Source organism: Siniperca chuatsi, linkage group LG6 (genome assembly GCF_020085105.1).
Source record: "Siniperca chuatsi isolate FFG_IHB_CAS linkage group LG6, ASM2008510v1, whole genome shotgun sequence".
Classification (NCBI taxonomy): Eukaryota; Metazoa; Chordata; class Actinopteri; order Centrarchiformes; family Sinipercidae; genus Siniperca; species Siniperca chuatsi.
In genome coordinates, this window is record NC_058047.1 from 3,452,453 (window position 1) to 3,596,631 (window position 144,179).

At 40.7% G+C, this 144,179-nt stretch overlaps 5 protein-coding genes, 1 long non-coding RNA gene and 1 other non-coding gene across 10 annotated transcripts in view; 4 read left to right on the forward strand and 3 right to left on the reverse strand.

The window, feature by feature from the left end:
- Positions 1–20,008: 20,008 nt before the first annotated feature.
- igfbp3 (insulin-like growth factor binding protein 3) lies at positions 20,009–41,672 on the forward strand. Its single transcript, XM_044200965.1, has 4 exons — positions 20,009–20,508; positions 24,567–24,817; positions 27,542–27,661; positions 37,769–41,672. The coding sequence occupies exons 1-4, from the start codon at positions 20,145–20,147 to the stop codon at positions 37,892–37,894; spliced, it is 861 nt and encodes a 286-aa protein (XP_044056900.1). The 5' UTR covers positions 20,009–20,144; the 3' UTR covers positions 37,895–41,672.
- A 577-nt stretch (positions 41,673–42,249) lies between these two features.
- igfbp1a (insulin-like growth factor binding protein 1a) lies at positions 42,250–45,064 on the reverse strand. Its single transcript, XM_044200966.1, is given in 5 exon segments — positions 42,250–43,326; positions 43,328–43,435; positions 43,729–43,857; positions 44,178–44,347; positions 44,513–45,064. Coding segments are annotated over 5 exon segments (807 nt in total). The 5' UTR covers positions 44,895–45,064; the 3' UTR covers positions 42,250–43,308.
- Positions 45,065–59,986: 14,922 nt separating this feature from the next.
- On the reverse strand, positions 59,987–111,347 carry LOC122877981 (adenylate cyclase type 1-like). The gene is made up of 20 exons (XM_044200232.1): positions 107,974–111,347; positions 106,123–106,272; positions 102,740–102,858; positions 96,804–96,915; positions 92,718–92,845; positions 89,714–89,872; positions 86,942–87,083; positions 83,708–83,863; positions 78,649–78,843; positions 75,947–76,044; positions 75,688–75,772; positions 74,108–74,197; positions 72,038–72,294; positions 71,731–71,857; positions 70,234–70,350; positions 67,119–67,265; positions 66,546–66,644; positions 65,942–66,056; positions 64,038–64,162; positions 59,987–62,688 (listed from the first exon to the last, which is right to left on the reverse strand). Exons 1-20 carry the CDS (start codon positions 108,586–108,588, stop codon positions 62,359–62,361), a joined length of 3,366 nt encoding a protein of 1,121 aa, XP_044056167.1. The 5' UTR covers positions 108,589–111,347; the 3' UTR covers positions 59,987–62,358.
- trnav-uac lies at positions 81,935–82,007 on the forward strand. Its single transcript has one exon. It is a non-coding gene; the product is annotated as a tRNA-Val (tRNA).
- On the forward strand, positions 93,193–96,327 carry LOC122877982. Its single transcript, XR_006378383.1, has 3 exons — positions 93,193–93,265; positions 95,892–95,968; positions 96,213–96,327. It is a non-coding gene; the product is annotated as an uncharacterized LOC122877982 (long non-coding RNA).
- Positions 111,348–131,022: 19,675 nt separating the features above from the next.
- Positions 131,023–136,562, reverse strand: LOC122878343 (NAD-dependent protein deacylase sirtuin-5, mitochondrial-like). Of its 3 annotated transcripts, XM_044201047.1 has the most exons (9): positions 135,984–136,296; positions 135,560–135,675; positions 135,302–135,435; positions 134,373–134,598; positions 133,701–133,788; positions 132,797–132,850; positions 132,537–132,660; positions 131,828–131,943; positions 131,023–131,729 (listed from the first exon to the last, which is right to left on the reverse strand). In XM_044201047.1, exons 1-9 carry the CDS (start codon positions 136,010–136,012, stop codon positions 131,660–131,662), a joined length of 957 nt encoding a protein of 318 aa, XP_044056982.1. In that variant the 5' UTR covers positions 136,013–136,296; the 3' UTR covers positions 131,023–131,659. The 3 variants fall into 3 exon arrangements, with proteins under 3 accessions (XP_044056982.1, XP_044056984.1, XP_044056983.1); XM_044201049.1 differs by lacking the exons at positions 132,537–132,660; positions 135,984–136,296 and adding an exon at positions 136,543–136,562; XM_044201048.1 differs by lacking the exon at positions 132,537–132,660 and having other exon boundaries at positions 135,984–136,299.
- The window catches only part of LOC122878342 (phosphatase and actin regulator 1-like), a 37,181-nt gene continuing 28,672 nt past the window's right edge, over positions 135,671–144,179 (forward strand). The window contains exons 1-2 of one of the 2 annotated variants that reach the window (XM_044201045.1): positions 135,671–135,988; positions 138,227–138,470. In XM_044201045.1, the coding sequence (XP_044056980.1) occupies positions 138,359–138,470 (112 nt within the window). In that variant the 5' untranslated portion in view covers positions 135,671–135,988; positions 138,227–138,358. Of the gene's footprint in view, positions 135,989–136,558; positions 136,677–138,226; positions 138,471–144,179 lie in introns of those variants that run through there. The other variant, XM_044201046.1, reaches the window with a different exon arrangement.

The following is a 144,179-nucleotide window of genomic DNA, read 5'->3' on the forward strand; positions in this document are numbered from 1 at the left end:
CAAACGACTGCCATCATTCAGCTCTCACCCTTTCCCTTCTTTTCTCTCTCTAAACTGTATCGTCTTTGTTTAGTGACTAACATCTTGGAGGATGAGGGTGGAAAAAATGCCTAACAGTCCTTAATGAATATCAGAGACGGGTGTGTCACATGTTTGTGATTCATATCCTCTGTTATCTCAAAGGCTCTATTCACCATTACAGGAATCCCAAATATGATGAAGAAAAATGGAAGAAGGATGGTCCAAGGTTTGGCCAAGACCTTTGCTCCCATTTGGGAGAACTGAACAAAAAATGATTCAGCTTGACAAAATTGATCCCATCTGCATGTGAATAGGATGATTAATTTCGACTGTACTGATCGAAAACATGTCATACTCAAATGTACATCCTGAAGGACTACCAATGCTTTTAGGTTTTGTAGCACATTTATTGCAAATCATATAGGCTATATTTAAAGGTCCAGTGTGAAGGATTTAGTGGCATCCAGCAGTGAAATTGCAGTTTGCAACCATTTGAATACTGCTCGCCTCACCCTCCTCTTCCAAGCGTGTAGGAGAAACTACAGTGGCTGCAAAACTCGCAAAAAATGTGAATGGCCCTCTCTAGAGCCAGTGTTTGGTTTGTCTGTTCTGGGCTACTGTAGAAACATGACGGTGCAACATGGCTACCTCTGTGGAAGGGGACCTGCTCCCTATATAGATATAAATATCTTATTCTAAGGTAATGAAAACAATTCTTATTTTCAGGTGATTATACGCTAATGAAAACATACTAAAACTATTATATCCCATTTCTGCCAACAGCTCCTCCTAAATGTTACACACTGGACCTTTAACACTGAAAAACTTTGCTGCTGTTTTTTAATTATTTGTTCATCGTTGGTTTCCATTAATTTTCGTATGGTATAAAAATCATTATGCAGACTCTTGAAACTCAGACCACTAGCTGCATGGCTAACTGCGCTAACTAGCTAACGGCAGCTACAGTTAGCAGCAGTTAGCTTTTACTTTAAAGTTATCTGTCCATCAGGAAACTCCATAAATTACAGAGAGTTGAGGCAGAGCAGCCAGAAACACACCACTCTGACAGCATCTATCATTTTTCCAACCTAATTCTTGTCTCATTTGTGTTCTGAAAAACAGTAAATTCATCAAATTCAGTGCCCCATATCGCTATTCCAAGCTAAGTTACTTTAGCTGTCATATGCCGACGAGCACACAGGGGCTCATCTCACAAGCACTGAGTTCTGGCCCTTGATAAGCTTCCTGGAAGTTGGCCAGTCAGGATGAACTGAGGGAGTGAGAGAATCAAAATGAAATAAGGTAAGAAGGTGTATTATTGCCATGTCTGGACTCGATCGATGAACCTATTCTCAAAGCTCGCCGCCTGACTGGCCTCAGTTTGTCAAAATGGTGATGTTCCAGGCGTCAAAATGCTTCAAATGCAGTGCTTGTTCGTTGAACAGCATCAGAAAACCCCTTCCCTGACACTTTTCTGAAGTCAGAAAAGGAGGGGGGCTGCGTCTGACAATTTTTGTTCATTTCTGAAACAGACAATCCAACAAGCACGGCCACTTTATGCAGTGATTGGCCAGATGTGTGGAGGTGTGAAAGTAAGCAGGGTCTGAACTTCTCTCTCAAGCCATCTTTTTTTTTTATTCTTCACACAACTACTTCCATCACTTTTTGTCACAAGAGCAACACCATGAATTCCTTTGAGGAGAGACTATTCACCAACATCCCTATTTGAACAATTATTGTGTCTTGTCCCCACCTTTGAGTGTGCCAACTTCGAGGAATAAACACTTTAGAATTTACAATTGTATTACATACGAACAAGGTCTTACATACGAACCTTTAACCTTGGTCTTAAAATCTTGGGCTTGCGGGAAATGGTGTTTCTTAAAGGCACTAAAAACGTTTTCTTTCATAAGGTTATATATTTTATGGATCTTTATTAATTTGGGCTTTTACAAACATCAAATTGATTTTGAAAGAGGTTTTCTTATTTCTGGTACAGACCCCAGAAGTTTCACTATAACTTCATCTCTCTGTACATGCTTAGCAGTTAAAGAGTTAAAACTTGAAAACACACCGGTATGGTCCTTTCGATATGACAAATGCTACAAAGGACAGTCCAGGCAATCTCTCACCGAAAAACATTCAAAAGCATGCAGGCATGCAGCGCACACATGTAACGAATGAGAGGAATGTGCGCACACTCATCTGAACACATACACACACACTCCAAAATCAAAGCAGGCATGCATCACACATACAGTGACTGAGTGGAATGACGTGTGAGGTAAGAGCTGCAGTGTCCTGTGGCCCTGCTGCGAAACATAATAAAACACACTTTGATTACATTTCTCTGTGACCGGTCGTATCCCACTTTCCATTCTCCTCGCCGCCAACCAGTGTTTTATGCGCAGCCACTCTGTTTTCATGATGTAGGGCAGCGATCTGGAGCCAGTGGGGGTGACTCACCCATGATGCATCCTTTTGATGTCCTGAGCTCCCAACATTTTATGTCCCACCTGCCACTTAGGTTAGAGGTGGGGGTGGTGGGCTAGAGAGCAGAGAGAAGGGGGGTATTAAAATAAAGACATTTGAAGAACATGGAGGCTGCAGGATTAGAGGGATGTGGAGTAACTGCATGGGTGGCTAACATGTTTAATGATCTGTGCATTACTGCATGTATATGCTCAGGCTAGAAGGGGTTAACCCTTTGATGGCCGCAGCCCAGGTAGGTGCTGTGCCTGATGTAAGAGCACAGAGGAATTGCATCACCTTATCAGAGTTCAGAGCCATGTCCTTGACTGTCCTCGCACTGGGAGAACTGGAGCCACAAACTTGGAGATGCATGGAGAGCCATTCCCTTCATATCTGTGCTATGCTGGTACAATGCAACTTCGTTTTTTTTTTTTCCTTTTCTTTTCCCTCGTTCCTTTCCTTAATCTTTTTCCTTACTCTTTTTTTTTTTTTTTTTTTTACATATGTTGGCATATATGGCAAATATGCCGCCATTTTGGTCAGGATGCTTTTGAAAAAGAAGTTTTTAGAAGTGTTTTTCTCTAATAGCCTTTATTTTATTTTATTTAGTGTATAGTGTCTGTACTTGTTCATGCAACATAATTGTGCTAGGCAGGACTCTCTCGAAAAGAGATTTACATCTCAAGAGACCGTCCAGTTTTAAATTGATGTGTTTTACAAATTCAAATACAACTGGCCATAGGTTTTTATTTAATTATTTTATTATTTAAGTTTTTTCTCTTTCACTGTTCTTCCTTTCCTTCCTCTTCTTGATTTGCAGTTGGTGTTGGTTCTTGGACCGTTATGGTCAAATAAATAAATGCAGCTGTTTTTTAAAAAAAACTTGAATTTCCTTTTTCTTACCATTCAGGCAGCCATTGGTTTCCATTCAATCTTCTTCTAGGCTTTTCCTCTTTTTTGCTTTCTCTTCTTCATTATGTCTCTGTATTGTTTCATGTGACTCATTTAGATCTCAACAGACTATCCTGGTGAAAATGTATGGTATAAATAAATAAATGCTACTAGAAATTTGAATACACCTTTTCCTATTATTCCAGGCACCCATCAATTCTTTTTTAAATGTTTTCCCTAATGTTTTCTTCCTCTTCATTTAGTGTCTGTATTGGTTCATGTAACATAACTGTGGTGTGCAGGACTCTCTCAAGAAAGAGATCTCGTAGATCTCATGTGACCATCCTGGTTGGATAAATGTCAAATAGATAAAATAAACAAATGAATGCAATACCTAACATTAAGATACATAATCTAAGATGCATCTTGACAGTTGGAACATCAGTCTTTAGTTCATCCTCTGTTTTACATTTTTGGGGACAGAACAGAGGAGTAAAATAAGCCTAGCTGTTTTCTGTTGTTTTCCAGATGATTTGACCATAGTGGATTTCTTTTTAACCCTTTGACTGCACAGCTCAGGAGGCAGGGCTTCAGCCCCACTGCAGAGTTAGCAATTGGTTATGGTAAGATGATTGACAGACTTCACGGCTGAGCTGTGATTGGCTGCTGAAACCTCCTGATCTGTCTCCACCAGTCCTCGCCAGTCAGGTGACTGTGACATGCTGCAAAATCAATGTTATCAATCTGTCCTTACAATCAGCAGGACCACCGCCAATGGGGAGTTGAAATTTATCAATGCAGTAAATTGTTCCCTCTTTCTCTCCTTTAGGAAAAAGCCTACGTTCACCTCCTGTAGCTTGTTTGTGGTTTATTGCAGATTCGATTTATTATGAGGCAGTTTGGGGATTGAATGTGTTATGAGCTGTTACAAACGGTTTGTGTTTCCTTTTAACTCTTGGCCTATTAAACACGGAATCTTGGTGACTATTATTGGACAGATATGATCATTACAAAGTACTGCAGAGGCATAAACTACAGGTTTGTGACTCTCTTGTTTCAATCTGCCTCACCAACGTCATCATATGACGTTCGTCCTCCTCTCTCTTGTCTTTTTTGTCAGCAAAATTAAGCCTAATAAAGCAAAAGTACCTTCTAAATAATGTTGTTTTGACACAACTTGACGGGAAATGAACACAATGACCTCTCCGCCTGTTTGGGGGTGTACGCATGAATTTGTGTGTGTCTGGGTGATGGGAAACACCTTTTATCACATCCTGGTTCTGCAAAATTTGTGGCACAACATAGACAATGTTTTATCACATTTAGACATCTGTGTTAGTCAGACCTGACGTATTGTTAATAACCTGTAACCTCAGTTCACCAAAAACATGATCAAATTATAAGACTCAAACTATATACAGGTATGAACTGAAAATTACTAATATTAAGACATGTGTCAGGGTTTTCATTGATTTCCATAGTATATAAGGTTTGACTCAAGTACAGTCCATAAAATACAGAATTTATTGATTTGACATTTTGAGGGTTTACAAATGAACTCTTTTTGTATTTAATGATGTTACTCACCAGCTTTACTGTAGAGGGATGCAGCAGCACTATTAGAACATGTTTTAAACATGTTTAGCTATGAAGAGCAAAAGTCATCTCTACAGTCAAGGCTGGAACATGCTTTTCTGGACTACTTTTAGGAGAACGTGCACTAGGGTCATTGGGAAATATTTGCATGGCTGTTTCTTTTATGCTGTACTTGTATTGATTTTGAGTATAATGTTTTGTTTCTTTTCCAATATGAGCTTACCTCCCAACAGGAGTTGGATCAACCAATCAGCTTGCTTGACACTTACAATGTCTACACAGCCTACTTAGCGAAAGCGGCATGCAGCAGCAGCTTCAGTCTGCCATCTGTGGCTAGACAGGATGTGTTCAAGCTCAGTATTCAGTAGTCACCTGTGTTTAGGCTGGGATCAGAGCCCAACATACAATCAGTGTAGTTCCGTGCATAAAAGGGAAGAAAATAGACTTGCAAAAATACATTTCAGGTTGCGGTTATGCAGGTATACATCGCGAGTGAAACGCGAACTGTTGTGTGGCCTGTGCAGACAGCTGGAAATGCTTGAAAAACATGTCAGACGCCTCCTGTGTAGACACTCCTTTTGTCTGCATTACACGTTGAGATTCATGTTCCGTGCATTCCACCATAAATTTAAGCTTCGCACCGGTACACAAGCAGCGATGACGAGGTTCTAATGTATCTTTGTAATGTAATATAATAAACCCACACAACTCTACACATTGGAGCCGGGCTCATTATTCAGAGTGTCCATTTCCTATGGGTGGCACCAATGTTATTGAGTGTAAATGCTGAGCATCATTCATTCATGACTGAACAGAGTCTAAATGTGTTTATTATATATGATTCATGGCATTTAACACAACGCTATAATGTCTGCTTATAATATCTCCAGGGCTTGGTGGATATCTTAAGGAAAGCCAGTGAGCGCATGTGCTTCCACTGCTTTTTTGACTTTCCTCCTGCCTGTGCTGTCGTAGTGGATGTCACACAAGGGAGCAGGGAACACAAGGAATAGGACCCAAATGCAGACTAGAGACAGAGTAGGTGCAGTTCACAAATTTATTGCAGGAAAGGCTTACATGAGTAGTCAGGCAGGCAGGCAGAGGTCCAAATCAGGAAGGCAGTCCAAGACAAGCAAACAAATCAGACTAGGAGCAGGCAATCAACAAAATCCAAAAGTCCAGGTGAGGTCCAAGCAAACGCAGAAATAAAGCCAAGAAACTTAGGAGAAGCACAGGAAACAAGGCTGGGACACCTGACATGCAGATCACATACCACTGCTGATGCAAATGATCGTGACAACGAACTGACACTGAACACAAAGGAAAAAACCCGGACTAAATACACTTAGGTAGGGGAGACAACGAGACACAGGTGCAATTTATCAAGGCGGTGCCAACAATCTAAACTGAAGGGAAACCAAACAAAGACAGGAAGTAAAACCACAAGACACACGAGGAGAGGAGAACACTACAGAATAAAACAGGAAACAGGACAAACCCCCAAAACTATGACATGTGCACTCTTTGTAGATTTATCCTCCTTCCTCCTCTTATTGTACGTATCCCGGAGGTTTTGTCCATGTTCTTTGGACCTCTTCCACTAAACAGTAAGCAGACCACGGCACAAAATAGACAGCCACCGCATAGCATACCGGTGGCTGGCATATACAGGCCCTACAACAGAAATAATTGATGTAACGCTATTGTTTGTCCTATATGGTCAGGTTGTATATATAAGGTATACCTTTCACAACGATGTATTTTCTGACACGTATAGCTAATGTCCATAGCATCCCATTATCTAATGCACTTGAAAAAAAAAGTTTTCTACCTTGACAACAAAGTTGTAAGCTACTCACTGTCATAAGACAGTTCAACCACTATACTTTCCCAGATGTTGTCTTTGAGTCCGTTGTCTTTGTTGTCTTTATGTGGTTTGTCAAACAGAGCACTATGCTGTGAGACCAAATGGATCAGCCCTCTTCTGGATAGGCTCATAGAGATAGATGGGCTTGAATTTTCAGTTGACCTGCGATTTATTTGCACCGATTATTTGCGTTTGGTCTGAAAAGGCCTTAAGTCAGTATGTAAAATGTTATCAACAGAAAAAAAAGATCTGCAGAAAAAAACCTGAGATTTTCCTTTAATATGACAATCATTAGATCCCTGTAAGGGAGACGGGGTGCTGACAAAAGTTGACCAAAAGTAGATCAAATGTCTCATGTAAACTGTTAATAGCTGCACGTGAACACCCTGCACAGACCACAACCAATGCCAGCTGACTGCTGATACGATTGCACATTCTGTGCCTGTCTGTCTTTGCAATCCAAAAAACATTATGACATTTTTCCAAAACGTTTGCTTAAAATGTCGATTCAATAAGTTTGATGAAAACTTTCAATCCTTGAAATGTGTTTGTTGGTTTTTTTGTATTTTCAGCACATTGTCTTTTTGCTTGTGTAAAAAGAAATTAAAAGTTGGAAGAAAAAATAGAAACCATGCAAAATGAGTAAATCATCAAACAGACACCTTTCTCACAGCAACATCATCAGCCATGCACCCAGTGGTAAGGGCCAACCGCAGTCAAAATCGACAAGACACCGCAAGACCTTCAAGTGATGGTCGACAGCCACAGACGCTCAACGGCGGCCCAACTGCTACACGTGCCTGTCGGCTTGGTGTATCGGGCCCTAAACAAATCAAGAGAAGTTGCTTTGATTTTGAACTGGGAGCTTAAGTCTACAAAGTGTTTGAGCTCTTGAATGCAGCCCATAAACAAATGTGGAAATAAAGTGAAAATCTGTATTACTTCTCCGTTGATTTACCCTATTGCACAATACTCACACACACTTCCAGCCTCTGCAGTGAGTACACCACCAAACACACACAGACAAACTCTATTTGCATGTGTGTGATGTTGGCGTTGCTGCTCTGCCTGCCTCTTGGTGTGAACGTCCCAGCTCCAAAGCACCATGTACTTTTGCGGCAGAGAGCGGCACTTTCAACTTAATGAGGCCATGTACTGCCTGATTCATTTACTCTAAAATACATGCTGTGGGGAAGAGAGCAGTGTGTCATTAGAAATCACTTGACGGGGACCCAAAACAGAAACGTCTCAGCTTTCTTCTCATCCACACAGAGAGCGAAAGAGACAGACAAAGGCAAAGAGAGACAGGAAGAAGCAGAGAAGAGGAGGAGAGAGGGGGTGAGGGGTGTCAAAAAAGTGTGAACTCCTGCTCCTTTGTGACCTGTTAAAATCACTCAGTGAGCATTCAGGGTCAGCGAGGACGAAGGAGGGAGGGGAATCCGTTCTTTCTCCGCTCAGCAGGGAACAGCTCATGCTTGACTAACTCTTTGGATCCCCACGGAGCCAATCTATATGCTCTTTCTTCTCTCCTTGTATCGGATTCTGAAAGTGTGTCAAAGCCAATCATTATGTTTGTTTCAGATATCATTGACCCCTGTGTGCTTGCACGTATCCGTGCATGTGTTTGCAGGTCTTTTTCTCATGCAGCGACTGTTCAGCATCATACCCAACCGCACTGCAGAGTCTCTCTGGGAAGTACAGCGTTTCTGTCAAATGTGTTTTGCGCTGCATGCAGCTCCAGAGGTTTAATTATGCTCGGTTTGAAAGCACAGACACCCCCATGTCAAAGACAGACTCTATAAATCACACACAGTCATTAGTGGGAAAATATGCTTTTTTTCTATTCTTTAGAGGGCTTGGCAATACAACATAAAGCCATGACAAATAAAAGCAATAAACTATTTACTGTCTCGGGGGCAGAAATGGTTACATCTCTCCACACAGACAGGAATGGCATTTACGCAAACGAATTGGCTGTAAACGCTTTTTATTTGAAACCCAGGATATAATTAGAAACTTGTGGCTTTCCAAGAAAGGATATGTGTGTGTGTGCATGTGTGTGTAAACCTTGATGAGTCCATATGTGTGCATGTCAGTGTTTTTTTTTCTCTCTCACTCACTTTCTCTTCTTCATTATGTCAAGTAGCTCTCAAATATTTTGTGTCAGAAATAAAGTTCACATGAGGAATTTCACAGGTGGTTGTGGCAAAAATACATTAGACTATATGGTCAGGAAATATGAATCTGACATGTACAAGTTGTTCAGGACGAAAAGAAGCACTCAGGTTTTCTGACTGCAAAGTAGTTATTCAGCTGCAAGTGCATTTGTAATCATGAAATTTTACAGACAAACCAGTTATTTTTTACCTGTGTCTTACTTTCTTAGTATTAGTAAATTGCTTAAATTGAATGCACACACATACTGGACCTGAAGCCAGAAGCCAGAGCATACGCACATTTTACATTACGTGGAAGATGACAGCTGACACTGGGCATTTGACTTCGGTTTTACTGTGTAAGACAACATGGATGACTGTCTTCTGTCTTCTTTATTAAAACAACATGATATGATGAATTCTCACAGTTTGTGTGCGTGGTTTGTAAAGACATGCACAAGTTCATCTGTTTCATTTCTGACAGAGTAGCTGCTCAAGGTGTGTTTGCTGTCCCAAGTGACCAATACATTTTCACTCATTTGGAACTGTATCTGGGACCTGTGTTATTAAAAACACAGAAAAAAATTGAATAAACACAGGTGTTCCCATAAAGCTGTTAGTGCTTCAAATTAAGTGCTTGTTGGACGTCAATCAGTGTCTGAAAACCCCTTTCAATGAGGCGAAAAATGCGTGTGGGGCTGCTTTCCACAATTTTTGCACTCTCTTATTTATTCTTCACACAACTACTCCTGTCACTTTTTTTATGGCCAGAGACTGTCTCAAAGGGTGTGACCATTATCCCCATTTGTACAACACGACAACTACAAAGACACGCAAAAGACACAAAGTTCTAAGGGTATAATTCGTACGACATCTCATACATAGCATACTCATCGCATATGTTGTTCACATTGTTTAGCTGGATTCCATTTAGTTTGTTTCAAGCAAGTTTTTTGAAAAAATCCATATCTGCTTTTTAAAAAACATTTTTTGAAATGACAATGTCCCATCCAGTGAACCCGTGAACATGGAATTTTGGTACTGATAGAGGATGTTAATGTCCTGTGTCTTACTGGTGAAATGTCAGCATGACTGGGCATAAAACTGTCAGCTCACTTTTAACAGCACGAAAGGCAGACCACAAATCAGACAAAAGTTCCATAAAGTCATCAGATTTACTCTAACTACAAACTGCCAAGTGGGGGAGAAACAGATCATGTCAGTCTCCTTGTGGCAGTTACGAACAGGATAAGGTGGATGTTTTTTGTGTCAGATACAGTATCTTCTCCCACTTGATGATTTTAGGGATTTGAAATGTCTGCAACACAAGCACTTCAGTATTTTTGCACTGCACAGGATATTTTAGACTAGGACATTAATCTCAGCTTTTTTCTTCTTGTAATACCTTTCATTGTCAAGTTTCAGAAGTTTCTCCGCTGTTTCTTTGTGCTGAAAGTTTTGCTACAACTCTAAGTCCTATAATCGGCACAGCTTTATTCTTTTTTTCACTGTAAACTAATGTGAAGCAGTTAGTTTGTTCATTGATTTGTCTGCATTGATATTTCCATCAGAAATCTCTTCAGTTTCTCTTCTTGTCTCCACAAGGGTTGCGTGAAGACCAGCCCACAGACTTCCTTGTCAGCAGCTCTGCAGCCTTGTAATGCAGAGCAGGTGGCATGGAAACACAACCTATAGGAGGCAGCTCTTCAGAGAGCTGTTGGCCCAGACGGTGATATTGCTTTCACTCCTGGCATCTTTATTATTGCTCTCTTCACCCACACTCCCCGCAAATCAGATGATATGATGCACGTACTGAGCCCTTCCACCCATCATCCCCTGTCATCCCTCCGCTGCTGGACTCCCACACAGCCTTCCCAGCACTTCCCAGAGGACCGAGATGTGACCATGCATGAGTTACATGAGATTAATCTGCCGTCTGATGGGAAACGTGTTGTTCTCAAGGTCTCGCAGAGAAGACAGATTTAAAGCTGGAGTGAGATTACATTTTCACTCTTCTCTCTTTTTCCACTGCTGACAGAGGAGCACGGTTTATTTACTTTACCAACCTACTTTACTGCCACCCGTCCACCACCCCCACCATCAGCACTACCACCACCACCACCACCACCACCGCATCACACAGCTTCTCTGCTAAGCAATAAGCGGAGGAGCCATTAATTTCTCCCCCCACACACCCTCACTCTCTCTCCTCACTTAAACAATCTGCAGAGCTCAACATGCTCTTTATAGAATCACTGATGTGAGGAGCACAGTTACATGTGTGTTAGTATGGATTTACAGTTGTTACGATCTAATTATATACAGTTGATACGATCTACGTGGCCGTAACAACAGTAAGCACACACATACATTTGGTAAAGGAATAAAGGAATAATCTACTGAAAACCTATTTTTAAGTATCAAACACTCAGCAAAAGGTGAAAAGTAGTTCATTGCTCAGAGGACGACAGTTATAGCAGCTGACAGCAGTTATGATGGATTCAAGAGGCCTTCCAATTTCATGGCAAAATATAAGTATTAAAATGTACATGGAAACCACTTTTACAGCATCATCCTTCTCCTTTGTCCATTTACATGTTCAGTATGTTCCAAACACTAATATTTTTTAGCAAAATATGACTAAATACTGAGCTCCAAATGTATTGCTGGCTTGGTTAGATGTTTACTGTAGTTAGCTGTAAAAGATAGATAGCTATCAGCTAAACATGCTAGCAACAAATGGAAGCTGTGCAATTAGCCAAATCTTTCCATTGTGTTCCAAACATATATACTGCACATGTACAAAAAACTATATTTGTCATATTTCTCCAAAATATAGCAAAATACCCAGCTTTTCAGCTAAAGTAAGCAAGCATAGTTGTAACCAACAGAGATAAATGGCTAACCTTGCTAGTGCCAAACACGTGGCTGAAAAATGAAGCCAATGCGGAACTGCCAAAAACTGCAGTTCCACGAATAGCCACTTAAGGCTATCTCGAAAAGCGAGTCGATCCCCATTAATCCCAATGTTAAAATGCCCAATTTAACAGCAGAAATAAACAGACACGGTTTTGGTCTCTATAGTTAATTTCCCCGTTAATGACAACAGTACGGGGGTGAATTTTTATATAACTCACCCGTTTAAATTATATTAAGGCTTAAAGTTATGCATAATTAAGGAAGTGGCAGCTTTGAATGACAGGTGGGTGCCCTATCAGGTGGCTTGCCATTAGGTGGTTTCATCATCCAGGCTTCATTCAGACCGCCTCAGCTCCACCTCTTTGCCCCTTTTTGGATTAGCCGGAGTCAGGGACTGCCAAGATGGTGACAGCTAGAGCCACCTGAGCCGTTTACTTTGAGCTTCACAACGGCTCCTCAGAAACCTATGGGTGACGTCACAGACACTACGTCCATTTTTTTATACAGTCTATGGTGACAAAGCAGAAGCTGTGCCATTTTTTGTCACATTTTGGCAAAAATATGTGTTTGGAATATACTGGGCATCCAGAGAGATGGTGAAGAACTGGTTTATGCTGCAGGAGTGGCTCTCAAATGAGAGTTTCTGCTACTTTAGTATGCTTTGTACCATTGTACAGTGAATAACTTTCAGTTTTGTGCTGTTAGATGGAGAAAACAATTTAAAGATCATCTTAGGCTCTTGGAACTTGTCATGGGCATCCACCATTGACATTTTATAGATTACATTTAAAAAAAATGATCAATAGATTAATTGATAAGGAAAATATTAGCTGAAGCCCCCTTCATGACATATGTTTTTGGTCGAGTATTGCTTTAACAGCAGAATCTGATAAATTAGGGGTCTGAGAGGTCCAACAACATGGCCACACCTACATTTTCCTATACAGCCTGTCAGCCTCTCCACATGTCCAACATGGAAGCCATCCATTAGGCCACAGCTAGGTGCTGCTCAGAGCAGCTGTTAGCCGCCTGAGTGCAGCAGCTAAGACACGTTGTGGTGGAAGGGCTCCACATCACGACCTAATCAGTCACCCGCAATCCAAACAGCATGTCAGGCTCACAGGTTTAGCAGGCGGCAAGGTTCAGCCAGAGCCACTCTGCAGCTGGTGTGCAGGACATGCTGCCTTTTAGCCCATTCTGGCACACACCTGCTCAGTGTCAGGTCAGGCTCCAACATGTGTCAAAATATACAGGGGTTACATTCATACATAATGGGCAGTACTCTGGCCTTTTTGGCAGCACTCTCTGCAGCGCTACCACCTGTTCCTTTATCAGGTAGAAAGAGAGAAAGGTTGTTTTTTAGCTTTCATCTTTTTATTTCAAATCCATAAGCTCCCTTTGCTTTGCCATCATCTCCCTGTAATAACATTTTAAAGGGTCAGTTCGCCCAAATGTCAAAATAATATTGAAATATATAGAGATATTAATTTGCAGAGCTCTTTTTAAGTCTTTTGGGATTGAGCAAAAGTCAAATCGCAAGTACTTGGTGGGAAAGTCAAAGTCAAGTCACAAGTCACAAGCGACGCAACATTTGAACATTTTTATCTTTTATGTGTTATTTGTGTTTATTTAACTGAGATCAAGTCCTTTCAGTGCATATAGGCCTAATAATTAAATACTCAAGGCATGTGGCTATGCAAGGCCTGGCTGTATTACCAGGTAAAAACCTGAAATAATTTGGTGCTAGCGTAAAGTGGGCTTATCAGACCCGTTTTCACTGAAATAGCTTGAAACAATGCTGATGGGAGCAGTGAGAGTGAACCAAAACAGAGCTGAAAGATTCTGAAACGCTCCACAGAGCTGAGGGCTAAAGCAGAGTCACGTAATAATTCTCTGTCACCAAGAGCGACACCTTTCACATTAGACGTGGTAATTTCATCCATTGTTAATGTAAAAATATTGATTAAAGCAGCTTTAAGTCTGACTCAAGTTAAAGTCTCAAGTCTACAGCTCTGTCTGTCTGTGAGATGTATGTCTCTACCCCAATACAGTGGAGGTAAATGGGATTTCATTTGTGGTTTTAAAAAATTCAATGTGTTTCTAATGTAACGGTTTTCATTGGACCTATACTTACTACAGAAAACACTGTCCCTATGAAACCTGACAGCATTGTGTTGCTAGACATCATTAAAAGGGAGTGAGAAAATTTGTTTTTTTGTTTGTTTGTTTTTTTTTTTTTGTAATTTGGGTGAATCAACTCTTTTGGCAAATGGCTTCATTCCTCCCTTCAACCCTCTCTCCCAAGCGTCCATTCACAGATTCTTCGAAAGGATCTATTGACTTGGAACACATGTCCGTCTCTCCGGAGGTGACTTCACTACATGTGACTCGGTGCAAGCCTCGCCACTCCAAGATTAGACACCTGCGGTGTCATGCTTTTTTTCTGTCTGCTCTTCTTCCTTCAGTCTTTTTAATCTCAATCCCAATGCATTCTCTCAAAAGTGGTTTGTATACTACTCTTGTATGAACTGTATGGTTGGCCATTACCTGCTGCCTACCTGTGGTTACAGTTAGACTTTGTGAGAGTTAGGTTTAAGATCTCAATCCTCTTAGTGAGGGCTTTGTCTTTGCAGTGAATCACTCTCCGATCCCGTTCATGCAGCAGGGCCCCATGGCTTTTAGGAAGAGTGTTTGAAGCGGCTGTGCCGAGTGAGCGGCAAGCCTGAAGACTTCGGAGTGGCACTAGCTGGGTATGTGTGTCAGGACAGGAAGGGGAAACTGATCCTCTTAGCAGCCTGGAATTGGCACACTCTCAGGAAAGTGTCACTTGAGTTGGTCAACCTGAGAGCACCAGGCAAGATTGTCTAGCCTTGTATCTCCTTCCCATAGCAGCCTCCTCCTCCGCCCGGCAAGCCGTGGGAGGACTGCTGACCTAAAGACAGTCAGTGACTGCAAACACATGACTGTGATCTTTCCTCAGTATGCTGCTAAGTATGCCGTACCTGGCCTCCAGGCATGAGTTCAGTCCAAGGTGCCACACTGCCTGTATGACCAATTAGAGTGAGCCTCTGCTGGGCAGGACTCAGACCTCCTGCTGAGAGCTGCCAGGCATATCTAACTGCAGCCCAAACAAATGGTACAGACTTCACCACAAACACATCATAACACATGCTTGAACCCTAACCTCTTTGCTTCTCTTTGCTCCCACATGCAGCTGCCTTGATTAAAAACCTACAGCTAGTAAACTTTCTTTGTTTCTCTCCTCACCTTTCTAGCCCTACACATTCCTCTTTTTGTCTTCCTCTTCTTGCCTCCAGATGTTTCTCTAACCATGTCATGCAGACAGTGACAGAGAGCAGTCAGGCCATGTTCATTCCACCAATTTATTGAAAACAGATAGAACAGGAAGAGTTCATTCCTGAGCAGCCCCCATTATAGCAATCAATAAAGAACGGCTGGTTTTAAAAGCGTGCGTGGAATTTCATAGATTTCAATAAAAGCTGCACCATTATCTCTAGAAAAAGGGTGACAGCTTGTTCTATATAAGCAAATGTTCTAATGAGAACACTTTCTGGAACATTTACTCAAAAGTCAGTTCTGTACTTTCCAAGAAAATACACACCCAAGTCACTATGACAATGGTTGTGGAAAATGTGGAAACTTTCAGGATTATCCAAGTTGGAAAACACATAAAAACTAAACAGAACTGTATTGACACAGTTATTTACCTGCTTCCTATCCACAGAAAACCTAAAGGGAAATTCTAAGTATTTCAGATACAGTTACAACAACTATAGGTCTTGAACTTTCTGGAAAACTATTCAACCGTCAGTCCTAACCTCAAAGCAAATGAATGGGGTCTAAGGGTGGCAGTTAACAAAGGTAGATGTCTGTCACCCAAGTTGGCATCCTACATACGTTTACATCCCATCTGCTTTCTTTGCTCTACTAAAGTAAAAAACAGTTAAAAGCATTAGGTGGTCATGCTAGATGTCAATTCTGATTATGATGGAACTAGCAGATTTCCAACTTTCATTAAACTAATACTTACATTTTTAGCTGCATTTTACTACATGCTGTACAGTCTTATTGTTTAAAGGTTCCAAAACATCCCAGATTTAATTATCAGCCTGCAAAAATGAAACCCGCTTCATTAGCCGATCTTCAAGTTCCCCCATGACGGACGAGGCCTGTCTTCGCTGTCAGCACTCCGACTGAGTTAAGGAGTACCAAATGATTTTCCTCAACACAAAGCTGGCAGTATACATTATTTATGCTTTTTCCCTCGTAAGCCACAGTCAACATCATTCAACAAAATTACATTTTAATCATTCTCCTGATAGGAAAGCAACCAAACTGTAAGGGAAAAAAAGTCAAGATTGGAAATGGCTGTGTTGGCTGAGCAGTACAATAAAAGCAATGCGACACAAAGCTGACTATCTTAAAACATTTGGTCTGTGTTATGAAGATGTTTACCAACTTGAATTAGATTCTGTTGATAGGGAAGGCCTTAGTTTGGCTGCTTAAAATAATGCTTAGTTAATTTCAAATCTGTTGGAATGTGCTGAATCCTGTAAGATCATGTTTTTAATAGAAAATGTGAGGAAGCAGTCAACTAATTAACCTTGATGAAGAGTGCAAAAGGAAAAGTTTGGATACATTTGAGTAATTTTCTCTGCTTTCCTTTTTGTTCCCCTTACAAAGTTATACGTGGCCAGATTACATTTTTGGAGTTGGAACTTTCATTTTCATTATCAAGTTGGTTTATTAAAACTTGGATCTTGTTTTTATAGCTTTGGCCATCATTTCAATCATATAACACTGTACTCACTAGGTTTGTCACTGTATCAAAAATCAACACGTAATTCATTCAGTTTAATTTGAGTGCAACCCATGTAGCCTATCCTGAAATATATTGTGGCTGTCACACCAGAATTCGCTCCCCATTTCTATGAGGGACTGGGTGAGACATATTGCTACCAGTCGCGAATTGACCCTGCCTCTTTCGAATCGCGATGAGTTCAATCAGATTGAATATGACTGGCTGAGAATTTTTAATTCAAGCAGATCAAATATTCAGAACAAAAAGTGACAGCCCTAGTGCTCACGAAAGTAACCGCTAACATCTGGGAATACAGCGACATCGCCTTAAAGATGAGTCAAGAAACACGAGCAGTCAGACGATTAGACAGGTTGTAACCAAACTCCCTGGTTATTAAAACTTATTTGGAAGAAAAAACACAGGCGGATGCTTAATTTATTTCTCACATTGTCCATTGTAAACATCCATCAATGTTTACAGAGCCACTTCCTGCTTCAACTTTGACTACTACTACTGTAGTTACCGTAGTTGTCCCAGAACCAGAAATAAAATAATTAATCAATCAATTATTCAATTCAGTTACATTTTATTTATTTAGCGCCAATTCATAACAGAAGTTATCTCATTGCACTTTTCCTATAGAGCAGGTCTAGACCGTACTCTTTATAATATTATTTACAGTGACCCAACAAATCCCACCATGAGCAAGCACTTGGTTACAGTGGCAAGGAAAAACTTCCTTTAAGAGGCAGAAACCTGGGGCAGAACCAGACTCAATGGTGGGCGGCCATCCGCCGCTGCCGTGTTAAAGAAACAGAACAATTTTGTTGACTAAGAATTTCAACCCTTAAACTGAGTTAATAACTGTTACACTGATGGTGAAAAACACAAAAACAAGATCCACTTTAAGCATACTGTAGACCAACTGTAGCACATTATGATGAACTTGAAAGTCATCCAACTGACAAAACACTAAATAACAGTGCTGTCAACATGATCCATGGTGCGTATTTAAAATGTCTGTTTTTTGTATGAAGTGATATACAGGTCATAACATGGTCAGCAAGTGCAGCGTGTGCTGATGATATAGCTCACATATGAAGCCAGCATATGTTGACAGCAAGAACATTTGCTGCTTGAATCACATGTGGAGGAAGTAAAACAAATAAATTGTCCAGATCCTTTCGTTCCCACAAAACCTCAAATTATAAAGTGCATTGTGCCAGTGTTACTGAGGACCGTCATCGACTTTAGGTTTCCAATTAATGATTTACGGCCTGAAATGTGCTGCAATGTGGGAATGTAACACAGAGGAATGTTGACTGAGCCAGAGACGCTGTAACAACGGAGAGATTAATAACAAGAGAATATCAGTTTCCTTGAGGCGGAGAAAACAGAGAGGTTGAAAGACAAAGGTGCATACGCAAGATGAAGACAAGATCATTGAGTAAGACAAATAGTATCTTTTATTGCAGTTCGCTGCAAACATAGACGAGTTGAACATATGGTTTGGGAAATGAGACATGCAGGTTTGTGCCAGCAGTTGTTTGATTTGTTTTTATCTTTTTATTATACCCAAACTGTCCTGAGGCAAATTACAACACACTCTGTTCTGACCCTTGAAATCTGGAGGATCTCAGTGGATGTGCAGGATAAGGTCAAGGTTGTGTTATGTTCTGATTGGTTGACCTTCATCACATGCCATCTCTTCTACATTGCATGATATCTGATCAAGCAAAAATGTCAGAAAACTTAAGAATGTCATATCAATTTAGGCTCTTTATATATTGTCTGAAGACCGATTTAGCAGCTATCTTCAGCCAGGAAAACAATACAGCACATACAGATGAACCCTGTCACCTTCACGGTATGACAAAATAAACTGTGATTGTACTGTATTCACACAAAGAGGGCACAGTTTCCCAAAAGTGTCTTTTTGCTGAATTAGTTTAGACGGTAAGGGTGCTTTAGGTAAATCGCCTGGACAGACAGGCAGACAATAAACAAGCCAAAGGTCAAAAGCTTAATATTTCAGACATGAAAAAATGCAGGAGAAGAAAAAAAAAGTCAAGTAATAAGAACGCTAATCTTAGCTGGAGACGTTTCTTGCTATTCCGGGGGTGTTTCCTTACCCTCTGCTTGTTTTTCATAATGCAGTCTCAACACTTTTTCTGCTTCTGTGGTGGAAATCACACAATGGCCGATACTGATTGCTTTATTTTCTCAGTGTGTACCCCCCTCTCGCGTTTGTTATTGCAGAACAGGAGGATATGCCGGACAGGGGGGCAATGCTGAGCCTGCAGAATCGGAACATTTTCTTTCTAATAATTTCAAATCCTGTGAGGTCGACGGGGGGCGTACAGCACGGAAGGTGCAGGGGGTCTGGATGCTTGCCGGTGGTCGGCTCAGAGGAGGGAGGGGGGGGTGTTGCAAAGTGCCATATCACCAGGTCTGCTCAGGGTATGTGAAAGGTGAGCACTGCTTCTGAAGCTAATTGGGCAAAAGTGTCAGGTATGCAGTCTGGTCTTCACGTGCGTGGTAGCTGTGTCTGGTGTTCTGACTGACATGTGCATCTGAACACTGCAACTTCTACAACCCAGAACAGTGAAGCAATATCTATTAAAGCTGCACCCACCACTGAGCATGTAGTCACACACACTCACACACACACACACACACACACACAGGTTACATGCAAAGCAATTATTGTTTTAGTGGGTTAATATGGAGGCTACCTACACACCTGCCCAGAGGAATGTTTTATCAGTATTGCATGTGGGGGGTACCACCAATGGCATTCACTCACATACCACTGATGCCAGCAGGGGATGTGGCCAGTGGTGTGGAAACCTCCAGAGGTTTGGGAACAGTCAACATGGAAGAAGCCCTCTCTGGTGCAGCTTATTTCTCTCTGTGATGGAAATCTAGATGTGTATCTTATCTGTAACATAAGAAAATATTTATATTACAGAAAGTGAAGAGACAAGTAATCAACACTATCAAGCTCCATGCTATCTGCAGCTCACTTTACTTGCGTGTCTTTTCACAAGAGGCCACATTTCCAGATAGAAACAAACACCTTTTCTTTTTTTCAGAACAGGGAGAGCATGAAAGCGCTGCAGATGAACAGTCCTAAGTAAATTATTATAAGGGATTAAAAGAGTTGAATGTTTGAGCTGCTCTCTCCTCAGACTGGATGTAGCGGTACCTCCGTTTACATTATTCATACGGAGGAGGGTGTGACTTGTTGGCTCTTTTTTCCGCCTGTATAAAACGAGAAGTTCGCGTAAAAGAAAATACAGATGGAGAAGGCTAGCCGGCTCGCTGTGTCACAAAGAGTCCCCTTAAGCCTACGTGACAACTCACATACTGTCCCTTTGTGACCAGCTTAATCGGCAGAATGCCCGGTCTCTGTGTTTTTTGTCTCGCCGTCGCGCTGGCTGTGTTCGCCCGGCTCGCCGGCACCGTGGGTCCGGTGGTCCGATGCGAGCCGTGCGACGCCGGGGCGCTCCTGCTGTGCAAGCCGCTGCCGAAAGACTGCGCAGAGCGGGTGAGAGAGCCCGGCTGCGGCTGCTGCATGTCGTGCGCCCTCGGTGAGGGACAGGCGTGTGGAGTGTACACGGGGCGCTGTGGCTCCGGCTTGACATGCCAGCACCAGCCGGGGGAGAGCCGACCACTGCAAGCTCTGCTGGAGGGACGGGGAGTGTGCTCCAGCGCCGCGTCCAAAAGACTCAACAGCATTGTCATACCGGCACAAAAACAGGGTAAGAAGCGGTGTTTTCATGTGTGCTTTTCATGGTTTGCAGGTACATTGTTGATTTTTTTTGTGCGTGTTGTGATTTGGTGGCTTTGACAGGCGCACCCCCAATGAGGTGTTGCTCTTTGCTGAGAAGGTCTGGGGAGTTCCTTACTCATGGAAACACCGCTTAAGTGCGTTGTATCGATAGTGGATGAGATTAAGATGCAGACTGATCTACTGAAGATATAAGGCACAAAGAAGCATGCGCTAAATGTATTCTCTGGGCTGTTTTGCAGCCTGCCGCAATGTAAAACACTATTCCTAGCCGTGGGGTTAGAGGGGAGGTTTGACGTTGCACAGTGATGTGTTCGCGTTGGTTAAACAAATCCCATAGGCTCCTGAAAGTTTGAGTGGGTAACACCAGCTACGGGTTGGAGGTTTACGCAGCAATTAATCGTTGCTTTCCAACCAGGCGGCCACTTTTTCCATCGTGCGTAAAATGCAAAATTAAATTCAAGAAATTAAAAGATTGTTGTTTGGGGTTCACAGATTGTTTTTTTTGTTTTTTTAAGAAAAGCACAACACAGCTCCTTCTCTCTAACACACACACACACAAACACAGCCTGGCTCCCTCAAACCAATAGTTAAGGAATGCCACATACATACTGTAAGTATACAGTATTTAGCTGAGGCTGAGCGCAGACCATGTCCTTGTCTTCTGTAATGTCCTTATTTTCCTTCAAGTAAAGCTCATGGATTTTTGAACACAGCATGAAAATATGTGCTGCTGCTTTCCTGGTCCAGGATGTGGGCCAAAGAATCTCGGGTGTGTGTGTGTGGGGGGGGGGAGTTCCCTAGTTCCCTATAAGCAACCAACACAGACTCATTTAGACACAGGTCATTATCATTGAGCCCAATTTCAAATTTCGTCATTGCATGCTATCTCTGTTCATATTGAGAGACCTTATATCTGCATGGTGTTGTGTGTGAATGGATGCATGCTGCTCACACTGATGAAACGGCACACATGCCACCTCCATGTGAATACACACTGTTGTGTGTTTAGGCACTGCTGACGTCAGGCCTCCAGGAGCCTCTGTGTGTGTTTTCTTCTTGCTGGTTATTTGGTTTGGCCACAGTAATGTGTGGTGTGCAAGCACTCAGCAGTCACATTGTCATACACACACTCACAGACATGCTTATGCATCCACCAGCGTGCACACACACGCACACACTCACAGACCATCGTCAACTTGCCCAAACTGTTTTACTCGTCTTACTTTTTCACTTCCGTCACTTAGCCTGCATAGTTCTTTCTTTACGTCTCTTCCTCTCTTTCTGTGTCATTTTATATCTGTTTATCACTATTCGCAGCCTCTGATATGAGAAAAAACTAACACTATTTCCAATGTGGAAGCAAAGAGATCCATCATGTCTCAGGCTTGTACAGCAGAACACAATAAATAGCAGCAGTGAGAGGTATCAATGCATGCTTATTTACAGTATCTCCAGTATTGGAAATGGGGTGATCACAAGCACCCCTGTTGGTCAGAGTGTGTAAGTGCAGCCCAGTGGTTTCCACCGCCATCAGTCCCCAGCTCCAGAGCAGCCTCTCCTCCCAGACATTAACAAGCTCTCCTCACCGCAGTTTGTGCTGTTTACCCCTGTGCCATTATACAAACAAATTGCGTAATGTGTTTATCTAAAATGCCCCAGACTTCCTTGAAAGGTTATATAAAAGTTTATATTGACAATAAAAATTAATGCTTGCAGGAATCTTAAAAATGGCTCAATATTTGTGTAGCCTACTTGGTTATGGACATTTATGGACATTTTTGCAGAGTTCAGAAAAAAAACGTGGAGTCTGTATCAAGTTAAAGAGCATCTGTTGCCTTCTGACTCTGTTTTGTTCCAGTTGATGCTGTTGTTGACATGCATGTTGTTGTTCTAAGTTCTGGAGAGCCTGGGAGACTTTGAAGCCCCACCACGTCACTAATTGATCAGGTGGTCACAGAGAAAGGGTGGGCTGCCAGCCTGCCTGCCCACACGAGCTACACCCCTACATGCCCGTCCGCCGCCCTCACCGCAGCTCCAACACAAAATCTGCTTTGAGTTAATGGTTTAAAACTGCGTTTGGGTGTGTGTGAGCCACTGCATGTGTGTTCCCATCATCCCTCTGCCTCTTTGGGACCTCAGTTCCTTCGACTGTGGCCTTGTGGTGGTGTGGCCAACCGGGTGGCACATGGCGGGTTGTTTGGTCCTCTCCTATATTAGGGAGGAGTGTTTGGAGCCCCCTCCTCTCTTCCTCTCGGTCAGATGGTCCCCACTCTGTCTTTAACGATTTGACAGGAATTTTTGCCAGCACCACGGGCTATTAATATATCTGCTCCCTCATCTTCCACTTTACCTCTTACTGCCCTAACCTCCTCCTCTTTTAGCCCCATTGCCCTATTCCCCACCCTACACATATAAACACATACACAACATTTTCTTCTTCACAGCATCCTTAAAAAGTCTTGTTTACACTCAGTTCCTCTCTGTGGCTGTATCTCTCGGTCTGTATGCTGTGGAAATTTGTGGATATGAAATCGTCATGTTTCTGTTTATTACTTGGCTTCATCTCTGGCTCCAAACAGCCCACAAGGCAATGAGCTAACTTTATTTTGTCTCTTTTAAACAGGCCTCTCTTAGACAGTCAAGAATTCTCTGTCGGATTAAGAGAAGCAGGCATTCATAATCCTTTATTAGGCCTACAATGTTTTATCACAATTGTAAACTAAAATAAAACTCCATGACGCTGGAGTTAGCTTTCGATTCGTACCTTCAGATTCTGTGGTTAAGGGGAAAGTTAATTAAGGAAAAAATAAATTATGATATTTAGGAGCTGATTCCCAGTTTTTGCACCACATAGAGTTGTGAAAAATGATTATTGTAAGATTATAAAAGTCTAATCTGTTTTAGGGTAGGCCTGCACGATATGAAGAAAATCTGCAATGTGCGATAACTTTGTTCAATATTGCGATGACTTGCGATAAATAAACAAATATTGAAGTGTGCATATTAGCTGTACAGTACCTATGTCAGCCTGGTTGTCTTTAAATTCGGAACAGGATTAGAATTTAATATTTTAAATATATCTAAATATTGTTTCTAGCAAAGTCACTATATTAACTCAATAATATCTCACTGGAAACAAATCTAAAATGTTAATAAAATAAATCATATACACCAAAACACCATATACATATACATCAAAATACTGAGTGAAATTCAGAAAGAATGAAGAACACAGACATCAGTCAGTATCAGTCCTTTCTCCTGTCCTCCTCCCTCTGCTGCTGCTGTGATTCACTTGCAGGTACCGCTGGTAGAGAGGGGAGGGACTGGTTTGACTCAGCCAGCAGCTAAGTTTACAAGAATTTGCCAAGTTTTAAGGTATGTGGCAAACTACGATAAACAGTTAGACTACATACATACTTCCTTTTAGCTTGTTTGTAATGATGCGCTATTAGCTTAGCTAGCCTGCTGTGCTTGTGTAAAACATATGAGAGACTGCAGACAGAGCAGATTAAAATATCGCTTTCTACATGTTTACATGTTTATGCTTGTTGAACAGGTATATTGGCTTTTTACTCGCTAAGGTTTTATTGCACTTGCACAGTATCGAGTGTAGTTGTCCTCAACTCGAGTAATCTTTGAGTTATCTTCACTGTCTCCACCATGGATTTATCGGTCAGCACTAGTTTTAGGATTTGTGAAACCTTTATTTATCTATAAAAAAAGGGAGTGATTTTCCTACTTATGTAGTCTCAATGCAAAATAAGTGGCGAAGTCACCCTTTTTTCACAAATCTGTAAGTGGGTTTTAAACAGTCTTGAGGCTTTTAATACAATAGCCTATATAACGCTTTTTCACACCTATAAGTGGAGGAAAAACAAAAAAAAAAAGAGAATCAGCCACTAAATTTCATCATTTATCTTTCCCCTTAGCCTCTGAATCGGAAGCTACGAATTGTTCGAATTTTTGCGTCATTCAAAACGTATGAAACATTTGAAAACTGATGACTTACCTTTACCCATACAGAGAATGCCAGAAATCAGGTAGAAGAAGGCTGTGCCAACGTGACCGCAACGATGACGGTGTTACCTGGTGTGGCGACTGTGAAGGGCGGGCACAGTCGTGGGTCGATGGACACCAGGCCTCCGCTGCACAACAAACTGATCCAGAAAGATCAAAACAGGAAGACTCAGAGTTACAAGGTGGAATCAGTGTCAGGAGGAGCCAATATGGACATGCACAACTTCTCCCTGGAGAACAAGAGGGAGACTGAGTATGTAAGTCACACCCAGAGGCAATAAGAATAATGTTAAAGATGTTATAGTGCTGCTATTTGGATGGAAAAACAGTAATGGCAGAGGTTCATAAAGACAGTTGACCATGACCCAACTATGGCGGCAGGTGAAAATTAGCTTTAAGCTAACTCTGTTACAATACATCAAGTAGTAACATTTCTGTTTAATATTGTCCATGGTCCCTTAACAATAAATAAAATAAAAAAAACTGATCTGCTTTCTATAAAAAAATGTACACTGACAACCACATTTTTTAAATGTCATGAACTAAACATACCCAAGGGGAAGAAGAGTTTGTCATTGAGCGGCTGAAAACTGTTAGCTTGCTAGGTATTTTGCTAGCTAATTAATCCTCAAGCCACTTTGTATTTTGTTAACAATATTTACCATTGGACAAATTTAAATCTGAACTTGATAATGTTAGCCTTTTGAAAACAGAAATCATGAACATCACACACAAGGTGAAAAGGCGACAGTCTGTCATTGAGCAGCTAAAATCGTTAGCATGCTAGGTTTGTGCTGGCTAATTAGTTAGCTCTGCCTACGTTGTATTTTGTCCACAATATTTTACTTTGGACAAAGAAAAATTTTAATTCACAAACAGAAATCATAAAAATCTCATACCCAGGGAGAAGAAGAGTCTGTCATCGAGACGCTGAAAGCAGACAGGTTTTTTACCAGCTCATTAGCTTTCTAGCTTTCTTGTATTTTGTACATGATATTTACCTTTGGACAAATTCAAATTTGAAATTAATAAAGTTGGCCTTTCGAAAACAGAAATCATAAACACACATCACACACTTGGTAAAAAGAAGAGAGTCGGTGATTGAGTGGCTGAAAACCATTGCTTTGTTGTTTGTTAGCTAGCTAGCTCACTAGCTATCAGTAATACAAATTCAGATTTGAAATCAGTAGTGTTGGCCTTTCGAAAATGTACGTTATGAACCACACCGAACCGATTGAAAACTGCAAGCCAGCCTGTTAGCTTGCTTGCTCAATTGCTAGCTAGTTTAGTGCATTAGTGTACTTTGTATACACAATTTACATTTGGACAAGTTATGGTTTGTTACCCAATGTTTTGGCCTTTAAGAAACGCAGCCACTTTCACAACTGTTAGCTGTTCGGAGTGACGTGAACAGAGTGCAGCCTCATGTATTTGTGTCTTGTCTTTTTAAACTGACAAAAATGGATGATAGTCCATGCACTGCAATGTGTGACAGTTCTTTGGATTCCAAGTAAACCAGAAACTGTCTTTATTGACCTTTAAAATGTGCTAGTGTTATCATATTTCTTAACACCTTAGGTAGCCGGTGGTGATTTAAATTAGTTTTTTTTTTGTTTTTTTACATTCAATACTTCACACTTAACAGCCTTGTGTATGTCTTTAAAGGATAGGTTTACACTTTTTCAAGGCTGTCTAAAAACAATTGTCATGTGCCCATATGAACATTGAAACAAACATTGAATACATTTTCTATCTCATAAAACATTCCCCAAGTTTGTTATCATTGGCTTGGTCAATGTCTTCATTACTACGTACTTTATTATCTCTTTTTTTTTTCTCTAATTACCACCAACCTCTGTCGATAGACATCATCACCATATGCCATGGAGAGACAGCAGTCTGCAACTTTTTTAAATGTTTTTTTAGGCATTCTATGCCTTTATTAGAGAGCTGATTGAAGCGAAAAGACAAAGTCAGGGGAGAGAGAGATGGGGAAAGACACGCAACAAAGGTCCCTGGCAGGACACGAACTGGGGATGTTGCAGTTCATGGTCAGCGCTTTAACTCCTAGGCCAACGGGTAGCGAATCAGTCTGCTGTTTTTTTAAATTTCAACCCAAGATGCCACCCACTGATTAGCACCCCTAATAAATGTGGAGAACTCAGTGAAATCACCTGCTGAAGTAATTTGCTGTCCCTATAGACTACTGGCTCTCTATGGCACATGGATGGCCACCCTGGCTTATGCAGTTGTCAAGAATGCATATCGCTGTCAACCTGGGTAGGTGGTATGCATGTGCAGCCTCATGCACATGCAGGAAAAACACAAGATACAAACAGTATGGGGAAATTCTAATCAAAACATTTATCTACATAGCAAGTTTTGGTCCAAGACTCCACACTGCCTATTATGTATTATCATTTAAACAATTAATATTTGATTATATGCGATCAAAAATTTTGCAAGAGAACTTTTTCCAGAAAGCTGATGTTTAATTTTGGACTTAACCTCTTCAACCTGGACCTAACAGTGGGATCATCACTGCAACTCAATGTTGCTCAGACAAGCACTGTTCACATTTCCTTATGAAAATCTCAAAGCTTCCAAAACTACCAGACTTAATTTTGGGGACTTTTGCATAAAAAGGGAGAAGACATTAAGATTATTTAATTTTGATGTGATGTTGCAGCCATGAAAATCCTCAGTTTTAGTATACCTCTTAATATAATCATCATATAGCTTAGAGGATTTGAACACGTAGATACCAAAAATATGTGAACATACAATATGGGAAAATTATTAAAACTACCTATGGGGAAAGTCAATGGGACATTCAGGGTTCAGGAGGTTAACTTTTATAGACTCTGGTGTTCACCATAAACTTCTGTAATTGCATGAACACTCCTCATGTTCTTCATGTCTGTTATTGTGTAAGGATGAGTGTGTAATATTGTGTCGGGGTGTGCTTGCCGTGTCGCCAGGGGCCGTGTCGGCGGGAGATGGAGAGCATCCTGAGCAGTCTTAAAATCAGCAACGTGCTCAACCCAAGAGGCTTCCGCATACCCAACTGTGACAGAAAGGGCTTCTACAAGAAAAAACAGGTGAATGGCTCTCCCTGCTGTTTCGTCTCTCTTTTTCTCTCTCTCTCACACACACACACACTTAAACACACACACACACCTGCGGACATGCAAATAGACCCACCGCATGCCTGAACACTTCCAAAGAATCCTCACCGACTCATCCCACCCACCCACACATGCACAATTCCCCCTTTTTTTTGCAGCTCGGGTTGCCTTGACAGCCACATCAACACTATATTATCAGAATGGCTAATAACCATGTATTACTCCGGTAAATGCACTGCAGCCATCTGACTCATGCCTCACAGGAAATGAAGTCGGTCAGGTGTGTTTGTGGGTGTGTGGTGTGGGAAAGTGTGGGGGGTAGGGATGTAAGAATGTGGTCTGGGAGTGTGTGTGGCACGGTAGATGTGGCGGCAGGGGAGTGTATGTATGGCGCTTGTTTGATGGCGGTAGTTTTGGTGAGGGTGTGTAGGTGTGGGGTGCTGTTGGTGAGGTAAAAAAAACAAACAGGCTGTCACTGGTCTAGTTTTTCTTGTCCGTGGTACAGCAGACTCGGGCCACCCATGGCCTGCTCATTTGTAAGACGGGGAAAAAAACGAGGAAACTCAAATTTGTTGGAGAAGTAGTAGAGTAGTAGTTTGGTGGGTGACGTGCTGACCTGAGGGGAGGAGGGGTGAGACAGGGAAGGTGGCGGATGGATGGGAGGGGTGGTGGGGCTTTGCTGAGACACCACCCAATTTCCTGAGGTTGGGAGCCTTATCGGAGGGATTCCACTGAAGTAGAGCCCATTCTGAGAAACGCATGAGTCACCAAAAAACCCCCCACAAGCACCATGAGTCAGAGACCAACTCGAGCCATAACAGACACTCACACAGAATAAAATCACCCTCGGATTCTTACCTCACTCTTTCCCAAAGTCTCCAAAGTGTGGTTTCATTGTTACTTTTATTAAAATCAGACTCTTCCTCGGTCTTTTCCTGGATTTCATCAACAAATATCTACCAGGAAAGTGTCAGTTCTAAGTGTGTGTGTGTGTATGTGTGTGTGTGTGTGTGCGCGCGCAGCAGTGTGCCAGCCCTTGTCGCCCTTTTCTCAGAGGGCCAGTGGGGTGCAGGGTGTTGTGCCTTCACGGTGTGTTGCAGAGATTTACGACCGGAAACACAGCGAAGAGGAGACCGTGTGAACCGTCTAGGGTGACAATACTGTGAAAAGAAGGGAGTAAGGGGGGAGGAGGTGGGAGGGAGGGCTGGAGGGAGGGGTGAAGGACTGAGAAGAGGATAAAGGGGCATAACTATACACATGATACACAAGTTGTCTCTGCATCTTAAAGTGATAAATCTTTTAATATCAAATACTCACGAACTGTTGAAAGATGACTGATAAAAGCTGGTAGTTTCATCTTTCATAGGGACCTTTTCCACCAAGTAGAACCAGGAATTAAATTGGGAACTAACACGGCTTTTAAACCAAGTACCGGGAGTTCCAGGAATGAAAGATCAACAGGAACTAAAATAAGAATACATAAGTCCCTTTTGTGCATTCCTGTTTGTGTTTTCACCACATCTAAAGAGCTGTGAGGATTAGGCAAACTAGACCAGTAACCCCTAGACTAGTAACGGTTTTCACACACAAAGAAACAACAGCATAGAGTCATTGTGTGAGACATGCAGAAGTGGAAAAGGAGACTAAAAGTTCCTTTAGTACATTTGTGTTGAGGTTACAACCGCTTCTGAAGAACCGCAAAGATTAGGCAAAGCAGACAAATCACAGATTAAAAAGTAGTGACGGGTTTGTTTGAGATGTAAATTTTCCATGCAATGGGTTGTTCTTTGTATTCTACTCTCTGATGCAGAACTATGATTATGTTTCAATTAAGGAGATGTGCAGTGGTGGAAATGGAGATTAGAAATGCCAGAAAAGCAAGAATGAATACAGTACATAAGTTGAATCAGTTTTGAGGCATGTATTTGATCAGGGAGGACAGTACGTGTAAGTAAGTACTGCAGATCTACATCCATAGTTGCGGGCCCACCAGAAAGTACTAACTCCGGAGCAAGGACTTTTGGCGGGCAGGAACAGGAGACAGGAAGACTGTAAACAGGTTCTTCTAGTCAAAAAGCAGAAAAGGTTCCTGAGTTCCTATAAAGGTTTCTGGGTTCCTGGAAAAGTCTCTGCCATTGCAAAAAGGGCAAATAGAGAACAGCAACTGTGGTCAGATGAGATTCATGTCGGTTACAATGGATTCCAATGGTGATCCATTGGTTTTCACAGCCGAAAAAATGGATCAAAATGACAATAGAAATTTCTGTAACCATTCCTGCAGCATAATGTGCTTCCTCACTGTCCACTCCATATACTTTGCTCAGTATTGTTGCAAACAGTCATTTTTCTGCCAAAATATGGCTGTACTGCTGTCATTTGTAGCTCCTCACATTTGGCACTTGTGACTACTGTATGTTGGCTTAGTTGGTCATTAAGCTGCTAACTGTGCAAGCTTTTATCCAGCCATATTTTGGGGAAGCAATGACTATTTGAGCATGAACAAACGGGTGGATTGTGGAGACGTGGATCAAGGTTGGGGTGCACTCAAAACTAACTATGTGTCGTCTGACTACGTCTGAAGGAAAAAGTGTTTATAGCTGTTCAGAACAGCCACACTCAAAGGCGAGACGAAAAGCCTGCTGTCAGAGAGGGACGATAATAAAAAGTTGAAATCCTGCATACTTTCTCACCACCACACACCTGGTCAATCGCTTTGTGATTGTCGGTTTTGGAAAATTACAGGAACTGTCTTGACTATTAGAATCTGTTGTAATTGACATGAATTCAACCCGATTGCAGCCTCTGTTCTCCATGAAGGACAAAAGTAGTGAGTTTTGATACTTGATTTGGGATAGAATATTGTTTTAAGTGTCAACTATCATGAGGTAAAAAGCATATGCATGTATGTGTGTGGTTTTCAGTGTATATGTTGCTGGTAATATGAGTGCCACAGCACTGTAGGAGAAGTTTGAGCAGTGTTAGCCCTACCTCGGCTACTGAGAAACCTATTTTTAGCAGCAGTTATATGAATTGGCCCAGTATCCCAGTTCAGGCCATGCATGCCCAACACTGACCCACTCATTACACCCCTCAAAGTATCACACTCTCACTTTTCCTCTCTCTCTCTCTCTCTCTCTCTCTCTCTCTGTTACTTTCAGGCTCTTTTTCATCATTTCACCCACCCATCATTACCCCCATTGTGCCCTGCCTACAGTCATCCACCCGTCTTTTGTTCTGCCTGCCCGCTCCATCATTTTGTCCATCCTGCCCTTCCGCCCACCTGGCTTTTCCTTCCTTGTTTGGCCAGGAATCACCCCGCAGAGGGTTGTGAATGGGACGACAGTGTCTCTGTCTGTGTGTACTCTTTCAAAGTTTACTGTGTGTGTGTTGAAAGGAGGAGGAGGAAGAGGAAGAGGCAGTGGGTTAAGGATGTGAGCCAGGTGCCTGCGTACCCTTATCCCTCCTCCCTCACTGGGTCCTGACAGTGCCAGGCCCATAAGGGCTGACTTATTGAGCGTGACTCAGAAGGATCTGTGGAAACGTACACACCAACCACAATGGCTTTATAATAACTGGCCAACCTTCGGGGACCCAGACAGCTATTTTCACTCTGTCTCTCTCCCTCGTTCTGTTCCCTCCCTGGATTTCTAATCCACCTCGCCTTCCCTCTCACTGGGGGATATGGAGTAATTTTTTTGCCATGGCTGTTGCATAATATATAGGGTAGAGTAACATTTTTCAGTACCAGTGCTAATACGGCACCTAAGTTTCAGTACTGAAAACAAAAATATACTTTGTCATACATTTGTTTGAGAATATAAACGTGTTATATGAATGTTTTCTACAAACTATTTTTTTAGCATCAGTATATATATATATATATATATATATATATATATATATATATATATATATATATATATATATATATATATATATATATATTATCTTAACACAAGCAACTGTGCAAGGACTTAAAAATAAGAGTAGATCAGTAAATATCTTATCAAAGAATAAGTTACCAGGAAATTGGCCAAGCATTCAATGACATATTTAAGTGTATATTAAAAAATATAGAGGTTTTGATACCCCATCATGATATGTTTAGGGCTTCAGCTAATCATCATTTTCATTATTGATTAATCTATCAATTTCTTTTCTTTTTGTAATCTGACAATGTCCGCTAGAGTTCGTACTATACACCCAGTGTAGTATAAAAAGAGTCACATATGTGCATCTCTTTTGAACAAATAGTATATTTGACTATATGTGGCCCTATAGTCTCTAAAATGTCAAAAACAATTCTTGTCACAAGTTAGCACATTCCAAATTGATGGTGCAGTGGTTAGCACTGTCGCCTCACAGAAAGACGGTTGTGGGTTCGAACGTTCTCTGGGTGCGTGGGTTTTCTCCCCATAGACATGCAGGTTAGGTTAACTGACGACTCTAAATTGCCCGTAGGTGTGACTGTGTGCGTGAATGGTTGTTTGTCTCTATGTGTTAGCCCTGTGATTGGGTGCCCTGCCTCTCGCCCAGTGGCTCCAGCCCTGCAACACTCTAAGAATAAGCAGTTATAGATAATGGATGAAATGGAGCAAAGTACTTTACATTAGGGAAGCTTTAACATGAAAATATTTGGAAGTTAGTAGTTTTAGTTGATAAATGAGGTGGTAATCAGATTTGCCATTGATTCATTTTCTGTTAATAGAGAATCGACTAAATATGTCCCATTGAAAGAGTGTCCTCTTCTTCCCCTCATGTCATACCATCTCTCTTTCCAAAAAGTCTTTCACCACATCCAATCATTACTTATATTGATTATTTAGGCTCCTATTTTAAAGTCTTCTTCTAATACAAACACTAATTATTCTGGAGTTGAATTTATAGGGACTCTCATTAAACATTAATTTTAGAAAAAGCAATATCCTGCAGCTACTCCCAATGCACTTGCAAACACACACACACAGATGCACCCTCTTTTACACAAATGCATGTACGTGCGCCCCTATACACACACACACACACACACACACATTGCATTTTATGAGCTTGTGTTTATCCTGTGGTCAGACCAGGCTCTTTTTAATGTCCGTGAAGCCCTGCGGCGCTGCTATTAGCTATAAAGACCTGCATCACAAGAGGACGCATTCATACGCACAACGCACACGCATACACACCCCATAAAGGTAGCATTATGAATGTGCGGAGTGGATAAAATGTCCTTTTTTTAGTGACGGCCATGTGGACCACGCAGGTCCAGTGCCGGGGCTGTAAGCCTGAGAATATGGGGCACGGGGTCTGAGCTGACCTCTGAGCTGAGGTTCAGACTCTGTAGGGGTGCTCAGGGTGCTAGGATTAGTGAGCACCTTAAAGGAATACACCTCTAAAAAACTATGTTTTGAGTATCAACTACTCACCTCACTGTGCTTGAAAGGTGCTCTGAAAAGTTTGTAGCTTGCTTGTTCATGGAGGACAGCAAATATAATCAGCTTGGATTCAACATCGAGAAGAAAAAACTAATTTAAAAGATCCTTATCAAAAATGCATGTTTATGTTATGTGTTTATGTAAAAAAAAAAAAAAAAGACAAAAAACAATCATCCAAATATTGTACTGTAACCGTCATCAATCAAAGGAAGCTACAAACTTATTAGAGCCACGGGCGGTGAGTGTTTACTAAAAATATTTTTGGTGGAGTATTCGTTTAAGCTACAAAGATTGGTGTGTATTTTAAAAGGAAACCAGTGCAAAAATAATGTTAGCAACAAAAAAGTTGTGTAAAACACTGAAAACCTGTAATCATAGGTAGTAAAGTGACAGCCCAGTCCTCAGCGGACGTTTGGCTGTCTTCGGCATTCTCTAACAATGTGTGTGTGTGTGTGTGTGTGTAGATTGAAGCAGTAAAGAAAGGATTGCTTGAGATGACTGCTAATAGTTCACAGATGAAAGAGAGACTGAATGGAAATTCAAAGGTAGCCAAGCAACAGGGGAATGCACACATGCACATTTTGCTCTTCCTCTCCTTTCTGCCTCTCTTATGGCTTTTCAACCCTCCCATACACACACACACACACACACACACACACACACACACACACACACACACACACACACACACACACACACACACCAGGCACATACAGGACTCAATCATCATTAACCAAAGCAGAGGAACACAATGTTAAGCTCCTCTCCGCAGTCTTGTCCACTGGGTCAGGGCTAAAATAGAAGCTGGCCGCAGACTCAGACGATGGCACAGTGGGGGGGAATGGAGGGAGGAGAGGAGAGAGGGAGACAGAAAACAAAGTAAGAGAAGAGGAGGAGGAGGAAGAGAGGTAGGTAGGTAGGAAAACTGAGTTCACCGAAACAAATGCCTCGATGATGTTAGTGTGTGAGAACGGGGCGTGTTGGGCTGCGTACTTGCCCCCAGACTGCTGCAGTAGTTGTTGGTATTTTAATGGGCCTCTGTCTCTATAAAGCTGCCTTTGATCATGCACTCAGGCTGCACGTGGATGTTGAGTATGCCGGAAACAGACACCTGGTCACACTCTAAAGCCCGTCAGTCTGTCTGCCTCGGTGTCTGTCTGCCTCTGTGTCGCTGCACAGCCGCCTACAGTGTAGTCCGTAAGTATCAGGAGAGTTGTGTTTGGCTCTACACTCTGTTGGAATTTAAATGAAACAATCACATTGAGATTAAAGTGCTGATTATGTGCTTTAATTTGAAGGTGTTTACATCCCCACCTGATAAGCTGTATAAGTCAGTAAATTTATTTATACAGCACCTTTCAAAAGCAGATGTCACAAAGTGCTTCGCAATACAAGACAAAATAGCAAATAAAAGACTGAGCAACAGCCATGAAATGTAGACATCAAGCTAAAAACATAAAAAGAATAAGATTAAGTGTCTTATTTAATCTGATTCTGATTCTGATTAAATAAGACACTAAAACTAAACAAAAGCAAGTCTAAACAAATCGGTCTTGAGCTGCTTCTTAAAGGCATCCACAATGTCCACAGATCCAATGGGAGAGAGTTCCAAAGTTTAGGAGCTACAACCTCAAAAGCACAGTCTTGTTTTGTCTTGGGCCTGGAGCGAGGAACAACCAACAAACCCTGATCAGAGGACTTCAGATTCGTACAGGTGATAAAGGGCTGCAGTAGCTCTTTAATGTAGGCAGGTGTCTGACCGTGCAAGGCTCTAAGCGTGAAACTTGAACTGGATTCTGAATTTGATGGGAAGCCAGTGTAAAGAAATCAAAATAGGTATTACATGAGACCTCTTGTGTAGTCCTTTTTATGTTGTCTTCTGAGTAAAAAGTGTTATGAATCCTACACTGTTCACCCAAGATGTACGGGGTCTCATTCCTTAACAGCAACATATGTCGTTTGATAGTGCCATATATGCCACTTAAAAAATGTGTCATATTAGCATTTTGTGATGTGCCAACCTTATGGTTAAGGTCTAGTCTAGGCAACTAAAACTAGTTGGTTAAGGTTTGGGAAGTTGTGGTCATGGTTAAACATTACTACATTTTGGGCACAGCATTTCTGTGCAATGGATAAACTGCAGCTCCATGCTTAACGTACAGACATGAACGTGGTATTGATCTTCTTATGAAACTGTTGGAAAGAAAATAATAAACAAAATAAACTGATGTTGACTATTGGTAGAGGATGCGACACAAATTACAGTCTCCGATGTTGAAGTCAAACGCATTGTACGCCCAACCATCCACCCAGACCTCCTCATGTAAATGCCAACACACTGACGATTTTTCACGTCTTTTTATCAGTGTAAGCCAACACACCAGCAGAGTCTTGACACGTCATCGCATGTCGGTTTACACCACTGTCCTATTTCCTAGTGTCAGTATGCATCAGCTCTTAAGAAAAGCAGCATTTTTTTCACATTTGCTCTTCAGCTCAGCAAGCCCCCGCTGTGTTGTCTATCTAGTGGTGTTAAATGACACAAGTCTGCCTGTGAGTTTCGCACTTTTGAGTTTTTGTAGTTGTACAAACATTGTCATGCTACTTTCACCTTTAGTACTGAGAGTAGTTGGGGCGGCTCAAGTGGGAGAGCTGGTTGGTGGTTTGATTCCCAGCTCCTCCTGTCCACAGGGGGAAGTTTCCTTGAGCACGACATTGAACCACATTGCCATATGTAAATGAGACAAAAATACATAATTTGCTGTGGATGAAAGCACAATCAATCAACAGTCATTCACACAACTGCAAGAGGTTGCCTATGAGGAAAACGTGAATATAGATTGTTTTGGAGACCGACAGTCTCGATATGGATGTAAACACCATACATACCAGTGTGTTTGGGGATATCAGATCCTTACCTGCAAATCGTGTTTCCGTTACATTTTTGCCGACCATTTTCAAATGCATCATGTGTCGTGTCGTGTATTTTTCCTTCCCTGGCAGTCATTGGTTTCCCTTCATTTCTGCAGGATATGAAAATGAAACTTGTTTGAACTGTGTAATCGATCATGTTGAACATCAAGTCTGCAATAGTTTTTGTGAGTGTTAGATTGTCATTGCATGGTAATGCAGATTAATTTGAAATGTCTGCAATGCATTAACTCATAACAATAATGTAGACTTGATGTTCAGTGCTACAGATTGTAGATTGTAGAAACAAGTTTTAAGAGTCTGCTAATTGATTTTCATATTGTATAGAAATTAATGGTGACTAATGGGTGCCTGGTAAAGCAGAAAAAGTACCTTCAAATTTCCAGAATCATTAGTTGTGATGTAAAGTTGTTTGTAGTAAATTGGCTAAAAATGCAAAACCACCTACAGTCCTTTTATGCTCAAAGTGAGCAATTGAACTTCAGAGCCATGGTTTCAATTGAAATCCAGTGTTCTGATGTTCAGAGCCAAATATATATACTGTATATATACAGACTGCATATATTGCATATACTGTACTATCCACTATTTTCAGACTGTGCTGCCAACGAGACAGGTAGAGAGACAGACAGGCGTTCGTCTCGGCTGGCTGGTCACCTCATCATGTGTACCCCAAATGGAGCTCATAAAGTTGCCACTCTACAAAGTGGAACATCTGATATTACTGCGTGTGTGTGTGTGTGTGTGTGTGAGCACATATGTGTGAGCAGGTTGCGGTTATGTATACATACAGAACATACAACTCTTGTTTGTGTGCGCCTACATGTTTGCTGGTGTGTGTTTATGTGCACACATGCAATGCGCTCGTGCACGCGCAGGCCATAATCAGCTCCAGATGATTTTGAGTGTCTGCCAGCTTCTCAGAATAGCAGTGCTGGTTTCCTTGCAGCCCTCCAAGTGGCCTTGGCAAATATTTTAGCAACTCCATGTTTACCTTCACACTCCTTCACTCTCACTCACTCAGTGCATTCCTCATTCCTGCCCCTCTCTATTGAAAATAATCTACTTTTTCATCGTTTACCACCCCTGGTCAGGAGCACATGAGCCTGATAAATAAACTCCTATACAGCTCATAGACAGGACAAACTCAACAGCATGCTGGTTACACGTGGATGCCTGCGCGAGGCTCTCCCGCTCTGATTTTGATACATGTATTATCGCCTTTCACAAGGCCAGCAGCTGCATCATCTGCAGTGTTTATCTCTGATAGTTTCTGCACATAAAAACTAGGAGACAGTTCCAGACAGCAGGGCATTCCTCTCCATTATCGATGAGGATGTTTATCTTATTAGAGTTCTGCTGAGGCATGACTTGGCCTCCTGACAAGCATCCAAAATCCAAAAAGCCAGCAGAGAGATAGAGTCTTATTATAATATACACATGCACGTTGAAGGTGGTGTTGATAAAGCTGTGTCAGGGTAAGTCCTCACTTTGGAAAGACTAATCTGTTTTCACAGTGTGTCTCAAAGTGATAAGTCCTCCTTTCCAGTCTTTTCCTCTGATGGAAGTCAGAGCTAGTTGAGTGATGTTTGTCCATGCCCTGCTGGTGCCACCTGTCTGTGCAATCCCTCGTGTTGAAGGCTGCACACGTTAATCTTCACATAGTGTCTAGTAAAAGCAAACAAGCAGCATACTAATTTTTTTCCTCAACCTCTCTTTGCAGTGCCGTCCGTCCAAAGGCAGGAGGCGGGGCTACTGCTGGTGCGTGGACAAATACGGGCAGCCTCTGCCCGGCTACGACGGCAGGGAGCGGGGCGAGACGCAGTGCTATAACCTGGAGAGCAAATGAGAGATGGAGGGACGACGAGTGGACGGAGAGAGGAGGACAGAGAATAAGGGGGAGAAGAAGGGAGAAGGACAGAGAGAGAGAGAAAGAAAGAGAGCCTACTTTGCTTTTGCATGTAGTTTTATGTAAACATTTGAAGGGGCTCTGGACCTTTTATTTCAGGTCCTATTTCTGTTGGAGAGTTAGGGAGAGAACAAGGGGGAGGGGAGGGGAGGGGAGGGGGAAGGGGTGGAGCACAGCCTCGGCGACCGGCCAAGCCTCCTGTCCATCACAGCTATCTGTCCTGTGCTTAGGGAGCCTCTATCCTTTCTTTTTTTTTAAACAATTAAGCTGAAAGCTGAGAGAAAAAGGGAAGAGAGAATCCTACCATCTGCACTATTCTTTTAGAGAGAGAGGAAGGAGGGACTTTTCCACTCACTAAAGAGGACTGTGACTGTGACCCAAAAAAAAAACGCACCACCACCGCTTCTATTGTGTGTGTCTGTCTGTGAGCGTGTAACCGCGAGTCTGTGTTTGTCTTAATGTGTGAGCACCTGCATAACATACGTGTGCACAGCTGCATGTCATGTGCAAGATGCCGTGTGAGTGTGCGCTGTCCCAAAAGTGTTTATTTGTGTAAATGCCGTATGTCACTAAGCTCAGTTTAGAGATGTCAGACTGCCCAGCCCCAGCCCCTGCTCCATAAACAATGCAGATAAAATGCTCTCTGGCGCAGGGTCCATTTTGAAGTGAAGGATTATGGGATGGCAGGGCTTTGACTTCTTATCCACCAAGGGTCCTCCTTGCTGCCTCTGGCTTGTCCCTCGCCCTGCAATTGGGAAGGGAATGGAGGCAAACCGTGCAGTTACAGTGCCTTAAAAACAGCTTTCCATGCCTCCCCTCCCCTTTACCCTCTGTAGTCCTCAATTAAAGGAGTACTTCACTGAAAATCTACCTTTTGAGTATCAAATACTCGTCCCCCGCAGGCTTGAAATGTGGCTCTGAATAATTTGTAGCTTACACCCTCGTGGAGGACAGCAGCTGTAGTTAGCTTGGATTCAAAACAGCTACAATAGATTTGAAGGGTGACCCTGTAAAAGCAGCATGAAAACATCCATAGAAACTTCTGAAACCATTCCTCCAGCATAATCAGCGTTTTCACTGTTGCTCCACTGCTGATAGTTTCACAACAAATGTCTAAGTACGCTACTCCTTGCAGACATTCTGAGCCATGAGGTGGCAATTCAGTCTAACAGGCGTTAGTCTGATGTTAGATGTTGAAGTCACACGGCACCAAAATATGGCTAAAGACACAGCTTCCGTTGTTGCTAGCACATATAGCTGTTTGTTTGCCTTTTGTTGCTAGTATGCAAGTGTAGTTGCAAATGACAGAAAGCTAGAAAGCTAAAAAGCTAGCTGCGCTATCAACAAAGAGAAGTTGTGTATTTCACCATATTTTGGCAACGATATGAATGTATGGAACATATCACTCATACAAATGGACGGGAGAGAGGTGGACTTTGCTACAGCAGTGGTTTGAGAAGTTTCCATGGACATTTTTTTGTGACTCTGGGTTGCCAATGGAATCCACTGTAACTGCTGTGAATCCAAGGTAACTACCGCTGCTGTTCATAGTGAAAGAGCAAGTTACAAGCTTTTCGAGTATTATTTTGAGGTGCTCACATGCTGCCCTGCAATTTTAGGGATCATTTTAGTGAGATTAGTCTGTCTTCTGTCTGGCCCTGTCCACATCCATGTCCGTGTTCCACTATGGCTCTAACTATAGAAAGCTGATGAGGTCATTATTTGTTTCCGTTTCCCTGTCGTTCGATGTTTTATCCGTCTGTTTATATAGTTTTATATCGCTACCTGGTTTTGGCGTTGTAGTCGCCGTACAGGACAGCAAGATATTCAACCTTTTTGTCCTCCATAGAAATTCCAAAAGCAATGTTACTATATTGGAAAGCTGAGATTCAGTTTTTCGAGCACTTTGGAAACTTTGTATTCAATAAAGTGGGGGAAAGAGTTGATTAAACTTTATTTTCTTACATTTCACCAGCGAAAAGAGACACACACTGGCACTGTAGTCATCGTACAGTGGCCGAATAATGACCTCATTGGCTTTCCATATTTAACCTGCTCTCCTGTGTCCTCATCCCTGTCCTTGTCCCATGTCCATCATGCACCTCTGGTGCTGAGATCCTCCACATCCTCTACACGTTTTTACCCCCTGTCTAAAACTTTGTCCTTGTCTGTGTGCCTGATCCCGTCCCATCTCCAATCCACTAACCCGAGCTGTTATTCCCCACTTAGCACCCTGCCCACCTCCGGTCCTCTTCCTGTCAGTGGTGCAACCTGGTGTAGGCTTGTTTGAACGGGGTGAGCCCGGTGTGACCGGCCCACTCTGCTGCAGGTGCCAGCTGCCCCTATGCTTCAAGCCCAAGCACAAGCACTTAAAGCACTTTAGCTGTGCCGCTACTCGTCAATGCATGTAGTTAAAGACAATTGGACCTATCTGCATCTGCATACCTTTCCTTCGAGGTAATGTCAGATGAAACAGTGTGATACTGTAAGAAAACAATAATAACCTAGGGAGGAGAAAAAAAAGAAAGAAAGAAAAAAATGAAGCTACACCAGGACTTCTGACAGCGAACTTAGCGAACACCCCTCAGAAATTTTCCATTCAATGCAACGATTTTCTTTTTTGTTGTTGTTGTTTTTGTTTCTTTGAAAAATGCGTGCATGATCGTATGCCAACAAATCTCCACAAGGTGGACACAGCACCAAATATGCATTCACACAAGTGGTAGGGGGTCTGAGGGAGGAGGCAGGGTCCTCCCCGAGAAGCTTCCTGCCCGATGCTCTCTCACATCCTGTGTAAAGACTTGAAAAGTGGAGAGAGTGCCGATAAAGAATGCTTGCCCAGTAGCTTGGTAGCATGAAATCGGCTGTACACTTCCTTTAATAGACAGCAGCAACTTACAACCAGCCTGTTGGTGCTATTTCCCATCTATTCAAAGACTTGATGTGAGGGGAGGAACATACATAAAAATATGTTTAAGCTATTCCCTCCCTAATATTTGTAAGTATGTCTTTTTATATATAGTATTATTATTATTTCCTGGCCAGCTATGTGTCTGACTAGACATCATGTACAGTACTTAAAAATGAAAATTATTTATCTAAGAAAGAATTATAAGCTGATCCAAACTAGGTTTTCTTATGAACAATTCAGTGACTCACCGATTGCACAGCAAAGTCTATATGATTCAGTGTATTTTGGGGAATATAATCACTAATGAATGTTTTATTTTGTAATGAACCTTTTCCTTTTGTTGCTCAGCAGTGTCATTTGTAAGCTCCGTGCCCAGCGGGCGAGTTTCAGCCTCTGGCAAAATCTGTGTCAGTCAGTCACTCAGGTCTCTGGTCATCTTAGTTCACTGTTTCTTAAGGCCAGTGAACCTCTCACCTCTCAGTAAGTCACTTCTCTCCATGCACACCCAGCCATCCCGCCTCAGTCTGTTACTGCAGAGCCAGGGTCACACTTCTGTAATGTCACTTTTTATTTTTTATTATCATTTTTCCCTACTGGTCACGTTAAGAATCTCTCTATTCACGGGTAAATGTATTTTGTTTTTCATTTCAAGTTTATCCTTCAAGGAGTTTTTTGATTCAAGCTTTTCACGATACTAAACTAGAAATCACACAGCTATTATTTTCTCTGAGAAAGGAAATGATTTTGATTCAAAATATAATTTGTATTTAATGTCTTTTTTAAAATAAAAATGAACACATTTTAAGATACTGTCTCTGATATTTGTTTTGTCTCTTCCATGATGTTTTTATATCACTGGGAAGGAACCGGCTTGTCTTGTCATCAGCAGCTTATAGACCGATCAGCTGTTCCGCTTAATTTCTGCAGGCAATCAGGACACAAATTTGCTCCTGTTGGAGTCCTTGAATGCAATCAGGCTCCCCTCAGTCTTGGAATGTGTCAATAAGGATAAAGCAAAGATTCAATTTGTAAAGAATAAAAATAAATCTGGTGGTGCCAGGCAGGCTGGCAGTGGGCACGAGAGGTTGAGGCGAATTCCTGTGCCCGACCAAGGCAAACAGAGAGCGGGTCAAAAGGCAGAGCAGAGCTGCATATCCACGCGAACTGTCTAAAGTTAGACAAGGACCTCCACTTTAGATCGCCGTGATAACACTGCACACAAACACACCAAATATAGAAAATGTGGTCCAGGAGTGCATCTACACACAGACTTTCAAAATCAAGTCCCGATGAAGTTGTTATGATTCTTATGCTTTGCCACCTATGGATGTTTGTGCACAAAATAAACCTGCCTGAGGTGAAAGAGAGGCCAGGAGCGCATAGCTGAGGTTAATGTTTTTATTAAATATATCACCTTTTTTCTTACATTACATCTCAATTACAAAAGTGTACATACACACGAGTGAACAGTTAGTCACTTTGGAATAGACTCACATAAACAATAATTCTCAATCCAACAGCAGCATGTAGATAGAGCAGAGCCGTCACACGTCAGGGTTTGCTGTGGGACTCGCTCTTTGTGGTCATGTGTTCTTGGTCAGAGAGAACAGCAACATACAAAGTAAAATAGCAAGTCTTTTTTGACAGATACATCAACACAACTGACAGCAGACACATAAATATTAGAGGTAGGTTAATGTAGAAATACCCGTCTGAGAGGCGGTGCAGGGAGGCACCACCTGTCATGCTATCTGCAACCCCATGGAACCATGGGAAATGTTTTCTGAGACTTTTTAAGGATTCCCGACTGAGAGTTTTGCATTCACTGACAAGAGCTGATCATGTGTCACATCAGAACAAAAAGAAAATAACAAGAAAAAGGACATAACGATGGCAACAATGTGAAAATGAATCAGAAAAACATTTAGAAATACTTCTAAATGACATTTGGTCACTCAGTGCTTTTGTTCTTGCTTGGTTTGTCACAAACCAAACCTCCAGACAACTCCTTAAGGGTAGAGAGAGCTCAACTCAGCAGTGGAGTTACTCAGGGCCAAGATACATATATACACTTTATACACCCATAAAAATAATAATAATAATATAATAACAATAAGGCAAATAATTATATAAATACGCATAGAATAATTACAAATAACAAATAAATGGAAATAAAATTGAAATAAATAAGGCTGAAGAGTAGAAGTAAATGCACAAATATTAAAATCTCCTTTTCAGAAAAACAAAAATAGATTTTTTTTCTCTTTGGGACGGGTGTGTGCAGAGGAGGGAGGGAGGGGTTCAGGGTGGTTGGGACCCACAGCCCCGCAAAGACAGTGTACCTGAATTAAACACCACCATGGACAAGATCAATAAATAAACAGCTATCAAAAAGGAAAAATCAGTGGCTTGCTTCTTCTTCTTTTTTTTTGTGAGATCTGCATCAGTGGTTGATCTCTTTAAGGGCACTCGGCGTCTGCAGGCAGGTCGGTCGAACCTAAAATCTTCTTGCCGTTCCAGGAATTCACACACCAGCATCGACCCTTCTGTCCGTCCAGAGAGGATTCACACTGCAGAGAAACAGAAACCATTTTATTTAACTGCTTTCATTTTTCATTTCACATGTATGGTCATGCAGCACTAACTGGGTGACATCACACTTGAACAAAAAAAACACACTCTGAGGTGCAAACTGAACAAATCCCTGCCTGCAACACCCACTCACCCACACACAATCATTTTAAAGCTGTGGTTGACATAATCTTGGCTACACAGTCTCACACGCAACTTGGTGAGATTCTTTCATGCTGAGTGGAGTCATGAATCCATCCCCAAAAAGCATACAAACAATGAAGATGCCAACCTGTTTGGGTTTATAAAGCCCGTGTTTGTCACAGTTGGGGAGGTAGAATCTGGTTAATTTGTCTCCTAATTTCTGCTGGGATTTGGCAATCTTGTCCAAGGCTCTCTGCAGCTCAACGTGACAGGGCCCCTGTAGAGAGGAAACATGTGAGAGAAGGGTTAACTGAGTTCTGTACCTGCACAGTGCCAACACACAGAATTAATAATCAACACTGCTTCATTATCAGCAAGCACGTGGGCTGACATCAAACTGCATGTAAAACTTGTAATAACAAGCATCCCCATCCCCTCTTTTCATCTCCATCAGCTCTTCAAACAGCACACGAGCTCCCCCTTCTGGTGCTCTAGTCCCCTCCACCAAACCTCCCCAAAAACTTTTAGCACACATATTGCACACAGAGGATTTCACAGAATCCACGCTATGATACTGAAACAGCGTTTGGGTCTTACCTGTTCAACCAGTTTCTTGCGGATGGCGATGAGCTTGGCTTTCATGCTCTCCTGAGTGTCGGCAGCAGCCCTCGGGTCGTAAGGCTTACTGTGGCCGGGGAGGTAGTGGCTGGAGCCGGGGTCCGAGACGATGGCTGCGTTCTCCATCTCATCCTCTGGCTCTCCCTGATCTGGAGAGGGGAATTGAATGAATGTGAAGCGGGACTGACTGATTGTAGGCCTAACTGTAAATGACTTCAGAATAGACTAGTCAAGTGTTTTGGGGGATTGTAATAATGAGGATTTGCGGGATGTGGTAAAACACAGATGTCTAAACGTGGAGGTTATAGGCCTACCTTGTGTCTGGGGCTCAGGGGTCGGCTCGGGCTCAGTGCTCTCCGTGCACACGGCTTGTCCCCGGGTGAGGGAGTGCAGCGGCCGGGGGTCGCCGGGTCTCGGGGTGCACCTCAGTCCGCTGCCGCACGGCGCCGTGTAGATTCCGCACAGCTCCCCAGCCGCCAGGGCGCAGGCGAGGCAGCATCCACAGCCGGGCTCCCGCAACACCTCGGCGCATCCGGGCGCCACCGTTGGACACTGGCTCAGCTTCTCCGGAGTGCACGCGGCGCATCGGATCGGCTCTGGCCCCACCACCGGGGACCCCAGCGTCCCTGTGGCCAGCACTGAGCACACCGCTGCCACCACGATGTGCTTCAGATATAATCCACCCATGGCCAACATAGTGAGCTGGATACTAAATATAGAATATTAAATGTAGAGCAAGGCAGAGAGAATAATCAAAGGTAAAAGCCGGATTCCCGCGGTTCTTGCTCAGTTGTGTCTTTCGTTTGATTTTGGGAAAATGTCTAACTGTGCGTTGAGCGCAGCCGTATTTATAGCCGGGTCCTCTGTGAGTGTTTGACGCATCGGCGTTATGAATGATTTCTGAAAAGAAGGTGTGATGATACGAAGGGCTCTGATTGGCCCGTCTATGTCCGGTCAGGCAGCTCATTTGAATACAACAATCAAGTCAATATTTATTTTGGAACAGGCCGTGCTGGCACGTATAGCTGCCGAGTGACGACACCAGTGTTTGATGTTGCAATCAAGGAGCCCCCTTTTCTCACCCGGGTGCTACACTAAACGACTTCACCCTACACTGCCAGATTAAAGTAACAACACAGATGCTGTAGATTCTTTGTTTTCAGAACTTGAAATGAGAATAAGTTCACACAGCGTCACTCGGGAGCTGATTTAATCGATTTCAGAGGTGAAACAGTTCCTTGTGTTCTGGTCTGACACAAATGGGCTCCTCTCTTGAGGAACAGCGTTGTCTATTCATGCGTGTTTTCCAACAGCCTAATAGTCCTCTCTTACACAACTTTGGGAAAAACTAATAATGAGCGCTAATTACGCACACCCACGTGCGGCGCGCTGAGAGCCCGCTGCAGAGGGATAATAAAACCAACTTTCAGAAATAGCTGCGGCAAATGAGGGTCACCGTTTACGCCAGTGAGTCAAGGGCTCTGGACCCTGTGGTATGTGATCCCTCTCTGTCTCTCACGCGCGCAATGAAGCCGGCTTTGGGCTCAGTCCAGGAGATGTCCAGTTGTAATTACCCGTTTCCTGGAACAATAATAGACCAAAGCTCTGAATGGGGGCTGCGCTGACATGACCACAGACACGTCTCTCGCTTCGCCACTCTCCTGGGGGGTTTGATGGTCCCACAGTGGGCAACGTGCACGTTTTCACGGCTTGCTGCAAGACATTTGGTGTCCTGTCACTGCTGACTCCAGACGGCCATGTGATAATGTTCCCCTCATTTGCAAAATGGCTAAAAAAAGACTCTCAGTGCATACTCCCCCTTCATTTCTCTAAATTTCATTCCCCCACTAATCTACTTTCACATGAATTAATTAATTAATTAATTACCTCCTCATATCACTTTTTCTGATACAATGGGCTTCATTGTGTGATCGGCTCCATGCAATTGCTTTATATGATTGCATCATCTGTCAACTGGTGTTAACAGTAACTCTCACGTGATGCCCAGACTTGTATTCCTCAAAACTCCGGGCTAAATAAAGCTTTTAGTGTAATCTGATGTGGCGTGCTTTCTAGACCCACTACCCTCCATGGCATGCTGACATCATCTGTGTTTAGGGGCTTTCAGTCCACTTACAAAGCAATAGTGCAGGTTACTAACAGTGGTGGAGAGTAATTAAGTACATTTACTCAAGTACTGTATTTAAGTACAATTTAGGTTCTTAGGCCTATTTAAATTGAGTATTCCCATTTTCTGCCACTTAATACTTCTATTTCACTACTGCACTTCACATTTATCGGACAGCTACAGTTACTTTGTAGATTATGACTTTCATTTCAAAGATCTGATTAGTTAATAAAATATAATGCATTATTATAGATTTGACTACCCAACAATATATATAAGTAGTTAAAATGAGCACTTGGATCATTACAATGCATCAATAATAATAATCGAGTAGGCCTAATGTAGTACATTTAGCCTCATATAACAAGGAGTCATTCTGCAAAATTACTATTTTCATTTTTGGTACTTTAAGTACATTTTGCTGGTGGTATAATGACGTTATATACTGTTGGGCAGTTTAATCTGCATCAATGCATCATATTTTAAAAGCTTGTCATACATTTAGTTTGTAAAATGTTAATCAGCAAATAACTATCAGAATCAGAAATCCTTTATTGATCCCCGAGGGGAAACTCTTTTGTCACAGCAGCTCACTGTCACGTCAGTGCACACAGGGATAGAAGTACTAAGCAAAATATATAAATATATATATATATATATATATATATATATATATATATATATATATATATATATATATATATATATAATACACTACTATAATACAGGTCAGAAAATGAATTAAGTACCAAGTGGGTATAAGTATAAGTATAAAATAAGTGTGAAGTACAAAGTGGGTTTACCGGTTGATGACAATAATAGGTATAAAGTAATAGTGCATGAACTGTCAAGTGTAGCCTATTAATATTATAATGAGACAGAGGATATTGCACAGCAGTAATAGAAGTATGAATAAATATCAATAAATAGGGAATTTTAAACTGAAAAGAGTATATTGCACAGGGGTAACACAGGATATTGCACAATTATGTCAAGTATTGCAGAGATGTAATGATCAATGTCCAGTTTAATGACTTAGGGTCATAAAGACTGACGCAGGCAGGAATGACTTCCTGTGGCGCTCTGTGGTGCTTTTTGGGGGGATGAGTCTTCCGCTGGAGGTGCTCCTTTGTTTGACCAGCACGTCATGGAGCGGGTGGGAGACACTGTCCAAGATGGCGTGTAGTTTGGCCAGCATCCTCCTCTCTGACACCACCGCCAGAGAGTCCAGCTCCACCCCCACAATGTCACCGGCCTTACGGATCAGTTTGTTGAGTCTGTTAGCGTCCACTACCCTCAGCCTGCTGCCCCAGCATGCAGCAGCATACAGGATAGCACTGGCCACCACAGACTCCTAGAACATCTATGTTTTATAGCTGTCAGATACATGTAGTGGAGTAAAAAGTACAATAATTCCCTCTGAAATGTTGTGGAGTTGAAGTATAAAGTTGCATAAAATGGATATGATCAACCTGAATAAATGTACTTACTGTAGTTACTTTGCACCACTGCACTCTGTATGGGGCTAGTCTGCATAATGAGTACTTTTACTTTAGCAACTAGTGACTATAGCTCTGAAGTAGACATATGCAGATGCATACTATGGAAAATCTCCAGTAAAGTAAAAGTACCTTAAATTGCCCTTAAGTACAGTATTTAAATACATTTACTTCATGTAGTTACTTTCCACCACTGCACCCTGAATAGTCTGCATATTGGGTACTAATTATTAAGTGCATACTGCTGATAACCGTTGTGTACTGATAGACTTTTAACATTGTGGCATTACTGCTTTTACATAAGTAAAGAACTGTTCACTTTTCCACCACTGCTGACTGAAAGCCATTGAAAGTCATTAGCTGCTTAAAGGGTTGGTCTGTATATTTTTAACCATATCAATTACAGATAAGATGTTAGAGTTGGAGTTCTAGAGGGAATCTGAAAATATAAGCCAGTTTCCAAACACTTCTGGTGAAAAGAAAACCTATAAAAACAAACAAACATGAAAACATGCCTAACCTTTGGGAGATTAGGTTGTTGCCTAGTGTTAGTATGTGTTTTCACAGACCTGTCATACAATTTGGAGGTGATATCAGGTTCCAATACTGCGTTCCTGCTTTTGTTTTTCCCCACTTAGAATAGTTAATCCCTTAATATCAATTTCCCCCTCTTATTTCCCCTTAAGTAGCTTTAAGGATGCAAAAATCATCTTATGCCACACTGTCTGACCAACCCAGTTTAACGGCAGTTCGTGAAACTGTCGCGAAATTTAATCTATAGCCTACATGGACACGAATTTTCCATTTTTTTGTGACACTCAGCACGACTTTTAAACTAATAATGAAGGACGTAGTGTAAAGAGCGACAAAGTCCTGCAGGGAGGAGGTCGAGGTGGATGAATGGATGTGTCAAACGCAGGACTTTCACACGGGAGACCAGGTTTCGTTTCCTCGTCAACCCCATGTGACCCAGTTTTGGTGCCTAAACCTAACCAAGCTGCGACCGTCACCTGATGGCTCTCAGCAAGCTTTATTTTGAAAGTCTAATCGGACGTTGCATATTTCTTATTGCTAACTTGACTGCAAAAAAAGAAAAAGAAAAAGTGGGCCAGGTACGAACGATACTTCCAAATGAACATTAGTTTGAAGTGCTGAGTGTCACGAGAAAAATGGAAAATCCGTGTCCATGTACACGAATCCTATAGATTACATTTCGTGAATATTTCACGAACAGCTGTGATACACATCTCATACTGTGTATTCTGTACAATCTTGTTGCAGCTCTTCATTTAAGATATATGAAGTTTACACTGAAATATTCTAACAGACTGCATGCTTTAATATCCGTACCATTTCATCAAGTGGAAGTATTTTGTGCTTCATTTTATAGGCTACACATTTACCCAAAATTCAGTCTCATGTATGTGTGATCTCAGCTAGAATTTAGAATAAAGTTCTGTGGGTTTGAACGAAGTTTGGCTGCCTGCACAACATGCCTTTGTAATGACTGACCTACCAGCGGGACAGTTGGGTCTAAGGGTTTAAGAGGAAATAGGCTGCATTTAGTCCATTCTATTAATAAAACATGTGATGTGTGCAGCCCATACACTATGTCCTAAAGGATGTCCAAATGTTTGTTTTTTCTCACTCTCACTGAACAGGAAGTCCTTTAATGCATAACTGAACGGCCCCATTCTCATCATGAAAACATTAGTTTACTGTGGGGAAAATGGGCCATTTACTCAAGTACTGTACTTCAATACGCTTTTGAAGTACTTGTATTTCACTTACAGTAAATACATTAAAACATACATTTTACAGTAAAAACATGTTTGTTCATAAATATATTGTCATAGATTTTATGACATTACATGCTGTTGGAGGCCAACGTATCCAACAGTTTAAAAGGGGTAAAATTTGGTTCCATCTTGACCAGCTACAACACTGAAATGCTGCTTACATCTGGTATATCTGGTAAGTGTCCAAAACACGAGGTCCACTTACTTAGCTATTTCTGAAACTTTCAACCATATGGCATAAACTTCTTCAGCAAATGGAACTTGCTCGTGTGTCATCACGTGACCTGTGTCCCCACGAGGACACAGACATAACACAGACTGAATCTCCACACTCATGCTGCTTACATGTTAGTGCACCACACTATATACTGTGCAGTGATATAACACTCAGTGGTGGAGGAGGTATTTAGATGCTTTACTTGAGTAAAAGTAGCAATATAACAGTGTAAAAATATTATTATTATTGTTATTATTTCTGATACAGTAATGTGTATAGCATTATAGTACAGTTTGGGTAGTTTAATGTTTAACAATGCAAACAATCAGCTAATAACTATAGGTGTCAGATAAATGTAGTGGAGTAAAAAGTACATTATTTTTCCTCTGAAATATGGTGAAGTAGAAGTATAAAGTAGCCGTAAAATGGAAATACTCAATTCAAGTACCTTTAAAGTTTACTTAGGAACAGTACTTAAGTAAATGTTACTTTCCACCACTGTGCTCTGTAGGAGGCTAGTCTGCATACTTTTACGTTTATGTAATAGTAAAGTGTATATTGCTGTTAATGCGGGACTTTTATCTGCAAATGAGCCATTTTACATTGTGGTACTGCTACTTTTCTTAAGTAAAGAATCTAAATGCTTGTTCCACCACTGCTAATTTATCTGCTAAAATAGTGGCCAGACAGTCATTGAAGTGTAATTTTACAGCTACAGTCACATGTTTCCTAAGGTACATGCAGTACATTTGGCTCAGTCTGTCCTCAGTTGAACTGCAGTCTGTGTCCTTGTGAGGGAAGTGGTTTCCAGGGACCCTGGGAGCTGGAACATGGCTTGGATGATGCATTGCAGGCCATTTATTCTCATTTCACCCAAATGTTCAGCTCTACTTTTTATAGACTAAACTTAAGATAAAAAATGGTTTGTAAAGGCCTCCACTCCTGTGCAAAGTCTGTCTGTCTGCCACATCTTATGATATGGCCTCATATGGCTGACTGACTGCTGAGGTAAAGCATAGCATGGGATCATCTGTGTAATTAGCAGGTTGATGTAAAGACGGAGAGACATGAGGGATTAAAACATGCGAGGTATTCTCATGGAGGAGCCACATGTGGTAGCTGACATGTTGTTTGAGTTTTGTTTTGTGCTGTCCGATCAGAGGGGCAGAGTGGTCAAACAGAACAGTTATCTCAGGTCAGGGGCAGCCCTACTTTTTCAAAAACACATGTACACAGCAGGATCCATCAGAGCCCTGAGACCCCGACCACAAAGTCCCTGTATGGTTGCTGCAGGGTTTATGTTTGGGAGCGCGATGATAAGCAGGATTTTCCATCTCTTTCAGATGTCACATGATGCAGATCAAACAGCGCTTGGCATTGAACGTCCCGAGACTGGAATGTTTACCTTTGACAAGAGCACCGGGAAAACAGTCTTGTTGTCTCAGGAGCTGCTCACACCCACACACATACACGCAAGCACGCACACACGCACACACACACACACACAAATACTCACCCTCCAGGTTTCATTTATGGTGATTTAAACCTTGCCCTATGGAGGGCGTCAAAAGGGGGGTATCTAGGACAGATGAGCTCAGAAAAACAGGGTTGTTTGAAATCACACCCACAGAAGGAATGCACACCTGCATGAATACTACACAGGCCGACACCCAGAGGCTCTCTGAGGTTAACGTATATATGTACCTCCGTCAGGTTCAACAGAGTCAGGTGTAATAGAGGTTATTAAACAAGATGATTATGTAGCATGTTTTACTACAGATTGGGGTGCCACTTTTTAAGATGGCATACATTAAAGTTTATAAGTTGTAACAAATGGCCTTATTATTGTTTTATTAATCATGTTTTAATGTTGACAAAACAATCACACCACGAGGTCCATTCAGTTGCTGTTCCTGAGCTTTCGATCGTATCACATAATCTTGCACAGCAGATGGAGTTTGCACAGTTGTCGTGAAATTTTAGATGTTCAAATTTCCATTTTCTGGGCACTTAAAGAACTTCTCGTCCATGTTAAAAGCAGCGACTGAAAGTTTATTCCTGATCATAAAAACAGCAGCTGACAAAACAATCTTACCATTTGCTGAGGAAGATCATGTGATAGAAAGCTCCAGAACAGCTATTAAATGGACCTTGTGGTGGGATTGTTTTGTCAACTGTCATTACAGCTGGAGACTTGGGACCAAAAATAACTGCTGTGACACTTGACTTATATGAGACTTGTTGCCCTAAAGACTTGATTTTACCTGAGACTTGAAAGCAAAACCATTAAAGTGGCTAAAGTGGTAAACCTTTACTGGTCAGCATTCAAAGACTTTCCAGACTTGGAGCTTGACTTGAAATGAGTTAATGAAGACCTGTAACTTGACTTGGCCTTGTTTGGAGAGAATTTAGATTTGACTTACCTCAACAGACCTAAACACACACACACACACACACACACACACACATATATATATATATATATATGTATAAATGCAGGTAAGTCACAAATAAAAGTTCACATGTTTCTCACTTTATAAGTCATCAGGTCAGCAGTTATAATTCAAAACTAATTGGTAAGTAGTAATAAATGGATGTTGATTCAGATGTTCCGCAGCTCTTTCTAGCAGGAAAGTGATTGAACGGTCCATTAAAGGGGCGTTTTGAATAATTAAAGAGATATTAGACAAAGCAGGTTATGCTGGTGGAGGAGCAACCCAAAAAAATCTTATTGGTTGTTAGAATTAAAATACTATTTATTAAGCATTAATAACCATTTGTTATTTTTTATGCTATTTTGATTTCTAAATGATCAGACGGTGGTACCAAGGCTGGCATCACAAGGTTTGTGGGTTAGAGAAAGCAAGGATTGGACACTGAGGTTATTGGACAACTTGGCCCACAGCGTGTAAAGTTTTAGGATTCAGTTTACATCAAAACACATGTATATGATTGCTGACATACTGGTGCAGATGGAGGCTCTGGTCTCTGGTCCCAGGACACGGCGGTGGCATGGTCTGGTTAACCTGTGTCCTCTCCCAGGGCTGAGAATCAGCAGCCAGGAATGTGATGTGAGTGGGCACAATGACGCTAATCCCCAGCAAAGTTGTTCTTTTTCTTCTCCTCTCCTTCTCACAAGATTTCCTTAATCGGATAATCCATGTCTTATTAAACAGGCAACGCAGATCATAGATTGAGGTCTGGGAGAAAAACACTGAAACAGAGCCGGGGTCATTCATGGAGGAGTCTCGGGACACTCTCACTGCTTTAATATTGTGAATGGTGGAAATTGATTTATTTGTTAGACCCCAGCACCTTGGCATGTTGTGTGATGCTTCACGTGTGTGTGTCTGTGTGTGACAGTGTGTTTCATGTGTTTTCAAATAAGTGTATATGTTTGTGAGCTTGTGATTGTACACTTGTGTGTGGGAAACCCAGGAAGTCCAGGCTCCCATGCGCCAGCATCCATTGTGTTTAGTTTCCTCCTCTCTGAGTGACTGTGTGTGTGTGTGTGTGTGTGTGTGTGTGTGTGTGTTTAGCTGCAGTGCTTCCCTCTCTAGTGGCTCTAATGAGAAGTAGGAGGAAGTCCAAGCCAGAGGATTGCACTTGGCAAAGCTAACTGGAAACAATCTCATGAATGGGTCAAGGGAGCTGTGTTGGTAGGATTGACCATTATTATGTCCCCATGCAAGAAAATTAAGTTTTTCATCCAAACTCACCGTTACTTTACTCACCTTCCTCCTTTTTCCTTCCATCAGATACGTGTCTGAAGATCCTTTCTTCATTTACAAAAGAACAGTGTGTCCAGAACATGCACATCAAAGAAATCACTGCAGTAAATAGAGACTGAAAGATCATATACAGTGAGGAAGAGCTACAGTCTGATAAACACTGGTGGGGTGTACAGTCGCCACTCTTTGTAATGTCGACTGTATAGACTCTCTTTGGCAACACTTCCCTTCACTTTCAACTTCATTGTCTGCAAGAGGGGGAAATAATTGTGCCACATGGAATTACATTGGAAGAAAGTGTATTTTTGTACATTTTTTACTCATCATTACAAGCACATAATGAACTTCAGATGAACATTTTCAGACACCATAAAACATGTTTTCCCTCAACTCTAGTGGTGTCTGGCTGCGTCGATAGTTTTGGTTGTGCTAAAATTTGAGATATCTACTTCTGGCAACTTTCTAATTCTTTTTTTAATTCAAAACAAAGTTTGAAATCACTTTTGCCAAGACAGCATCATAAAAAGTTGCAGACAAAATAATCCAATACAATACTAAAATCAGATAACAATATCAAGACCAGAGACAATTACGAAAGTCATTTACCATAGAATTTAGATTCGTAAATTTCATTTCTTTTTGTAGATTATTGTGGCTGGACCAGAAATAATCTCTGTTTGTTCTTCATTGACAGATATGCGTCTTGTAATCTGAGATGTTTGCAAAATAAACTCTGAAATAAATGTCTTGCAACATGATGGAAGTTTGCACTCTGTTGACTTATGGACAGACATCTACAGCCAAAGCTGGAATAAAAAGCACAATGATGAGTGAGTAATTTGGTTAATTTGGTTAAATTTTCACTGTGATAAACAGAGTCCAACATGTGGGTTCATTGTGCTGATGTATTCAACAAATTACTTTAATCAAGAACCGGTAAAAAGGTGGCAGCGATTAGCCTTAGCCTCTCAGCTTCAAAAGAGAAACTGAATTTCAGTCCAAGTTTCTTCACAAGATTTTCAACATCTTGCTTGAAAGAAAGACATTTCATCAAGCCAAATACCAAGTTATCTATAAGAGATAAAAACTTCTATTGTCTTTGCCTGAGTCGTGACAATATCCACAATGTCTGTAGGCTTCCACCTTGCATTAGAAAATCTCATCACCTTTTGTCTGCATTCAACACAAGCTTGAGTTGAGACTCCAAAATATTAAAGGCAGACTGCAGTTTATGAATTTTTCATAAACAAATTTTTATTGTATCATTGTTTGTGTTTGTGAAATTAAAAAAAAAAATTAAATCACTGCTTTTAATCCACAGATATGTTAACAGTTAGTTTCTTTAGTAGAAACAGTCCATCAAAACTGTTTACAGGTCTGTGGATTATCCTTAGAAACCAAGATGTTTTTTCTGGAAAGATGTGCTGCTGTTTTTCTGTAAATTTTCAATACTTCCTTAAATACACTTCCATTTACCTCCATTGTATTGGAATGGAGGCAGTAACCTCAGAGACCAATATCTCAAAACCTATACTAATAAATCCAATCTGTGTGGCGAGATGCCAGTAAGGCCGAGAAGAAATATTTGTATTTTCATAATTTTGGTGATGGGACGTCCCGTGTCTGTGCAAAGATGAGTCTGTAGGTCAAAGTATTGTTGTCCAGATCTGTTATTCACAGAGTTCATCGGTTTACCTCAGGTCGCTGTGATCCACTCTGCTTCTGAAGTTATTATGACATTGTGCGCAGGTTTTAAGGTGTTTTCTCTCAGCTCGTCACATTCCATCAGCGTGGACGTTCAGACCAAACATGCAGGAGCAACAGGAGAAGGTTAGTAAGGGTCACTGCTGCTCTTACACAACATGGAGTTCATTGACTCTGGGTGTATCTGTGCTGATGTGCTTGCAGGGAAAACATAACATACAAGACAGAGAATAACACTCTTGCACTAGGGAAGTCCTTGATGAGAAACAATCTTGTGGGAGGATGTTTTTTCTCCACTAATCAGAAAAAGCAGTTTGTGTTTTTGGCTCCTGCTAGAGACCTCTAGGAAACGTTTGGTTTCACAACCTTGCAGAAGCTTTGTTGTGACACAAAATTTCTCAGAAGAACATTTTCAGTTCTGTACACTGAAATCATCTGAGAGCTCAATCCTTGCATATGGATTTGATCAAATCTAAAATGCAATCCTTCAGGATGAATCACGTGCTTTAACTCTAAACTCTGCTCTGTGACTGACAGAGTGAAGTCTTTGCGGGAGACTAAAAGTGGAGCAAACAGCCTGTACTCAGAACCAGCTCCAGATCCAGAACACTGGTCCTCCTCAGCTTGTAACCCCCAAGATTTCACAAGAAAAGTGACAATTTGAAAAACATCAGAAAAAATGATACCACTTTCAACAATGGCAACCTTTAGAAAGAGTTTGAAAGTCATAACTAATGGCTTAGTAGTGGTTAAAAATAGTTTACTAGTGCTCTATAGCAAGAAGCCATCAGTAACTATACAGAAGTCATTCGAAATGGATTATTAAACAGTGAGTTTGTCACTTTCTGATGTCATTGAGTCTACAGTTATAAATTACAACAAACCATCAAATCTAAAGTTGTAAATATTAAGTTGTTAATTAATGGATTCTGGTCCACTTGTATCAGCTGTTTGTAAGTTCAAACTTAACCTAGTTATAATAGAATTGTTTACTAAATTGAGAATTATGCATCACTAAATTAAGACAGGTTACACCACATACAAACTAGTTCTTACGTAGAGATTGGTTGTTACTTAATATTCACACCCAAATGCCAGGTGTAACTGTCTTGTAGCTAACTGAACCAACTGACAAAGCTAACGTTAGCTTGCTGCTATACCATGTGTTTAGACTGAAAAGTAATAGAGGTCATATGGAATATGGTTGACATATCTGACCTGACACTTGATCAAAATGCAGTTTAACGATGATGTAAACTGGGAAGATTCAAAATTGAACAAAAATAACGCAATGCAGTTCAAATTACAAAACAAATGTTAACAGATTGCATGATTCAGTATTTTCCTCTCACTCTCATGAATACGACAAACTCTGAAAAACACAGAATTCTTTGTGTATTCACACAAAAATTGGAGCGGCTGTGGCTCAGGAGGTAGAGTGGGTTGTCCACTGATCACAGGGTTGGCAGTTTGATCCCCATCTCCTCCTGTTCACATGTCAAAGTGTCCACGGGCAAGAATGTGTTTTCCTCCTCTTTGCTGTCTTGTTAATCACCTCACGACCCTTCAGATTTACTTTGCGACCCATTCAGGGAACTTGAACCCAGTTTGGGAACCACTGATCTAGGAGACCAGGGGTTCTTTATTTTCATGGCGAGAAAGTCCTCAGTTTGTTCTCAGGTACATGCTGCAGACGTAATGCATGTTTGCTGTAGAGCTGCAAGTTGACCACTTGTTTGGCCTCACTCACACACAAAAATGCACTCACTCAAACACAGATACAAACAGAGATAGACAAACATGCATGCAAATAAATATGAAAATGAACATACAAGCATCTACCAAGTTATATACACCACACACACACTTAAGCGATGGGGTTGTGTTTTTCCTCCCACTCTCCAGTGTCCAGATTCCAGCAGGGTTTACAGTAAGGGATGTTATGACACACAGGGTCATTTGGGAAAGCAGTGCGAGGGGGGGGGGGGCAGTAAAACTATCACTAACTCTGCATCATGTCCCAGTCGGCTGCGTCACTGGCCCGATCTCCCCTCGGCTGCGTCTGACTCAGGCTACTGATAGACGGCCGTTCAGCTACACCACAGCTGCAAATGAGGCCTGAAAAGGCCCATTTCCGCAGGCTTATCTCAGTGTGTGTGTGAGTGTTTATGTTGGCACTCCTGAGCCGGAAGGTTTGATTGTATCGGAGAGTCCAGCAGGTGGTAAACATACACACACAAACACACACGTACATTGGCTGCTGTAAATTTCTCGGTTATCATCAAAAAGTGGAGTATTGACATCCTCTGTAGTGATGGCACACAATCAGCATGAGTCACAAAGCCAATAGAAGAAGGGGGGCGTTGACTGGTTTATAATTTACTCGTTGAAAAACACAACCTTGATGGTTTCATGTCAGGGCACGATCTTGTTGTGTTGCCATGACAACCTGTCACTCAGGATGCTCCACATGCCACAGCACTTCCAGCTGCTGTGCTGTACTATGCTCAGACCAGCGGCAAACACACACACACACACACACACTTTTACATCACTGATGAATGTTTGGAAGCCGGTTCTTCCTGCGACAGGACTTGAAACATCCCTTCGCACTCAGCTCGACACACAAACAGACATAATGATAAGGCCCCACGTTTGTTTTGTTTTCTTTTTCCTTTTAACCCCCCCCATTTGTTTGTTAGATTCCTCTGTTGTGCGGTGAAGAGGTGGATGAGTGAGGAGAGAGGCAGAAACATGTATAACCCACGGGAGTCCTGACACCTTTCTCATACTCGTGACTGTTCCAGTGTCCTATACAGAAAGACTACCCTCATCAGAAAAATGAAAGAATATGTTGTTTTACACCAGAAAGTGCAGTTTGTGTCCCATTTCCTACCAATAGTTATAGTTCCTATTAACCAAGTAGTTTTAGTTGCCTTTAATCAATCATCTTGATTCGGATCAGTCACATACTCATGAATGATCTGGTGCTTCTCGTTAAGTTTTATGGTAATTTTATTGTATCATTGTTTGTGTTTTGTACTGTTTTGTATGTTTTCTTGTTTTGTTTGGTGTATGTGTGCCATATGTCCATGCTATATACTTGTCCCTATAAAAATAAATATTAAATAAATAAAAAGGCATCACGTCTTGCCTGGTTCACCTATTTCAGAGTTTTCTAGCTCTGATCCAGGATCAGAGCTGTTGTTGGGCTATCTGAGGATTCTAGGACTATCTGAATCAGAACTGATTTGCTACTTTAAGCCAATGCTTTGAATATTTGGGGGGTCTTGCATTGTATTGCTGCCGTTTTTTTTCATCACCCCTCTCCCAGTTTCCATCACAGCTGTTTTCACAATCAGGTAATTATGAGACAAGTTTTGTAGCTTGCCAAGCTGTTATCCTCTGTTGCTCTGTGTACAGTGATGCAGCGAATAAAAAGTCTGATGCTTCGACTGACAACATCGAGTTCTTCTCATGAAATTGATCAGGAGCAAAATAAAAGTCAGTCTACATCTGTAGGCCTCTACATTTGTATGGTTCCAATACAGTTTTAGGGGGTACAGTACATTGGAACTGGACCTCGAGCAGGAAACCCACAGGTGTTTTAATTAATTACATTGATGATGGCTCAATTTATTGTCCCAATAAGCCAGTGCCAACATGCACAACATCAGGTGATTTTTCTGCTGTTAAATGTCAAACTGTCTGCTGTGACAAAAGGCCTGACCTACTTTAACGGAAATCCCCTTCAGTGCTGAAACGAAATGAATTTCATTGTTTAACCTCTTTAACTCTACTAGACTTCGTCACAAACTTGTGTTGTTTGCTCAAGCTTTGTTTAAAAAATGTTAACTTTAATTTCAAGTCTAGTAGAGACTTCCAATGATACTGGATATACTGTAGGCCAAAGTTGTGTAATATGTCTTTTATCAAGCAAGCTAATGTTTTATATTATATCTTCGGATTTTGGACTGTTGGACAAAGTTGATAACGTCACCTCTGGGAAGTTATGAGGTTTTTTTTTGTTTTGTTTTTTTACAAATGTCTCATATTTTGTAGACTACATTTGTTGAAATGTGTCTTCCTACCTCAGTGACTATTAAAAGCTTATTTTTATAGTTTGCATTTCTGCATTAACTGGTCTTTATGTGCCATGTCACTTTTAACTTCTACTTTGTATTGCACCAATATTTAAATGTTTTTCTTTTTGGTTTTTGTTTGTTTTTTATGAAGCACTTTGTAACATTATTTTGAAAAGTGCTACACACGTAAAAGTAATATTACTATTACTAAATGATTAAATGATTCATTGAAAATGAATTGAAGATGAATTGATAATAAAAAATAAACCTTAGTTATAGCCCTAATCACATGTACGAACTTTATGAGCACTGAATACCAGAAATGGGTTGTTGTCGCACTCATGGTCTGTGTTTTCTGCACATATCGTGCAGTATCTGCTCTCTACACATACACAAACTCTGCTGTCATGTTTTTCTGCTGGCAGACGTGTTCATTACATCAGCTTGAGGCTCCTTCTGAACAACAGCGTTGGAATCAGGCTGACATTGACCCTGACGTTGCTTCTTACATCAGCTACTCTGTTTTTCTACTGTTACGTAACTTTGTAACAGAGTTTGATGGCCTCTCCATATGCACTGTGTTTGTGTGTGTGTGTGTTGGTAAAAATTAGCACAGGAAGAGTGCTCTTACTCCAGGAGACACGTCCCCACTGGCTTTATTTTTAGAATCATAATACGTCAATATCATTGCAGTGCAAACACTAAGTATAAAATATCGTCTTTAACAAAATTTACATTCACATAAAACATCTCAATAAATACATCTTCAACAAAAGAACTTGACAAATATCGGATCATTCATAATATATCTCTGAAAAAGACTTAATGTACAATAATAGCTAGTAATACCTACATATAACAATTAAAACCTGTATCATACAGTATGAAAATATCCAATTTACAGGAAAAATATTGTACATAACTCCTTTCCATCAACTGTTTAAAGCAAATGTATAAAAAAATCCTCATTTTTATTATCTTAGAAACTCAAAGTAAGCATTTAAGCTACTATATAGACTTTAAAATCTATTTTAAATATGATAAGAAGTTCAACAACATAATGTCAGTCAGGTTATGGTGTCCAAATAAATCTCTCCAAAATCAACACTTGCCATCATTTTGAGTTACAAAACTGTTAAGGAACAGCTCAAACAGTAAAAATACAGGCATTCAACAAAAGGAAATCCACAATAACCGTAGCCACACATTCGGTTGTGCTACAGCTCAACACGAAAAGTTTGATATGTTTATGAAAATAGGTTGGCACATTTGAAAACCAGCTACCTGTTGACTACAGCAGGAGCGGTGAGGAGGGGGAACCCCCAGCCTGATGTCAAACCGTCCTGAAAATGTCCTCAAAAAGGTTCGCACACCAAACTCATGAAGAAGACACAGGTCAAAAAAGCACCTTACATTCAAGAGGACCGCTACCTTTAGCGCATGCATGAGGACTACATTAAAACAGACTCACTGTGTGTCCGCTGCTGGGCCTGTATGAATGTTTCATCAAAGCATGCATGTAAGAGCCACAGGCTTGCAGGCAGTGCATGCTAGAACAGATTAGAGGAGAGTTAATGGCTGTGGTAAGCCGTACTGTGAGTAGCATGCTATACCATAAAATAAATCATCTGGATTTGTGTGAGGATGCCAGACACGGAGGTTTGGGTGTCTCCTCATAAACAGCAGTTTTCTTCTCTCTACGAAAGCAGCTTTTAGTTCATAAAAATAGTAGAACAGAATATTTTTAACAATAGAAAATATTTCTTAATAAACAAGCACGCAGAAAAAGGTTTTCTTTTTTAAATATAATTCCATGAGGAAGGAATCACACTCCCACAATACAGAAAATAAGTTTTCTAAGTCATGCTTCAACTCCACAGAGATACAGACTGGTGTGGCTAGCTATGCACACTCTATTGGCTACATACACTATCAGGTCAAAATAGGATCCATCTGGCTACAGCATGCAAGGGTGAATAGGCTGAGATAGGAGACAAACCGCTTTATTGCTACACTTTGACGAGGAAGAATCTGGAAGTCAAGCATCACAGGGAAACAGACAGCGAACATGGCTGGAATGCAGCAGTGGCATCATGCACTTAAAGACACTGAGCAGCTCCGCTCAGAGAATCAAGAGTTTACTTCATGTGCCGTTGGAGGGTTCAAGTGAAGGGGCATAAACGTACAGTCTCACTGACCCGGATATGACTGAAGGCAATGCCTTGTCGTGTTTTGGCACCATTAACTGCCATTTACAATTATACATTTGGCTTCATCCACTTTAAAAACATGTATATCTTGGACAACAATGCTGTAATTAGTTCATTAATTCATCTGAATTGGTGTCCAATAAATCAATAAAGGATCTAAAAGGCAACAAAAAAATGGCAAGAAACTCATTGTGAGGAGTGGTCGCTAAGGCAACAGCACTGATTTGGTTTTATACTGAGAGAAAAGGGTCAGCTAAAGTTGTTAAAGGAATTTCGGGATGTTGTTGTGAGAGGCCTGCGTGCTACACTATCAATTGTGCATTGCAAGGCGTTTTTATTTTGATGCTGATTTACTTTATTATATTTTTATACAGTTTTGGGAGTCAACTCTGAAATTGTGGAGCCATCTGTGGCCTTTGATTGATTACAGAGCAACGTGGCTAAAGCATCCTGTATCCTGTTCATGACACCCTGAGGTGTGAAACGACAAACAGGGTTCGAGTGTGGAGGGAGAGTCCGTGGGTCCGAGGCCGCCTCAGACTCCCGTGATCAGGCCTAAACGCAGTCCAGGCCCGAGTCCAGGCCTCCCATTGGACGATCAGCATCTCAGCCCCTGCGTCCCACAGACAGTACAAGAAGAGTGGAGAACGGCTCTACTTTTTCCTCATTTTAATAAACTCTTTTAATGAACTCTCTCTGCTACTGCTATGTTGTTGCCATCCACGCTATTCCCCCACCTCCACTCTCATTTTCTTGTTTTCCACGGTCGCCATGGAGACAGCCTCCGTCACACCATTGCCGTGGGGGCAGAGGGCAGGTACCTGGTGGTGCTGGTGGAGGTGGTTGGTTTGGCCATGCTCGGGCTCGGGGTCCTGATGGTAGCGTAGGTGGTCACCGTGGGGGCGGGGCTCAGCCTGGTGCACACGCTGCCACGGGTGAACGCGCTCGAACGGCGCTCGACATTGCCTAGCTGCTGCTGGGTTTGAGATGGCCTGCTGCTTTGCCTGCTCCCTTCCAGTAAGTATGTGAGCATCTGACCTTTGCCCTTCACGCTGACCTGGCCGCGGCAAACGAAGTTGTAGTAGTCTGTGATGAGACGATAAACGTCCTCGGTTACCTGGAGAAGAAACATAGCAGGATAACGTCAAGTAAATGGTAAATGGTAAATGGACTGTACTTGTTTGGCGCCTTTCTAGTCTTCAGACTACTCAAAGCGCTTCACATACTACATATATCATTCACCCCGTTCACACACATTCATACACTGACTTACTAAGCATTCACTCACACACCAAAGTTTGGTGTTGGTACTATTTCTTGACAAATAACAGTTTATCTATCCACCCAGCGCTTCTGTACAGTGTCTCAGACTGCAGCACGGGTTGCCAGATATGGTGTGAGACAGGTTTTGAATCTCTGTGTAGGCACGATGGTACCAAGCCTGGCAACTTTACTATAATTACAAGACTTCAGAAAGCTACGCGCAGTCACTGTGCCCAGCTGCTGTTTGCCAAGAAATTCTTCCAGCTGAGCTGTTTTTTATTTAATTCAAATACTGGTATGTACGGAAGCCCTGAGAGGCAAGTGAGTTTTGTTGTGTTTTGTTGAGTTTTTTTGTTTCTGGTGATCCAGTAAGTCTGATCTAAATTGTTTTCTCTATTGTGTTTATGACTTAAGAACGTTTTGCCAGGATAATCTTTCTAACTTTCTAAAAAAAATTACATCTGTGAAACAGGTGTTTTGCCAGGCAAAAAAAAAAGTTTTGCCAGATGAACATTTTTTTGTTTGTCAGGATCATTATTCAAAGTGTTTGTTGTTGTAATACTCATTTCGGCCACAAGAGGCTGAAGTGCACCACTACCCCATGTTCTCATAGGACTAAAAGCATTCAGGTTTTTTTCCAGGCAGTGCCGATTAAGATACATTTCGAGCCAAAAGAAAAACATGACACGAATGTTACATAACTTGCTAAAACACAATATGTAGATTGTGTTTAAGGTTAAAACTCACCTGGAAGAAAACATGAATGCTTGAATACTTGATCCTGACAAAAAAATCCCTTGCCAAAACTTTCCAGCTGTTTTCACAGATGAAAAAAAAACTAACTTAGAAAAATTACCCTTGCAAAACTTTTTTTTTTCACCTGGCAAAACTTTTTTTCACCTGCTCTTAAGTCATAAACACAGGAGAGAAAACAATTCAGATCAGACTTAGAAAATGGATCACCAGAATTTTTTTTTTCCACTTTCCTCTCAGGGCTTCCGTAGTATGTGCACCTTTACTGTATAGTTTGTCATGTGTGACGGTGTTCTTGGCTTGTTTATTTTGTCTGTATTGCATTTATTGAGATGATGTTGTTTTTATGCTGTCATTTTGACCAGGTCTCTCTTGAAACATCTCAATGAGACTTTACTTGGTTAAATAAAGGGAAAGAAAGAAGACTGCAGTGGACTGAAAGTACTGTACCTGTATCTTTCCTTGTACTCCAGTGCTGTCCATCCTGCTGGCTACGTTCACTGTGTTTCCCCAGATGTCATACTGAGGTCTTCTGGCTCCAATGACTCCTGCCACAACTGGTCCCACATTGATTCCTGGGATGAACATAACCAGAGAGCTGAAACACACCCAGATTTTGATTCCTAAAAAGTTGTTGTATTTCCTTGTATGTCATTGATCACAGCCAGAGCAGTGTTTAAGTCTTTTGGGCCAAGTCTCAAGTCAAGTTTCATCCTTGAAGTCCTTGAAGGCAGCTTCGAATCAAGTCACAAATCTTCATGAGCATGTCTAGTTGAATTTCAGACACCTTTCAGGCATGTCTCTGAATACTGAATAAATACTTAAAATGACAAGGCATTTGAACACTTTCCTTTCAAAGCTGTCAGTGGTGTTTTTACATAACTGAGACAAAGTCCTTTTAATACGTAGGCCTAATGAATACATATTTAAGGTGTATTGCTATTTATCTTTTATTGATTTTACCAGGTCAAAACTTGAGACTTGAATGTTTTTGCTCTCAAGTTTCATGTGAACTCAAGTCTTTACAGCATCCAAATCATTTTTGTGACTTAAATCTGACTTGAGCCCTTGAGTCTCAAGTTTCAAGTGCTCTCAATCCGATCACAGTAAACTAATCTCATTCTCATCTGTTTTAATAATAAAAATAAACACATACACTATTATGTTCATTTCTCATTAATAATGGAAAATAGTGAGTTACAGGTTTTGTTTATTCTAGACTGCAGAATTGGTGTTCATTCAATTACTTGGATCATGATATATAAGGTGAATACATCATTAATCCGCTACGAGCAGGAAAGCTTGTGGCCGAGTCCGAGTCCTCCCACCCCGGACAGAAACTTTTTGTAACACTCCCCTCTGGCAAGTGGCTACGGTCCATCAAGACCAAAACCTCACGCTGTTTCTTCCCATCTGCAGCTGGCCTTATCAGCAAGGCCTGGGACCCCCACTGACATGGAGTCTCATCCCGCCACATGGACACTACACGTTACATTAACGTAAAGTCTCCATGTATAACTTGATGCATTACATTAACGAGAATCTTTATTGCACATATTCTTTATACTGTGAACACTCCTTAGTCAGTACTTTGCACATTCCATCCTCTTTGTACAACACCGTACAGCTCTTTTTATATTATTTATTAATTTTTAAACAGATATATTTCTATTTTATATTAAGATTCTACACTTGCAGTACTTTTTCTGTTCTCTTACTATGTTTATTGTGACCATTATGCACCAAAAAATATAGGTATTAATGTGCCCACTCCTCCTCCATGGCTGCTGTTGTTATTCTATGCATGTCTTTAGGATAGCAAAATAAATAAAACATTTTTACTAAGTACACCACTATGATGACATGTCTCATCTTTACAACCACAATTCTGGAGGTTTTAAAGGTTGGATGGCAATATGGCACATGCAGACCAAGTAAAAACCAGGCCAAACTTTGTTTTTCTGCACTTTCTGGAAATCCAGCATTACGCAGATTACCAAAAGTTGCGTTGCTGCAAAGAGGGTTCAGCCAAGCACACAAACATATGCAGTTTTTACACATGGAGTCCCACAGGCTGCAGACAGGATGGCACTGTATACATCAGGCTACACTGGGATTAAACAAGGGCTCCTGTTGCAGGCTCCCCACAGGATACCCAACACAATGGAACCCAGAACTTCAGGCCTCGCTGTGACGTGCTTCCTGGAGGCAACGCTCTTTCTGTGATGCATTTCCTTCCAAACTTACTGGCACTGAGCGTCGATGTGTGTAGGTGCAATAGGTCAGAAGCTCCAACATCAATGTTTATATAGACCAGTGTGTGTGTGTGTGCATGTGTGTGTCTCTTCACTCACCTACTCTCAGGACAAAGTCATTGTAAGACTGGTAGTTGATGGCATCCAGGACGTCAAACATCTCGATGGCAAAATCTGACACTGTGCATAAATGTGAGGTGATGGACTTCTTCGCCTATGAATCAGAAAAAGACAAATTTATGCATAAACAAGCATGCTTATATCCAAGTTTGGAAGCGATACTACCCTCCAGTTCTGTTTCCCTGGCATGATTATACACATATTATTATCTACAACCGCCACATAAGCATGTGCCAGTGTTTTCCCCAAAGTCAAACCACCTCTGTGACTAACTGTTCAGTTTGCGTAAAGTTTTGCAGAAGTTGCAAAAAGGGCTCTTTTGTTTGTCAGCTTTGCAGGATTTAAAGAAACTTTATGAATGCGGAATATGCTGACGCCACAGAGGCCAGTAATCCCTCACTGAGGATTTGTGGATTGAAGCGTGACACTGTTCTAAATATCAACACCCAGAAAATAACTACCTGAAAATACTGGGCCGCTCAAAAATGCTGTGTGCATTCTGAACAGTTTCGAAACATGCTAATACCCTACAAACACACACAAAAACTCACACAGGATCTAAATATAGCTACTGTATGTGTACCTTGGAGGCAGTTGTAGGAACCAGCCCTACTGCAGCCATGTATGTACTGCCAATAGTCTTGATTTTCTCAATATCCCTGTAGCACTCTTTGTCCATCAGCTGGAAGGGGGAAAAGAAAAAAAGGATAAAAACAGCGGGGATGCATTATAACTATTACAAATTTCAAATCAAATTGGAGTAAATTGTCAGTTTAAGTTCATATATATTATAGGTTGTGATGGCATACAAATCCAAATGCAATTTAAATTGGACTAGTTTTGCATGTTTGAGTAAATTAATGCTTTAAGTTGCTGATTATAGATTCAAGCAGGCCAAATGTCATCTGTAAGTAATTCCTCATTCTGAAGAACTTTCCCAACCACAACCATTGCTTATTATATTGCATCAATAAACACAGTATTTTTTAAACCCTCAGTCATGGCCACAATGTCATCTTTGAAAATGACATTATGGAGGTCATATTGCAACAGAGCTTCCCTCCAAATTCTCCAAAGACAGAGCAGGCAGACATAAAACCTGCAGGAAAAATATATAAAAACAGCAGATTTATAATGGAACCAAGCATTTACTCACCTCATCAAAGTCAGCGATGATCTCATTGAGCAGCCTGAGACACTCGACGCCCATGTTGTTCCCGTCCAGCTCAATGTAGAAGTCGTTGAAGTTGGCGATGGAGGCGAACAACACTCCAACCTGAGCATAGGACTGGTAGTACAGGTCCTGGAGGGGAGAAAGTTAAGTCAAAACTGGTCTGATCAAGCTGTACTGTAACGGTCACCAGGGTTTCAAAAAAGTGCAAAGAATGCCACTGTGGGAAGCAGAAAGGGTCAGTTTACAAAAATGACAAAAAAACATTTAGTATGGAAGTTCATTTTTTATGTTTGGGAACATGTAATAATATAACCTCAAAGTCCACTTACTTACCTTATATTGCATACACACACTGTACTGCTATATACATAAGTGTACTTTATGTGCACATGTGAAGCAATTTGTAACACTGGTTCTGAAAGGCGCTATAGAAATCAAGTTTACATGCTAGTTTTTCAGAGCTTTCAACCACATCTGCAGTTAGTTTTGGTCTTATTTGCTCAATTCCTGAGATATGTCTTTTTTAAATGTCAACATTTAAAAAAATCACTTTTAAAATCACACATCTCTCCCCAGAAACAGTGTCCCTGTTAATCCACAGAATCTCATTGTGAACAGTTTTCATTTGAACTACTTTCTACTGAAGAAATAGTCTCTTTAAAAACGAATACCAGTGTGTTCTGTGGATTATGCATGTAGCGTAGCAGGGAAACTGCATCATAAAGGCAGTTCTATTGACTTTCATTATATTGGGGTCAGGGCTTGAACTGTACTCAGCGAATGTTTTTTGCCCACCTGAGTACCCATACTCATTATTGCATACCATTAACTCCTGCTGAACACCTCCATATGGCATTTAATTTGTCTTCACTGATGGAAACAAGACCCAAACAATATGGCCTTGGCTTTAAAGGCCAGTGATTCCAATTGTAATTTCTCTTTAGGCAAATTAATGATGCATTTTCCATTAGTTTTTTTGAAGCCTATTTGCAGTTATACAAATATTATGTGTATTATTATTTGCAATATACTTGTGTACACTGGACAAGTGCAGAAAAAAATGTCCTTTAGCCATAAATTGTACACCCAAATTCCAACTGTGATGGAAATGTACTGTATTTCATTATTTTTTAAATAATAACTTGCACATACTGTATGCTCCTCCTGAATGTATGTGTATTTTGATACAGACATTGATTTCACATTGGATGTACAGCAGTTGTAAATGATATTGAAAATAAAAGCCACATGCACTGCAGCTGCTGGTTCAGATTCAAGAGACCTTCATTGTCACGTTGTCTCCGACAGCAAAATTGCAGCTGTATTACCAATCAGGTGTCAAGTCATTCAGAAATATAAAATAAGGATATAAAACAACCAAAGAGTTCTGGGACCTTTTTGGTTCAAATTTACACACAAATCTCAGGAACAAATATGTGTATAAAGGGCAAACAAAACCAGTATGCTTAGCGGTGGCCACAGTAGCTCCCAATGCAATAAAAACATTTTCTCAATCACTGAGTTGGAGCCATGAAACTTTGAATTCCAGGCAACAGAGTCCCACTGCGCTGTGTTATGAATACAGCCCATGGGTGAACTTTAGCCCAGAGGAAAGAGAGGAAGCCTTTCTATACACTGTAGCTCCGAGGGGTCACCAATATGCCTGACTTCCTGCCCCCAGTGTTTATTAGTCTCAGCCTCAGATGATCCCTGCACCGTCTGATGCGTAGCCCACTGATTGTTAAAGGATAAGGCCGCCGTTACTTTATCTTTTTATTATTATTAGCAAATCCCATGACAAGACCAAAACCAACAATTAATTTAACCTACTAACCAGCACTGGCTGTGTGGCCAAAGCCTATGGCCATATAGCTTATGCCTCTGTATGATAGAGCCCCACTGTTGTCCAAAAACCTGTTAAAAATAAGCCATACTGTTGCGTCAGCTACATCTCATTTCATTTACAGAACTTTATCACCCCTGAGATCCAGACAAACAAAATGTTACCTCCAGCTGCTGACAGAAATCTGAAGAGAAACACTCGCTCCATCATCTTAACATAAGGAAATGTGTCCACTGGGCCGTCTTGATATCTCATTTCATTAAGAGGGTTATTTAACCAAATCCAGTTCTGTGTGCATGAAAATAACAAGTCTAAATGAGAAATGTATTATTTATTATGCGTAATATATTTCATGAAGGCAACAGTAAGATGTATTATATTATTCAGCAGGACTGTGTGGGAAACACTATTGCAAGTAATGAAAAAATCTGGAGCACTAGCTCACAAACTTTATCAGGCCCTGTATAATATTCCTATAACATCCTTACTTGGATTCTATTATGTAATTTCTAACGTCAGTATTAAAAATGATCTGAATATTATATTGCTATGATATTTCTCTGTCATCAGTATTAAATGTTTGAATGTATTGCGTTCATTATATTTTTCTCTTACATCAGTCAGTCTTTGCTGTAAAACTAGAGTCCCTAAAGTACATATAACTGTTAAAACAGTTGAAATAGCCTGAATGTTTCAATGTGTAGCTTCAAACTGAATTATAGTTATTTGACTGCTGTTGAAACAATGGTTATACTGTAGGTAACCTAAACCAGTGTTTCCATTGTGGGGCCAGGATCCCCCAATTGTTCATAAGATGAATTTTTCAGACCTTTCCCTAATCTTTGCATTTTTGTCGTATAATACTGTTTACTTTGACCTCTCCAGGCCTGTAAAAGTCATTCAAATGAAAATGAAATGAAAAATTACTCTTTGACTGAACTGCTCACAACTCAGACATACAACCTCTGACAAAGGGTCGCCGGTAAACATGGCCTTGTATTGAGGGGTCACAAGCAAAAACAGTTTGGGAGCCACTGACATTGACGTCTAAAGAAAATTTGCTTTTCAAATTTGACCCAGTTTTAAGATAGATGTCTAGATGTCTTTTGATCTGCAAATCACCAAACCAGCCATGTCCTGGGTGTATCAGGAAACACTGGGAAGTTTTGAGTCTTTGCTGGTTTCAGAGGCGTTAACTCTCTTTAGACCAATGATCCTTGTTGGACCAGCCTGAACATGTCTGCGGATGCTCACCATGTTCCTGGGGTTTGACATGAGGAAGTGCTGAGCCACATGCGCCGGCAGCAGATTGAACAGGATCCTCTTGTTGTCCAGCTTCACCTTCTCCATGTCGTCTCTCTCTTCCTCCGCCTGGACACCATCAGCAGTCACACAACACACAAGTGGAGAATGAGAGGTGAGTCCTTGCAGAGTGATATGAATGTAGAAACTGATGCTCTATTGTCTAAATACAATGAAACCTATACTGTAGCTCAAAGCTCAAAAGTAGATGTAATTGCTTATCCTTATCACTAGAGGGAGATAATGATTTGCTAACAAGACAAACGTTCACTATCATTCTTAAAATAGAAACATACACTTTCATAGTCCACTGAGACTGCACAAGACTGTGCATGCAAACACACAAACATTCACTTCAAACAGATATTTCTGACTAACTGAAGTCTAAAATGTTTGTTCTGCCAGTCCAGTGAGAATATTTCAACCTGTTTCCATCAGAAATCAACTTGTTTCATGAATTTCTTAGAAATGAGTGTCTGTATCTTCTTTTTGTGTGAATAATATTTTGTTTAGTTTCCGTAAATATTACGATAGCGCTAGGTGAATATACAAACTGAAAACAAAAATCAAGGTATAAATGAATACATTAAAAGAGAGAAACCAACAAAAGGTTGCATAATTAGTCAATTAGTTCTTAAATATTTAAGATTCTCTGCCTGTGAGGAGCATTTCTGTGGTAACATCAATAATAATCTGCACATCATCTGTACACTCACACACACATACAGTGTCTAAATTATTGCTGTAATGACTAGTTGACCAAAGGGAAATACATGCTGAATAGTCAAGGTTTTAACTGCCTGTAACATCGTGTATCACCACTAGAGCTCAACCAATACGGGATCCTAAGGCTGATACTAATATATATATTTGAGAAAAAACTATATACTGGCCGACATTTTTGTCTGTGTCTCTGTATCTTGAAACAAGAAAGAATAAGGCAGTTTGTTGCAGTCGAATAGTTAGTTTAGTTAGTTAGAATAGAAAGTTAATCTGCATTGGAAACAGGTTTAAATATTCGTACTGCATTGGCATAAAAAACATACATTAATTTAGCACATACTTACGTATATGTATGTTTTTTACTACATACACACAAGGAGTGATTTTAGATCCAGTATCTTGAACACTTCAACAAAAGTAACAGGGGACCAAAATACCATCCCTATGATCCAACCTGGTAGAGCAGGTTGGCTTACAGTTTTCCCTAAACACAACAGGAGCAATTTGGGATTCAGTTTCTTGCTCAAGGACACTTGGAACTGTAGACAGGATGAGCTGAGGATCAAACCACCAACCATACAATTAATAGCCAATCTGCTCTGCGACCTGAGCTACTACCATCCCCTAAATATTACTTTATGGCTCAATTACAGACAAACATGACTTGATGAGAATATTTTTGGCAGTGCACAAGAGCACTGGATGTACAAATACAATCAGACATACCTGAGTAGCCCAGAGATAGTCGAGCCGCAGCTTCAGGTCCAGCTGTCTTGAATGGAGAGCCAGAGCTCCAGAAAACAGCAAGACAGCCAACACAGGATCGTACCCCTGTGTGTGGAGAAACCCTCCTCTGAAAGACACACACACAGAAACAAAATGGGTTGTTTGGTTCTTTATATTTTATTAACTTTGTTATAACGGCAAATCCTGAACAATCAAATAAAAAAACTAAGAAGAAATATACATTAAACTATATAGTGGACCAAAAACACACATATTAAACTACACATCAGATGCAGCTCAGTCTCACCCCACAGCTTGGCGATAGCCGCTGGTCTCCATGACGACGGTGTAGGTGACAGAGAGGAGGAGGAGCAGGAGGATCTTGGGGAGCGAGGAGACTCTGAGGTAGGGGACAATAGTGAGGGTGCAGGCCACGCAGGACAGCAGGGCGTACGCCATGTTGGGACAAGCTCTGTCTGCTGCTGTGCTGTTGGCGTCTGCAGGGACATCCTCCACTGAGTCGCTGGAGTTTGTCCCAACTCTCCCCCAAGGAACACATCCCACCTGGAGGAAGGGATGAAATGAGGTGGGTTACATAAACAACCAACCACTAATATATGTAAGCTTTTACCAGTTGGACACTATTTATGATGATGCTATAAAATATAATATATAATACTGGGAGGTTTTAGTGCTGAAATGACTAGCTGAGTAATTGATTATTCAATAAACTAAATTAGTAGTTGATGGCTGAGTAACTGTTTATATCATTAATCAAGTAACAAGACTAAAAAAACAATATAAAGTATAAATTTGTTAGCTTTAGAAGTGTACATACACAGATTTTTTCAGTGTCCCCCTTTTTCCAGTCTTTCCAGTCTAGCTAAGCTAATTGCATCCTGGCTGTAGCTTAATGTTTAACGGACAGATATGAGAGGTCCTTTCATCTAACTAAGCAAATAAGCGTATTTCCCAAAATGTTAAACTATTAATTTAAGCTATGAAATTTAAAACTTCATCGTAGTTTTTTAATCTGAAAAATCTACATGAAGTAGATTGAGTTGAGCTGAGTTTCAGTGACAACCACATAAAAACAAGACCAGAGTCTACCGCCATGTTAGCGGCTCTGTGAGGCTTTACTTAGGCACTGTGGTGCTTGGGCTCATTGCTAACATCAGAATGTTAACATGCTTACAATGACAATGCTCGCTTGTTGATGTTTAGCAGGTATAATGTTTACAATGTTCGCCATCTTAGTTTAGTTTGTTAGCATGCTATCATTGATTGCCATGAAATTTGGTACAAATGTCTCCCTCAGGATGAATTGTAATAATATTGGTGATCCCTTAACATTTGATCTAGCGCCATCATCAGGTCACAATGACGTTAGCAATTAGCTCAAAGCACCGCTGTGCCTCAATATAGCCTCACAGAGCTGCTAGCATGGCTGTAAACTCTGCGAATTTGCGTCTATTTGTGTCTTTGCATTGAGTTTGTATGTAATCGCGCCACATGAAAAAATTAGCTTTGCTTTCTGTGTGAACACAACATTTGTCTTGTTTCTATGTATTATTATTTAAAATTTATTTTCTTCTGGGATTTTGTCTCTTGCTTTCAAAAAACAAGCAGTTTTAAGACAACTCTTTAGGCTCTGATTCCTCTGGTTCATCTTTCACTTGATGAATTAATTAAAACAAAAACCACACACAGTGATTAGATTAACCAATAATGAAAATTATCAAAGGCTGTAGCTAGCAGGGCCATCCCTTCACTACACCCCTGCTGCTACACTTTTGCTTTATTGTATTTTACACATACAGTAGACACACACCCCCACACAGACACACATATCAGAGTCTACCAAGTTCTGGGGCCGATGCTGACACCAACCAATTTGCTTTTAAAATATTTTAATGGGTATTTTACACTTGAACAATAAATGTTTTAGTCTTCTGAGGCTCTGCAGGACCATCTGTTCGGCTGTGATGCGTTACTCTGCCAACTCATGTACTGCAGAGACTTGGTAACAGTGTAGTGTGCTGGATGAACAATGAAATGATAACACTGTTGCTAACTCATCTAACTCAAGTGCTTTTTTTTTTACATTAGGTACTATATTATTTCATTATCATTATTTTTATACAGGCCTTTAAGCCATTGTGTGCTGATATCAATAGTTTAACCCCTTCTATTTAGCATTATTGAGCAATTAATACATTCTTTGTAACTTTCACACTCAGCTATATTTTTATCTGTTTTAACCTTTTATAGTTTATTCACTGTAAAGCTTTGAATTGATTTGTATATATTGTGCTTAACAAATAATCTTGAATATATATATATATAACTACTGGTTGAATCTTAAAGACACACTTACCACACAGGCCTGGGTAACAGAGTAGGTGAGCAGAATGAGGAAGATACACAGCACTGTTCGGATCTGGATGGTGAGGCAGCCTGGTTGGCACTAAAACCAGAGGAAAGAGAAGGGGAGGTGGGGAGTGGTTAGAAAATAGAAGGAGTCAGTAAATGAAGCACCTGTTTATCTACCTCAATAGCATTTTGGACACATCATTAGCCAGGAGTGGAAATGAAACGAGCACATTTTGTGGTGTGGCTCATTATGTGCAGGCCTATTAGAAGAGGCGCTTAAAGGATATGATGACAGTTCAATGTAGCATGATACCACAGTGTTATATAGAGGGATGTCAAAATGAATAGAAGTTGTCACGGTCACTCCAACCTGACTGGCAAATATGGAACAGTCAGCATCTGCAGTTGTGCATTTACGGAAAATAAATTACATCAGAAACTGTGCTGTAAAAGAATCTCGCACACTGTCGATCACCTGTACTTTTCAGTCAGACTATTTCAGTCCTCAGACCTTCATCATATAAAATTAATACAAGCAAACAGCACTGGTACCAAACATAGCCCGTCAGAGTTTATGATCCAACATAGCTGTCTAAAAGACTTTCTTTGGTGCAAAAACTTTGTAGTAATAGTTATTAAAAACTACGCTAAAATGGTATACATCTGTTGTTCAATAGACTGCACAAACAGGTTCAGGAAGATACAATATCAGGTAGAAGTTTTTACAGAAGTAATGTGAAGTGATACTTTATAATAAGATGTGTACTTTAATGTTAACTAAACAAGCACGTTTTCTGAATGGGAAATGTAAAAAGTTTTTTTTTTTTTTTTTTTTTTTTTTTTTTTACAAATCTTTTATTTGAGCATGTTCATTCTCAATCTCAATCAATCTACTTACTCCATTTTCTGGAGCTTTTAACCAGGACCCTTGAGTTTAGAATATTTTGCCACAAAACAGAATATTCTTAAAAAGTCCTTGTGATTTTCATCCGACTGACAATGTGTGCTTTAAAATGTGTATAGGCATCTAAATACTTTCAGGCTTTGTTTAGTGTAATGTAGTGCCGAGACGATTAGTCAATTAATTGATTAGTCGAGTTACAGAAAACTAATCAGCCACAATTTTGACAACTTATCTTTTAATTCATTTGTCAAGCAATAATGCCAAATATTCACTAGCTCTAGCTACTCAAATGTGAGGATTTGTTACAATTGTAGACACATTAATTGATAATGATAAATAATTGCAGCCCTAGGGTGATGTTCTGATCTTACTGGTTGGAGCTACAATACTCGTTTATGTGTGAGGAAACGAAATGTTTGGCAACATTTCAACATCCACTGATGCACTGACTGTCCAGTACATCATACAGATCACTGTCAATTTCCATGGCAGCATCGTTGTCAATATATTCATTTGTTTTCTTTCTAGTATTGCAGCTCTAACCGTTCACAGCAGGCGCCAGATGCTCTGTTTTGCCACTCAGCTGTGTCGAGGGTGGTATCACGTAAAAAAGCGGCATCAGTGCATACCCTCTATACTTTCTGAGGAGAAACCTGTAGGAGGAGGTCTGGGAGTCCTACCTGAACACTGGTGAGATGTAGGTACATGACACAGGCCACGTGGAAACACACACATAGCACCAGCAGCAGCAGCACCAGCATCCCCCTGTGAGAGAAGAGGAGAGACCAGTGTAAGAAGGGCTTTCCCATTTTCCACTGACCGCAGTGAAAACTCCTTCCTTTTTAATTGCCTCACTACTCCCTACCAAGATCGATCCAATTACGTTACATGACTGTACAAACTGCAAATGTGAAAGTGTGTGTGTGTGTGTGTACGTACTGTGGGATCATTAGCAAATAGATAAGGCCAAACAGAGCAGCGAGGATCAGAGAGAGAACCACTGCACTGATGAAATGGTCGTCATACACCTGGTGATACTGAGAAAGGACAAAACAGAGAGAAAATGTCAACATAGGAGCCATTCATCCATCCATCCTTTCAGATGTTTATCTGGGTCTAGGTAAGAGTAGGTCAAATATCCTTTTCCGTGGGGAATCCTTACCCTGCTTTCACACCAAATTCACATGTGTGACATTGTGACCATTATGTTCAATGCAGATGCTGGTTGTGCTCTTGAGTATTTGCATTAAGGCTGGAACATGCTTCTCCGAGCAGCAGCAAATGTGTATGGGGGTCTTTGGAAGATAGCTGCATGGTTGTTTCTCTTAAATGTACGGGTTTTGGTAAAGAACCATTAAAAACTGGTAAACTACCATCAGGAGTTGGCTCAAGCAATCAGCTTTTTTGATACTCAGGTCCACAAGCATTGTGGTGGAGATTTCAGAGGTGTGCACGTCATGTACAGTTACCCATACCACCCTTCTCTGCGTAGACCTGCAGAGACATTTATGTGAATCGAAGAACAATAATTCCAACCTTAGCTATAGAAGTGCACACTACCTTGATTTTCTGCCAGGTTTTGTGACCAAAGTACCACCGAACGTTGAACCAAATACGCTGACCTCCATGACACACATCAAATGCCATTCTGGCATTGACAATTATAACAGCACCAGTTTCACTGTCGGGAAAAATGGAAGGGAACTTTGTGCATCTCCGATTTTCACAAAAAAAAGTAGCTCAACCATTTGATTCTAACGAGTCTAATCTCAAGTGTGGCAGGACTTTAGAAAATTTATATTGTGACTGTTTTCATCCTTTTGTAGTCTGTAACATCCTTATTGCCTCGCTAAAGCTTTACGGAACTCTCTTCATTTGATGTTCAACCTCGCACAAACTATGTAAGCTTGTGTGTTTGGTGTGAAAGACATATTAGGTGTTTCCTGGCTTGTTGGGATTCAGAATCCCTCCAGAGTGTTCTGGCTTTCCGTGTCCTTACAGTTTGACATGCCCCGCATACCTTCAAAGATGCCCAATCGACCTGAAATGGCACCTTCCACTGTGTAGAAGCAGCAGCTCACTCTGACCATTTTCTTCCGTATCCAAGCCCCTTTCCCTCTCCCTCAGGGTGAGCTTAGATATTCCACAAAGGAAGTTAATTTCACCTGCTTGCATCCATGATCTTATCCTTCTGGTTGCAAAGCTCCTGAAACATAGGTGATATCTGGAGCGTACATTGAGCTTCACTTTTAGACTCAGCCTCAAGCATATCCCACTTGAGAGAACTGATTCCACCTGCTGTTCTCACACTCCATCTTACCCTTATGAAAAAGACCTAGAGATACTTAACTCCTTCACTTGGGGCAGCAATTCACTTCTGAGAAGCAGCTAACCAAAAGGACAGAAGGATTGGAATTATCTAATCCTCAATCAACTGTCATCGTCCGAGATTAAGGTCACAGACATAAAGGTAAAAAAACCTATGCAGTTATCTTGTCATGAACTCAAGTGTAAAGCGTTGCGACTGCAGATCAGAAGTTAACATCAGCCATGAATGTCTTTGTTAAATGAATGAGTAAAGACAATGGACCAACCAACTGACTACTGACTGACCTCCCTGGGACCATGTGCAGAGAAAATGAGAAATGATAAAGTTAGCAGGACCAAGCTGTGCTGTGCTGGAGCCTATTTTCCATGACATTAAATTTGGGTCTTTATGTTATATAAGTTCAGACCTCAGCACACGGCAGAGCCCTAGAAGTTATTCTTTATTTCTGCATGAGATAAAAGCTTTTTTGGAGCGAATGACATTGAAGGAATCTAGATTAAACTAGATCTAGATTAATGAAACAATCTAATGTTTGCTCCAAAAAAACCCTCCTCTTATGTCATGCAGAAACAAAGAATAATTTCAGAAGATCTGATGTGCGGTTAGATCTAAAGTTCTGCAGCAACGATGTGTCCTGAACTCTACCAGCATGCTATGAAAGAAATCTTTTTACTGTAGTAGCGTGGGAGTAAATAAACACTTTATACTAATTTGAGTCTTCATTTTTTTCTGCTGGTGGCATTTTCCTGACTTCTAAAATATGTTAAAATGAGGAACAATTAACTAGTTTTTACTGTGTATAAGGTTTTAATTCTTCTGCTACCAGTTTGAATGTCTCAAAGACATAGATACTGAGACACACACACACACACACACACACACACACACACACACACACACACACACATACTCATCCCTGTTCTGTGTCTCCTTTATGGCTCTACCCACGCACACATAGGAGAAAGATATCACGTGTGCCGCTCAGACGTTCCCAAATCATTATCTGCACCCCCTCCTGAGACGGTGGGTGGATTCATCATACACACACACACACACACACACACACACACACACACAGACATCATAGACAACAGGCGTGGGAGAGAGGGAGAAAGGGGAGGAAGAGAATTAGAGAATGTGTAGGGTGTGTATGTGAGTGAATAAGACGGGGGGGGGGAGAGATGCAGTCACGAAGCATGTTACCTTGTGTGTAATGAGTAAAGTATATATTTGTTAGGTTTTGTTAATATAAATCCAAGTTACTGGCTTCTCTGCAGATGTTCAGTGTGTGTGCATATGTGTGTGTCCTCACCCTGCGCTCCCTGTCTCTGCTCCTGTAGAACAGGGTGATGTAGTTGAGGTCTGTTGTCTCGGACTCGGTCTGCCGTGCTTCGATGAGCCGCCCGATGTAGCGGTTGACTCGAGTTCCTGGCGAGTGCTGCACGGCCGCGGCTGAGAAGGACGTCCGACTCCTCAGCTTCTCTGGCGCAGTCCGCAGGGCTCTCCGCTGTCAGACACCAAAAAGACAACACAATCAGTCTCTGCAGAGGCCAGCCTGTCTGATGTCTTAAAGTTGACTGGTTCTCAACTGATGTGGTAAGGCATATCAATGCAGAGTTTTGTGAGGTCAGCACTTAGCACTGTAAGATTTTGTTGTAACTTTGGAAACAAGATGTAAAATCTACAGCCATGCTGGCCTGGCCCTGTGAGGCTACAATGCTCGTTATACACCAGAAAACAAAATTGTTTGATGAAATACGGACTGAAAACTTTACACCTCATTACCACTAGTGAGGTAGAAAAATGTAAAGTAAAGTTTGGCTGAGGGTTGTTAGCTAAATTCTCAGCTAATTAAGTTCAAGTTTATTCATATTTGTTTTAAAAACAAAATTTGGACCAAAGTGCTTTACTCAAGACCTGCAGGTATACAGATACACACAACACACATGCCCCTTAAATGTATTTTAGTTAAATACATACAATGCATATACACAGAAAACAGAAAGTATACACCTTTTTTGCTGGACATTTTGACATGTCACACTAAGAGAAGCACAGGTGTAAATAATAAAAGTAATGATGGCTAATTACTGGCCACAATCAGGTACAACAGTGACTAAGCCTACAATTACATTATGAAAAAGAGAAAGCCTAATAAAAGAGACAAAATCAATCCAAACTGTAAAGCTATAAAATATAAATATGTTTTAAATGACAAAATAAAAACAGGCTCGGCCAATCTGATGTTTTCAGGAAAATTGTTCCTGTGTGGGTGCCGCAACCGAAAAGGAAACCGTGGGATACAGTAGTTAACACACCTTGGTTGGAAGATTGAAAAAGTTATAACAACTAATAAGATTTTGAATTTGATTTGATAGCGGACAGGGAGCCAGTGCAAAGAGGCGAGAATGTGTGTATGGTGTACTTTCTTATGCCTGCACAGCTGTTTAGCAGCAGTATCCTGCACAAATTGTAGATGGGAAATGCAAGTCTGGGAGATTCCAAAGTAGTAAATTGCTGTACTCAGGTTAGGACATTAGTGCAACAACTTTCTCCTGGTTGGAAGGGGATACAACGTTCCTAATTGTAAATAAATCATAATTTATCTACAATGTATGATCTGTACACCCGCTATTTAGGACATCTCAGACTCATTACTCAGCTGTATTCATCTACGTACAGACCTTTTTTCACAGATGACATTGTAAAAGAATAGGTGTAATTAATAACATTAATGATGGTTCTATTCCATTTAAGTGAGCCAGTGAGAATGATCCCTGGGACTGGTAAACCTAAATATAATGCAGTTGTGATTAATGTTATCAAACACACCTGTGTTCTACCATGGGAAAAGCCCACGAGGGCTCAGTCACACTTGGACTGCTCTCTATGAGTCTGATTGAAGCCAGTGCAACTGACAATTCTTATTCAACTTTTACCTGCAAAATAGCAAAACTCTCCACATGTCCTGCCAATCTGAGAGAGATGGTGTGATGATCTGTCCTTCCAAAAGTATCGATTGTTCATGACCTTATTTGTAACTATGTGGTGAAAGAATACAAACAGCATAGTAAGAGGGATGCAAGGACAGGAAAAGGCTGTAACAACAAAAACATGCTAACCATGCTATCATCAGCATCTACGCTCACAACCCTGCTTACATTACTTTCGGTCCCTTTCACCATAGTACGTGAATATTATTTATTATTCAGACCACATGTTGTTTTTTAAATAAGCTGTACTTGTGCTGTACTGCCTCATGTGTTTTAAATTGAGTTGTGCATTGAGCTGAATGCTAAAAAGCTAGCAAGTCAACATGCCTGCCTGCTGTAAGCATATATTGGATGTTAAAATGCTGACATTTAGCATGTAACATTTATCATTTCAGCATGTTAGCATGTTGTAAACCTGCTCAGAGTTAGCAAGTTAGTAGTATAGTAGGTAATGTTTAGTAAGTAACTTTTAACATTGTTAGCTTGTTACAATGCCCATTACTTTAACATGAGCAAAGTAAGAATGTTAACACTAAGCATGGTAACATGCTATTAAATATTAGAGTTAATCTAAAACTACACAGCTAAAGTGCACAGGAATTAATTAGTCAGTAATTTTAGAGACTTGTCATGGACTTAAGCATTAGACAAGTGGAAATGTTGGCCTGTTGGTGGTGGCTTGCAACTGGTGGTGAAGTGAACTCTGTTAGAAAGGTCTAATTTACTTCCTGATGATTAAGCTTCTAACTACATGCCGGCTGCTAGTTAATTTAACACTAATGCCACAACATAGTGAAGTTTCAGGCAGTAGTTAATCAGAAAATAAGATGTAGGCAGGTTTCACTGTGGTGGGAATGTTAGTGTGTTTTGCAGTAATTGCTTTTTGGGTTTGATGGGGTTAGCATAGGTCCTGTGGGTGCGTTGTCCTGGAGAGATGCTTTTCATGAAGCTCAGTTGTCACGATGTGAAATAATAATACTGAAATAAGGCCAAAGTTGAAAATAATCAGAATTATCCTTGCAACAAACTGTAGCATATTAGAAGTACTGTAGATCTTTAGATTTATTATTTCTTTATTCTTTCACAATAAAAATATCACGTTATTCAACAGGGATATACTGTAAGCCATGTTTTATATCATACAGCATTTTATTATATGTGCATTTTCTGTCATAAAGCTAGCACATATACTGTACTTATTTATAGTTAAAGTCTCAACTGTAGGTATTAGCCTACTAGAAGGGTTGTCAGTCAGTTCTCCGTGTCCGGTATTTGACAACTATAGTACAGTTTTATAAATAGAACATGAAACATTCTTCATATTTACACCTGCTTCTACAAAAGAAAATTAAAAACAGTGTCTCTCTCACTAAATCATTCATTCTCACTGGAAGTGATACAAAGATCGTGATATAATTCAGCTCCTACGCTGTTCTGTTCCTAAAGATTCTACATCCATCTTAACAAGTCATTTAATCTCATTTTCATCTTTCAAGCGTTTTCTCGTAAAAATGCCAGACAGAAAGACAATTCCACTCTTTTCTTCTGCGGTTTCCCTTGTTTCAGTAATTTCGGAGAATGTAGAGTCTCAGTCATTTTAGACAAGGTTCTATAGTGTAGTGGTTATCACATCTGCTTTACACGCAGAAGGTCCTGGGTTCAAGCCCCAGTGGAATCACTGGTTGCTTTACACTTGACAGTTCATGCACTACTATTTACTACTTGTATTACATTGCATTATTATACCGTACATACTTATCATCAACCGGTAAATCCACTTTGTACTTTACACTTATTTTAATTTTATTCTTATATGCACTTTGTACTTAATTTATCTTACCTGCATTACAGTGTATTATATTCTGATTTGCTTAGAACTTCTATCCCTGTGTGCACTGACGCGATAGTGAGCTGCTGTAACAAAAGATTTTCCGCTCGGGGATCAATAAAGTATTTCTGATTCTGATTCTGAAGACAGAATAAAGTAGATTCCTGCACTGGTGTCTAGAAAACATTGCTTTTGACACATCCTGAAACAAGCTAATTTGTAGTAGAGACCCAATAAATAATTGTAGCTCATTGGCTGATTTTTTGGCATAATTAAACAACATCTTAAAAAAAGACTGCAGGACTTGATAATGGACATTTGTTGCAGTGTCGTCCTATACTGTGCTTGAATTGGAATAAAAAGGTGCCAGTACTCTAATCTGAAAGAATGCATAGCATGCACATGCAGCATTTAGGGACATGTATTGTGCAGTTGTGAGTTATCAATTTGAGGATCCAAATGACTAATTCGTAATATGAATACTAACAGTAACGAATGAATATTTGTTCAAATTATTAAAAAGTATATCCATAATACCTGCCAGGCAAAGGATTTTGGATCAACACTTTCAGTAACTACACCATGAGCACCTACATTTACTAGAAAGTGGCAGTACAGAGTAATAAATAACGGTACTCGATGGACAGAAATCTAACCTGCCAGCTCTCCCTACCATTGCATCTATTTTAGGTCATCAGAAATCTGCATTTAATTTATCATTTATTAAATATTATTTTGCCCAAACAATTTTATAATTCCATTATAAAATTCCACTGTGTCACAATGCTAGGATTTTGGCTACTTGGATAATCATGTAACAATGTGACTAATGCTATTAAAGGAGATGATACCAGGCTGTGGGTGATTACCAGCAGTCATAATGCAACCTCATCAGAATCATGACGTACTAATGCCTGGCCGAGCTCACACAGTTGGGCGGATTACAGCTAGCAGACTATTTCTGCTGCCAGACCCTGTGATGCCACGACACCAATCATCAACCGACCGACCTCGGAACGAACCAGCATAATGCGTCATAATGGTTTAAAAGCAAATATACTTGCAAAGGATCTTGAGAAACACGTGAACAAGCTCAAATAAATGTTCATATGCACATGCAAATACAACACAATATCAACACATACAGTATCCGCACATGCACACACACACACACACACTCAGTGAGCAGTTAGTTTGCGTCAAATGTTGCTCTTAATATCTATTCTTACTTTTCAACAAGTAGTTGTAATGCACCGTATTGTAGTACTTATGATGCTGTGAAAAGTAGAAATCCAGATTACAGTGTTACAGTGTGTGTGTTTGTGTGTGTGTGTGTGTGTGTGTCTGTAGCAGATTAGGAATCCAAGCAGGATTTCACTTCATCACAAATGGACATACAAACCCATTAAAAGGATTTTTCTTACTACGTAAACCAGAAATACTCATACCCATTCTGTACTGTAGTGGTACGCACATGCATGCAAACATAAAAAGTCAATTTCATTGAATAAGATACAAACTCTGCCTGTAGCACGCACACGTTTACATACCTTGTCATCATCCTCGCAGGTCATGACGTTGGAGAAGGGGATCTCGGCCTTGAACATCTTCCTACAGTGCATCAGCTGCACCAGCAGGTAGCACACTGTCTTAAACTTCATCCTCTTGGCTGGTTTGATGTCTGACAGAATAAGACCGGGAAAGATCTGGAAATGAAGATAATGAGATAAACAGGAAAGAAAGAAAGAACCAGAGGCTATTGAGAGGTGCAGAAAACATTTTAAGGTTTGATTTTGCTCCTAATAATGATCTCTTTACATACTGTAAATGTAACAGATCACTCAATCCTCTGAATATCACACATAAACTGTTTATCATTCAAGGCTCAAACCTACAACCAGGCTGTGTTTTGTCTTCATTTCCACTCACCATTCACCTCATTTTTGAACTTCAAAGATAAAACTTAAAGTCTTTTCCATCTCGCTTTTATCTATAATCTTCCAATTTCTGTTTGTGGAAACTGAAACTTTTCCAGCTCTCAATCTTTTGGAAATAAAGTAAGTGTTAGCATGTCATCAAACAATACCTACAGTTAGCATGTTGACATGCATGCCAATGACTACAGGAGGTTAAAAAGCTGATGTATGGCATGTAGAATTTAGCATATAATAATAATAACTTTATTTATTTAGCACCTTTAAAACCAGAGTTTACAAAGTGTTTTGACAGACAAAGCAAGCAAAGCAGGATGCCCAGAAGGCAGCTTAATAGCAGAAAGCCAACCAGTAAGGCCAAACAAAAGCAAGACAAAATTAAGGTAAAATTAAAACAAGAAGACAAAAGACACAAAAACATGGTGAGAAGAAAAACAACAATAAAACAATAAATACAACAATAAAAAAAACATGACAATAGAAAGAAAAACAAATGAAAACAAGAAAGCAATAAAAAGACGACATCACATAAAATCAAGTCTATAAAGATGGGTTTTAAGAAGTGATTTAAAAGAGGTCACTGATTCTGCGAGCCTTATCTCCTCAGGCAGGTCGTTCCAAAGCCGAGGGGCCCTGATGGCAAAGGCACGGTCACCTTTAGATTTGAAGCCTCGACTTTGGAACAGCCAGATGGGCCTCACCGGAGGATCTAAGGCTGCGAGCTGGCTCATATAGGGTCAACATTTCTGCTATGTAGCTTGGGGCCGGACCCAGACGTTCCTTAAAAGTGATCAGTAAAATTTTAAAATCAATTCTAAATCGAACAGGGAGCCAGTGGAGAGAAACCAGGATTGGGGTGATGTGATATCGTCTGTTAAAACCAGGGAGAAGCCGAGCTGCTGCATTCTGAATTAGTTGAGGCTGTTCTCATTCACTAATCGTAGTCATACCTATGAAACATAGGACTTTCACCTGGGAGACCGGAGTTTGTGTCCTGTGTGAAACCAAAACTCAACGCTGAGTTACTTTAAGTTACGCTTACTTATTTTAAGTTACGTATGTAACTTAAGTCACGTGACTTGCGTGTTTACGTCACGTGACTTACTGTGAGTTACTAACGTAACTTACTTATTTTAACCAGAACCATGAGCTTTTCCTAAAGCTAACCAAGTAGTTTTGGTGCCTAAACCTAACTAAACTACGACCGCTTCACAACGTTAACCACGTGTTTATTCTTACCATGACGACGAATGTCCGGTGCGCCTGTTGCTGCTTGCTTGACATTCGTAGGATTGTGCACAAAAATGGTGCATTACCTTTTGTAAGATATCTACGAACCGTTGTATGAATACGTTGATTAGTTGGAGGTGGGAGAGGGACGTTTGGTTTATGCTAGAAAGGAGGGAGTTAAGGTACATAGTCAAGTCTAGAGAAGATTAATGTGTGAATGACTTTTTCCAGGTCAGAGTGTGAGAGCACTGCTTTGATTCTGGTGACGGTTCTAATTTGAAGAAAGCAGGACTGGACAACCTTTTTGATCTGTGGTACAAAGCTTAGATCTGAATCTAATAGTACTCCCAACTTTCTGGCAGTGGGCTTCACATTTGCAGACAGGGGACCAAGGCCACTCTCAATGAGACTGATAGGGTTTGGGTGATTGAACAATATGGTTTCTGAGTTTGAATTATTGAGTTGAAGAACATTTTGTGCCATCCAACAGCTGACATATCACAAGCTAATGTTTTATATGTAGCTAATGTTTAGCATGTTAGCTTGTAACAATGCTAACATGCTAACATTAGTATTTTACATATTAATTTAAGATTTTATAACATACACAAACAATAATCCAACAGTAAACACAATGACCTCTATCTAATACAGCTAACAAATAAGACTAAAACTAATGGAAACACACTGAAAAGTATTGTACTTTAACATGTGTTAGAATGTTATTGTTTGGCATCATGTACTGTTTGGCATGTTAGCATATGTAGGCTTATATTTAGCATGATAACATGCTATGTTTGCATTATCTTCAAACTACATCTGAATCTGATAGGAATTCAGTCATTTGTTTTAGAGGTACTTTATGAACTAATGAGTTGGAAAAGTGGAAATTTTATGATGCTAAATAATCAAATTCAAATCAGGTAAAACAACAAAAGTTTGTTTCAAATTTCATGGCAAGACTTAAACCTACAATCAGGCTGTTTTGTATGAATTTCCACTCAGAAGCCTTCCAGATAATTCAGTTTATGCGATTTTGTTCTGAAAACTTCAGAGCTTCTAAAATTAAACTCTAAAACTCATCATTTCCAGTCTCTTTCTTACAAAATCCAATTTCTTTAATGATAAACCTGAGAAAACTGTGCATTATCCAGTCAAGGATGGGAGTAAAAGGACAACATGACATTCCTTAAAAGACGAGCGCACAAATTTTAATGTGCTTTGGAAATAAAGTAGGCTTGAGTGGGATTTTTACAGTAAACTGTGAGTGTGCAACATTTGAAAACCTGAATATATCAAGTGTTTATGTGTGTGTGTGTGTGTGTGTGTGTGTGTGTGTGTGTTCATGCTTACACAAATACTGTGCACGAGCTTTTAGCTGCAGATTTAAAATGCTATGAGTATACAAACACACACACACACACTCAGCTCTGGTGCACATGTTCAGTTGGTGTGAGATAGCGATATTAGCCATGTGTATGCCAGCTTAACACATGGCCTGCCTTCCTCTCCGCATCAGAAGATTAACTATTGTAACACTGATAGATGTGTCACCTCTCGAGTTGTACGCTGGCGAGAGAAAGAGAGAGAAAATGCAAAAAAGAAATGATTCTGGCATACTTTGCGTCTGTGTGATGGCACGATGAAATATGTCTCTATGTGATGTTTCTGAAGGAAGGCATGTCTCTCGTGGCCGAAGCCCGGTTCCACCTCGTAGTCTCCATTCAAACACTCCAGGGTGGTCCTTGTGATGTGCACCTTGCTGAGAGCACAAGCAGAGCAGAGGACGCAAGGCAGTTAGTGATAAAAGTATGGCGCTAAGGTCTCAAATCATTATCCCCCTCATTATTTTTACCGGCCTAATAGCCCCTCAGCTTGCTCAAAATTCTTCACAGCAAAGAAATTTTCATCCTAATGACTCATTTAATGTGGTAACGAGTCCTAAAATCTTATTACCTCACTTGAAACAAGGCCAAATTGATCCAATGAGATGACCTCATTTCACTGCTTTTTAAATGCAAATCAGCTTGTTACTGTATATGAGTTTTCTTGAATGAAGTGACATTAATTTAACACTAGTGGTCTGCCTTATTTTAACTGCATCAAAGCGAAATAATTTAATCCCAATAACTTTTTAAGACCGAATATGAGATAAGGTGACTTCTTAAAGAATAACACTATTTTATTCTTTAACTATTATTAACAAATTGCATGAAAAGACCAAAACCAACAATGAATTGATCCTGCTAACAAGTATTGCTTGTGTATAGCTTATATCTCTGTGCCATTAAACTTAATTATGACTATGAGAAACACAGATAAAACCCATGCCACTGTATTTGTATAACATATATCTTTATTAGCATGGCAAGTGTTGTTTGTTCTGAAACAACTAACAGAAACTAAAAGTCACTGTGTTTGCAAAAATATAATGTTGCGTACACATCACTGGTTATGCTCAGGGATGCTGCTCTGTTATGACAAAGCTTTGATAGTGTGTTTTGCTATTTTTAGTTTGAGATTTGTTAAAAAATTACCAATATCTCAGTTAGATCAGTATCACAACTTTAAATATGCAGCTGACAACCCTCAAAAAGAAAGGGTCACATTAAATGGACCTGTGTGACCTGGAATATTCTGTGGAGGAAACATATTGACAAGCTGAGAGGAATAAACTGCTAGAGCTAGACCGATTAATTGTCTGGTCATATATATTGGCCAGTATTAGCTTATTGCAGATATATCAGTATCGGCATATGTATCTGCCGATGAGTAACAAGAAATTGCAGTGCAGAAATACCAAAAATATGTTTAGAATAATTTAGTGTTGCTGTTTCATAGTTTGCAAACCAGAGAGCACTGACAAGTTTATTTTTCAGCTGTAACATGTCATGTATGGCACATATCTTGGTCCTAATTCTTTTAAGCATAGGTTCACAGTTTTTCAAGTTTGTCTTTAAACAATAGTCAGGTGCCCAGTTGAACACTAAAACAGTTTGCTTGCTATAATCTTTTAGATTGAGATAACAGCTGTATGCGACGTAGCCAGAAGCGACACATGCAAGCAGGGGAGGCAGAGAGTGATGGAAGGAAAACTCATACTCACAGTATGTGTTTCACAGTTAACCGCATTCTATTACACAACATTAAAAACATGCCACGATCTCGCCATGAAAAGTAATGCATGGCGAAATGTCAGCAGTAAGATGGGGCTACCATGTTTGTGAATAGGCATATAGATTACGAATTTAGCAAAATCTAATGCTAAAGTTAGCTTAGCGCACATTTTGATGACATATACCTGCACTACGCTTTGCCTCTGCAAGTATCTGCACTATGCTCTGTGAGCGAAGAGCAAATTTCTTATCATCTGAAGGCAGCTTAAGAGATAGGGGACAAAATCCACAGTCTCATTCCGTGCAAATATATATATATATATATATATATATATATATATATATATATATACATTCTAAAATTCAGCCAAAGCTGCTATGAGGCTTTAGCAGAAATCAAATGGAAATCCAATATCTGATATACTGTAATTGGATTTTTGTAACTCAATTGGTCTAAAAAATCCAGTGTCCACCAGGTTCTGTAAACTACACTTGCCGTGTTTATCATAACGAAGAAATACAGTATATGTCATGCAAATGCAAATATATTGTTCTTTTATGTGTTTTCCATGGAAGTGCATTACATTCTGATTTCTATAACTCATAATTACATAAAAAGATCTCATAGTTACAAGATATCTCATGATGATGACATCCTTTAACTCTTCTTATAAATTATAAGATCTGTATCTGAAAACATGATTATGAGATACAGATCTCATAACTATTAGATAGCAATCTCATAATTATGAGATCTTAAAAGAGATGCTATATCATAATACAGCTTCATAATCACAAGATAATGTCTCCAGTTTTTCTTCCTTGTAAATGCAATGCATGTCTGTAGTTTATGAAAAATATTTCAGGCTGTGGCTGAACAGACATCACTGGCTAAATTCGTGTTTGGTTTTTGTCTTTTCAGTGGATGTGTTACATATAAGTTTTATCAATAATAAAGTGGTAAAAATCAGTCTTATCCTTCATGATGGACATTTGACAACTCTATAAAGATACATGTAGTGTTGCTATAGTACATATGCAGAAAGAATACATTTACACTCTACTGTGATAGGATGCAGACATCATACGGCTATATTCTATCTCTGTTGCTGGGATACTGTATGTCTGAGTGAGTGATACTGTGTGTGTGTGTGTGTGTGTGTGTGTGTGTGTGTGTGTGTGTGTGTGTGTGTGTGTGTGCGTGTGTGTGTGTGTGTGTGTTTGTACTGTGACCGTTCAGAGTCCAGTTTCAGTGGGTGTAACAGTCAGCACTGACCCAGGCAGCCCTCCGGCCTCCATCATATTTGCCAGTGTGACATCGTTTGACCAGACGTCATACTGCCACTTCCTGAGGCCAAGCACGCCACACAGCACCCGTCCTGTGTGCAGACCAACACGCATGTTCAGATCCACCTCTGTCGCCTCCACCACCGACCTGCGGGAGGGGGGTAGAAGGTTAATCTCTAAAACTGTTGAAACAAAACCAAGAAAATATAATCTCCACCAAGGTGGTTATAATTCATCCCCATGTCTTTCTCTGTTTGTTTGTTAGTTAGCAGGATCTCAAAAACTTGGTGGACATTTAGGCAATCGATCAGAGAACAAGCGTTATTTTAAGGGTTCTAATCTGGTACCAGGTGTGCATCCCAGAATAGTTTGTACAGACATTCATGGTCCCCAGATGATGAATTTTTCTGACTTTTGTCATCCCCTGACTTTTCATTTAGCACCATCATCAGGTTAAAATTAAGTTAGCGTTGTCATTGTGAGCATGTTAGCATGCTGATGTTAGCATTTATCTCAAAGCACCACTCTGCCTGAACAGCCTCATAGGGCTGCTAGCATGACAGTAGACTCTAAGCATTGTTGCTCTTTTCTTAGGAACTACCCAACTTATTTTAGAGTTTAGAAATTGTGACACTGTTATCCAATGAATTGTCTATCACTATGCTTATTTTGATGCTGAACTGGATCCAAATGCATATTAAACATTTCTAAACATTTTTTTGGTCACACCTAGTGGGTAATATGCACTCACAAGTACTTTCTGGTTTCCTTTAACTCTTCAAAAGGCCTTAAAACTCTTTTGAACTGTGTTGGAGACTAACTCCATTTTGACCTATGATTTTGACCAAAACAAATACCATTCTTTCAGTCAAGGTGTCAGATCTGCTGGCCTGCTGACGTATTTAGTGTTAGAAGAAACATTGCAACTTTGTTCCAATTCAATGTAAAGAACTCTGTAATGCATCCTCAAAATGAAAACATTTTGGAGTGTGTGCCTGCCTGCATTTATGTTCACTTGTGTGTATATTTATGCATGCATGTAAGCGTGCAGACCACCTTCACTTCCCTGTGTTGTGATGCACAGGAGATAAAGCAGGACTTTTCCAAAGCCTCTTTTCTCCAGTAAATCACTACACCAAGCTCATCGTCACCAGCGAAAGGTCAGCCACTTCAGATGATGTTTGTGTGTATGTTTACAGGCTGGAGGAAAAGAAAATGTGGTCTGCCCATCGGGCTGAAGGACGGATATCTCACACACACACACACACACACACACACAGAGGGATGAGCTTGTATGGCAGCACCTGTCCTCTGAGATGAAGGACTCCTACAGCCGCATCCATCCACTCAGACAGAGCAGCAAGGAAAGGGAACATGACAGGCGAGTGTTCACACAAGGAAATGAGGTAAAGGCTCTGTGTGTGTGTGTGTGTGTGTGTGTGTGTGTGTGTGTGTGTGTGTGTGTGTGTGTGTCAACATGCCGGTGGGGGGAGGGTTGGGGTCAAGTATCTGTGATTGCAAAATTGTCACAAATTGAATTTGTCTCAGTTTTTCTCTGATCTGTTGGCAATATTAAGACATAGACATGGATATTTCCAATATTTCTTTGTTGTGTCCAAACAAAACAAAGTTGTTCTTGCTGCTCAACTCCTCCTATGTCATGTATTACTTCTACATGTATGTGTTGCATTAATGTTGAGTGAACATAAATGTTTAGCAGTCTGTTCTGTGACAGTTTGAGAGAAAACTGGAAGATGCAGAGACAATCTGTCAAATGACTAATATATGCTCTATATAGTTTAAGCTGATCCAAATCGCTCTTAAAAACTGAAAACACAGTCAAACATATTATTATATATATCATATACTGTATATTATGGCTATAAAGCACTCAAAGAGAGCATGCATGCAACAAGCAATTTTTTGTTTTAATAAATTAATAACTGTTAACATGCTCATCCAAATATCTTATCGTAAGTCTCAAAGAGTGGGAATTTAGTTTACTTTTAATTTAATTTACTTAATTTACCTTTATGGCAAAGAGAGCCAGGCCTTTATTTGGAATATTATAATAGAGACAGGCTTTTTTTTCCTAATTCTGTTTAATGCAAACTCAAAACTTCCTCCATGTTTAACTGTTGTCCACTGCACTAATTCCATCAGTTTCTCTTTATAACTTCACTTATCACGTATTATTTCCAGTTACAGGGGAAGTCGGCATTTCCTGTTAGACTTTTAATATGAAAAATCTCAAGGAAGTGTTGAGGTTCAGTGACAGTACCCTTACAGCGATCAAAAAATGGCAAATTACAAGGGATTGGAAATAATTGGTGAATGAAAACAGTATTTCTGTTAAAAACAGTATGACATGACTCTGTTGTTGTACTGATGGAATTAGTGCCTTTAAAATACAGGTAATTACACCCCCCACCCCACCAACCCATTCAATGTTTTTTACCCGGCCTCCATTAGCAACCAGACTATTTGACTATTTTATTTAAGAATTTATGGTATGTATCAAATTTGGTGAAGATTAGGTGAAATTTGTAGTAGTAGTACTGAAAAATTTGTTATGTAAAAAATCAAAATGGTGCCCACCTGTCTCTATAAATCTCAGTTCAGGGATATGAACTAAAACATGCTTTGGAAATGGTCATATGGTGGCTCTTTCTGCTCTAAAAACGAATTGGTTCTTCCTTGACTTTTGGCCTCACTTTCCACCAAATTTCATTGAAATCTGATGAGTTTATGACATGGCAAATTACCCGACAGGCATATATACTGGACTGAAAACATAAGTTTCTTATTGGAGGTAACAGCAGCTTTAGCAAAACAAAGGCCTTCTGTTAGTAATTAATGTAATGTTCATGCAGATATAATTAAACCTCGTGTGTTGACCTATACAGATGTGTGGGCGCCTAGATGCATGTTATAGAGAAGATGTGTGTGTGTGTGCGTCTGCCTGTGTGTGTATGTCAGTGTGTGTGACTCACGCGATCGTGTCAATCATGTCCAGTCCCATCTCCACACAGCAGTGGGCGTGGTCTGCCTTGGGTTGGGTCAGTCCCGACACACAGTAGTAACAGTCCCCCAGGATCTTTATCCGCCTGCAGTGATTCTCCTACGGACACACAAAGAGACAGACAGATGATTATCTGAAACAACCAACTGTCCAAGAGATGGACAATGTCAGTAATACAAGAGAAATGTATTTTCATTGGTTACCTTGAGTGAACTAGAGTGGCAATCACTCTAGTTCTCTCTAGACACGACTCCCATTTGCATCTAGGTCTGGAATTTTCACCTAAAATAATGCTGAGGACAATTTCTTTTTATGTCATACAATAGAGGTGAAGGGCCAATAATATGGTTTTTGACCAAGTCATAGATATACTGCATATTGCTATGATTACTCAGTTCTGAAATTTTCATTGCAGATTTTTAGCCATGCTGTCGGTTGTTCCACCACTTTGGTCCAGACTGAAATATCTCAACAAGTATTGGATGGGTTGCCTTGAAATGTGGCTCAGGATGAATTATAGTAAGTTTGATGATCCCTCAATTTTTCTTCCAGCACCATCATCAGGTCAAAATTTAAAATTCGCCACTAATGTGGTTTGATTAAACTGGATTAAATTTGAATAATGATTACATACCTGCAAAACTAATGACAATCCCATCAGCCTCAGCTGTAGTTTGCGTTTGGTGCTAATTAGCAAAGGTTAGCATGCTTACACGCTAAACTAAGATGTTGAACACAGTAAAAAATATACCCGCCTAACATCAGCATTTTAGTCATTGTGAGCCTTATGACATTAGCATTTACCCTAAAAGCACCACTGTGCCTAAGTACAGTCTCATAGGGCCGCTAGCATGGCTGTAGATTCTTAGTCATGTTTTTACAGTAAACGTCATAGTCCATCATAGATAGAAGGATCCAGTTCTCTGGATCTGGATCACAGATTTGATAAAGTTTTAATGCCTCACCACAAGTTACTAATTATGACAGGACCATTGCTATTTTTAAACCTATTCTTCTGCTGATAAAAAGCTCCAATAGTTTCTCTTGGGAATGCAGTAAAGGTTGGCGTCTGACAAAAAAAAACACATTGAAAAGACTGTGAGAACTAAATCATGATGTACATCTATAGACCATTTGGTACATGTAACTGCTGAAAGTTACTCACACTTAACATTAAGAAAGAGTGTACTTTTACTCCTGTTACATGAGATCTGACTGAACAGAAACAGCATGGATGCTGCAGCAGTATCTCTGCTCATGTAAATCAGATGTGTGTACTTGTGCAACCATGTGTGTGTTTGTAGTTGGGGCCAACTCTAATTGCTCCGACATGCTCTTGAAGTAGAATCCCGCCCACACATTCCCAGACAGATCAGCTATTTGTCACAGTGCACATTGTGCACAAACTCTGCAACGATGACACACACACAAACACCAATACACACACACACCTTTTACGACACATCAACACACACACAAACATACCTGCAGAAAAGGCATGGTTGTATGCAAACATACTGTACAGGTACTTCGGTTTAGTTGCACAGACAGGGTTTCTGTTTGGCACTGTATCACTCACAGTCATCAGAAAATCGTAATGGTAGACCCTACAAAGCTTAGCCTGCAGGCAGCTTTTGAGTGACAAACACAAACGTGCACACACACAAACACACGAATACAGAGGATTCATGACAACTGCATGGGTAATAGGCGGAGATGAGAAGAGAGGAGACGGGGTGCTCTGGTTTTCTGCTCACAGGAGCAGAAAGATTCTGGCGTGGGAGGATATGAGAATTCAGAACGTGGATGATTATCCCGCATGGGAACAGAAACGTGTGTGTGTGTGTGTGTGTGTGAGCAGAAGTGAGAGAGAAATTATCAGCTGACAGCAAGCCATGTCTCAGAACAGCCAGAAAGGTATATGTGTGCATTTTTGACAAATTTGGGATTTTAAACCAGCTGATTGGGGATTGTTTGTCTTACAGGGCGCAAAATCAGTGTCCCCAATTTGGCTTGATTCATTTCTGCCTTCATTATCTAACAATGAAGGTTAGGATTAAGTTAGGCGTATGTCTATTATGGTTAAGTTTAGGTTCAGCCTCCGGGGAATAAATGTGTTGTGTAGCATACAGCAGTCAGACAGGCTCAGCAGCCGTGACAGAGCCGGTTTGAAAGTGAATTTCTCCCTCACTAACACGACAGGGTATAAATCTCAATTAGGATGCAGCTGCAGCTACACACTCACACACATGCACACGATATATCCTCATCACAAGATTTCCATATAATGGCTTTCTGAGTGCTGGAGCACTGATAGCAAGCCACATATCACCTTGTATCTTGCTCTTTCTCCCCCTCTGTCTCTCTCCCCACATTAAGCCATGACTGATTGTTGAGATGCAGAATGAACTCAAGAGGGATAATCCTGCTGATCATGTGACTTTTGTGTGTGCATATGTGTGCATGTGTGTGTGTGTGTGTGCATGTAGAAAGCAAGAGTAAAATGTCTAAAGAGACCTCTTGGTCTGGTAGAAGAAGAGTTCAGACAAGTGGCACACTGTGGGGTTGAGCGTGAATGTGGTGCAACTGACATTATGGGCAAGATTGACTTTTATATATAATTGGAAAGCTCTTGATGAGATCAATTTGATGTTACACAAACACACATGTAAAACAATTACAATCATTATATAATAATTAAAATTTAAAAGAGAGAATAAACCAAAGTCTCAAGTGAAAGGTTAGATTAGGTTACTTTCAAAGCAAATCTGGCACATGTGCACCTGTACCCTAAATCTGACATGTATGTAATGTAACCTTGTGAATTTAATGAAACACTGTAGTGTTCAAGCTTTTTAGAGATACTTTTAAAGTTGCTCTACATTAGGAATTTATCCTTAAAATGGTAAATATATTATTATAAGTCGATATAATTTAAATTAATATTTAAATAAACAAATACATATATGGGCCATTTATAATTAAATTCCAAATCTGTCGTAGAAAAACAAAAGCAAGGAAAACACTCATAGTCAACAGTTATTGTGAAAAAGGGTAAAATAACAACAATTTTAGCTGTGTAAGTATTTTTATTGTTAATTTTAAAGCTGCATATCATGTGACCAGAGTTCCACACTTACTGTAGGTCAAGTGATGATAACAACTGAGCCAACTCCATCTGCTGATGAAGACCATGAGATTTGGCAGAAAGCCCCAGAGCTGGTAAGTGGACCTTGAGTTATGATGATTTTGTCAACTACTATTAGAGCTGCACCAAGTGGCTTATTTAACTGTGTGTTGAGGTAGTCTGAGGCCTACTGTACAGTATCTCTACAGTACAGTGCAAACTATGATGATAAAACGAAGGTGAAGGTGTGTGTGTGTGTGTGTGTGTCTCATACAGTATTAATATGATTATAGTGGTATGGCAGCAGATAACCTATCACTTACCTAATCTTCTTTTCAGGAGAACAACGCAGGCTACACACGCTTACTGATGTACAGTGTATGCTACCATACACACTCTCTCTCTCTTTATCAAGTCCAGTAGTCCCAATAGCTCTCTCTCTCTCTCTCTCTCTCTCTCTCTCTCTCACACACACACACACACACACACACACACACACAAACACTTTACTTCCTTAGCCCTTATCTCCCCTCTGTCTAAAAATCGGTTCACTCATCTCTCCCTCTCTCACCCTTCCAGTTCCTTCTCCTTCTTGACCTTCATCTCCTCCTCCTCCTCCTCCTCCATGTCAGTCAGCCTCTCCAGATTTACTTTAACTATTGGATCAATATATGGCTTGGCATAATAAATGAGCTCCAGGACTAAATAATACATTTCATTTTCTTGGAGGCTTTTTGTGTTGCAGAGGAACAACAGGCGGAATCAGACACTCAACAACTGTTTAGAGTCACTTGCCTGTCACACCCACTGTAGGCTGACTGTGATGGCTCAATGACATTGTCTCATAACAGAAGCTACCTACTTTTCTTTATACGTTGCACCACCTTGTGCACTTAACTCACTGAAACCAAAACCGAATACACTACTTACTGTAGCCAGCTCATCAAACTTCCCAAAGAGTTCGTTGAGTAGTTTGACCAGTTCCTGAGCAGTACACTGAGAAGCCAAGCTGGTGAAACCCACAATGTCTGCAAACAGGATGCTGTCAGAAGAGAGAGAGAAAGAAAGACAAATTATAATCTGATGTGAAGAGCTTGATTTGTCAAGACAGCTGATTTTGATTGTTTTTCTTCCTCATGTTCTCCAGGGCCCTGTTCTTTGTACATGGATAACCAAGTTTTCCAGATTAGGATATTGACTATTTGACACGAGTCTGGATCTTTTGGTTCTTTGAAGCTGGTTTAAAATTCATCTGGAACTGTTGTCAGAGCAACAAGAAGATAATATTTCTCCAATATTAGCTTCTCTGCACTGCTCCCTGTAAATCCAGAATATAATTTAAAATCCTTCTCCTCACCTACAAAGCTCATAATGGTCAGGCACCATCATATCTTAAAGAGCTCATAATACCTTATTACCCCACTAGAACACTGCGCTCCCAGGGTGCAGAGTTACTTGTGGTTCCTAGAGTCTCCAAAAGTAGAATGGGAGCCAGAGCCTTCAGCTATCCTGTGGAATCAGGTCCCAGTTTGGGTTCGGGAGCCAGACACCATCTCCACATTTCACACACAAGAGTAGGCTTAAGACTTTCCTCTTTGATAAAGCTTATAGTTAGGGCTGGCTTGGGTGAGTCCTGAATCATCCCTTAGTTATGCTGCTATAGGCCTAGAGTGCCAGGAGACTTCCCGTGATGCACTTCTCTCATCACTCTTCATCTCCCTCTCCACTCTTATCCCATTCATGCATGTTACTAATTCGACATCTTGTCTGTCCCGTAGTTTTGTGTTTTCTCGTTTCTCTCCTCTCTCCTTCGGTCGCTTTCAGCAGGTATTTCTGCCTCAGGAGATGCAGAGTCTGGATCGGTGATTGCGGGCCACCTGCTGCCCCCGTGTTCCTGCTTGACAACCGCTACTACAATTATCATCAGTCTTATAACTATTGTCATCATTATTATCCCTATCATTATTATTACTATTATTACTATTATTATTACTACTATTAAAAGTTTCTACATTAAAAAAGAACCAATAGATGTTTGAGATACTGTGAGCAAAAAGACATAAACTCCACTAAAATATAGTGACTGTTAAAAGACTAAAGGAGCCAGAATATTTAATTTGAAATGAAAATTTGTCATTTGAACACTGAAACTTATTAAATGAGTAACTGCAGAACTCACTTTACTTAAAATTGTTAATGCAATTAAAGCTGCCCTTTAAAGAGACTTTAGTAAAGTTTCATTTTCATAGCAGACTGATGATCAGTGAAAGGTCTCTGCACGTCCATCGCAGAGAACCTCACCAATCATGCACCAACATCACTTGTTATCTGACCATATTCACCGGTAATAACTAATGTTTAACAGTGATCAAAGTGTGGAAACACTGTGGAGCAAAATGTAAAACAAAATTAAGTAACACACATAACGTGAGGCTTATGAAGTATTCTATTGCTCCAGTGCATGCTGGGAGGGTTCCAAACAAACCTACTTCATGTAACTGCAATCACATGATCAGCACTCAACCAAACACATGAATGTTGATCATGGTTTCAAGTCTCTACTCATTTTGCCTTTATTTCAAAATAAGTGCACACTATTACTCAAGATAACTCCATCCAGAATTAACAAATCAATCCTCAAACTGCTTTCAAAGAACCAAATTAGCAGGATGAGAATAAACAGGATTTTAGCGTGATAACAGCATGTTAGCCTGAATTAGTTAAGCCACATGTGAAGAACAGGGCCCAGAACTTTGCAGTTACTAATACACAAAAAAAAAAAAATCCACAAAAACAGAGGGGGTATGTTAATTGCAAACAAAGTCTTTTCTGACACAGAACACCCACAGATCACATCGGAGCAGAGAAATTGACTAACGGCCAGTGAAGCAAGCAGTGAGTACGATAATCCAATCCCTGATAAGTGAAAGCATCTTTTAGGCCACCCCCTAAATCAATTACAGAGCTAAATAGCCTGCTGCTGGCTAGCTGCTGTAGTGGGGATGAGGAAGGTGTTAAAAGCTACTTAGCCCCTCATTCATTTGCTCAGAGGCAGGCCAGATGGCAACAAAACAAGATCCAAAAAAAATCACTGCTCCCAGTGGTATAAAGGCATCAGAGCTAGAGCTGTGTGTATAGTTGGTATCATCTAATTTTTTATACTAGTGCCGATATGATACCTGAGTTTCAGTACTGATACTAAAACAATACTTTTTTCCATATCTTACTCATATCTTACTTACGAAATTTCCTAGAAAACTGTTCATTTCATTTAGCCAAAGAAAAAGTCCAAACAATAAAATACCATGTTTGTCATTTCCTTGCCCAAAACAACACATTTGTGCGTTTTCTGATCTGATGCTCCTATTAGCAGGACAACAACCATTACAAATGACTGCTCCAAAACTGATTTATATGATGATGACATAAAAAATAAATACATTTTAACATTTTAACAATGTCCACCTTATAGCTTTTTCCAGAGCTGCTATCCACTTCTCCCAGTCCTTCTGTGGGTGGAGATACCTCAGTTGAACTATCTGAGCTATTTTTATTACAACTGAATAAACTCTATCTCTGAAAAAGACAGTCAGATGCAATTGAAAGCTCGGGAAAAAGCTAAAAAAGTGGACCTTGAGTCAATTTTCTTGTTTTTGGTCAAACTACTGTTTTCAAGATCAAGAATGAACTTTCATGCTCAATTGGCTGTTTTGGGCTGTTTTTAGCCACCCTAGCGTGGCTCTGGGATGCATTTGGCCGGTCCGCCACTTTTATCCAGACTGAAATATCTCAGAAACTATTGGATGAAATTTTTTACAGACATTCATGGTCCCAGATGATGAATCCTACTGACTTTTCCTCTAGCGCCAACACGAGGTTCACATTTGTGGTTTTGAGTGAAATGTCTCAACAACTGTTAGATGGATTACCCTGAAATTTGGTACAGACCTTCATGTTCCCCTCAGGATGAACTGCAATCACTTTGGTTATCCCTTAACTTTTCATCTAGCGCCACCATCAGGTCAAAGTTTGAATTTGTCCAATACCTTGGTTTATGAGCAAATACCTGCAAAACTAATGACATTCCCATTAGCCTCAGCTGTACTTCGTGTTTAGTGCTATGTAGCAAATGTTAGCATGCTAACATGCTAAACCAAGATCCTGACCATACACACTATACACATTATCTCATCCAATCACAACAATTAACTTTCACACTCAGTTTATGTTACTGTTTTCTGCTCTTCCTCCACAACAAAAAGGTTGGTAAGCTTTAGTCACAAAAACTACTTAGCGTTCTTTTTGTTAATCCATCACCCCCAACCTCCTCCATGTTAAGTTTTCTAGTGCTAATAACTAAAATACACCCTACTTTTGCCTTTACAGTACAGCTCCTGACAAACAAGAGTCATAATTCACACAGGCCTTTAGAGGTCTTTGTTGGGTAAGTGCATACGTTGCTGATTTTAGGTATCTGAACAAACGACCAGTGCTCTTGTTTTTTCTTGTGAGAACAGTCTCGTTAACACCAGCAGCTGTACATGAAGTTTGCCTCAATAAAATAGTTTAAATTGGCAATCAGGAACTCTCTGATCAGAGAATAAGTAAACAAGATGTATCTGACCAGACATCCAATGCCAGCTTTCAGTACTTGACAGTTTTAGATACTCGGTGCTAGGGAAACATTTTGGATGGTACCCAGTAAGTACTGTGAGGAGGGCCCTTCCTCTGCATCGTGACTGGTTTGTTCTTTTTGGCAGGGCAGTATAGTCGCTCAGGAGCCTGATGTATGTAAAGCCGGGATCACGACTGCTGCTTGAGAGAAGAGTTCTGTTGTGTGATTTGTCTTTGAATGGCGCTGTTCTGCAGGTCGTGCTGGTGTGTGGTGGGTGAGGAGGAGAAGGCGAGAGGAGGGCAGAGGGGGAGAAAGGAGGTGAGGGGAGAGGGAGAGCAGAGTGGTGGTGGAGCTAAATAGGTATGCGATCAAACGTTCTCAGGGCCACATCAAAGGGGGGCCACATCAGGGAAATGTCACGCCCCTGCTCGGCAAAATAAAGCTGATGTTTGGGATGTTACCGCCATGTGTTCACATGTGCATGTGTGTGTTTGTAGCAGCTCCCTGGAGACAGGCTGGAGCTGGCTCCCTAGGTGCAGCAGCATGATGTTTGGCCAAGTGCCAGCGTGGCAGCGAGGCTGGTGAACGGGCAGTGATGTTCCCGAGCTGTGGCTGAGTGTGGGAGCCGAGCAGATAGACACAGACAGTGAGAGGCAGACAGAGAGTGGAGAGGATTGTCTCTTGACAGGAGTGCTGTTGACATGCTACCTAGCCCTCCACTCCCACTCTCAGCAGCACTGATACAGCTCTCCGTTTCTCTTTACCTCGTTCAAAGCTCAAAGTCAGGCCAGGTTCTCACGCTCTGTAATATTTTCTTCATTACAACTGCAATAGAGGTGGCTGCTGAAAAGGCTGCTAAAATTTACAGGGAAAGGGTTGCAAAAATGATCGTTTTCATTATTGATTGATATATATAATGTATTTTTCCAACAAATCAACTAATTAATTAGTTGTTTATTCTATAAAATATTTTTTTTAAATTGCCCATCACAAGTTCTCAGAACCAAAGGGAGTGTCCTCAAATGGCTTTTTTTGTGCGATTTAAAAAACCCCAAAGAGATTAAACATACAATGATAGAAAACTGTTATGAATCATCAAAACTAGAACCTGTGAATGTTTGCCATTTTTCTTAATAAACGACTTAAACAATTAACAATCAATTAACAAAATAGATTATTAATAATTGATAGTTCTCTATCAGTCGACTAATCTATAGCTGCAACAGTTGTTTTCATCATTAACTGGTCAAATAGTTTATGATTAGTCAATTAATTGTTTAGTCTATAAAATGATGGAGAACTTACTAACTTGTGCTTACAGTATTATTTTTGTTACCGGTGAATCTTTGATTATCCCATGGTTTATGTTCCCTCCAATACAGTGTTAGTATCTAGAGTCTACAGTCATAATCGCAACCTTATTCTAAGGTAAAACACAACAATTCTTATTTTCAGGTGATTAAACACTAATGAAAACATACTTATAAATATTATATTCCATTTCATTTTATTTCATACATTGTTATTAAAGAATTTATGTTATTTGTGTTATTTAAGTGTTGCTAAACCACAAAGCTGCTTCTTCTCAATATTTCTCAAACTTTTGGATATGATGTCTAAATGCTACAAAGCATTTTGGTGAAACTGGAAAATGTTTGGTGGTAAAATGTCACCTATGCCCTTCATAAACATACAGAAGTCGTATCAATTTGTCACAAAAAAGAAAATACCTGAGTGTTAAAGTTCATTCTCAACCTTGGAAATAGAAGTCTGCATCTCACTGATAATTCCACTGATGAGATGCAGTGGAAAGCTCCAGAAAAAAGCTAGTAAGTGGACTTTGAGTTAAAATTATAGGACAAAAAACAACCTCATTTTGGCTGCTGCAGAGCTTCAAATAAAACAACATTCTTTAATATTTGATAAATAATATTACAGTTCTGATTTCTTTAATACATTTTGCATGCAGATTCAAAAATATGTCTCCAAAACAACAACACCGCAAAGAGATGAGGCAGGGGAAATGACCATTTTCTAATCTACTGGTGGTCACAACTGCACAGGCAACAGTGCTCCGTCCCTTTTCTCTTTCTAACCTTTACGTAGTTTGATTGCATCTGCGTTAATGGCTAATCTCAATTGCTCTCCTTCTATTCTTGACCTTGACGTCACAGCAGGTGACACCTGAATCAAAACATTCCAGCTTCTCCGCACACCTCTGTGGTCCACAGTTGTCATGACACCCCCATACCTGACATTGTCATGACGTTGGATATAGATCTTGTGAAAGATCCTTTCAGGCGGCTTCAGGAAGTCCTCCTTCATCTCCATGGCAACATTCCTGGGCAGTAGGCTCATTAGCAGACGCTCCTGAGGAGGGAGGGGTTAAAAGAGGAGAGGAGGCAGTGTTAGAACTTGAAACTAGGAGGACATTGTTCTATTGTAAAGAATTGCTGTTTTTGACTAATGTGATCAGAAATGGAATATCTTCGTGTACCTTGGCTTTTAGGAACTCGTGATAGGTATTTTTTTCACAATTTGCTGACGTTTCCAAATAGTTCATCCAGAAAATAATAAGCAGATTAATCAGTAATGAAAGTAATCATTAGTTGCAGCACTGAACTGAATATCTTTGGGTTTCCGACTGTTGGACAATAAAAAAAACAAGAAATTTGAAGACCATGACCGCTCAGAATGGCATTATACTATTATCTGACATTTCATAGACTAAACAATTGATTGATTAATCAAATCATTAATCAGTGATGAATATAATTACTAGTTTGCGACCTGCTTTAGATGACAAAAACTGTTATTATATAGTTATTGAACTTAGGAGATGTTGGAGCACATGGAGATGGGGTTGCAACTGATGATTATTTATATATCAATTATTCTTTGGATTAATCATTTGACGTAAATAATAAATAGTGAAAAAATTTCCCAGACTTCACAGGTTTACTGTGATATAAAACAGAGAAAGCCTCCAATCCTCCAATCCCATCACCAGACAAGAACGGTGATATTGGACGATTCTGCAAAACCTTTTTTCTACATACAGTGCCATTTGTTTTTAACTTAGAACTATGGTGTATTTAAAGTTAGGGGGACAGAACTCAAACTCCGGCCTTCTGCAGTTAACGCGGTACAAGCCCATCCACCACCCTGACTTACACAGCTTTACTTTGTGTCTCGCTATATAAAAGATTCACTAACACCTGCATTAACACTGAACGTTTGCAGTGGATGTAAATCGTGAGGTGCAGAATCATTCAATATGGACTTAATTCTTAGGGATACTGGGCTGAATCCTCACATTTGAGAAGCTGGAGAGTGTATAGCTTAAAGGGTTCATAGATTATTGTTGTCAATTCATTTTCAGTCAAATCAATTAATCAACTAATCTATTCAGCACTAGCCTGAAGTAGTATCTACACAGATCAGCATATGTGTTTTTTTGTTTGTGAATCGTCTCACTTGCAGCAGCATAAAGTACAATTCTAGCAGGGTGTCAAATGGTTGTGAATGCACAATGAATCATCAGGCGGCTCTGCTGAATAGCTGTTGAGAGGCAGCATTATAAAAGCAGCCGGGGCTCTCCTGTGTCTCCCTCCAACACTGTTTCACATATCCATCCATTCACACAACTGCTCCTCAAAACTAAGCTGGAGAGAGAAACAACCATCACACTTACTGATGGAGGCTGTGTGTTAAAGTGTGTGTCAGGGTGTGTTTGTCCATACGTGCTTGTGTTTCAGCTTTTGCACCAATACACGTGTGTCAGGTGTAAAAATCACGATAGCCAAAGTGTGAAGTAATTTTAATAGAATAAAACATTTATTTGCTTTATTAATCTCTTCCATTTCTCTTCCCTGAACGTATTATAATCGCACATCAATGATTCCCATTTCTCTGATCTGTCCCGGGCTTAATTCATTGTGTGCTCTGTTTAACTATGGCTCTCCTCATAGTGGTTTATTAATGAAACACTGGCTCACTTTCTTTCGCATTAACATGAAGATTCTCCATCCTCCAGATTAACAAGAAGGAGCAACTCCCACAAAAATTTAACATTTGAAACTCCAGAAGTCCATGAGATTTCGAGACCAGAAAAATGACACCAGAGGTAGTTTGTTCAAACACTTAAAATGTTTGTTTTAACGTGCTGTGCTATAATAGTAGTTTCACAAAGCAAAGGTCCACGTACTACCTCTTTCCTGCAGCTTTCATCCATAAGAAAACAATCTTCATCAGCAGATTTGCTCAGTTGTCATGGATCTGGATGGAAGTATGAGCTTAATGGCTGCTGAAAGCCCTGGAAAAAGCTAGTAAGTGGACCTTGAGATGGGACTTTCTTTGTCAAACTACTATTTCCAAGGTCAAGAATGAACTTTGATGCTTAAATTCCTGAAAGTGCTATAGAAGAAGCCATAACAGCTACTGAGCTCGCATGTCAACAGATCAGTCTCCATGACTACTGAGGAAATTTCATCTGCAAATGAAGACTGTGAGATACGATTTAAAGGTTCAGAAAAAGATAGTAAGTAGACCTTTTGTTGGGATTGCTTTGTTGCAGTCATATTGGCCAAGTTATTTTGTCGTTTAGGTCTGAGGAATTCTTAGATGTCAGAATCACTTTTTGAGTAATGTCACATTTGGAACAGGTTGCATTTTACTGTGTTTTTGCCTTGAATAGTGTTCCTGAACGCTTCATTGCGCATTGCCTCTGGGATCTGAGATTGCTATTGAACTGAGTAGTCAGTTTACCACCCAGACGTACAGCACATAGCGTACACATGTTAGGGAATCAATACAACCTATGGATCCAGCTCATAGCAAAAACCAGAGAAAACACCCGAGTGATAACCAGAGGCCTGTTGGATGGGTGAAATTCAAATCTGAGACGTTTGTTCGTGGGCACATAAGCAGCAGCCCGGTTGCAGGCTGTTGGCTGGGTGTTGATAGATCCCAATCAGGGGTCTGTGTGTGTTTCACTCACCCAGATAAACTGTGACCTTTACTGGAGTAGGGAGGCCATGAAAGCAATCTGCTTGTGTAATTACCTGTCAGAAGGGAGCCTGTTACTGGTGGGGAAAACACAGCATATCATCATCTAATCTACAAAGCACAGGTGCTAAGTGTGCGTGTGCGCTCACAAATGTTGTGTATAACGGAGGTGAGACGTGTATAGAAGCATATTACAGACATGGGAAAATTAATTCTCTATTTAACAACTGGTTGTAGGTGGGTTTCGTGCACATGGCGGGTGAGGAGGGCGCGGCGCATAACAAAGTGTTTCTGTGTGTTAAAGTTGCCTGATTGCTCCTTTGTTAAATCGCTACATGTAGGTGTGCGCGCAGAGGGGGTGGAATGTGTGGCACTGGTGCATGTGCCACAGTAATTGTTCTTTCCTTAAATAGCTGCTGTCATAGTTACTGCGTGCCTGTGGGAAAGTTGTTAGAATACATTGCCACCTGAAACCTTTAAAAAAAACTTCTCAAGAGACTGTGAAGATTTCATGAACATACGCGCTCAAGACAAGGTGAAATGTGTGGATGCATGTCTTCGTGTCCCGCTCTCGTTCTGCTATTTTCTCTCTGCGCATTTTTGTGTGTGTGCAAACTCACGCCTCACCTGTTTCTCATTCTCATCCTCCAGTCTCAGCCTCTCCTCGATGCAGTTGCGGGCTTGCAGGAAGACTTTCCTCTGGGTGCGCTCCGTGAGAATCCTCACAAACACCCCCGACAAGTTGACGCTGGTGAACAGCACCGCATTGGCCACCAGCTGCACACAAACGAGAACAGACATGCCAAACCAAACAAAGGTGGCAGCGGCTGCATGGGAGCCTGAAGGAACACACGTGTCCATATGTGCGTTTGTGTGTGCAATCATACATCTTGGCTAGATGTATGAATGGCAGACATCAAGGTCAGCACGGTGATTTCAGCATGAATCGTTGGTGTGACTTAAAGAACAAAAGCTTTACAGTGGGATGGCTGACAGCCAAAGTGCATTATTGGTTAATGATCGCAGACTATTGATCCGAACACTTAGTTTGAATGAACTCTGTAGCCACTCTGTGTCTTCGATTCCTAAGAGGTCAAAGGTGAAAGATCAAAGAAACATTCTAATCCAGCCAGATGAATGATACATTTTCTCTTTATAGAGACCAGCAAAACACCATCTCATGAACAAAATAAGGCTTCACTCCAGTTCATACTGTAACTAATAAGCAAAACCGAAACACTTCCGGCTATAGTGCAGTGGTTCCCAACCTAGGGGTCTGAAATGATTAACAAGAAAAAACATTTTTCTGCTACACAAAGTTATGTTTATTTTTTCAGACTTTTCTCTAATGTAATTTTCTAGTAAATCACTGGGTAATTGTACCTCCTCAGGCCTCTAAAAATAAGATAAACAGACAGATTACCCCCTGGTTGCACTGATCGCATCTGGTGATGAGGGGTTACAAGCCGAAAAGGTTGGGAACCGCTGATTTAATGCATTACTACCAATAAAGTAAGTTTGTCAAACTCATATGAATCATAGGAGTGTTTGTGTCTTATAGCAGCGGTTCCCAACTTGGGGGTCAAGACAAATCTGAGGGGTCACGAGTAAACAGAATTGAAAAGCAGTAAAAAATATATTTCTGATACATAAAATCACATTTATTTTTCAGACTTTTTTCTAAACCCTGCTTTTTGTTTGTGGCTTGCTGGATAATTGTACATCTTAGGCCACCTAAAAATTTTAAATAAAACAATTTGAGAAGGAAGAATTAGTCTTTGGTTGAACTGGTCACTACCCAATGAAATCTGTAACCTGAGGAGGGGTTGCAAGTAGACACAGCTTAATTTAAGGGGTCACAAGCCAGAAAGGTTGGGAACCACTGACTGTCTTATAAATATGTCAGAAACCATATTTAACAAGATGCTGATGTGGGGAAAGCACATCCTAAATACTAAAATTATTACTTCTACCTACAATCTGGGTCACAGGGACCAGTCAGGAATCAGCACTACGTTGTGTATGTGGCTCTGCAGGATCCTCCCCGCCTGTTTCAGCACCGGCAGCTGGAAAGCTCCTCGTCTGCTTCATTACCGAGGTGCGCAAAAGCGAAACTTTCTGCTCGCTTCCAGTTTTACAACTACAGTATCCTGGAGCTAAAATCGATCACTGAGGGTGTTTTGAACCGGTTCTTCTCCAGGGAAAGTCGGATGAGTGAGCATACTGTTTCCCAGCACCACTTTACATTCATACAGTTACTTCATAGCCCAGCTGGGAGCTTCCCAGTACAACTACATTCTTCTACACTGGAGTGGCTGCAAGGGTACTTGGACTGTAGTGTTTGAGTGAAGGGGGGTCTCAGCCCACTGCCGATTTGATATGATGATGGCTTAAGTGAAGAAACTGTCATCTAAACATAAGGCAGTAGAGTTGGTTGAGTGACTGAGGAGCTGACGGGGATGCAGGTGCAGCACTTACCGGTCGCCACAGCTTCTGTTTCCTTCCCGTGACCGACGTCGCTATAACAATGAAGTGGGATGCAGCCAGCATCACCCCGAACAGCACAGCCAGCAGCGTCCGCACCGGCAGCAGCACGTAAGCCACGAGGGTGACCAGCATGAGCTGCCACACGCCTTGCTCAGGGGCACCGGCGCTCACCAGCTCCGCCGTGCCGAGCGCCAACGGGAACGGGCAGCAGAGCAGAGCAAAGGTGAAGCTGAACAGCAGGGCCAGCTTCGCTATTTGCTGCAGCTGCGTCACCTGCAGGTATTTGACGTTGGTGACGATAAACAACGACAGGAATACCACGCAGTGCACCGGGTAGGAGCCCTTGGACAAGGTGAGACGCGGGTTGGACAGCAGCTCCATCAGGGACAGCGACGACGCGGCCACGATGAGCACCGCCAGCGCTTTGAGGGTGGCGGTCTGCTCCAGCTTCAGGTTGTAGTTCTGGAAGAGAGCCTCCAGCTCCTGGCTATTGAACTCGTCCTCGCAGGCGATGGCGCCCAGGGGTGCACCGGCCGGACAGTGACCCTTCCTCCGCCGGGTCTTGACTCTTTCGAATGGCATCTCCTCCATGTTCCGGCCATTCATGAAGCGGGGTGGCGCGCGACCCCTCAACTTTTCGGTTCCTCTCCTCCGTTCGGGAATCGAACCGGCACCCTCTCCCAGTTCATGCGTCCTGGATGTCGGGATGGGTGTCAGAGGGGAGAGGGTGGCAGTGGAGACAACAGAGCCCCGCGCGCGCCCTATCCACAGGTTGACGATTGTTGGTGTGTCGTCAGAAAAGTAGCCCGACCAATGTGCAGCCTCTCTCTCTCTCTCTCTCTCTCTCTCTCTCTCCTCCACCCCCACCCGCCCCCCCACCCCCCTCGGACCACCTGCTGTGCCTGAGACAAGGTTACCGGTGATCCTGCGCTCTAACAGGACTCATAGGAGGCTTGCTTATGATGATAGTCAAAACACCTCACCACGAGGCTCAGCGAACAGCCCTTGTCACACAAAAAAAAAAATTGATGTGACAATATTTTCTCCGGGTTTACTTTCTCTCTTTGTCTCGCCTCTGAGACGCACAGCTCGCACACAAACACACAGTAAATATTACATTCTACTGTGTGTCTTTCTCCCGCTTTAATGTGTTTGAGTGAAATGTCAGTGGTTGGGTGAAGACAGCAGCAAAACAGCGCTGGTGATTTCCCCTCACAGTGTCTGCAGTCAGAGCTGATGTAGTTCCCAGCTAAAAATAGACCAGCTGCACCGGTGGATGGTCCAATATAGCAACGATTTGGTCTTTCCCGCATCTCTTCCCCTCATATATTTTTATTGCAGAGTCAAATGCTCATTTCACACAGAGTTAACAGAAAACCTCGTTACAGAGGGGAGGTAATAGTCGTGCAGGGAGACTAAAAATAGCGCTCTCTCCCCGAATTAACAGTGAAAATGTAAGAATGATGACGTGCATCTTAAAATGTGATGCACCATTGTTATGGTTGAGGGCATGTTTTGTGCATTTTTGCATATTTTGTGCATGCATTTGCGCATATTCCGTGCATTTCTTTGTATTATGCTGTAGGTTATTTAATGTGAGTTTAATTTGAGTTTTTACTGCCAGTTGAAACTTAAACACCCACGAGGATAAATTCGGTCGCTGCAGAACAAACACTGATAGAATAAAGGCATATCTTAATGTAACCAAAAAAAGGACATATACATATGCAACTGACAATGTCAATAAGAATCAGTTAGTAGAACTGTGAATTAAACAATGGGAAAAGATGGGAAATAAGAGAAGGGTAAATGGCTTGCAAAACAGCAGCAGCTGCAGTAGCAAAAATGCAGTCTATGGTAATTGACAGTTTAAAAAAAAAACGTTATATAAGAATATAATGAGCAGAGATCTTCAGGATATCCAAAATGTGCTTATATCCAAATTGAGTCATAAAAATGGGAAGTGTTTATGTGCATGTACATGATATGTGCATGTTTCAATGATTTCAATGTCATATAGGTTATTTAATAGAAGTTTTCACCTCAGGTTGAAATTCGGTAGTGGCAGAACAAATAGTAACAAAATAAAGGCATATTTCAGTGAAAATATCATTTATATTATCATAGAAGGGCATATAAACATGCAATATGGAAAGATAAATGTCAGCTAAATAGTATAAATTATAGGAGCAGAAGTACAACATGGAGAAAAAATCATTATAAAGTTGCCATATAAGAATAGGTTATATGAAATTAAAATGTGCAATGAATTAGAATCACATATCAAGAGGTAGAAAATGAGATTTAAGTGTAAAATATTAGTATTAGTTAGTAATAGTTTACAGCAGAGGTCTTCAGGATATCCATAAAAATTTTCCTATATCACATTAAGAGCTACCAGTCCAATACATAATGGGAAGTATTGACATGCATATGATATATGTATTATATGTATTCACCTTATCATAACATTCCACATAAAGGTTTAACGTACATGCAGAAAAGTGACAGTGTGACACATTCATGTGCATCATTGACTCTTCTCAATGTCCTCATCCCAATTATAATATATTAAGGCTGCAGATTGAGGATAATACTAATATTTAGAGTAGAACACAAAAACGTTTACAGGAATATGTCCATATATCCATATATCCATGTTCATACTGTATGCATAGCCAGATTAATCTGTTTGGGGGGCCTGGGGTGAAAATAAGTTTTATTATAAGTTTCCATCTCTGTGGATCGTATTCCTGTGCTAGAATAACTTCAGGTTTGCTGTGTGGTAATGTGGTGATCAAACACAATTTGGGGAGTCACACTAGTATAAAACTTGAGTTTGACAAAGGAAGGTTCTTGAAGACAAGAAGTCATTAACGACTTTGTGGTCTGGTTTAGACATTGCCATATTTTTTTTATTAATGTTTTATTTGGACATTTTATGTGTGTGTGTGGACCCCTGGAGGATTAGCAACTGCTACGGTTGAAGCTAAAGGAAATACAATAAAATGAAGAAATAAATATACCTTTGCTCTTATCACGTCAGCCTCTATTGTATTTTAGTAGTGTATATTCTGATATTCCCAAAGAAAATTACATTTAACAAAATTACTACAAAATTACAGTAAACCTGGGGGGTTTGGGGCCCCTGGGGGTCTAGGGCCCTAGGGCAGTTGTCCACTTTGCCTGACTCGCCTTCCAGAAATAGTTCAAGCAAAGGACATAGATCTGTTCGTTGGATTGAAATATGAAAAATAGTCCAGGATTGACATGATAATAAAATCCTGTATCAGCAACTGTTTTTACATAAATGCCTCCTCAGCAGTGTGATGCTTTGTCCTCACAGCTTTGCGTTTTAATTACATCTTACATATTAATTGTCTGATCAGACAGGAAGCCAAAATAACAGGCTTTTAAACTCTAAAAGAGGTCCTCTTTAGTGCACATTTGTACCTTCAGAAGACAAGTGCAGGTGTTTCAGTGGCCTGACCTTGCTTTCATGTGTCAGATCGCAACGATCTCTGAGGAAGTCAATGGACTGACTCATCAATGAAGAAGTCAATGTGAAGCACTTTGGGTCCTCCTAACAAAAACTCTCTACATGCGCACCGTCAATTACTATGTGGTCAATATCCACTATCATCCAGCGTGTATTAAATCAATAGGCTGCAGAGTCGAGATCACAACAGCAAGAAGAAAGACAATCTGACCCCCATTTGAGGGAAGATAAGATTTTGTCTAGTGGTCCTGCTAAGAGCTCACACATTCTTGTTGTAAAGTCCCTGCACTGTCTTACAGTTAGTCTGAAGATGTTAAGCTCCAAACCTGTCTATAAACCTTTTCATGGCCTTATTTGCCTGTGAATGGGTCGACATCCTGCAAAGATATGTCCCTGAAAGAGTCCCCTTTCTGCTGCCCACTGTACCAAGACAGTGGGATGGTCCACAATGGAACAACATGTGAGAAAACGTTCATTAGCACTATTTGGAAAATTTCCAAGTTTTCAAATTCCAAAAAGCATCCACGATAAACTGTTATCAGTGAGAGACAGATATTAACTAATGGTAACACTTTATTTTAAGCCCACTATTTAGCATTTATAAGCAGTTAATAAAAAATGAATACATGATAATGTAATCGTACGCAGTTGTATGGATAGTTTTAAGTATTAAGTTTTATTTTGTCAACAAGAAGTTATAGTTGCTGACTATTACATTAATGCTTAAAGTCCTTATAGAGAGCCGAAATCATGACATCACCCAGAGCTTTCAGCCATATTACATGGTCATCATCACTCGCTCAAATGGATTATTTTGTCAAACTACTATTTCCAAGGTCAAGAATGAACTTGAACTAGGAATATATGATCATGTGCATATGATGCTTGTGTGTGCGTATGTGCTGTACAGTATATTTTGAATCTGTTTTTTTTTTATGATTTTATAGTGGATTCTTGGGAAACTAGATCTTTGGGCTAAAAGACATCAAAATAAACAAAAAGACTTTCGGTGAAGCTGCTTTCTGCAGGTTTGGACCAAAATTCATTCTGGAGCTGAGAGGACAGAATCATCAGTTGAGGCTTTTAAGCACCTCTTAAAAAACATCATTTCAGTCGGGCTTTTACCTTCCTCATCACTTTTGTTGATTTCAATTTCAACTCACTGATTTTTTTAACTTTATAGGTGCATTTACATGCGTTAAAATTGCCATTGAAGTGTCTGCTTTCTCGTAAAAACGTAAAACACTCTTAGCTGCATCGCTTGTGTATAAGGTGCTATATAAATAAACCTGTCCATGGCGCAGCACTTAAACTGCTTTAAGTTGTTTTGGAACATAAAATGCAGCATTACTTTCACATCTCATATCCACACTGGCTCATCTTTCCTGTTTAGCATCTTCCCAGTGAAGTGATACAGCAGCCAGGCAGAGCACATTAACACACACACACACACACACACACTGGCTCCATTTCTCTCTCTCCTGAAGTAAGTGACAGCTGCAGATTTTTGGACCATCCCTCCCTCCAGGATGGCTGACAGTCCCCCGTTGCCATGGCAACAGAGGCAGTAAGGCTAGCAGTTGTGAACGATATGCTGCTGAGGTGTTTCCCAATCTGACGCCCAGGCTCCCTCTCTCAATCTTTTGTCTCTCTTGTGTTGCTGTCTCTCTCTCTCTCTCTTTCTCTCTCTCTTCTCTGTCTGACTTCCTTTCAGGTGGTTTGAGTTTATGAGTGCAGCTGATGTGTTTGTATGAGTCTGCGCCGCGGTGACACAGCGCCCTGCCCTACTGGCTCATTGTGCTCACTGACATTTCTCCAAATTGAGGCTCTGACATGAAGGACGGGGTGGTGCAGATGAAAGCTTCAGAGGTGATCGAACCACACAAACCTTCCCACCAAGTATGCAAAAACACAGACAGTGGGTGGGTGGAGGAGGGTGGAAGAGGGTGTAGACATGCAATGGTAGCCGTGTGTGGTACAAGGTTGTGTGTGTGTGTGCACATGTGTAGGCCTAGAACAAGTAAATTCATAAATTTAAAATAAACTTTGAAAATGTCAGACCAAGTCTAGCGTTGCCCCAAACCAGGTGACCCCGAGATTGCAGCTTTGATTTGTCATGCGCCCTGCTCCCGTAATCACAGCCAGGTGATTTCCTGTTCTTGGACCCGGTGTGTATGTGTGTGTGTGTGTGTTTGTGTGTGTGTGTGGGTGGGTGTTTCATGTTCTTATATCCCGGTGGGGACTTTAACCTGAATGCACACGGACCCAGGCGGACTTGTGTCATCGTGGGGACAAAAATTGAGTTGAGGTCCCCACAGGTAGAGACTGCTTTTTGAGGGTTAAAACTTGGTTTTAGGGTACAGGTTACAATTAGGTTAAGGTTAGGGTTAGTGTTAGGGTACGTGTGTGTGTGTGGGTGTGTCTGTGTGTGTGTGTGTGTGTGTGTGTGATGAGAGCAAGTTGGCAGGGAGACACAGAGACAGATAAATGGGAAAACAGCAGACTGGGATCTTCAGCACATTCATGAATAGGAGCCCTCCACCGGGGCTGAGGAAGCTGCTGCTGCTGCTGCAGTGTTGTTTGCATTCATGAATAAACCTGCTGCCATTCATATAAACACAATTAGCTCCATGCTTCTCCTGTGGAAGACAGGAATAGATGAACACAGAAACCAGCTCTCATGCATAAATGCTGATATTTATACAGCCACGATGAGCACCGCCATTTATAAAGACCTCATGAACCGCATTGTCCACATAATCACTCTGCACCACTAAATGGATTTATTCTTACATCTTAATGTGATGTTAGCATGTAAAAATTGCTAAAGCGCGAACAGAATGAAAAAAATTCTAGTTAAACCTTTAAATCTGTTTTTGACACCTCTATACTGTTGCTTTAACGTATTTTTAAAGCACTCAACAGTCAGCAGATTGTACGTATGCATCCATATGCACAAGAGGGGAAATGAAAAAGATGAGAGAAACACAAAAAGAGAGTGTTGAGCAGTAGGCTGTGTGTTAAAGTGTGTAAATGTGTGTGTGTGTGTGTGTGTGGCCTCTTGGGTTGCAGTGTGTGTGTGGGAGTGCTATTGAGAGATATTTTTAATTCTGTGTGTCAGCTCCTCTCATCTCCCTCAGCAAGAGATGTTAGAGGGAAGCTGAAAAACATTTCCAATGCAACTATCATTTAAACACACACTCACACACACACACACACACACACACACACACGTCTGCCTACATGCACACGCACACTGCCAGATTGTCAGTGTTTTTTTATGAATTTCCCTCGGAGTGCTGAGGGAATTTTACATGAATACGATTCAAATATGAATGCGATCCTGAATGCATACAATTCCAGATGAATCCAAAATCTGCATGTCAAGCCACAAAAAAACACTTCAATCTGATGCTTAAGGTGATAAAAGATTAAACAGATTAACTGTTCCTCGCCGCTTATAAGAAGAAATCAACAACTTTTGGTGTTTAGTTTGAAAGTAAAAAAGAGGCTTTTAATTCTCCCGACACCTTAGAGCCGAAGTGACTAAATAATACCTCACCATACAGTAGATGATGACAATAATAATTCCCTTTGGAGCAGCAGTCGTCGACCTAATGACTTTCTTCCATGCCACTGCTTTTAGGAGTGTGTAAAGTCACTGTGGACTGCAAAGTAGGATTAAGGTCGTCCTGGTGGAATACGGCCCAGGATTTCTCTGAAGGAAAAGGTAAATGGATTTTGCTCACACTCCTATTCTCAGTGAAGCTAGAGAAAAAACACATTTGTCTCAATCATGTCACACAGCAGGGTGAGTTTATGTGGCCACCGTCAGCATGAAAGATACTCTAGTCTATTTGACTATCCAGACATGACAGATCAGCAATCTAAAATCTACAGACATCTATATTCTAGATGTATGTGTATTGATAAAAATTATGTTCTCAAGCCTTTCTTGATGCATCAGGACATTATTAGCATCATGGCTGTTAAACATTAAAGATGGATCTCAAAGGTGAGTCACAGGAAGATGATTCTTCAGATGATTCTGTAGGAAATGTAGTATCTGAATTTATTAACTGTTGACTGAAAAGCTAAATACGTACTTGAGGCTGCTAGGTTGCAGATTACACTATAAACTACACTGCAGTCCATTAGTATGAACAATGACTTTGAGGTTAAACTGCTGACTGTCAGCTTTATTAAGGGTGCTAAAGTTTCACATTTCACAGATTTTTTTCACCAGAAAAACAACACTTGTTTTCATGACAAGTGACCTCAGGCGAAGCAAAGGCAGGAGCAGTGTAATGTTGCTCTAATGCCACAAAGGTTCTTAAAGGTGGGGTATGCGATTCTAATCCAATACACTTCTTTTTGTCAAATTCAGCAAATATCTCCACACGGTCCACTAGCTGTCCATACAGTGTGTGTGCTGAGAAAAAATCTGGTGTTTGTACACAGCCCTGGCTCTGTAAATGGGAAATACACAAAGTGGCTCGGATGGGGCCACACAACATTATTCCAGCCATGATTTGTGTGTCAGGTAATGTTAAATGACTTGCCCACGGACATTCAGCTTACTTGCTAGTTTACCAAGATATGCTGTTGTTGTGATGTTAGCTATAGTAGCAGGAGAGTTGTGAGTATCGCTGTCTGGAGCTGGTGTGCTGGCTCTGGGAAACGTCTCTGCCTCTCTGGCTGTTAGCTTTGTAGCAATAACTGTAGGGACTGTTTGCTAAACCACAACCTAGCTAAGCTAACCCACAACTTAGCTAATGTTAGTTGTATTACTTGCTGTGTTGTTGTTCACTCTGTATCATGGTATTTGTCAATCACCAAACTTGGAAACCTGGGCATTAACACCTCCATTTGCAATTGGATTATGGACTTACTTACTTGACAAACAGACCTTGGCTTGTTAGATCAGGCCACAACTGTTCCCCCACCATCACACTCAACACTGGCATACCACAGGGCTGTGTGCTGAGCCCCTTCCTCTACTCCCTCTTCACACTTGACTGCAGGCCTGTGCATGGATCTAACGGCATCATCAAGTTTGCAGACGATACTACGGTGATTGGTCTCATCAGCAACAATGATGAGACTGCCTACAGGGAGGAGGTCCAGCACCTGGCCACATGGTGCACAGACAATACCTTGTTCCTTAACACCTCCAAGACAAAGGAGCTCATCGTGGACTTCAGGAAGGAGAGAGGAGGCACACATGACCTGATCCACATTAACGGGATGGCTGTTGAGCGTGTCTCCAGCTTCAAGTTCCTGGGGACCCATATTTTGGAGAACCTGTCCTGGACCACCAACACCTCCTGCCTGGTCAAGAAGGCTCACCAGCGCCTCTTCTTTGTGAGGAGACTGAAGAAGAACCAGCTGTCCTCAGCTATCCTGGTGAACATCTATCGCTGCACAGTAGAGAGCATCCTCACCAACTGTGTTACAGTCTGGTATGGGAACTGCTCTGCTGCAGAGCGCAAGACACTGGAGTGGGTGGTGAAAACTGCCCAGCGCATCACAGGGACTCCACTTCCAACCATTGAGAACATCCAGAGGAAACGCTGTCTGCGTCAAGCCTGCAGCATTCTTAAGGACTCAACTCACCCCACCCAGAGACTGTTTTCTCCCCTGCCTTCTGGCAGGCGCCTCAGGTGCCTCAGGACAAGGACCAGCAGACTGAGAAACAGCTTTTTTCCCAGAGCTGTCTTCCTACTGAACTCTACTCGCTGTTGATTCCACTGTCCCCTCATATACCTTAACTTAAATGCTGCTATATTGATATTGTTTTTGCTACATGTACCACTGCATCATTTGCACTCCAGCACTATGTACTGAATACTGCAATAACTCATCTACTGCACTGTTAACTATTTCCATAAATTGCACTACTTTATATTCATTGCACTACTGTTCTGCCCAGTCCAATTCATTATTGTACATATCCATCAGTATACTTCTGTTTATAGTAATTCCATCTGTATATAATGTCCATAGTACCACTTGTAAAATATTTTCATAATACTGTTCTATCCTGCATTTATGCACACACTTTATATCCTGCACTTGCTTATTGCACTTCTGGTGAGACCTAAACTGCATTTCGTTGCCTTGTTTCGTTGTTTCGTTACATGTGTAATGACAATAAAGTTTAATCTAAAATTTGTCACAGTATTGGATTTCTCCAGAATTGCATACCCCACCTTTAAGGTGCTTTCAGACAGTGAGTGGTTACTGCTGCGTCTGCCACTCAGTGACACCAAAGTTCTGTATTTTCAGTGGGTGACCTGTACCATACACTACAGTTTGCTACTATCCACCTACTCTAATCTCATCCCTTAGCCAAAAACATCGGGGTGTAGCTTTAAATAGAGGAAATGATTAGCAATATGCTATACATAACTAATATGTTAACTATCCCAGACCGCATAATCAGACTTTGAAGTTGATGTTGCTTCAAGACTATTTTCGTTTGTTGATATGTTGGTTCACTACTGGTGAAGCGTTTTATAGTTCAAGGAATTTCAGATACCAGTAAAATTATTTTACGGTGGTTTTGTAATAGTCATATATGTTTTGGGGAGCACTGACAAACTAGATCAGCAAACACTCATATGGGTCATTTTGGAGGGCGGTGCAAAAGATTTATTTTGTCGTTTCGGTTGGAGGACTAGTTGTCCATTTTAGGTGAAAAGTGTAGCCCTTTTTATATGCAATCTGCAAAGTTTAGGACAGTACAGCAGGAAATAATCCAAAACAAATAGACATGGCATCCAAGGACTTTTTTGGTGGAGGGGTTAGTCACATGACAAGTCCTGCTGATAATGTGTCTTACGGCTGAACACCAGACTGAGGGCAAAAAGCCCTCAAAACAAGCAGGAAAGGGAAGCAAGCTGCAGTACAAACCTGGCGGAGCATCAGCAGGGGGGATACCAAGAGTCTTCTGATGTCTGTGAGTTGAAGACTTCAGACAGTCAAACTGCAAAGGACCTGACAGCAAATAATGAATATGATGATTTATGTTGAAGTTAATTTGACTTATTACTTTTATACTGTGTATAAAAGGGCAATAATTTCAACACTGTTGAATGATGTAGACACTCTTAAATAAAGCTGAAAGACTTTAAACAATAATTCCAGTTTATTACACTTTGGATCTTATTTTCATCATTTCTATTAGTTATAATGATAACCAAAGTACTGTAATGGCAGACATCTGGGAACATGGCAACATCGCTACAACAAAATACAGAAGATGAGATGACCAAGTAGGTTCAGTTTAGCCAGAGGGTCTTAACCACTTTATGTGGAGGTGAAACTGAAGCGCACTTGAAATGTTGGTAATACTTAACAACCCACAAAAGCAACAGCCAGTGACACTGTGTATGAGGTCTTGCGCAGACAGAATCTTTCTCTCAATCTTTGGAAAATATTTTCAGAACTAGAATAAGAAGTAAGTGATAGAAGTAAGAGACAAGATGTCACAACCTTGTAATTACAGAGAGCTTCATAAAATCATAAACTGTCTGCTCCTATAGCATTTTTCTACACAAAATGTTGAGTAAATATCTAGAATACAAAGGAAACTTGCAAGTCCAGTTGCCTTTATCTGACAACTTCAAGATTTCATCTGACCTGGATGACTGCTAGTCTTTATAGATATGTTGAAAGAATAAATTTGTCAGTTTGATTTTAACTTTACCTCCTGCATCCTGTAAATGTTCCTCTTGACCAAAAACCAAAAGGAGGCTCAGAAAAATTAGAAAAAGAATGTAATGAAGGTGTCAGCTCTCACAGTCCTGATGTTGACATGAGTTGAAAGTATTATCTCTTGTGCTACCTGTTCTGCGAGTGCAGTTCAATAGTTTCATTATTTTCAGATGAGGGAGTAGCAGGTGGCCAGTCTGATCAATGCAGGAGCTGGGCTGAGAGACAGAGAAACCCTCGGTGACCGCGGTCTGGGGTCGACTTCACAATCAACCTGACACATCAAATATTCAGCAGCGGCTCGGTGACACTCTGAAACTGCCCGCTCTGGAGACAGAGAGGAGGGAAAGCCATGGACATTATCACAAATCACCAGGAGCTGTGTGTGTGTGTGTGTGTGTATTTGCTAGTGAGGACTGAAACACATTTTTTACCTACAAAGTGAGGACATTTTGGCCTGTCCTCACAACTTGAAAGGACTGTTTGAAGGTTAAGACTTGGTTTTAAAGCTTAGATTAGAATTAGTTTATGGTTAGTGTTAGGGTTAGGAATACATTATGTCAATGATGGTCCTCACAAAGATAGAAGTACAAGGATGTGTGTGTGTGTGTGTGTGTGTGTGTGTGTGTGTGTGTGTGTTTCCACACTTTACACTGGCACCTATCCCCGACAGATTATAGCGCCACACATCAAATATTAAAGCGGCGGTGTGAATTATTGATCCCAATCAATGTTTGCAGATCAGAGCTCTCAGCTGGCGGGGGGGGGGGGCTAAATGGACAGCTGAGCAGCCGTGTAGAGCCCCATATACACTCCTGCTGTACAGAGATGAAGCTGAAACATCTAACACTGATAATTAACCCTGTGATGAACATCAAGACAGCTCACATGTTACAAAAGTATCAGATTTACGTTATGTGAATCAGTCCGTTCAGAAATTTGTGGAAATTCCAAATTCATCCAATCCCTATAATATCTGTGAGAGGTTGTATGTTTTTTTCCTCGAAGCTTTTCCACAAAAATGTTCAAACTGTAAGATTGCTTGCCAATTTTACCAATCGCCACTGTCATCACATCACATTAAATAATCCAATTCAGAACCACTTTTATCAGACAAAATCAAATAAAAATCTAGCCTCAATCTCAACTAACTTGTAACTACAGTGCAGAGCCCTCTTTTTCCCCAGAACTTGTCTTTTCATGGCATGGTTATGTTTAGGAAAAGACTGTGGTTATGGAAAATAAACTGTAGTTAAGGTAATGTTAAGGTTAGGCACCTAAAAAACTTGGTTAATGTTAGGGAAAGATCTTGGTTACATATTTTTTTAAAGGGAGTCTTGGATGGTGTGGGCGTCGAGGAAAGTTGAAGTCTTTATGGTAATGAGCTATGACACGGTTTGGCAGCAACCAATCAGAATTTAAAAGTCTTCCGCTTGAGAGAATTCCAGAGAACACAATTATGTAAACTTTGGTTCCGACCAAACAATAGTTCCCAAGCAAAATGGAGAAGAGGCTGATAATTGCTGTGGCGATATAATAATATATGACGTGAACCTGTTTGCGTACAGGGACACAAGTAAAAAAAAATGATGCGTGGACTAAGGTGTCTGACATTGTTGGTGTTCCTGGTGAGTTGGTGCATTATATATTTTCTGAAAATGGGAGGGAATTGCATGCTAACTTCAGCGCCATAGCATGCAAAACAGTACCTTCACATTTAAAAGATTTCATGTGGTTAACTTATACCCTACTTGTGGTCAGTCTGGACACCGATCAATAAGCTCCTTTAAATAAAGTTTGCAAGACCAAGCATTCAATCTATGTCAGAACGTCCACAAATCTTTTGACAGCATTGTTGACAGGGCAGCCAGAGCGAATTTTGACACTCTCGCCAGCGGTGGTCTGAACGCACAGTTAGCGCCAGTTTTGCAAGTGCAGGGCTCCGCGGTCAAGTTAGCAATAATAAATGTGCAACGTCCTGTTTTTTGTCACAGGTGGTTAACATTGTGAAATGGTCGCAGTATGGTTAGGGTTAGGTTTAGGCACCAAAACTACTTGGTTAATGATAGGGAAAGATCCTGATTACAGTTAAAACAACAGCGAACATTAATTGCAGGTCTCTGACGGAAAGTGGTTTTCCACATGACAGTTGGATGCACCACATACGACCTCCACACCCTTACGTTTTATCTCACTACATAAAGGGCACACTACTTCTTGCATTGGCACCAAACGTTGGCACTGGACTTGCAATGTAAACACAATACCAAGGGGTACTGGGCTGGGCAGTGGTGTTTCAAGGTGTACACCTACATATTGGAACAACAGCAGTCCTACCACTTTTTTTTTTAAACAGCAAGACAAAGTCAGGTCTACAGTTACACAATCTGAGCAAAACACCCTAAAAAAAAAAAAACGTTGAAAGTCAGCAGCTTCACCTCTTAGTCACTTCATTTCAAATTCAATGTGCTGGAAGACAAAGCCAACACAACAAAGAAATGTGTCACTGTCCAAACGCTGCACTGTATTCCCCTGTCTGTTTTTCCTGAACACACACACATACACTGACACACTCACAGGTAGAGCAGCTGTGAGTCCCACATCTGATTATGTTATTCACACTGGGCAGGAAACACAAGTGGAAGCGTGCCTCATCTGAGTGTAAAATACACAGAGGACGAGGCTGCTCCATCACATTAAATGACATAACTAGTTTACATCACCGCTGCTTTACTGCGTGCAGGGAACAAAACTGACAGATTAGAACAGTGGAGCCTTGCAATCCATAAATCGGTTTGTTTATGTACTAGAATTGTTAATGCAGCGTGCTGGTTTGCCAGCCTTAGTTGTGTCTGAGCATCTCTAAAACCCCCAGGGTCTGTGCTACAACTGGTGATTAGCATTTACATAATGAGCTAAATGTTAGCTGCTGCCTTAAACTGCTACTTCTCAGCTGTAGGGAGCAGGCTGACCTCCACTGAAACGAACAGAAAGGCTTGGGGAAGGGGATGGGACAATGACGACAATGTGGTAGGATAATGTTGAGGTTCAAAATTGTATTTTTAAAGAATAAGTCTGGTGATATTCAGTATTTTTTTATTCTCACCAAATCCCATGAAAAGACCCAAAGCAAAAGTATTCAAAGCCTGATATATCTTCTTCCTCTGTGCCATAGTGCTCCACTGTTGTCCAAAAACTCATCAATGAGCCATACTGTTGCACTGGGTGACATGTCATGTACAGTACATGTCATGTCACCCAGTACACACACACTGTAGTTTATTATTTTGACTCAGTCCCACACACACCGTCCTGCTGCCCCAAATACTCACTAGAGCACCAAATGTGGATTAATCCACGGCTGAAAATAGTCCTTAACAAATGCATTATTTCCTACCTGTTTGAGTAACGTTTCCTAAAAACTACAGTGACCAGCTGTTTTAGGATTTAAAAAAAATTTAATTCTATACTTGTGATATACCAGTTTTATAGATTTTTCAGTAAGAACCAATGGGGTGAGAAGCACAGACATGTGAGACAGACTAACACATTATTGATTTGGGTCTTTTCATGGGATTTGTTGACAGTAACAAAAATATCACCAACTTTGGCCTTTAACATCTGACCAGGAACAACAGGTGAAAATTAGCCTCCTAGGCTAACTCTGGCTTAGCCTGGGAACCAGACGAATCTGTGAGTTCATGTTTTATTTGCTCTGGCAGATGTGTCTGGTCCCCCTCCGGTTCAGATAGATTTCCAGCCGACCTGGCCCAGATCAGGCCAGTTACAACCATTTATCTAATATGGGGCGGGTTTGATACGATGACTGTACAGAGCAGCGCAACTTTATTGGCTGTTGAGGCGTTTTCATAAACAACCAAGATGGCTGCCGCTGATTAATGTTCTGTTGAATCCAATGGCGTCAGTATTAAACAAACTGGACCTCAACATTTGTTCACAGACATATCCATGCTACACCATCACATCTCATCTCTGCACGCTGTAGTCTGTTTACATTTTTCTGTCACTCAGCGCTACGTCACACATTTTGTTGCTCTGCTTGGTTGTAGGTCTATTCAATTGCATCCAGAGGCATTTTGGTCTGTGCCCATTGATAACGCCCCTAGGAAATCGAAAATGAGGCTATTTTTTTTCAATCATTAAGCATATTTAAAGGAGCTGTAAGCAACATTCATTGCCAGTAAATATTGCACTAGAACACCAGCATGTCAGACCAAAACAAAGGGGCACTACAGCACACCAGATTCCATTGAGGAAAACAGTAATTTTACCTAGCAGATCATCGTTAAACATACTTCATTCAAACTCGACATAAACAAAATAAAACTCACCAAAACTGTCTTTGTTAGTCTTTCCACTGTTCCAACAATCACAAACTCTGGTTTGGTCAAAATCAACCCTTAATTCACCGCGATAGATGAGAAAAGAAACAGCCGTTACCTCGCTCTCCTCACAGATGAACAGTTTCACACGGAGGGACTCACATGAACTAACACGCACACACGGACGGTGCGGCTGTATAAACAAAGCACAGTGTAGCTGCGATAACATCACACAGAGGGGGTGTGACGTCATTCTCTGCTCAGGACGCTATTATTCCACTGTATCTTTACATAGCAAATAAGTGTTTGCTGCTATATTAATATTCAGAATCTCATAATCTCATCTCATAATCTCTCAGAACCTTTAAAAAATAAAAATAAATAAATGGATGACGTCTCTCGCAGGCCAGTACCTAGGATTTTAGAAATACTAAGGTCAGGAGTCCCTAAGCCCCACCCCCTCAGAAAAGATTTGGCTATCGAACCAAAAAAACGTCATAATCTTCCTCAAGTGGTTGAAGGAATAGTTGAGAAATATACATTCGCTTTCTTCCTGAGAGTTAGATGAGAAGATCAGCACCTCTAAAACTCACTAATTAACCATTTATATTTCCTTTGTTTAATCCGTACAAAATCCGAAGAGTAAAAGTGACAATTTGCAGTTTTAGGGGGGGTTATGTGCCAGAGTATTTCTTGGCCAGTACCAGTTACCAGGCAACCAGTAGAGACTCCCGTAAGTTTCGGGTCACGAACAAGAAATAGTCCGACACCAAACTGTCGCTTTTACATTTCGTTTTTTTTTTTTTGTGCAGATGAAGATATATATATTATAAGATATAATTTAAGACATTTACTGCACAGACATGAGAGTGATATAGATTTTCCCACCTAACTCCCAGCAAGAAAGTGAATTAGTGTATTTCCCAAAAATATCAAACTATTCTTTTATTTTTAAACTCAGAATTCCCAGAAAAAAATACACAGGACATCATTTGCCCTTAATGGTTTGTCATTTGAAACATCAGCATCATCTGTGTCTCCATTTCTTTGCTCCTCTAAACAAAAACAAATTCTCTGCCTCCCTTTCCCTTCAAAACACAGCCTCTTCCCCCTCTTCCTCCTCTCTATCACAGTCTGTCTTCTCGAAACACAGACAGCTTGCCTGACCGCCTGGAATACACATTCGGATCTGCTTGTCACTTTACATCTCCCTCGTCTTTCCTCTTCTTCTCTCTACTTCTATGTGTCTAGCTCTCTTCCTCATAATCTCTCTACTGTCCATCTCGTCCCCTCCTTTATGTGAGCATGCTGGTCAACAGAGATGTCCTGCTTTTAATTCTTCTGCCGGGGAACCAAGGGAGGACTGGGAGCTTGAGGAGTGGGGCTCTAAATCTAAAGAGTGGGGGCTCTAAATGTAAACAGTGGCATGCAGAGCAGCTTAAGAGGGTTATAAATAGAGCGATAGAGCAAGAGAGGGAGCGAGCAAGAGAGCGATAGAGCGAGAAAGCTTTGCTTACGGAATAAAAATTGCTCCCGACAGTCGGGATTAGTGCTTCCCTGGAGGATTTTCAAAGCCCAATCTGGGGCGATTGGGAAAAGCACCAGCCTCAGTGATCTTAATTCAGTTAAACCCTGCCCAACACAGATAAATAACATAGATGCATGTATGATCGCACTCAATCATACAGAAATATGCATTTATATACACACATGTTTAGCTGGTAGTAGCAGAAGGCAAAGCAGGATGGGTTTGGAAAAAAAGAGCAGTATAGATGTAAAAGAAATGTAGAAGAAAGCGCATGTGGTACACACTGACTGAGCTAGTACAGAGTAGAGCTGTGCGTTTTGGTTGGTCATAATTGAAAGATACACACTAATGCTACCATGAATGTACACACACACACACTCTCTCTCTCTCTCTCTCTCTCTGTCTCACACACACACACACACACCACTGTGAGCCTCATTACCAGCAGATTACTCAGCACCTGATCCTACTAAGCTTGTTAAACAACACTGTTCTGCAGCAAACACACACACACTCAGAGTGAGGAGCTAAGAATAACTATTGTCGTACAAAACAAAACAATGTAAATATTCTTATCAGTAAAATGGCTGACATTCACATATTGTTACTGTCCGTTGGAAAATGGAAAAAAAATCGTGACCTTGGCTTATGAAGCTATGGCTAATGCCAGGTTTAGACTACATGATATCAGCCAGACCCAATAGATGTAGCTCATTTACACTCTACTACAATCCCATGTAGTGTGTAATAGTGTAAGAAAACCCATGCAACTGGGACACATCACGTCCTTTGCCTTCTCTCGCCCAGTACAACTTCTTGTTGGTCCTGAAAGATGGCAAGCTGTGATTGGTTGGGGTCCAACATAAAGTCTGTCATGTCTCCCGGCCAAGTCATGGCAAAAATGCATGACTAATGGTCACCTAATCTGACATAGTGACCACCTTGAAAGGAAATAATACTGTGTAGTTTGATCCCAGCATTCTGTGTTACCAAACAACTGCCTGTTTACACAACCTGCAGAGACCTGACATAATATCACCTTATTAAGTAATTTTAACAGTAAATGTACTGTAAAACAAAAACTATGAGCTATAAGAGGCTAAAAAGGTCTGTTGAGCTGCAGTCAAGAAATTCTCGGTCCTTAATATTTCTAATAAAACCCTTCAAAACCCATTTGGATCATCTCACAAAACTTTAACAAGGCTTATTTCTTAGTAGATTAAAAGTTGATATTTTGGAGATAAATGTCCATGTACATGAGTGTACGTGCAGACGCCCATGCGACCCTTTACTGCTCAACAGTGTGTGAGAAATGATTTGGGAAGCGTGTATACAGTAGCAGTGCTGCGGGCTTCCTTCTGCTGAGGCGCTACACACATCGTGGTTCCCACAGCAACACATTAGCACTCAACTCTACAATGGTGGAGCCAGTAAACAAAATCTGTGTGTGTGTGTGTGTGTGTGTGTGTGTGCTCCTGAACCTCTATCTTTATGAGGGCCAATTTGATTAGTAGACAACAGGGAGGACATTTTAAAAAGTGAGGACAGTTTTGGAAGGTCAGGACCTTTTTGAGCGTGAGCATGTCTTTGGAATGTAATAATTGGGATCAATTCTAGGACATGAGGACATTTTTAGACTGTGAAACTTCATTTTGTAAGGATACTTTTCAAAGTGAGGACATTTTTTCAAAAGTGAGGACATTTTGTCCGGTCCTCACCTCTTCACAGTGCTGTTTGGGGGTTAATATTTGTTCAGGTTAGGGTTAGGGCTAGGGAGTGCATTGAGTCAATGAAGGTCCTCACATGTAAGTACAAACATGTGAGCATATGAATACTCGCATGCACGCAAACATTAAGACATGCACTGATCACTTTCGTTGAGGCTAATTCTTACCTTGAACTGTAACTCTGAACTCTTTCTACCTGTCCGGACACACAAAGTCCTCACAAGAAGAGAAAATCAAGAAAATACACACACATACATGCTGTATATATCCTACACAGTCATACTGCAGATCCTCTGGCTAAAGTTTTTTTTCCTCCAGAATGAATAAAGCATACGTTTTTCTGAGTGTGAATTAAAAATCGATAGCTCTGAGAGTTGCAGGTATGTTGGTGGATGGAGGGGTGGGCGTCTGAGGAATCATGGCTCAAAGTTAATTCACTTTCACAGTTTGCCAGACGAATGAATAAAATATGATGCTCCAGTTTGCAAAGAAGAGGGGAAAGACTCTCTAATTGGAATTTCTGTCGGCTGAACAGAAGTTGTGGGGAGACAAATTATTCACACACACACACACACATACTGTACATTTAATCAAGTTAGTCCATTAGGTAACCCAAGGTGTTGGCATAAGCTACATCCTTGGTGATGTGGGAATATGAACATCTACATTGATCAAAATAGGACAAAAATGCTCTGTGCAGTCATTTGCTTTTTGAAAATGACTCTATATATACTGATTTCCACAACTTTATTCATGGTCCACTCTTACTTTACATCTTATTTTCTCTCCTTTTAACGACCCTAACAGCTACAGAAATACAGAAAGTCAAACATGCGGCCAGAGGTGATAATTCTGAACAAATACTAGTGAAATATTTTCAAATGTTTGTACAAAATAAAGCTGACAAACTTCTGGGAAATCAGCTACACTGCTTCCATCCTCCAAGTCACGCAGCCACTCGCAGACACACAGACAAACACAAGCCCCTGTCCATTAGAGGTCACATGTGGGCGCACAGCTCATAAAACCGGTGGCGAGAGGGGATGCAGCGGAGGGGGGATATAACCGTACTGACGTGGTTGCTGGTGACACAGTGACATTGACAGAGATATTTACCGTAACCTCGAGCCGGCCTTGGCTGAAGAGGAGAGGACGCTGTAATTCTTTTCTTCATGGCCCGCCATCATTTTACAAAGGAATTCACAATGGTTTACTTCTCTGACTGACTGACAGAGGGAGAAGAAGTATTCAGATTCTTAACTTGAAGCCCCTATGTGACAAATTTTTATGTGATTATAGCATCTTTCAAATTTATTTGGTGGCATAAGTCTTTGTAGAAAAATTAGATCCTGGTGAAAACAGGTGCAGACTGCATTTTGTTTTCAGCCTTCCTTTCTCAGTGGAGGGCCAATTAATGGGACTTTTAAATTAACTAGAGTATGATCAGAATTATGAGCTAAATTTACATAAAGAGGGTTTGATGGAGAACTAAAAAAACTAGATTTTGTCAGAGGGTCCCTGTATGAGACAGGCCCACAAGATTAAAGGAATAGTACAACATTTTTGGGAAATATTTGCTTTCTTTGCTGAGAGTTTGATGAGAAAATCAATGCCACTCTGATGTCTGTACGGTAAATATGAAGCTGGAGCCAGCTGCCGGTTAGCTTAGCTTAGCTTAGCATAAAGACTGGAAGCAGGGGGAAACAGCTAGCCTTGCTCTGTTCAAAGATTAAAAAATCCATCTTCTGGTAACTTTGAAGCTCACTAATTGTACCTTGTTTGTTCAAATTCGTACAAAAAACGTGTAAAAACTACAATTTGTGGTTTTTCGGGGAGTTATGCATAGGACTATTCCTTTAAAATGTAAAAAGTCTCCCAAAAAAGCTAAAATTGTTGAATTGAATAGAAATCTTGTTTTTAGGGTGTTTATAGGATAAAGAACTTGTATCAGACACATCACACTCTGACCTACATTTTTCCTTTCCTTGCGTCGCTTTTCTTTTCCACCTTATTTCTCTCGCTCTCTTTCTGACGGGCCTAGCTGGCAGTACAGTACTCAGATTGGTGTGAAATCGCTGCCTAACAGGCGGGAAATTGGCTCTGTTATTTTTGGAGCAGAGTCATGGGGGTCCGACGGACCATCATCCTCTTTCTAATGAGCAGGTGATGGAGGCGTAGCTGGGGAGGGAGGGAGAGATGCATGGTGCCTCAAACACCACACACGGCAGATGTACAGATTAGAGTGACGATGGAAAACAGCACAAAGGTAGTTGAGAGAAAGCAGAGGAAGGAAGAGAAGGAGAAAAGAAGGAATGAGATGGTGTGATGAGATTTCTTGTGGCTAATATGAATATCACCATCAGATTAGCCAAATATTAATAACCTCTGTTGACATCCTCCACTCCTGCAGATGAACGTTTACAGAGCTGGTTCCCAACCTTTTTTGCCTGATGTACCTCTACAGCTATCAGATGCATCAAGTACCTTCATTGACACAAAATGTGTATGTTTGATGGATTTTAAATTTAATTAACGCTATTAAAAAAATTTGTTAAAGGAAAGGTTTACAGTTTTTCAAAGTCTGTCTTAAAACAATACTCGCATGCCGATATGTGCATTGAAAGCAACAAGTCCTCCAAATTAAACAATGAAATATGTAGTTTGTCCATACCTTCTGGAGCAACACATATCTGATGTGACTCCCCTATTGGCAGGATGACATCATTTGTCTGTGCCTTCCAAACTGTTAAAAATCCCTGTTGAAAAACAGGTCTGTTATATGGTGTGACAACACTATAGTTAAGGTTTGGTTAGGTTTAGGGTTTAATTGTGGTTTGGGATAAAATGACTACTTCGTTAAGGTTAGGGGACCTTCGCCGTCACAGTTACAATAATATGTAAGGGAATGACTGTGGTCATGCTTTTAAAAAAACAACATTGACTGTCAGTAGTAAACTGGAAATGAACAGCGGCCTTCTGTGTTTAAGTCCGATGTGGACGGCTTTGTCACTTGAACGTAAAAATGTCGTTTTGGGGCACTTGCTGAAATGACTGATGTTGTCGTTCTTATCTCCTTGAAAGAGTTAATGCTCGCTGTAATCATTCCTCATGTTCACACTGGCCTTGACGAAAACATGACTCCAATGTAAGTGATTGGGGACACAATCCACATTCTGTGTAAAAATGCTTCCTAAACTTCAGCTAAAGCAAATATGAGACTTCAGCAGGCTCACTTTGTCACATCAGATGGGTGTCTTCCAAAGTTACTGTACAGTCCATTTATTGCAAAATTTCCTTTTTCCACAGACAATGTTTCCCTGCTAAGCTACATGTAGGGATATTAACACAAGGAGGAAATATTGCACTAAAAAGAAGCTTTGAAAGATACTTATTTGATTTCCCAAACTCAGATTGCTGAAGCCTTATATTACCTTTGGCTGAACTTTTAAAATAATTTTTTCCCAGAATGAGGAATGTAGATTTTGTCCCCCCATCACTGACATTGGAATCGCTATAGGAAAAGATCTCTTCATAGCCAGTATGGACGGGAGAAATGATTACATCAACCAATAACTTATTCAATGTACATACTGCCATATGATTATTGTTATACAGACAAATTTGAAAAATGTAAACTTTAAGGTTTGGTCTCTTTTTTTTCAGTAGGTTTAGTCAAGTTTCAAGAAGCTGAACAATACTTTTAGCTCTCTATTTCAGCAGCATGTGGTGTTCAGATATTACAGCTGACTCGGGTTAGTGGGATGTGTGTCCTGTGCAGTCAGCCTAGCTGGTAGTTTATTGGTTACTGTGACAATGAAAATACTAAAAATCACCATCACACCAATTTTCCTCAAAACCAATTTGTGGATATTTTTTATTACCAAATAATTAAAGTAAATTAGCTGAGCTACTTGACGATCTTTCCACATAGCCCCTGATAACTGCATAGGTAGGCCCCTGGAGTACAAGTACCCCTGGTTGGGAATCACTGCAGTAAAGGACAGTATTATAATGCTCATGAACACAGTACTGGACTTGGCCTGCGCAGTGCCATCTTTAAACATATAGAGCACTGTACAGTAAATACACTACTACTACCATCACCACCACACACTGCAGTAATAAACTCTGATCATTTCTGATTCAGACGGTTGCATCATTTGCAACTCATACAGTATTTTAGATACATGCATGCACACATACTGAGGAAGCTCTGCAGCGACACTCTTCAGTTTATGAGTGCATGGATTTATTTCAGTGGACTTCATTTCATATGAATATGCTGTTTCAATCATGTCCAAATCTTATCAAACATACATGTAACAAATCTTTCACCTGGCTGAGTGAATGCAGTCACTGGTTTCCCTGGTTTAACTGGAGCTTACTCATGGCCACCAGATACAGTTTTCATCATTGTCCATAAATTCAGACAACACTCAATTGACACACACACACACACACACACACACCACATATCCCAGGCAGAGCCCACAGATCCTCTGGAAGGAGTCAGGGTTTTTTTCTTGTAACTGGAGGTGTAGTAGCCTACACAGCAGCAGCTAAACACTGCCCCCTACTGTCAGACATTCAATATTAATTAAATGCACAAGGAGTGATGAAGCCCCTACATGTGACCATATTTCATCCGTAGTCAATGCTATTTATTTGCGTCACTGTCTTTTTCAACATTACATTTTATAAACACAATTCTAACTTAAATTTGGTGTTTCTACAAAGACTTATGCCACCAAATTAATTTGAAAGATGCTATAATCACATAAAAATTTGTCACATAGGGGCTTCAAGTGTTAGACAGTCTGGTCTGTGTACAGCTGATGTCCACGACTCATTTTTAACTCAGGACTCATTGTTCAGTCTCGTGGCGTGCCAGCGCGGGGGGTAACGTGGTCCCACAGGGGCCATGGAAGTGGAACCTGAAACACAGAGAGAAATGTTGCCTATGCTGTAAACGGGACATAAATGAGTGAAAACGATGCATGTCTCTGATTGTGTGACAGTAAATGAAACATACTTGAAGCGCATGGTGGCCGGTGTGCTTTCCATGTTGAATTCAGCCACAGGGACTCCTCTGGCTGCCACCTGAGGAGCAAACATGGCTGCTGGATACACAATGGATGAAGTGCCAACCTGCAGAGTGGGGTTTTATTGAAAATTTAAATGAATAAAGCAAATAGCACAAACTTTTAAAAGGATGACAAGAGAGCAAAGGTAAAAGTTCAGGTGATTTTCTTTAAAAAGTTGCTTTATTTTAGAACGTTTTCAAAGAGAATATCTATATTAATTATTTATTTGTTTAGTACACACAACATAGTGTTGCTGTCAATGCAACATTTTTTGACTTTTATACAGCACTAAATGTAACATTTAAAACTTTGATATTCCTCCAAATACCATGGCAAAAACAAAGACTTCTCATGTTGCCAAAGCTGTTTTTTTCTCTTCCACCAGTGCTAGACTCTCAGACTCTCTGGTCTATCAGTCCTTTAGTCCTATTAATTCATTTTCTCTGCATGTGTTCACTCTCCAGGTATGCGTTTTCAATCATTTAGTGAAAAATATCAAACATTTATACAGTTATTAATGAGTATGGAAATAAAATTGCCAAGAACATTAGTGAATTTGACAGTAGTATTGCATGGCAGTAGTATGCATGCACACACACACACACACACACACACACACAAACACACACACACACACACACACACACACACACGTACCACTAGGCAGAGGTCACAGCTGTCCAACACTTTCTCTGCACAGGTGAGGATGTCTGAGTCCAGAGTCTCTCCAAACCAAACCACAGCTGGTCTCAGGAGACCGTGACAGCCTTTCTGCTCACACCTTAAACACGAGCGCGCACACACACACACACACACACACACACACACACACACACACACACACACACATTTTGTCAAAACAAATAACCTCATTTGAAAAGAGCAGAGCACTAAAAGAGAACATGAGTGTGTCTTACCTTGGCAGCTGCAGAACAGGGATCTGGGCGTCATTTGTGTCGGGGTCTGGAGCTCTGAGGAGGCAATTTGATAAAAGAGGTTTGGTGTTACTAAAAAGGGAAATTACACATGTTTCACAACATGTTTCTTGCCAATTCATGTCAATTCATGTAATTTAATACTGATAATGAGATTTATATTTTCCTTCATATAACAGGTGGTTGACAGTTGAATAGATTTTCATTATGAGAACACTGCCAGCATTCCAGCTGTCTTTTATTATTTTTTATCTGTTTTTGACACAATAAAAAAATCAATCAAAATAATAATACAAACATGAAATACTGACCACAAAGATAGATCCGCCTGAAAACTAAGATCCAAAGTGATACCTTCAATTACCTATTTATTAAATTTTACTCAATTTTATTCTATTAATTCATCTTCTGCATTAACTGTATTCTTTCAAGTGTTTTAATTCAATTTTAACACAGAAAGACGTTTACATCACCTATATGACTGGAGGTTGGCATTAAAAAGGATCAAAATCTAATCTGAATTACTGTTAACAGAGTCAGTATCAATCAGTTTTAACATTACATGATCAGTTCTGATATTAATTTTGAATTTTAGCACAGGACTTCTGTCATTTTATCCATGGCAGAGAATTAATTTATTAGTTGAACAATTCAGCGATTAAAAACTTCAATTTTAAATGTCAGATACGTGACACAGTGGCTTTTAAAGTGACATTTCCTTTTGATGAGGTGTTATTTAGCTCCTGACGTCTGACAGACCGCAACAGGCTTTTTTACGCTGGCATTTTGTTCTCAAATGAATATGATCAATATCTCTTATAACAAATTTTCATATTGTTGAGGCAAACAGTCCAATTCACCAAACGACACCAGATGAAGCTCTTACCCTTTGCCCTCCAGAGCGGCACAGATGGGGCTCTCGTAATTGGCTGCTTCATGACCACAGCTCATACAGCGTGTTTTAAACAGACTTCCTGGATTAACAATACAAGAGACAACAGATTCTTGCTGAAACAACTAGTCGATCGATTAGTTGGAAGACAGAAAATGAATCAGCGACTATTTCAACAATTTATTAATTGTTTTGTTTGATATATCAAGTAGAAAAAGGACAAACATTGGTAAGTCCCAGCTTCTCCAGTTTGAAGATTTGCATATAAAAACTTGATTTCTAATTTTATGACATTTCATGGACTAAACCATTGAAAAATGATCAGTGGATCAATCAGTAATGAAAATAATCAGGCGTAGCCCTAAAAGAGATGGGCAGATAGTACCAATTGAAGGACCGAGAACTATTTTCTCAATGAATTATTAGAGCCTATAAAATGCCGTCAAATTTCTTGTTTTGTTTGACCAACAAGGAAAAGCAGCAAATCAAATCAAATTAGAAGCAGGAAGTAGAGAATGTTTGGCATTTTGCTTGAGAAATTACTTTAACAATGAGTCTATTATCAAAATAGTTAATTATTGATTGAGTAGTGGAATAGTTAATAATACATTACTGCAACAATCCGATCCGTGCTGGCATTAGGTGTCTTCATTGTTTTCTACTTGCCGTGGATTTCCAGGATGTTTTTGGATCCGGCGCGGCGGTGGAGCTCGTCGATATTTTGAGTGACGACTGTCACCTTACGTCCCTGTTTGCTCAGTCGCTCCTCGCACTCAGCAATGGCCAGGTGGGCGGGGTTGGGATTTTTTGTGAGCATGACCTCGCGGCGGTAATGGTAAAACTCCCAAACACGGGAGGGATTCCTGGAAAAGGCCTCTGGGGTGGCAAGTTTCTACAAGATGAAAACGTGAAAAATGGCTATTAACCGACAAAAATCAGTGCTGATCGAACGATTCCTTCAAAAATTCCTTTATTATCACTAAAGCTCCTTTTTCACAATTGTTTTTGCTTGGCTAAATAAACACAGCACTATTTCAACTCAGCTTCAGAAATGCAATAAAGTTTAAAAGGAATTAGGTATGTTGGTTTGGTATGTCAGGACTATTTTTAGTCATAGTAAAACCTTCAGTGCACTTCCTAGGAGTGACTCTGAGATGCTTGATGAGTACAGACTGAAGAGTTATTTGTTATGTTTCCTACAAGCACTCTCAGCAAAAAAGTTTTCCATTGTGAAAGATTATCACTGTTTTACGACTCTCCGAATTGTAAAAAGACACATTAAAGGGTGACAGAATGATTTATAGAAACTGAGTAAGAGAAAAATGTTTCATATTCTTAAGTGGGGTGTCAGCTGCTATATGGATGAAAGCCTTGGGGAGTAGTTGGTCACATATTTGATTAATAAATTGAAATTACCTCGGGGTCTCCTCCTAGTAAGAGTAGGCTAGGAGACCCTGAGGTAGGCCGAGAACACGCTGGAGAGATTATATATCTCCTCTGGCTTGGGAACGCCTCAATGAGGGTAGGTTACATAACAGAAGCACCTCTCATTATAATGCAATATAGTTCAATAATATAATAACATGGTTGCATACCTGTGCTTGCCATTTTCTCCAGTAGCCTCCTGCTCCTCTGAAGGTGGGGACTCCACTCTCTGCACTCACCCCTGCTCCGGTGATGATGGCTATATCTTTGGCCTTGGAGAAAATCTCCCTGAAGGCTGCCAGGTCTTTAGAAATACATAACACAAAATCAATGTCAATAATGGAAGCTCATGTGGATGACAATATAATAATTGCTCGTCAGGAAGAGGATGTAACAGAAGCAGTTACTGTATAGAAAGTAAAGACTACCTGAACTGGGTCTGGCCATGTCTTGGCTGCCCCGGGGCCTTTTCAGGTGGGCATACAGGTGAGAGTTTATTATGCCTCTACAAGTACACTGGCGCACAATCATCGGGTTTTGGCGACTATGGAATAAAAATATGACACTATTCACAGTGGAAATACAGCTGACTTCCAACTCACTTTATGCCTTCCATGTAACCACTGCTTTTACAATTGAGCCTTGTGCACACAAAGCTATTTTCTTAAAATAATTACAGTACAAGCCAAACTTTGCCAAAAAAGAAAGAGCAAGGCGATATGTCAGATATGTCACTTCCGGCTGCCATCTTTGTTTGGATGAACCAAAAAGTGGCAACGTAGGAAACGTGATAAAAAACCTGTTGTTCCACCCTAACATGAGTGTTTGGTCAGTCTACAAATGCCTTCAAACCTGAGGTATGTTTTGTTAAATGGCCACATCAAGGGGTTCTTCAAAGTTTGGCCAGTCTTTATCTTTCACAAACACAGCTGCTTCGGTGTTTCCAAACTCTCAAAGCGATGGTGAGGGGAGAAGCACAACCTGGGGCTAGTTTGCAGTGTGGTCAGTTTTGTTCTCAGGAAGGTCATTGTGGCTTTTTAAAGCTTAAAGGTCATCTGAGCACAAAGCTAGCATGCTACTTAACTGTGTTAGGTAATTATGACACCAGCAAGGGGATTCAGTGCGATTCCTTCAATAATACAGTAATATTACGATAGTTTTTCTGCACAATAACAACAGCACGGACCTTCCTCTAGCGCAGTTAACAGAGCCTGTCGGTAGCTGGCAGTAAGGTATGCTAGCTAACTAAGCTAACAAGCTAGCGCTGATATCCAAGGAATCAGCTATTGACAACGGCTTCACCAGCATCACACTGCGTTTTGAGGGCAATATGGCGTGCCCATGGTTGTGTATTTCCATGGATGAGTTGGGTCATATCTAGATGTGAGGTTTGCTAACGCTAACTAGCTACCTGTCAGACCGAAGCCAGGACCATCAGCTGAAGGAACCAGGAACTCAGTCGGTGTTTTCTCTCATCCAACAGCTCAGCAGCTTTAGTGGATTGGCTAGCTGTCAGGAAATAAGCCTATCAAGAGGGTCAGCGAGGTAAATAACAACCGCTCAAAAAACAATAATAATGTGACCAGCAGATGGAGCATTTGTACTACAGTAGTCTTTTTACTGTACGTGTATTCATGTTTTTCCTTCCAAGTAACACTGGCCCCCAAAGAGGCAGCACTGTGGGTAGAAAATACAGATTCTTGTACTTTTGAACTATATATGTTTGCTCATAACAACTATATAACCAATATTTAGTTTTGTTAGATGGGCTGCTTTGTTTACTTGTATCCATAGCTGCCAATAAAAATATTAGCCCAAACTTACTGCATACTGTCCCTCTGTTGTGCTTTGTTACTGAAGTAATTGTAAAACCATTTACAATCAGTTTTTATTCTGCCTTCTCCACTAGCAGCTGGCATTGTATTATAAAGCACAACGTTAACAAACAAATATACTATGGAGTGGAATGCATATGTTTTGTATCATGTTTTTCCATTATGAATTTCATAACCTGTAATTACAACAGAAAACTTTTGGTGTCTCTTGTGGTTGACCCTGCAGCCTGGGTCAAACCTTTGACTTCTACTTTCTTTGTCCCACCCTGAATGCATTTGTTAGCCAGTCTTGCAGGTGTTGTCAAACTAAAAGACAACCTTATTGGCTTGTGGTGTCAGAAAGCTTCTCTCAAAGAGCCACATATGATCAGTACTTCATGACGGAGCTGCCAGGATGATTTCTTGGCATTAAGGGGAATTTAAAGAGGTGGGAGAAAACTGGACATGTCTTTAAATGGTATGGGTCATAGTCCTCAGTGTAAAGATGCCTGTGAGATTTGCCATATTTACAGCTAGCAAGCCAGCAGAAATGTTTGACAAAATATGACCAAAACGGTCCAAACTGTACATGTTTTGATTCTGCATAATGACTGTAGTGGGTGTGTTAACTCAGCGATGACATTTCAGTATCAAACGTGAACTTTAGATTTTTATCTTCGTTGTTTTTCCTGCAGTATTACTAAAAGTGACTTATAGGCCTAGTTTCTGTGATGTATCCAGGTCTGTGCTCTATAGTTCCTGTGAATATAGGTGCTGCAAAAAATGACCATTTTCATTAGCAATTTATCTGTAGATTATTGTTTTTTTTTATTATTATGTTAATTATTCCGTTTATGTCAAATAATTGTGAAAAAATGCTATCACAAGTTCCCAGACACAATGTGACATCTTCAAATTGCTTATTTTGTTGACAATGATATAAAATGTACAAGGATACAAACAGAGAAAAGCAACAAATCCTGCCATTTGAGAAGCTGGAATCAGAGATTGTTTGGCATTTTTACTTGATAAATGACATTTGAATCACTTACCAAAATTATTGTTGATTAATTTTCGGGAAAGTAATTCATTGACTAGTCATTTCAGCTGTCCTGTAGTTATAAGCCACACAGGAGTGTTGAAATGATGTGAATGTGGTCTGTTGCTTTTCATTGGCCAGTGTGTTCTTAACTTGAGCAGGTGGAGCTGACTTACAGGAAAAGAAGGGAACAGAAGCTCACCAGGCCTCTTCTTCTTCTCTCTCTCTCTCTCTCCCTCTAGCCTCCATCACCATTACAATAGCCCGCCCTCCTCCCACACCGTCTGCCCGGGCGGGTGCACGACTGGCTGCTGCGGCGCCGAATCTCTCGCAGTCCCGCCGGTCGCCAGTGGACGCTGCCCGGCTGGCCGAACATGGCGGCGGCCCCGGAGGAGGAGGTAGACCGCAGACCGATCCGGAGGGTCCGGTCCAAGAGTGACACGCCTTACATCAACGAGGCGAGGATCTCTCTGCACCTGGAGACAGGTAGGCAGCCAGCCAGTGACATGGCAGCTCTCCACTTCATGTCTGGGTGTATTAGCAGCCCCCACAGGGGAATATTGTTGTGAATCGGTTTTCGCTGCGAGAGAAATCGCTTCATCGTTTAGTTCTCACGCATCAGCATGACTTTCGGCTTTCATTGTGCAGCTCTGACGGTACCCATGGTGCTCAGCTGCACCTGGGTGGATGGTAACCACACAGTGACTCATGCACTGGGAGATGAGCGGGGAAGAAATTTCCCACACAGGCTGTTTTTTATCCCAACTATGCATGTGATATGCGGTCTGCAAGGCACAGTTAGGTATGGTAAACCGAATTACCCCTACAGGACGATTGATTGCTATAGCTCCAACCAGACTCCGCCTTGATTGTCGGCTGCAGTGAAATGCTGTGCGAACTTGGCCGCCTCTGGCTACTCATTTAAAATGCAGTTGTTGTTATTGCATTTGGAGAAGGACAGGTGAGGAATGGATGCTCCGGCATGCGAAATCCTCGCCAAATGTGGTGGCTTCAGCCCGGTTTGTCTGCGTGTAAACAGGTTAGATAAGTTATTGTTTCCTTTGTTGCCATGGTCACGATGGTACGCTGTCACAAAGACTGGACCATCGGCATCATGGTATGGATATACAGCTAGATCTATGTTCATTTCTTGTCATTTTATTTAAAAATAAACCCATTCTCCTATGCAGATCCCCCCACATGCCTGAGGGAGGCTGCTTTAGTATCAGTGCGGAGCTGTCCACTGCCCCTCGGTGCTGAAAATGCCACCGAGCAGAATAGGCGACCCGAGCCCGACGGCTTTGCACGGAATCGGCATTTCTCTATTGATGCTCATCCACATTACATATATGAGAGGGCATTCTCTATCTTAATGAGCTACTGCATCTGAATTGTGTTCGACCCTCCCCCAGAATTGCCCGATGTGACAAATCCCAGTCACGTGGTGTGTATAGCCTGGTAGTCTAGGCTAGACTCAAGCCTATATTTTCCATTTCGGACAGATGCCAACTCTAGAAAATTCCCCTGCCTGGCTATTGTTCTGCTTTGTCTTAATTTTGTCTTTTTTCCACCGCTGTCCTGTTAAACATGCATCCTGCAGTGCCTTATGTTAAACCAAGACTCTACATTGTTCAACAAAATAATGCAAAGGTTAGTGTGTAACATAACATGTCTAGATCTGTTTATATTTTAAAGCTACCCTTATTATTTGCCTCAAGCAATGTTGAGAAATCTATGTGGAAAAAACAGTCTTACATAAATCTTAATGAGACTGGGAATTACTCACATGCTTGCTCTGAAATGTGCCCCCCTCCCCCTTTTAGCCTGCTTAGACCTTTATGACTCATGGCGTTCAGACCCACCTACTCATAATCTCTCTAAACTGCCCTCTTTCTGGCCCTCAACAATCTTCCTCTTCTTTTTGTTTTCCATTAAGCACCTCCTTTCTAGGGAGATTAGCCAAGCCTCCCCAACATGAGTAACACTATTCTTTTTTGGAGCTTCGTGTCAGGCTTTCCATCAGGCACTTTTTTGGGGGGGTGGACGGAACAACTGCTGTGTCTTGCTAACAGTGCTGCTCCTGGCTATTAGCTGAAAACAGAGCAGGCAGGCTGCAGCTGCATGAGGCTGGCGTTTTTTTCTCTTGAACCATGAAGCATTCCTGTTTTGCCCCCCCCCCCCAAAAAATTTAAAAAAATATTGCTTTGGTCTAATCTCATATTTTCTTCTGTCATCAGTGAAGCCATCTTCCCACCCACTCCCTTGATTCCCATTTACCTCATGTTTGTGTGTTTAGCTGCTGTATTTGTGCATAAATCCAGCCCACTCTTTTCTTTGATGTGTGTCACCATTCATATGTGACAAATATCCATTCCACCTTCAGTGTGCATGTGTTTAATATACATGCTTGCCTGGTGTACATATGTGAGGAGGCCGGGTGTGTATGAGTACTCAATTTAGTAAACAAGAGTTTACCACCGAGGTTTTGCCAGACGCCTTTTTGTTGACCTCTTGAGCCCGATGCCACATTCATTACTGAACCAGGATGATTTCACTACAGTTTGTTTCTTTGCTGTCCACCATTGCTATCAGTGCTGAATCATCGTTCTGTTCCTTGCTCTTGATGTACTGTATGCCTTCGTTGACCTGATTTATTTGGATTCCAGGCAATTTGGGGAGAATTAACGACAATTTTAAGACATAAAGCGTGTATTCACTGACAGATCTTGAAGTCTGCTGAATCTAATATGCAGAGAAACTGCTAAAAGTTGCATTTGTTAATCTCTTGAACCCAGATTTAGTATTTAAAATGTACTTAAGTAGCTTTATAGTTCAAAACAGTTCTCCACACTGTAGGGCAAAATCACATGTATATTCTTTATCTGCTTGTTCCAACACTTCATTGGAGCTATATTTTGGTTATTACAAAGAATGTGACTTTGGCTTTTCATTTTCTGTTTCCTGCTGACAGTCAACATTTTTTCTTTTAACCATGACCGCGGTTGTTGCCCAACCTTAACCAAGTAGTTTTGTGCCTAACGCTAACCTTCTCTGACCTTAGCCACATAGCTTTTGTACCTAAGCCCAACCAAACGTAACCATGGCAGGTCACAACATGGCCATATGAGTAATTTTTGAGGCAGTCATTTGTAACGGTTTTGGATGACACTGATAGGTAATGTCGTCTTGCAGATAAGGGTGTCAGATCAGAAAGCATTTTCTTCATTTTGGAAGACAAATGATCTAATTAGTCGTTCAGTTTGGAAGATAATTTCAAGCTGCATCAATCTATTTGTGGACACTAACTCCAAAACAATTTGACAGACAGCTCTGATGTATTATGGCTTTTGAGCATCGTAATGTCTAATGTGTTGGCAAACATCGTGTTTGTGTTCACTTGATTTTTATTCACTTTCCTTTTGGCTGTCTCCTGAGAAAAATATCTGGCTCTTCAGCTGCTAGAGGTTCCACTTTCTTCACAGTCTCTAACTTTGTCTGTCGGCTGTTTGGTGCTGGACAGGTAGTGTGCAGTGGGTTTATCAGAGCTTGTTTGCTGCCTACTGCTGCTAGAAACAAGTTTGAACCAAACTGTGAAGTAGCTAAAAGAGGCTGAAAAGCTCTGTAGAGCTCAGAGTTGGGTGAAAATATTCTGTGGGTCTGTCACTAGAAGTGATTGACCCTCTCACATTACACAGCTATTTGATTCACTGGTAATATATAAATATTGATTCATGCAGTATTAAAGTAAAGTTCTGATTATTAAAGTAAATGATTTGTATGCACTCGTAACAATGCACCTACCAGTCAGTCTAGCATAGCTTAGGAAGTTAATAAGAAAAACCTAAATTTGAAAACGTTTGCAAAATATTTGTTTCATTCTTTACTGTTTTTATGCCGATTTATTTGCCCAAATCCATTTCAAAGTCTTTTGGCATTTCTGCTGTGCTCCATCATCTTGAGCCAGTCCAGATCCCAGGCAGCACAGCTCTGCTCCAGCAATGTAAATCCAGGTCAGCTCGGTTAGAGCTTAGCTCTTCTCACAAAGACCAAGACGCAGGCATTACTACGCTCTCATTCAAACACAGAGAGCTCTAATACAGACCTGAATGGAAGACTGAGACAGTGGGGGCTTAAATGAGAGGAGGTGGAGGAACAGGAAGAGTCTGATGAAGAGGACAGCATGGCAGGATGGAGGCTTCTAAATTGTGGCAACATAAAGACTGGAACAGTGGAATAAAGAAAACGTTGTCCGTCGTCCATACAATAAGGTGGGAACTGTGCACAAACAAACCACCTCCCACTATCTGAGTAATACTCTTTGTCTCTCTCATGCACATACATCAACACTGCTATCTGTATACATTAGCCTTGAGCAGCAGAATGGCAGAATACAAAAGCACAGGGGGGGAAGTGTGAGAGCTTTAAATGCTGAGGAGTACTTCCTGCCTCGCTGCCTCCCACCAAACAAACAAAACCCCTCACTCTTCCTCCTCTGACACGTGGGTCCATCCATTCAACTCAGACAAACTCACCATTGTGCTGAGAGCAAAAACCTGAGCCAGGGAAGGAGTGTGACTCAGACTTAAGCTGACAATCAAGATAGTGGGGAGGTCTCTCAGCTGGTGTGATGTCAGAGTACAGGAGCATATAGAAGTGTGGCTTAAAGGAAAACACATTTGGACACCGCTGTGTATCATCAGTCTGTGATGCTAAGTGTTCAAAATCTGTATCAGGATAAATTGTCACATTTATCTTAATAATGATACATTGACATTTCTTTTCTCATGCTTATCATGCTAGTGTTCTTTTCATATTTCTGTCTGGTTTAGTTACAGTATGACACAAAGATTCTGGACTGGACATTGGGCTGATTGCTTGGTTGATGTCATTGGTTGTTGTAGATATTCTCAGTTTAATTATATTGGATTCAGACTATTGACTTATTGAAAAAGTCATTAAGAGATTCACAGCTTCTGTAACTTGACAAATTAGATTTTTCATCCAGCCCTACTCAATCCTGGAGTTGTACTGCAAGGAAGTGCTATTTCTTATTTTTCATTTGGTTGTACCCACTTTCCCTCAACCTATTTCATCTCCTTCTACTTCTCTCAAGGTATTTGCAAACCCCATACTATGTACTAGTAGCATGCAGTATGTAATATATGGTAATGTTACTATATTTATACTTGATTACGTTAACGTTAACAGGAAAGATGCAATGTGTGTGCTGACGTTTGCAATCAAATCAATTACGTTTTCTTGTAAACAACGTTTCTGTTAAAATTCAGTGTTACTCACCAAAATGCATTGTATATGTCCTTGAAGCCTAACAAATGTGTTGAATGCATTTCCTTCCTCATAAAACATTAGCAAAGCTGATTTTTTTGAACATTTTCAGGGATTTTTGTTTCCCTGAATGCCTTTTGACAGCCCTTACACAGCGAGTCTGAACTTGCTGTTTTCATCACCCGTATGTCAGGGAGGGCAAAAGTGATAGTAATACCAGTGGCACACCAAGAGAGGACATGTTTCCAGGTGAGATAAAGCAAAAGTTACTCAACATGCAGTCTCTTGTGGGTGCATCGGATTATGGGCTATTGAGGTAAACTGTCACTGGAGAAAAATGTCTCTCACTTCTCAATATGGATTGCTCCCAGGATGAGTGTTAGAGGATAAAGTGTTGTTGATGTTTTTTGATGAAGATTTATTGTTTTTTATTGTAGCTGGCCTACTGTTTTCTGCTATTTAACTACAATGTAGCTGCACTGGAAATATCCGAAAGGTAAAAGTGATGGCACAGTGAGTTTACTTTCCATCATCTTTGTCAGTCACTGAAGCCAAAAAACTAAATCTGGCCGAAGGATTAACATGTAAACGTGTGGCGGAGGTGGCATTAACCACAGCTGAGTGTTTGTAGGCTGAGACAGCTGTCAGTCAAAGAAACACAACCCCAAACATGTACATTTTGAAGCCTTAATATCTTTTTTAATGAAACAATTGTTTAGAAATTGTTACACATGAAATCAGTTAATCCTTGACTAGTTAATGCCTTGTGACTTTGTATTTCAAGAAAGAATTTGGGGAGAGAGTTCAAGTCACTTCAGTGCAGTCTGAGATAAAACTGGGTTTTTGTTGGAGCCCAAATAATACATCACAGATATTTCATATGTTGGCAGATATGCAAAAATAAATTGC

Bases quoted from the DNA above. Each gene is read 5' to 3' on its own strand.
- igfbp3 (XM_044200965.1), top strand. From the start codon at position 20,145: ATGCCCGGTCTCTGTGTTTTTTGTCTCGCCGTCGCGCTGGCTGTGTTC. The intron at 20,509-24,566 runs GTAAGAAGCGGT...TTACCCATACAG, and splicing joins CATACCGGCACAAAAACAGG to AGAATGCCAGAAATCAGGTA. The intron at 27,662-37,768 runs GTGAATGGCTCT...CTCTCTTTGCAG, and splicing joins GCTTCTACAAGAAAAAACAG to TGCCGTCCGTCCAAAGGCAG.
- LOC122877981 (XM_044200232.1), bottom strand. From the start codon at position 108,588: ATGAATGGCCGGAACATGGAGGAGATGCCATTCGAAAGAGTCAAGACC. The intron at 76,045-78,648 runs GTGAGGACACAC...GTCCTTTCTCAG, and splicing joins GCAGAGACAGGGAGCGCAGG to TATCACCAGGTGTATGACGA. The intron at 64,163-65,941 runs GTGAGTGAAGAG...TGTTCATCCCAG, and splicing joins TGACTTTGTCCTGAGAGTAG to GAATCAATGTGGGACCAGTT.
- LOC122878343 (XM_044201047.1), bottom strand. From the start codon at position 136,012: ATGTGGCCATTTAACAAAACATACCTCAG. The intron at 133,789-134,372 runs GCAAGTAGAAAA...TTGTTAATCCAG, and splicing joins AAACATCCTGGAAATCCACG to GAAGTCTGTTTAAAACACGC. The intron at 131,730-131,827 runs GTATGTTTCATT...TCTGTGTTTCAG, and splicing joins CCGGCCACCATGCGCTTCAA to GTTCCACTTCCATGGCCCCT.